The following is a 131,128-nucleotide window of genomic DNA, read 5'->3' on the forward strand; positions in this document are numbered from 1 at the left end:
TGAGCACCGACCACAAAGGTCTCTGTAATGAAAGCAAGGAGGAAAGAGAACAGAGCAGAGTTCAGAGGGAATGAATGATAAAGCAGGACACTAGCTATTATTCATGACAAAGGGTAAACAGATATGATTTTATGAAGGAAAGCAGACTAAAACAGGCAAGGACAGGAGTCAGGAAAATTAACGTGATCATTATCAAACATGGCCTTTACTCCCAGTTTCTCAGTTCTCCATATTTTACAGCTGTCGGTCTGCTTCATTCATTTTAACTGACAAAGTAACCAAAAGGTATAATAAAGAGGAAACATGACGTTACCCTTCAAATGTCTTCAAATGTGAAATATGAAAACTAACAATGGTAAATGGTTTTTCTCCATAAAATATTAATAGTTCTAAATACCTGGTGGTGATATCTTCAAATGCCTTGTCTTGTCCGACCAACAGTCCAAAATCCAAAGATACTCAGCTTACTATGATGTAAAGAAAAGCAGCAAATATTCATATTTTAGGAGCTGAGACAACAAATGTTTGGCATTATTGCTTTAAAAATAACAAGAGCAAATATTTATTTATCAAAACAGTTGCAGATTAATTTTCCACTAAATTAATTTCACTAATCATTATCACCCAAAGGTTTTTAGTTATTAGTTAATTTTTTTCACAAGATGTATGTTTTTATTTGGTTGTAATTTAGCGTCTTTGAAAGAAGAGAACTACGTCTCCAGAATACCAAGCAAAATGTACTGAGTTTTCTTTCATCCGTCCACAGGGACGATGGGAAGGAGGGTCTTAAGTTCTACACCAATCCATCCTACTTCTTTGACCTGTGGAGAGAGAAGATGCTGCAGGACACGGAGGACAAGAGGAAGGAGAGGCGGAAACAGAAGGTAAGTCTTGAGAATTACCAGCACAGGGCCCTGGCAGTGCACATTTTAGTTTTTGTTCATGCGTCAGTTGAGGACGGCGTCGATGAGTTGCAGCAATAGACTGAGCTGTTTGTGAGACACGAAATGAGAGTGACCAAGAGGCTTCCTGAATTCTCTGTAGCTACAGATTGACGTGTCCTGCTTGAATAAACTGACAATGTGATTCACTGACAGATTCACAGGCCTGGCTTCGTACCATGTAGTCTAATGCATTAATTAGCCAGCACTCATAGATTAATCAACTCTTCCTCTAGTCAACCCTCTTAGTTATTACTTGTGCGATCATTACATCTAATTAATGGGAGCATCTGCTGTTCACTTGCCCCCGCACCGTGCGTCATCTCTCTGCCTCTTGACACACACACACACACACACACACACACGTATCCCCAAGAGGACGATCTGCACACACACATGCAGTCTGATGAGCTTGTGTGTGTTTAATTTTGATTAACACAGACACACACCAATTAGATTAAAAGAGCTCTTTCACATCCATAGAATGCTCCACTCTGACCCAGCCCACACCAACCCCCCGCCCCCCTATCCTACTCAAAATAGAGGGGTTTCCCACCCTCACAACCAGGAGCTCTAATCAGCACCAGCTTCCATTTCGCTGCATGGGAAGCAGGGCGTGCTCCACATTTTGCCCCCTCGCAGTCAATCAAAGCTCATTACAGTCATATCAATGAGGAATAAGGAGAGTGATTTTTGCACAGAGGGTTCATGTGAATGAAGAGGATATCATTCGTTGGTTGTGAGTGTTTTAATGATGGTGGGAACGGTGCAGAGAGGGCAGAGTGCGAGTTTAGCCAAGAATTAGTTGGAAGGATGGAGAGAAATTAATGATATTTATATGTTGCTGTTTTGGAGCTTAGTATTCATCAGCTTTATAATAACAAAAGACACATACATGGATTTTTTTGTTCTAAATGTAAAATAATACACAAAGCTCATTTGCAACAGTAAACAGACCTTATTTACTTCAGAGGGTTAGGTTGATGCGACCGCTTGTAGCCAAAGCTCATTCCAGTGATTTCATTCTAATTAAAGCCCCGGGTGGGCTCAGCTTGTAAAGCCTTGCTCATTTCCCTCTTCACCACACTGGCAGTTAGACAGACCCCATGGAAAGGCCTAGAAGACATTCACAGGGAGAGCGGGATGGATTAGAAGGATTATGCACACATATTTGTTGGTTTGTGTAACCATCATGGCAGATAAATGGTCTGAATGAGGATCAGGGTAAATACAGTGTGGAGAAGTTATGTGTGTGTTTATGGAAAGCATGCAGAATCAGTCACTGAAAGGGTGAGGAGTGGAAAATAAGAGTTATGCACACATACATGCACACGCACATATATACGCTCAAATGGGTGAAATTGAGTGTGTAAAGCATTGATAGATTTACACTTCATCAGTTCGCTCATTGAGTGGTTCTGCCACATCATCTTAATGTGCCTCAGTCATGGTTTTCATGAAGTTTATGTGTGTGTGTGTGTGTGTGTGTGTGTGTGTGTGTTGCTGTAATTATGTATGCCCTTTGTACTCTGCCTTATTATTTCAGTAGTAGATTACAGACATCCATATCATTCTTTGCCTTGAAACTTCTAAATATTTTTCATAATGACAGATTTACCATTGTGAACTTGGACACGCACGCACACACACACACACACACACACACACACACACACACACACACACACACACACACAGGCACTGATATGGACAGACAAATGCTTAAAAGGATCCAAATCGACCGTGATCTACCATGCAGCTGCGGCGTCGAGGGCCTGACAGGCCGTGCCAGCTGTCAGTCAGTGTGAAGCTATCTGAGATTGGCTGCCAACACATTTTGTGCCGTGACAGGCAATGTTCCAGCTCTCACCCTCACTCTCTCTCCTCCTCAAAGTCTGTCCTTCAGCCTTCACTCTTACTTGTTCAACTACTGCTCATGTTAATTTTGGTTTTTTTTTGTTTGTTAGTTTTTTTTTTTTGCAGCTTCATATTATGAGTTAGAGAAATATGGTCAAAATTAATATTACAATCCTAATAAGAAGATTTTTTAGATAGGATTAAATAAAAACAAAGGGAAAAATAAAGGATTCAAGGCTCAATGGGAAACATACATTGAAGCTTTAGCCTAGAAAATACTGTATGAACACATGCATGGCTGCAGAAATTTCTAATGTAGAACAAAAGTAATGACACTTCAGATAGAAGTTCCTGTGTGTTCAATAAGTACACATCAGCTCTTATCTGGAGAGAATTGAAGCTTTGTGTAGCTGACTCTCTAAAAGTTTTTCTAAATACATCACCCCTTGAAACCACTGGACCAGGAAAAGAGTTTTGGATGCCTTCCAGTGAGTAGAAGGAGCAATTGAATTCAGCCGATGCACAGGGAGGCACAGTCCAAGAGTTCAGGTCAAAGTTTCTTACACCACAAAGGAATGACCACAAATCAAATATTTTAGCTCAGGGCATTGAAGGAACAGATATGATAGAGAGGTATAATTTATACACTTTGAACAGTACAAGTAGTTAGATGTACAATACCTCCTGTCCAAAGGTTTTTCAGAGATTTACTCTAAAATAGATCCTCAAGTAACCTTGACATTTTTTTTCATTTCCTTCCAAGTCTTAGTACACCTCCATTTATCTAGCTGCTATCTAGTTTTTTAAATTTACATAATCCAATGTCTCTGTGTTTCTGAAATGAAAGCGTAGAACTGAACAACTGGACTTGATTCGTCCAGCAGCTGGACAAATTTATGACGTTCTTTCTCCAATAGAAATGAAATATTGTTCAGAAAGTTTGTGCAAACACTCCTGCAGAAGTTGAATGGAGACTGTGCTGCTCTTCCATCATATGAAGTCTATTCTGCTTTCCTCTAATGTTTTGGATTTTAAGATGAGTCCCATGGCCAACTGTTGCATTAGCTTTCAAGGCTCCATTTACTTCCACTGCAGCAGGAAAACTAACCAGTTTCTTTATCCCTGAAACAGTTTTTGGTGACCTAACTTCTGAACAGCTGAACTGCTGAAATTTCAATAAAAACTAGAGAAATGGGATTGTTCTACAACCTTTGACCGGTAGTGTATATTCTAATGGAGGGTTAAGGATTCAAAGTCTCGATGCAAAGTTGTATGAAAAAGTAAAAATGTTCCTCTCAGTATAAAAGCCTAGTATGAGAAGAAAAAAAGGCTTTCATCCATGGCAGAGTAAAAATGTTGAATCGGTGTGTGGAAATTGAAAGACGTGATTGAAAGTAACAGAAGAGAAGCTGCTTGAATGCTGGCACTTTATCCTCTGCTTCATCTTATTCGACCAGCACACATTTTCTCAATGAGTCATATCACTGATAGTTAGTTACACTACATTACAAACAGGCACACACACAGATTAGCAGCCGGTGATAAATGAAGAGCAGCACAGGATAGAGGGAGAGGGGAAAAGAAACCCGCAGTGTCCTAATCTGATTAGCTCCTGTGTTAGCCTCAGCCTCTCTGGATTAACAGTAGACTATGTGCTGAGCCAGTCAGGGGGAGACAGAGCAAATTAGAGAAAAGTCCCAGGGACACATGAGAAAAAGAAGACAGAAGAGAAAGTTGCCAAGATAGTGGGAAGAGAGAAACAAAACATCTCTATGAGATCAATGTTTGAGTCGACACTACATCAATGTTTGTCTTTAGCATTTGGCTCCCCTGTGGAGAATCCCCAATGGCTCTTCCTCTCCTATTCCCATCTCATTATAGCACTCACAAGCATCTTAATGGGAAACACTGACAATTAAATTTCAGCCTGTTTTTTTCTTACTTAATATACTAAATCAGGAATAAATGTTTTCGAATTTGCTTTGGCTAAAAAGTATCGGTGCTAGTCCTCATGCTAATGCATGCTAATGAAACAGCTTGATTCATTGACAAGCCCGTACGACATTACCATACATTAAAGTGTCATAAGACTACGGGAGCTTAAATCAACTAAATAATGAAGAAGGAGGGAGAACAGCCCAAGTTGTTTGTTTGGGTCAGTAAAATCTGAATTTTTGTTTACAAGGAGTTCATCACGACAAAAAGCCACTTGTTTGTGTTTTTTTGTAACACTCATGGGATAGTAACACATAATCTTCTTGTGAGTGATAAAATTAAGAAAGCCAAAATATCTTAGTATGTATCTGCTGAGCATGAAAATTAAACATAACAAGAGAACTTTGAAACTTTTTAGTTTTTAAGATTTTTGCTTTAAAGCCCTTTTTGATCACATAACTGTGAAAGACTCTTCAGACTGTTGAATTTAGCTACACATGATGGTCATGAGTGTCGTTACAGACTCGTTTGTGCAGCTATTTTCACCACAGCTTTGAAAAAATTAATATACAGTATCCATTTCTGCCATATATGTCGTACCAGATGTCCTTCTGCTCGTTCTTATGAAAGTTTCTGGGGTTGGATGCATCACAAAAAAGCAAGTTTTAGGTCTGACCTGACAGAGGTCCTTTTCACATCTAAAGGTTTTCTGTTCATCACTAAAAGCTTGTGTAGGTTGTGTTTTTTTTCTACTAGAGCCAAAAGCTGCTGTAAATAAAGTGAAATACCAAGAAGACGTCTCCCAGCATCCTCACTGCAAACGTACACGTGGTAGCAGTAAGCAACGAGCGTCACGTCTCCATCATTTTACAGCTTTCTGATACAAATTTACATTAAATTCCCCTCCCCACAAAAGTCACTCAATCCTTTTTACCCCACTTGCTGCGGTTGCCCTGGCAACCACTCCAGTCCATTCGAGAGAGTGAGACAGCAGGCTTGGAGCGGTGAGACGCAGAGATGGAGCGAGGCCGACACCCTGAACGGTGCCCTGCTATGGGCCACAGCAGCTGCACACATCCGAGGCTGCTCCACTGTCAACACAGACACACTGAGCCGTTTGTGTGAGGCTGGGAACAGTTCACCTCTGGGGGATATTTGAAGTGGGAGATCGAAAGGGATCTGTGAACTACAGAAAAAAAAAAAGAAAAGAATGACTTTTATCCAGACTATGGTAGACAGAGTGTTAGAGCTGAATGTGCAGATTCTTTATTGTTCAGACATTTCAGCATAATGCAATTAAATTGAGAAATTGATTTCATGTTAAATGCCGACATTTCATATTGATGTTTTGGCAGCATATTGCACTGAGTACATATTGTTTACAAAAATCATTATCATCCAGCAACTGAATATGCATGTTAAGTATTTCAGCCTAGTCCACACCACACAGCACGTGTCAGACAGCTTTAATGACTGTGACTTAAACAGCAGATTTTTTCACTTAAACAACACCTTTTTACACACGTGGGGCAGAGAAACATCTAATTATTAAAGCAGTAATTTGAATGTCAGCAAAGAAAGGTATTCACAAATCAACTTCTCCTGCTTATTACTCTTGTAAAAACAAACTTCGCCAGCTGCACAACAAGGCACAAAGATTTTGAGCTAGACAATCAGAATTGTGCATGGACACAATGGGAGGACACTACCTTGTCTTTGCAGTTATTGTTACACATGCCAAAGGGACTGCATCATTCAGTTGCTTTTCTCCGAGAGACATGCATGAAAAAGTGATGACTTCAAAACCTGATTGCTGTCGAATCACATTTAGATGGTGCAGCGTGTCAGACAGTTTAAGAAGCTAAGAAAGTGGACGGGATGCTGCATGTGCACACCTCAGGAGAGGGATTTCTCAAGCTGTGTGCTAACATTATCCGACCTCCTCGTGGCTTGTCGCGAGCGATTCATTGCAGGTGCAAGAGCAGCTCATGAAAGTGAACTACTGTGCTCGTCGTTTGGAAATGGCATTCAGCTAGCTAGCGTTTTGGACTGATTCAGATCAAGCGTGACGAAGCCATATCCAGTCATTGCAGACAGTGCATTTACAGTAATATATGATAATACTACTCCTCTTTCTCACTACCTATATACGCAAACTCATGTTTACGTTTACAAGTTACAGCTTGGATACAGTTTTTATGTTAATTAAAACAAAGAAAGTGGTAATGTCACCTATTTTTATCCATGCAAAGACAACTGAACATATGTGTGATATTTTCTTGTGTCTCAGGGGTAAATAGGTCAGTGCTAGTGCTGTACAATGTGTCATGGTAGAAGAAATATGTTTCTCTTCCTCTGATTTTGTTCCTCTCAACATTTTCTTTACATTCTCTTTTCTGGATCCTGGTCTAACTCTGTCTAACTCTGTGCAGCTGGAAATGCCTTATCTTGTGTGTCCCAAGGGCCCTATAAGAGTCCTCTCTGAAACCCCTCCTCCCCTCCTCAGTCCCCCAGAGGTAAGACCCCGTCCCACCCCACCCCTCCTCCCTGCCCTCCACGAGAGCATCTGCTCCCAACATGGCAGCCTGCAGCCCTCCCTCCCTCCTCCCTCTTGGTTTGCTCTGGATAAGTGAGCTTCCCATCTCCAACCTGCTACTAACAACCCTCCAGTATTTACCTGTCCTGGCTGCATCCCAGGTCTACTGTAGGGGAAAGAGCCCAGGACTCCTTGTAAACCTCTGTCAGAGAAAGAAATCTTCCCAAAAAAAAAATGGGAACTCAATTTAACACCTCTCTAAATTTCATTTTATCATAGCCTTAGACTTCTGACTAGATGTCTGATTAGGTCTTTGCTACTGAGTTTTAAATGTACTCAGTGGCCTCACCATGCACGGAAGTCAAAACACAAGGTAAACTGGTTCACTCTCAAAGTCAGGGTAATCTTTTCAAGTTCTCCTTAAATGCTGAAGAGTACCATGTATACAGAGAGTTGTGGCTTTAACACACTGCAGATGGTAAGTTGATGCTTCAGTCCATGGAGTTTTTTGTTTTTTTTAATTGCTCAGCCTGAGGCAAAGCTGCATATTTATAAAAAAAAAAAATCATAATAAACTCAGTCATGGTGTGTTTCAGCCACACCAGTCTGCATGTCTTAATGTCTATGAGGAAGAACTGGATTACTATGAAAATGAGAAATTTGGGACACAGCCATGGAGTAGACACTGCACTAACAACAAGACAACTCACATCCGTCACATCTTGTCCAGCTAATAGTTGTTTTGAGATAACTGCACCTTGCTGTGGAGTGGGACCCTTCTTCAGATGCCCTGTTTGTCTCGTTGGCTCTGGTTTAGTGGTCAAAACTAACTCTCTGACACACGTTTGAGCAGAGATATCTTCGAGTGGATTGTTGTTGCAGATAACAAATCATAATAGCTACATTTGCCTCTGCTCATGCAACATTTTCTGAATTCATTTGTATTTTTTAATTGTCCAATGATTACTTTATTAGTGTCATTGGAAAAGTCTGTAGCTCCAGATAAATACAGTGCAAGTACAGAACAGATCCAATAGAACAGTGGTAGCAGTAGTGTGTGTATTGTGTGTGTGTGTATGTGTGTGTGTGGGGGGTTTGTCTTATTGTCAGCAGCAGGGGGGTACAGTGGCCGTGCGCCTCTGTGGGCCTCCCTGTGGGGGTTATTTACTGGGTAACAGAGATGCAGTTGTGCTGAGTCTGTCACATTGAACATGCCTTCAAAATGCAGACACACACATGAGAACACACAAATTGCACATACGGTTGTGTATATGAATATGGGCACAGACCACCACATGCGAATGCATTCTGTACATAACATAAATCTGTTGTGTGCTGTATTACACACACTCACAGCGACACTTCCTCTGCCAGGACCAGTTCATTCAGATGAAGGATGACCACCCAGCACAGGCACACGCAACCTCTGAAATTACACACATTTATAACAGCTGTGACAAACACGCACAAACACAGAGATGCACTGTTTCTCATTTTCTCTCATAAACAAACACAGTTTACCTCCCTCCCTTGTTTACTTTTTGCTTTTTTCCATCAACAAAGACTGTTTTCACCTTCACAGTGCTGTGAAGCTGTTGGACAGATGGTAGTTTGATGGCCTTATGAATCTGGATGCTTTACCTGTGTTTTATCTGTCTGCCACCTGTCCTTCCTGCCACTCCTAATTGTACTATCAATAAAGCCAAAATCCCATAATAATAGTCTATAAACTGCTGAGTAGTATTGTAGTATGTTCACTTGTTTTTGTTTTTTTGTTTTTTTTGCTGATGGTGTTCTTTAATACCTGCTTAAATAACTGCCAAGAGACGGTGCCTGCAAACCTATCAGGAAGTCAGAGGTTAGTCAGAGTAAAACTAATCTTCCAAATTATATGGCAGACATGCAGCTGAGGCTCAGCACAGTTTGGAAAATAATAAGTTAAAATATCTGATCTTCTGATGCAACTCCTTCTGCCACAGCATACAGTGTTGTTAGGACACAGAGCTGTCTCACGTTTGTCAGTTCAGATATATGAATGTGTGGGAGAAGGTCATTTATCTGAGTGTGTGTGCGTGTGTGCGTCTGTGTGAGAGAGTGCAGAGGCTTCCCCTCAGCCAATGCCTCATCAGGGGTAATGGGCCATGATGAATCAGAACCTAATCAATGTGCATTACCATTAGGATTTATTCCCACGCTCGCTTTCAGCCGCCCCGCCACCGCAGTGGACGGGCGAAAATCAACATCATTTAGTCAAACCCGACCAGATGCTGTCCACATCCCATGTTGTGTTGAATCAGCCAGCATGTTTCATTTGAAGACCAGCATGTGACACATACACACACACACACGCATGCACGCACGCACGCACACTCTCACACACGCACGCACGAGGTGTGGTATAAGCAGGGTAGGCCACCCTGGAGGATCTATGGTACATAAAAGAGATCGATTAGTATTGGCTTTAATGGAGCGTACCGGTGTCGCAGGCACTGAAATTACATTTCAGAGGCCTTTTCTTTACCTCGCCTAGAAAAATTTCTGGGGGAAACGATACACAACAAATGTGCACTCACACAAGTACACAACCTCTAGTGGTGTTTCTGCAACCAGAAATAGAATTGCAATAATTGTTTGATTCCTCAGAAGCTAGGAAGTCAACAGGGGAAAATGTTGTGTGTGTTTTTTTGTAGAATAAGTTTTATTTTATCCACAGTGTAACACAGTTTGCTTCATACCTGATTTATTAATAACCACAAATCTTTCCTTTCTAAGCTAATAACCTACCCTTAAAGGATATGTCTGGCAATGTTATATATTTTGCTTCATATTAACAAATCACATGAAAAGACCAAAACCAGCAATGAATTCATTGAAAAGTATTGAGTCTGTAGCCAAAGCCTGACATGGCTTATTCCTCTGTGTGCCAGAGCTCTCCCAAAAACTATTAAAAACACATAAACTAGCCACACTGTTGCACTGGGTGACATGGTTATTCATTATCACAAACATGGACACTGACAAATGCACTATTTACTCCAGTTTTAGAAATCTACAATACCCAGCTGGTTTAGGAAATATTTATGACCTTTACAAAAAAATGAAACCATAAATTTGTGACCTGTTTTTGAGGATTCACATCTTCAGTATGAAGCAGTGGGCTTGACGCCGAGTGCCGCAGGCAGGCCGGGGAAGTCAGAGTATTGTTGATGCATTGCTGTTGTTAGTCTTGTCATGGATTTGTGGACATAAAGAAAAACATAGAATAACACCATCTCCATCCTTATCCTTAAAATATTTACTAATACAGGTAGACAGTGTGTTTTCAAATGAACTGTTTATGCCAGGATTGCAAATCATTTACTAATATGAATGCATAAGGTGGTTCAGGATAACTCAACTGACTGAGAAGGCCTTTTCATGCATATCAGTATTTAGTTACACTGTGAAATGCCCCTTCTTCATTTTAGTGTCTTCCTTGTGCCACAATCTGCCATGTGTTATTTTGGGTCAACTCTTGCATGTTTTGTGTTTGTTTTGCATTTCATTCTTCAGCGTGTGTTGTTGTCGTTGTAGGTTTGAAAGTCTTTCCCACATATAGAAACACACCTTTGTAGTTTGTCCTCCCATTCCAGTGAGATCTCTCCCTTTCTACCTGAGTCTCCTTTCTGTTTTCACTGTTGCCAGTGTGTGTGTGTGTGTGTGTGTGTGTGTGTGTGTGTGTGTGTGTGTGTGTGTCTGTGTGTGTTGGACCATGTGCGCCACTGTGTCCCACCTGCATTGTAACGTCCCCGGGGCTGTGCACGTTGTCATTTTCTGTTTAACAGCACTTTTCTTTTCCCCTCTTTCCCTTTTGTCCCACTTGCTCTCACCACCCACTCTGTTTTTGTCCCTGTTGACTGTGTGCAGCGGTGTTACGCTCAATCCTGTGCCGTGTTGATTTTTTTGAACCCCCCTCCCCTCACCCCTGGTGCTTCTCTTGTGGTTTTTGTTTTTGTTCTTGTAGTTGCAGGACCCCCGCATGTATGATCAGGTCTATAGGTACTTAGACCTTCCAGGGCAGGTATGTGAAAATACAGCGATTATTTCAAAACACTGTGTGTGATTTCTGCTACAGCAGCTCGCTGCTCAGTTTCTTTGCAACCCTGTAAAGTGTGTGTTGAAAGTCAGTCATACTGAAGTCTGGGAGGCAGGGAGTGCTGTTTGATGATGGAAATGAGATTATCGTTGTTGCAATATATAAAAAATGTTTTCAAATTGTCACTTTATTGCTTGTGCTACTTTTCTAAGTTCCATGTTTTCGATAAAGTTACATGCACTACGATGATTTGATTTGGTCAGTCACTGAGCACTCCCTGTTCCCAAGCTTGTATGACATATTTTCTTTTCTGTGAAATGCTTCTCCTTAAAAAACGAAAAACAAACAAAAAAAAACTGTTGTGTCTTCAGAGAGCTAGTTCAATACACTGTCAAGTCCACATCCCCTAGTTTAAGATGGATAGACATCTCTCAGGCGATTTGATTATAGCTGTCACGTAAAATGAAAGTGAGTTGTTAAAGAGGAAGGCTTTGGTATTTATGTGGATGTAGCAGTATTTAGTAACAGAAAACAGCCAGAGGGGGCAACTGAGACCCATGTTTAAAATTTGGATTGGATTATATGTCTGGTGTTCTACTTGACAGTCATTGTTTCTTTTACTCGTGTTTCTCATTTTACTTTTAAATCTGACTCACCTTTTCCTGTTGTTGTAGTGTAACAGGCAGTCACTGTTGTTATGTCACTGTATGTTTTTTTCATATAGGATGACATGAAATGTATTTAACAGCAGCTAATCTTACCTTCTCTCTCCCTTCACTATGTTCTCTCTCTCCATCCCCCAAACTATCTCTCGTGGGCTCATCCTCCGTTTGACTCTCAACATCTTCCGCCTCTTCCCTCTAACCCTCTCATCCCGCACCATCATCACCGTCGTCTCATTCTGCCACCTCATCACCCTCCTCTGGCGAAGCTGAAGGCGATAGACCGTCCACAGGAGCCGGAGAAGGTACCGCGGGCGCCTCACGACCGTAAAAAGGAGTGGCAGAAGCTGGCACTGGGTGCAGAGCTGGCCCAGGACATACCTGAAGACAAACACAGAGAGGCCAACGGATCTGCGGGTTACCACAACAACCGGTATGTGAAGGTGGAGGTTCGGTATTCATCACACATCTCATAGTCGGAAATGAGTGTTATCATGCTAAAATTCTTTAGGTGTGTTACAGGTGTCAAACTCACATGCACATACTTCTTGGAAACCGTAGAACATCTCATTTAAAATCTCAATGAGCTTCAACAGTGCTGATTGGGTAAACATTGATTTGTCAGCAGGATGTCATCCCTCCATCGACAAAAATAAATTGTGCCCACTCCACCGAGAACGGGTTCTTGCAATTTACACTTCACTGGCACCGAGGAAAACGCAGCTACAACACCAAATGATTAAGGTCCCCCTCACAGTTGTGATTGCATTTATTGTGGCTCAAAGCTCCAATGCCACTCATATTCAGTAATTTCCCTGCCAGTCAATGTGATGAATAAGAAAAGATTTTATGCAAATTGGCGGTTTTCTTGGTTTTGTCAGTGCCATGAACAGCTGTCACAAAATCCTTTCTCCAAGCGTAGATGAGGATGGATTTCATGAGTGCATGCTAAGGTTTGCATGATGGACAAATGCGCAGAGCAGCACTGCCATAGCATTACACCAGGTTTTTTTTTTTTGTAGCTATGGCACATTTGCATTTATTCTTAGGTAAAAAAAAAAAAAAAATATGCAAGGCACCAGATCAAACCCAGCTGGTGTGAGCAATTAAAAATGAAGTAGTTTTTGATGAAGGCTAAAATAAAGCGTGTACAAGTGATGGATGGTGGGCTCAAATTCTCTGAAACAGTTGGGAACCGTGGGCTCTAGTCTTGTCTGATATTTTGTTTAGATTATTTATTTTGCTCATGTTTACCTTACGAGAGAAAAGGAGGATTCGTGCACCAGCATAAAAACAATCATTCAACCCAAAAAACCAGAAGAATAAAAACAAAAGACGAGTCAAGGACAAGTGAGAAAATGAAAACGTAACTCTCTGCTCAGGGCTCCCTTGTACATGGAGCATTTGGACGGGCATTTCTCGCTGGCGGCGCTGCCCTACAGCCAGATGAACGAGCTGCTGAACCGTACCGGGGACAGAATGTATTCGCGGCCCCATGACCCTCCACCGCCACCTCCTCCCATGCACCCACTGGGAGAGATCAAGCCACCCTCTGTGATCAGGTGGGACAGGAAACCACACACACACATTCACACACATAACCTCAGTTTCATGTCCCCTCAGAAACCTTAGTTATTACTTTATGGTTTTGCAAAGAAAAACTAAAAAGTTGTAATAGCGATGGGTGTTCTACAGAAAGTAGCTCTGAGATAAAAGAGTTCCAAGCAGATTCAAGTGTCAAGAGTTATTTGTAAATGCTCTTTCACCTTGTCTCTGGTTCACGAGCGCACACACAAAACTGCTATTCTCTTTGTTTCATTCATGTCTTGTTTTTTTTTCCTCTTATGGATCGATTGGCAGTACGTTTCTTTTTTGTGAGTGTTTATTTTGTTTAAGAAGATGAAGCTTTTTCACTCTGTTAGAGCTTAGCAGAGAAACACAGAGAAGGAGGGATGAAAAAAATGATAGATGGATGGATAGATGGAGGTTTTGTGGACCAAAGAGGAAGGAAAAAGGAAAAGGCTCCGAGAAGGGCCGGATCAATAAAGTGTTAAGGCCACTGAGCGTATTATAGGTTGTTTTTCTGCTTCACACTTTTGCTGCATGTCACTGTTTGAAGGGATGGAGAGATCAGAGAGAATGATTAAGGCTGTGGCTGCAGCACTAGAGGAATATCATTGATTTTTTTCAGAAGTCCTTGCAGCTCTTGTCTCTTCTTACTCTCAAAATCCTGTCCATCCCCGCCTTTTCCTGTCCCCCGTTCTTTTTCTTCTTCTTTACATTTACTTTTCAATCCTTTTCTGACCATATATGCTATGCTGGTGTCTCTCTTCCTTTTATAACTCACTATCACCATGTTCCACATCTAATTTTCTCACTTTACCACCTCTCAAATCTTCTCCACATTTAATGTAGAGCATTGTGTAGATATTGATACAGACACAGCCTCGAGCGTGCTCGGAGGAAATACTCAACACATTATTTTCCACACTCTTCTCTCTCTCGTTGCGCTTTTTGTCAGCAGCAATTTTCTCTGTAGGAAGAAAATTGTGTCGGCCTTTGTGTTGCAGTGTCCTGGTTAAGGGCTTGATACACCCACACAGCTTCAGCATCAGTGAACGGCCAATACTCTGTTTAATGTATGAGTTAGCTGCTCTGGGACTTCAATACTTCTCCCTGATATGCAGCATCTTTTCAGGCAGACATTCTTTGTCATACTAGGATTTCCTGTATATTACAAGGACAGGTGGAAGAGTTAAGGACCCCCTACGGCGCCATCATCACTCCAGCCAAACTTCTAAACCTCTCTGGCAACACTGCAATTTGAAAAAGCCACTGTGTGTATGATTATGACTTCCACCAGTCTCAGCCTGTGTGAACATGTTGCGCAGCGGCCGAGTCTGATGCACCGCTGCACATTTTTAATTGAAAAGAAACTATTTGTCTTATGAACTAATGGAGCACTTAATTTTTGATGTTGTTGAGCAAAACTGAAGAATATAATCTTGATCTTCACTCCTTCAATAATACTCGTGAGTTGACAGTCCACTGAGCCCTGCCCCCTTTAGTCATTACACTTCAGACGTGATATCATACTGAGGCTAAAGCTGCATCCCCGGCAAAATGAAAGTACCCTCAGTCATTGATAATCCTTGTAGAAGCAGTGGAAATAAAGAGTCAGCATTGGTCTGTATAACAAGGAAATGTGTAACGTCACACTTTTCATTTATTTTAACTTTTTGTCTGACTAACTTTTCAGCTCTATTTCCCATCATCATCTTTCTTTCTCTCTCTCCCTCTTCTTCCCTCCAGCTCCAGTTCGGGTTTTTCCGACAGCAGACCCCAGTCTCCAGCCCGGACAGCAGGCCTCAACTCCAACACTCCTCCTCCTCCGCCTCCCCCTCTTCCCCCTCCACCTCCTCCCTTGCCCTCCACAGGCCTGCGGGGCACCCCTCCTCCTCCAATTCCTCCCCTGCCAGTCCAGCAGCAGCCCCCAGCTATCCCGCCGCCCCCTGCTCCTCTCCAGATCGCCCCAGGGGTGCTCCACCCTGCCCCTCCGCCCGTGGCGCCTCCCCTCCACTCCTCCTCCCCGGCCCGTCTCCAGCAGGTCCTGGACAAGGGCCCACCCATGGGCTCTGGGACCCAGTCAGATGGCACCATCCTGCCTCCTCCCCCACCGCCTCCCCCTCTGCCCCTCCCCGGAGCGCGGAGCTCCTCACCGTGTCCATCAGGCCCGCCACCTGTGCCGGCCTTCCCCTCAGCAGGAGCCATGGCCTCGCCGCCACCCCACGCCATCCACGATGTGGGGACCAAGAGGCACCATCCAGCCAATCTGCCGCCCATCAGCGATGCACGCAGTGTCCTGTTGGAGGCTATCAGAAAAGGTGGGTGATGTTTTACCAGAAATGTTTGAAACCTTCCCCAGCCAGAAGAGTCGTGGATGGGAGGCCCATGCTGGCAGTTCAGGAGGAAGTTTGTATTTTGTTCCTAAGTTTGATTCTGCATGTGCCTTTTGGACGCCAAAATTAATTTAACCTCCTAGGACCTGGCGTCCACATATGTGGACCTCACATTTTGGGTTCTCTAGACCACAATACTAACTTTTTCTCAACAAGGGCTTGGTGACCACATATGAGGATATTATACTGCCACTCAGTAATCGAAATTTAAAACTAATGTCCTCATATGTGGACATCATTTTTCTCAGGTCCCAATCAGCCTATATAGCAAAGAATAGAGCTCAGGTCTTAGGAGGTTAAGAAATGCATCAAATCTATAAAATTACACCAGAAATATGTAGTTGAAGAATCAGTTGGTTGATTGTCATTAAATTATTTTACAAAATTTCTTGATAATGAATTATTTGTCAAATTGCTTTTTTTTAATCAAAAACACAAAAAATTCACTGGTTCCAGCTGCTCAAATCTGAATATTTGCAGATTTTCTGAGACATATAGGATAGTAAATTGAATATGTTTGAGTTTGGGACCGATGTTCAGACAACTTGGGAGATTGAACTTGATCAGGGAATTTTCTCTGTCCTACTTTGTCATTTCAGCCGATAAGAGGGTTGTGTATGTTCAAGTTATACTTTTTCAGAACAATTACATTATACTTTTGTAAGCCATCAGAAACTGAAGTCTTTGTCTCTATTTTCCTGCGCAGGCATACAGCTGCGAAAAGTGGAGGAGCAACGAGAGCAAGAGGCTAAACACGAGCGAGTTGGCAATGATGTGGCCACCATCCTGTCACGCCGCATCGCTGTGGAGTACTCCGACTCCGAGGACGAGTCTGAGTTTGACGAAGGAGACTGGATGGAGTGATGGAGATGGAAAAAAGCAGCCGTGGCAGAAGAGGACAAACATGTTCAGGTGCCCCCCCCCCAAAAAAAAAAGCCTGCACTCCACACCTCGCCATCAAAGAGTCCTTTCTATTCCGGAAAGAAGAGGAACATCAGTGTTTCCCACTTTTTCTCTGTCAAGCTTTTTTATCTCATCATATCTCTGTCTCGTTGTGGTTTGTGATCAGACGAGTCTCCACGTCGCCCTCGTCGGTCTTTCTAGTGTTCCAAGTTTTTTGCATTCATTCTTTTCTGCACAACCACACAACCTTGTTTCAGCTGGATTTCCTACAATGGAATCCCCCATGTTTACTATTGTTATACATGAAAATAACTTTTTTGAAGAACCACTTGTTTTTGTTTTCTTATCTGTACATCAATATTAAAAAAAAAGGAAAAAAATGGAGGCATGTTGCATCTATCTTTAGTTCTCCAACACAGTTTTGCCACCTGGTGGCTGAACATGGCATCGAATGAATGCTGTTTTATTTTATCGTCTTTCATTTACCCTTTTCTGCTGAAACATTTGCGGTTTTAATAGGCCAGTAGTTGCCGATAGTGACCTCTACACGAATGGTCACTCAGTATGAACACCAGCTGGGTCGTTTTTGTTTTCTCTCTCGTTATCAGGACTGACTTTACCACTAAGAACAAGCAAAAGATTGTGTTGGTATGTCATGTGATGATTGTTGTATGGTTGAAAATGAGGACGGGGAAGCATATGGCCGCCTTTGGCAACGTGTGTGCATATCCATCCACTTACATCTAACCTTTACCCCAGGGAAATGTATGCCAAGAGATTGAGCTTTTTCGTCTGTCCAGGTTCTAAGGAACCACAAACGCTCATGTTGACATCAGGCAATGTCTAAGATAAACACTGAGCCATGGGTTTTTAGTATGATGAGCTCGTTACGTTATTTGCCACAGATATGGACACTGGAAGTGATTAGATGCTGTAGATGTACATCAGATTTCCTGCCTCTCTTATTGTCCCTAATTAATATTCAGTGTGCCGAGGAAAAATTTTGAGAAGGTACCCATGATAAGGTACAAACCACTCAAAACTACAGAAGGCAGCTTTTCCCTCAGATCCCCCTTTACCATGTACCTGCCCACTAACGAGAAGCCTTACCTCGTTTGGTTCTACAGCAGCAAAAGAATAAAATCTGCGGGATACTGCCTTTTCAGGCCTAAAAGAGGAGGATACATCATGCCTTGTTCTGGCTCATTTCAAAGAAAATGTCTGCCATCTTTTTCTGTTTGTTTGTTTGTTCTTTCTTCTACTTGCCTTATTGTTCGTACAAAACGTATCGTTGAGTTGATGAATGTATTGTGCTGTTACTACTTACTTGCCTGCGCTTGTATGGATTTGCTGTTTCTATGTTTGGGGGACAAAGGGACGGGGGGACAGAAACCCTGGTTTAAAAAAAGAAAAAGATTAGATCAATACTGTATACCATGTAACTTATGTAACTGTTGACTGTAACAGTTTGCTTGAATTAATAAAAATCTAATGTTATGTTTCAGCTCTACATGTTATGGGTTTGTTGTTGTTGAGCTGAGTATGTCTCATCTCCTTTGTAAATAACTGAACAAACCTGATCTGATTGTTGGGGATTTGACTCAAGTGTGGATTTTTCAGTTCAGCGTTGGCTACAAATGTATCTGTAGCTGTTTTCATAGCAACAAAGCCTAAACCTGCAAAAGTGCAGGTTCATTCGCAGTTGGCTGTATTCATGACCAAGTCTAGTCAATCCCATATATGAGCTCAATGAAAATAAAATTAAAATGGTTCATGCAATTATTATTATTGTAAATGCACATATTTAGGTTATTGTGAAACCCAATCAAGCTAAACTAAAAGTTTGTTATTAAACCAATGGAACCATTCATCAACCATTCATTTGAACACTAAAATGTCTGAAATGTATTTGCATTAGAAGCACGAATGAAATATTTTGATGACTTTATTTGATTTTGACAGGGTAGCGTATTTGTGTGCATACATTATATTTTACACACACACACACACAATTAATTCATGGAATTAATTTAATTTAAATATTTCATTGTTTTAATACAATTGAATTAATTCAACTCAATTTAATTGGGTGAATTTCATTTAATTTAACTACACCTAATTTCATTCAGGAAATTTAATCTAATAGTCTAATAAACTTTATACCTTTTATTAAATTCCTTCAGCACACACACACACACACACACACACACACACACACACACACACACACACACACACACACACACACAGATGTAAACTGCAACTTGACTGATTGGCAGAGATATACAACCTCAAGGCAGCAATTCTAGCATACTTTATCTGCTTTAACTTTTTATTGTGAAAGTTAAAATGCAATCATTCCACCAAGAGATGGTAATGGTCACTTTCACCTAAAAACAACCTTGGTAATGAATCACATTAACTGTGAATAAACCTGTACTTTACCACGTGTTTGGGCCTAAGGACATTGGTATGAGAGCTACTAGAAATCCACATTTCAAGCAAGAGTTGTAGAACTGAAAAATCCAAACTTATATCTAATCCTCAACCAGCAACAGCTAACTCTTCATCCAGGTAGAAAGAATGGGGCCTTTTCATTTATCTCGGGGGTTTTTCCCCAAAAGAATCCACTTCTGGACCCAAGAACCATCCTGTTAGAAACAGTCTCAGATTTTATTTTTCAGATGTAGATAAAGAATGAAGATTAAAATTACAAGTTCACTTTCATCTCCTTCTATTTGCATTTCTCTCGTTGTATTCTACTACTACTACTCGTCTTTCTCTACTCATTTCCTCGGCTCTTTCTTCCCTATTGTCTCTCTAAACAGTGGATGTTCCTGGACTTTTCATGTTTATTATCTTGTCACTCTTGTTATAATATATATATTTTTTTTTTTACCTGTCACTCTTTATCCTCTAAGCCTGCAGTTTCAAAGACGCTTCGGGCATTTCAGCTTTCATGTCAGGGTGGCACATGACATCATGTCAGCTTTGGGACTGCATGAAATAGAACTTCAATACATTGTGCAGAGCTCTCATCACAGTATGCAGCACACTGATGGGAGGAGGCCTATTAAAAAGTGACTGTGTGTGTTTGTCTAAAGGGAGCTGATGAAAAAGAGATTTAATTACCAGATACAGTGTGTTATTCTATTCATGCTGGGAAGGTGTCCAACAGTTTCACCTTGGAGGAAATTGCCTGATTTGTTTTCTTCCCAACATTAAACTGTAGTCAACAGACCTGAAATAGATTTTGGAAATAATCATCAGCTGGTGTACTGAAGTGTCAGGCTGATGGGTATTGGCACATTGGACAATTAGTTTTACAGCTTCGTACTTGATTTATGCTTATGCAGAATATCCACCTGTCTGCTGCTCCAAATAATTTACTGTAAAACGGGGAAAAAAAACTCTATGTTGCCCTAATGCTGAACTGTTCGTGTGTGTTCCTCTTTGTTGTAATCTATACTACAGCAGACAGTTCTTTGGAACAATTTCCAAAACTAGAAGAAGTTTATATAGAAAGTCTTCAGTGTACAATAAACTGTATATGAATTGTTTATTTTTAGAAGACGGTGTAAGGGACTGCACAATGTACTCACATGCTGTCAGGCGCTGGGTGTATGGAACAGACCGATACAAAAAGGCATATATCTCAGCATATCATCTGTTTATTTTAAATGAATACTGACCACTTTCTATTGAGACTATTCTATCAAGGTGTTTGAAAGATGTGTAATATATAACAAAAAAGTGATGATTACAGAGACAGAATACATGAAAATGTGTATAAATACTGTATAAACACAGTTGCATCAAAACACTAAAAAGGAGAAGGCATAGCATGAGCATCGAGTGTTTCAATGATTACAGATGAATAAATAGACTACCTTAGTCAAAAAGCCTTTGCTTTACAATTTGTATCAATTCAATATTAGCATGATCTAGATCTTAAAAGTGGTGTGCATGAAAGGGAATTTAATAAAGTGGAAAACAAATTACTAAGTATTATAGGAGTATAGTCAATTTATGTTATTAAAATCCTACCTGTCTATAATTTTAATGTTATGTATAGCTATTCAGCACCCTTAGTAATGCCAGGCTTAATTACACATTAACAATGTGTATTACAAAGTATCTGCAGCTTCAGCCTATTTATGACATTTAGTGCTACCAAGATCTATTGAAAAACAGAAATATAGCAACAATGCTGGCACAACCAACATATTTCCTAAATAAAATCACTACTAAAACCATCAAATCTGCAGAGTAAGGAAACTGATGTTACATTATTACTACTATTATTTTATATAGTTTAGGATTTTAATATTGTATGCAGCACCAAGTAACCTGGTGATAAATTAAGATGTCTAATGACCACAATAAGTTAGTGTGATATTGTTTAAGGCCGTGAACTTTGATTGTCAATCTTTCAAGAGCCCACAGATAGTCATACATTTAATACTAATGTAAAATAAAAACAAATTAGCAGGTATGCATCTTAAACTCTTAAATCTGCTCTATCGGCATCACTGTTAAAGGATATACTCTGCCACAGCAGCTGCTAAGGATGAAATCTTTCTCTGTCTCATCACTTAACTTTGAGGGTGTTATTCTTCTTCCGCGGTTGCTCCTTCTGCACCTGACGGGCTCGTGTGCCTAATCCCAGAGACTGCAGCGACTCGGTGATGAAGCGCTGCGTGGGAGAGACACACAGCATCACCAACAACTTGGCATCGCCACCTGATGGACAAGATGGGGAAAGACAAGAGGAGAAGTTAATATGAAAACATTAGATACGATAAACATAAATAACACACTACATTTACTCTGTATGTGTATGTTCAGGTATTTTAGTGTATGGGTTTGTTCATGTTTTCTGCATGTTTGAGAGTACTGATGTGTGGAATCTCTAAACTGGATGGGAAGACACTGGAGAAGAAGAAGGAAAGTTAGAGAGAGAGAGAGTGTGAGTGAGTGTGTGTGTGTGTTTGTACCTATGCTATCCTGAAGTAGATGAGTCAATTTGCTGTTCCTGTATGGGACATGTGGTCTCTGTTCAGCCAAAGCTCCCAGGACATCAGACAGAGCAGAGAGGCTGCGATTTATACAGGACAACTCCCACAGAGCAGCACCCGAAACTCCAGACATACCTGGGACACACACACACACACACACTTTACTCATTTGATATTTCATGGTTCAGATGCTATAAAAACAGAAACAGGCTGTGTTTAAATTCTTTTAAATCTGCACTAAGCAGCATATTTAGCTTGAAGTAACTACAAGTGGTGACAGAAGACTGTTCAGATTTAACTACCAAACACTCACATAGCCAATCTGTCATGTCATCAATCTCAGATTTATGACGCTTCATACCAAACAATGAAGATGTATTTTTTTATGAATCCAGCTTGCTTTTGATGGAGTACACTCTGGTGTTTAAGAGTCAGGTTCTGGCTTAAGAAAGATCTCATCAGAGCAGATGACACTTGAATTTTCATTTTTAGCAGCAGTCTATCTACAACATGGCTAAAGCCCCATTTTGCAATTTTTATATTCCACTTAAACTTATGCCTTGTGTATCTTCAAACACTGAGGGACCAGTGTTCATCTGAAATCTACAAATTCAAAGAACCCGAAACATTGAGCCCCTCTTACCAACACACTCACTCCCTGCCAGGTCCACCAGCTGCAGCTTGGTCTTGAATGGAGCCTGTGTGATACTGTTCCTGGGGGAGGGACATGGGGAATAGGAAGGTGAAGGGCAGGGAGAGGAGGCGGAGCTCGCAAAGAGTTCGTCAGATGAGTGGCGGGCAGCAGGATTGGCACGGCGACAGCGTGGACTCCACCACTCCTTCTGGTTGGAGCGTTGCATGTCCTTCTTGGCACTCTGTAGCCTACGGGCTGAATGGAAGTGGAGTAGTAAAGTCACAATGCAGGAATATGTGGCCAACAGGTGTCATGTATGCTAATGTGAGAGTGTCTGTGAGGTCCGCAGGTCCTCCTGCCTCCACAGCTGCAGCTGTACAGTCTGGATCTGCAACTGCAAAGCACCTAATGCCCCCATGTTTAACACCTTGCTTATCCTGCTAAAATTAACCATAATTAATAATGATAATCATTAATGTTATTAGCTGTCATTACTATTTTTATCAGTAGGAGCACTACAGTTGCCCCCCCCCCCCCCTCCAACCCAACCGGTCAAGGCAGATGGCTGCTGACCCAGAGTCTGGTTCTGCCTCTTAAAAGGAAGTTTTTCCTTGCCACTGTCGCCTAGTGCTTGCTCTTGGTGGGAATTGTTGGGTCTCTGTAAATAATATTATAAAAGATATTTGGAAAGTACCTCCAGATAACTTATGTTGTGAATTGACTTGACTTGTGTGTATGAATGCATCTCACCCAGGGCCAATGCATTGGGGCTCTTGGAGGAAATGGTGAGGGTTACAATGAGATGAGAGCGTGAAGAGTCGGTATGGACAAGGGTTGGACAGCGAGCCCTGAGTTTCAGAACACTGCTGATGACCTGCATCACCTCAGAGGCGCTACACACAGGCCTGTTAGAGAAAGTGATTAAAAAATTAAACACACACCATTTCCTAGCACTTTACTAATCTGCTATAATCAATATTTTTTATATGAACACTGGATCAAATGACTAGGTGCATGTGAAAGGTCTTACTCATAGTGACAAAACCACAGTGAATTATAGCCCAACTTTGCAGCTCTTCTCAGCTATATGGAGTTTAGCGTCTTTTAACTTTTGATTTCCTGGTCTTTACAGTTTGATTAAGTCTCACCACTGTCAGTGTTGTTTTCAGCCACAGCTGTTCTCAGTGAAGAAGCTCTAAAAACCCACTGTACACTAGCAACCCAGCCCTAAATAACATACAAACTCTGTGACTAACTGGTGAGCACAGTGGAGCATTTAGCAGCCAATCCTGAAATATGACTGCACATGAATGCTAATGTTGCTCTATATTTGCTGATGTTCCAACAAGTTCACCATATAAACTTAAAAGTTAACAATAGGGTTGTTTTTACAGTTTTAGGATGAACTGATGATTATTTGTCCATCCAGCAGCTGCAGTGCAACATTAGTATTCAGTTGGACTTGTGTCTCTGGTTCTCTTAACAAAGTTAGGACATATCAAAATTCCCTCTCCATTAGCCATTTTTTGTCACCACCAACTACTGACTCTTTATCGTGTTTAATGCTCAGTAAACTTTGTCGATCAGCAGTTTGGTGCTGGGCAAGTTGCATACAGTGGCTTTATCTTAACCATGTAATTTGCAAGCTGTACAACATAAAACAAAATAGTTAGAAAGCCCCATTGATCTGAAAGCAGCCCATTTCTAATTACACATCATTTGATACATTTTTCATATATAAAAAAGTATTGATCAGTGGAGCTTTAAAAATTTCCACCAAAACATACAATTATTTCATGAACCTGGCAGTCGAGCTACAAAATGTCACATTTTAGGCTCATATAAATTGAAGCACAAATAAACATTTTATGCACACAGTCACCTCAGCTCTGGCATTACTCACACGTATGTAAGGGAGGTGACCTGGATGGCACCAGAGGAGGTGGTGATGACGTCCCTGCGCTGGCCGGCAGCGTTCCCCTGCTCATCTCTGGCCAGCAGGTCAAACACCTCATTGTTATACACTTCCATCACTGACACCTCCACCGTGTGGCTCTCTGCAGGCTTCTCAGAGATCAGCCTGGGTCACACACACACACACAGGAACATATACGCAACATTAGACAGATAAAGAAAAGAAAGGGTAACAGTTCAAGACAATTACAGTCTATTTTAGCTTTCAGTGCACATTATAAATCAATAGACAGATTTTTTTCTTTTTTTTATGATGACCATCAGCTATGGTTTTTATCTTACACACATTAAAAGGCAGGAGCAGACTTTCTTCTTGAATTTAGTCATTACGTGTTGTAAATTTTACACAAAACAAATGAAGAAACAATCTATTCTCACTCACCGAAACAGCTCAGCAGCAGCCTTGGGGATAATACCCTTCTGTGCCTCCTGCTGTGTCCTTGAGTGGTCATGTAGTGGCTGGGATCCCATCATGGTGTGAGTCTTCCCACTGCCTGTCTGTCCGTACGCCATGATACAAACATTGTAGCTGCAGGGTAGAGAAAGAAATGACATTCAGTTAATGCTGAAGCCCTGCAGTCATATTATGCTGTTTGACATTTATTTCATTCAGTTTGTTCTTGATTTGAAATCCCACACTCACACAGGATAGTGTTTAATGAAAACAGTTGAATGAATACACTTGAATGAAATGTTATTTGATATAGTCCTGTTTGTATTGTTTAACACTTACCCATCCAGCAGAGATGTAAGGAGTGGCTTGACTTCCTCAAACACGGCATCCTGGGAATCCGCTGGTCCATGCACCCTGGAAGAAACAAAATCACCACAGTGACCTATTGATGAAAAAACTGGAGAAAAAAAATCACGCTAATGTACACTGCATCATGTCACTATTTTACCTCTCAAACTCAAACATCTTGTCTTGCATTGGCATCCCTGTTTTCAGGCCGTTCACCATCACTGTGTCCTGAAAATACAAATAAGGAATAATGAAAAAGTGAGAACACTGAGGCAGGTTCACAGCAACCACCAAATTTAAGAGTCAATTAAACTCACATCACTGATTGCATAAACCACTTCCTCTGATGACGCAGGCCTGATAGTGAAAAAGAGACAACTATAACATTACATCATCTTAACTTTTCAAGCACAGAACAACTGTGCACACACATCATTTATCATACAGTATTTCATGGTGTGGACAGATGATGCATTGTGTGTTGACCCACCCTGATCCAGATGTCGAGGACCGGATGTGGTCAAAGGGTAGAACTGGTCGCACCCTGCAGTGAACTCTGATGTTACCTCTCAGCTCCTGTAGCAAAACAAAGGATGATGAAAATCCAAAATGATATGATTTGCAGCAGTTTTTAATGTGCATATAATCACTCAGGGGTATAATACTTTGCTTCTGGCCAATATGGCGATAAAACATCTGTCCTCACCACCAGTGTGTTGTGAAGTTCTTTCCTCCTCTGGCGCTCTGCCCTGCACTTCTCTTTCTCCTCCTCCAGAGAGCGCTCCAGACCTGCAACATGGGCCTGTAAATCTGAGTCGGGAAGGCAGAAAATTAGTAGAAAATATTTTATTAAATTATAATGTAATACATAAATATATTTATATTAAAAAAATCAAATTTTTTTGAAGTCATTAATAGAGGTTATAAGGTGCATTTTGACATTGTTGTGCTGATTGTAAGAAAAAAAACAAAAAAAACACTGAAAAGCCTCCACTGGCTTCTATGACTCATCAGACATTATTAGCCACATTGTGCAGTGCAGTATGAACTCTGACTGTTAAGGTGTAAAACAGTTTCGTGAATGAAAATCTGTGGCACCTGTTCTCTGTTGTAAATCTTTGAATTCAGGCCAAGTCTTTAATCCTGCAGCATACATGCACACACACCTGGCACCAAACACCTCCATTCACACACAGGACAGGATGAGACATTCAAGAATAGGCTGGCCTGAAAATAAATAGAACAGTGTAGAATGACTAGGATTCTCTCTCTCTCTCTCTCTCTCTGTTTTGAAATGATAGATGTACACTTTAATAACCTGACAGAGGGTTTACCAACCTACCACTCAGCCAGTGAATCTCTAGAAATCTTGAAATATTCAAAAGGCTTATGGTAAAATAGCTGTTAAAAAATAAACAAAAAACAAATAATTCTAAGTAAAGGAGCAAATAGTGTGCAAATAAAGTGCTGCATACGTGTAATGTAAGAAAAACCCATTAACTCCCAGTAATTTAAACGACCCAGTGTGGTTGTTGCTAACAGGAAAGAAAATATTTTGTGCAGGTAAGTGGGTACATTTCTACATTCTTCCTCAGTTCTATCAGCCGACATCAAAAATAAAAGGTCAAGAAAAGCCACTATGGAGCAGCTTGTGTTATGCACTGAACAGCATGTGCTGAGGCTTATGTGTGCCAAAGCATTTGACAAGATCAGTTTCCACCTATCGTCAGAGCCCTGATGACCAGCTGACTTGCAAGACAGTGCACAACAGAACAGTCAACCTTGGACAACCTCGAAGGGAGGAGTAAGAGAGAAGAGGGAAGGAAGTCTGAGAGGATTAGCAGGACACACACCCTAATGGAGATACAGCCATTACATAGCCCGTAAGACACTTCAGAATAGAGTGTGACACAAGGTAATCAGAAAAGAACAGTCAGAAGTAGTATGAGGTAGAAAATGTGAGACCAGGAAGAAGGGATCAAAAAAAAAATGTTCCTGTACAAAACATCTTCAAAGGTCATTCAAATAACATGCATGGCCAGGTGCACAGCTCACATGTTGTGCTCCTACTTCCACAGTACAAACTCATCATCAATAAAGTTGGATTTTCTAACTCCAACAACTGCCTAGATGATGCCAAACAGTAAATCTAAATCCCAACTTCAAAACATTCCCTCAGAAACCTATCGATGACGTCAAAGATGCTACTTACTCTGAATCTCATTTCCACAGTGACTATTTAGGGAGGAGCTGACTTGCTCGACCTTCCCCATTAGCTGCTTGCTCTGTTCCTCCAGCTCTGTGGCAAAACTCACATAAACTGCAAACACCTCACTCAGGTCCTGCTTCACAGCCTGCCACAAACACACAGGGAGAACAAATAAAATGTGTGAGTATACTCTTTGTTGTATATGTCTTTCTGTGTTTCCATATAACCTACTTATATTGACTCTGGATGCCATTTAGTAAAACATCAACAAAATAGATATAAAGACAACTCAAAACCTGCCATGCGAACACACGCGCATTCAATTCATTTCAGAGCATTTGTACCTGGACCTCAGACAGGAGTTTGGTGAGGGCTGACCGGGTTATATTCTGTGCATCCCGCTGGTGCTGATGATGGTTCAGGGCCTTGATCTCCTCTTCTCGCTCCCGACGTAGTTTCCCCAGACACTGAAAAAGGACATGACGTCAACATACTTATTCTGCACTAACTTAATGGATAAAATTGTTTGTGAACTGTTAAGTAGTGAAGAACATAGAAATCAACAAACTGCTCCAATAGATGGTTTGGTCAAATGTGCCATATAACACACTAAATGTTGAGACCAATGTTGAGCTCAATCTAGCTATGTTCATTTTTTTATGCATCAATTACTGGACATTACATTTTTACAGACAACACAATAGATCTGCCATAGTATGAAAAGCACATTAATGATGGCCCTGTTCAATTTAATTAGTCCAACAAGTCATGTCAGTGAGACAGCATACACAGCACTGGAGTTGGCATTGTTGATCATTGTTTTTGCATACAGTTGTGTTTTCCCTGCTATATTTCCAACTGTTGAGGGTAAAACAAGCCTATAAAACCCAATTAAACATCTCAACTTTTGTGTATCATAATTTAACAGAGACACACAGACCCTTCAATGAAGTGGCAAAAGGCTTACACATGTGTCTAGATACATGAGAAATACAGTTAGCAAAACAGTAGTCATCTGCTGTTTGCTGGCATTTTTGTTAAACAATGTACTTACCATCTGCCCAATGCACTAAAATAAAAGTTATACCTGTACAACACTAATGTCATCAAATTTTGTGCTGCACTGCTTCTGAACATATTCCATTGAAATCGTATCACATCATCCAACTGCCAGAGCTCTCAGCCAGGTGTAAAAAACCTGTTGGCATTAAGTCAAGTGCCTGCAACATGCACACACTTGGCACAAGCCATTCAGAGAAAACAGTCATTCACACAAAAGCCTTCTTAAGCCATTCAGAAGGTCAAAGAATAAATATAACAGACATAGCTCATGGGGAATAGATAGATAGAACAGAATAGAATAGAATGGCATAGAATAAAATAAAATATTTAAGCCTGTACTGTAAAGAATGAATGCCAGAAATCTTCAAACCTCTGCAAGTCTTAAATGAAGAATAGCATTCTCTGTCTCCAGCTCCAGTATTCGCTCTTCTTTACTCTGAAAAACACAAATAAATATATCTTAAATGTGAATTACAAATATTGAGTGTTTAATTACTGAATAAAGCTAGAAGTCGCTATTCCAATTCTCTAATAACATTCATAAAAATTAAATTCATATGTAACTTACCCTCAGTTTGTGCTCCAGCAGATGTACCTGGTGCGCAAATATTTGATCCCGGTTTATAAAGAGAGGCATTTTCCAAAAAGAAAAGACGCTAGTAGAGATGAGAACCCGAAGCCTCGTCTCTTTCCTTCTCAGATGAACAAGTCGTGTCCTCTCATGTCAAATAATCCGATTAGGGACGGTCAACAACAACTCTGTCAACTGTGCTCACCTGTCTGCGTGTGTGTAGTGAGGCAGCCTCCTCCAGCCTGAAAGATGAGGAAACGCAGGCGGGCGAATTTTTTTGACAACTTCTGACAGAGGAATACAGTCTAAAGGTCGCGTAATATTCATGATTTAAAGTGTCATTTCAGTTTGGCTGCTGTTGTCGAAAGCCCCGACTGTTTTGGTCTAATTTAATTCAAAATGCATTATGTGAAACAGCATGACAGTAACTTAGTTTGCAAGAGGACGGGGCTTCAGCACACAGGTGGTGTTAATTACCCACCACTTGAGACCATAGACTGTATTCTTCTTCGTCTAATGGTTTTCCGGAAGGCTGTACACTGAAAAGATTGTGACTTTCAAAGTAACAGGCAGAGGGCAGCAAAGCCTCTGAGGAGTGATGTTTGCAAAAGGAAGACATAAACATTGCGAAGAAGAAAAACACTTCCGCACAGTCACAGTGTACATGCAGCCAACCTGTCAACTGTAGGACCTGTTACAAAATGGCAAAACAAAAAGACAAAAGACGAGAGAAAATCAGCGTCGCCACTGAGGTCTGACTTAGCAAGACGTTTCTTTGCCTTTAGCTAGCTAGTAGCTCTTTAGCCAACGTTTGCCAAGTACTGTATGTAGTGTTAACCTCATGTTCACAGCTTGTACAAATGTCATTCCTTCACTCGCTGTGCTGTCTGATCGCTCTCCTGGTGAAAGGTGTGTTTATCTCATCTAGTTAAGTAATCTTGTATGTCATCTGTAAATACTGTATCACAGATTGACCGTTTGGAGGAGCGGAGGGCACGTTGCCAGGACAACTTGGAGAGGGCGGAGTTCAGGAGCAGAAAGGAGAATCTCTCTGAGAAGGAGAGGTAAGGATGGCGATGATGATGGAGACAGTTCAAAAAAGTTCTTAAAGGAAAAGTTTTGAGTCTTAAAACAAGACCACACATATGTCTTTGATGTTTTTTGATAGCCAATATGAGCAGGAGGAATGGTTAGAACAACGAAAAACTGATGTCTGATGTTGTTTTAAGACAGAAAATTGTGTACCTATCCTTTAGTTTCTACTTTTTGAAATTAAACCTAATGAATGACTTTCTCATTTTGTTTATCCAAAAAAATAAAAGCCTCCTAATTGTGCTGTTTGTCTTTGCCACATATCATCTCTCCTCCACAGGCAAGAACTGGAAGATGAAATGGTAATCCTGAATGAAAGGGTGCAAAAGTTAGGTGAGTTTATGTGCTTAAAATGCTTATTCGTAGCTTTGAAGTCCCCCTGTACTAAAAGATGTGTTTTGCTGAAAATTTGGTTTGACCCAATACCAAGTAATACCAGTCCAGGACCAGGATCACCAATACAAATACTGATATTGATACTTTTTATTGTTAAAAGCAGCCATTATACAATCATGAAAGGGAGAGAAAATTGACTGATTAATGAGGTGAATGCTGCATCTGAATATGTTTTAATCATCTCCAAATTACCTCCCTACATGATGCGTTTGTTCTTATTAATTTCTGTTAAATACTTATTCAAATGCAAGTTTATACACACTTTTCTAAATGGTAAATAGTAGTGTTCATTATGTGAATTCTCTGAGCTAAAGAGCTTAACACTGTGCCCATGCACATAGCACTATTCACTGTAGTATTCAAACTCAAAACAGGACTATGTATCGGTAGTTGTGATACTTTCATTATTGATTGTTACATAATTTGGATATGTGACCTTCACTGACACTTTTGTCTGCTAAATAAGTAAAGTTACTCTGTACTGTATAGAATTGAAACATTTAGTTGATCAACAGATATGAAGAATTGTATCCCAGCCAAGGGACATGAGAAAAAATATAATATTTTGCAGATGGAACCATATCAGATTTTACAAACAAGAATGTATATTTTACAGACTGCATGTACATGTTGGTTTTCAGCTTTATATTGCAATTTACACAATTAACATTATGAAAACAGGAAGGATTCACATTGAATGCCGTCTAGGTGGCCTGACTTACTTATGAACAGTGATAGATCTGGGTCGCTAATAATTTGTTCTGTTGCCTCAATGCATCATTAGAAGAGGCAGGTTTTGTTTCTACCTGAGGTTTCATATTTGATGGGAACTGACTGAACTGCCACTACCACACAGTAACACCTACACAACAATCTTGTTCTTCTTTTCTAGACAAGGAGCTGGTGATGTTAAGAGGAGAGAATCGGAAGAACATGCTACTGTCAGTCGCTCTGCTTGCTATCAGTGCTCTTTTCTACTATGTCTTCCTCTACAATGAAGAGGAATCATGAGGCCACACAGTATCTTAAAGGGACCTACCACTCAAAGAGCGACAACCTGCAGACACATGAAAAGAGGCTGAAGAGCTGTGTTGGTGAAATACCTTGGTTCTGCCTCCAGATGGCATCATTTCCTTTTGGTTCCATCTCATCTGGTCATCAAACTGGTTTTATCCTGCACAGTCCAAAACCCCACCACAGCTTCCACAACTGTGAAATTGGTGTTTTGACCATATTTGAATACTTAATAATGGCCTTCTGCATTGATCAGTATACTCTGTCAGTGTACATAAATATGTGTTACTTCTCTTTAGTTTAGTTTTTTTCTATGTCACTTTTGAAAGTACAATTATTTTGCAAATCTCAATACAAGCTGGAACTTGGTAGTATGACATCGTCACTACACATATTATGTGAACAGAAAAAAAAGACAAAAAAGGCTGTTGGCTATTTCACCAGCATTTATGACACTGTTTGGATAGTTATACCTGGCTATCAGGTGACAATATTGAATATTCATCAGTGTGTGACTTGTCTGTTGTCCCATGATAGTCCCAACCCACGTGCTGGACATCTGTACACTACTGCAGGTGACTAGGATTGTACCACCTGTAAACCATCAGTTGTGTTATATTAAGGTAAAGCAAGACAGCGCCTTTAGTTTTTTCCTCAGTTTGCGTATAGTCACATTTTTATTTTCGTTGCTGTGTAAAAGACCTTACTGTTTATCATGATATTCAACATGAAGAAGTATTTATAGACAGTTTGTCACGTAAACAATCAGTAAACTACAAAGTTTGCCTCATGCCACAAATAAACCAATGTAATATTGCTATATTTTATATAATATTTTGAATAGATTCTTTGTGCCAATCAAGACTGCTTTTCAGTGTCATAGGCTGTAAATGAATATCCTATAGATAATAGTGCATGGTCCACATACTGTACATGCATATGTCAGACAGTTAAATGGATGGAAATGCTGCAATAAGGGGCATTAAGGGATTTACAGAGGACCTGAAGAATGTATTTAATGGCACAGCATTGCAGCCATTCACCCATCTCTTAATAAGAGCTTAAAGATGCCAAACATGTTCACAAATGACTTTTTTTTAATACACTTAAGAAAAAAGGGTATGAGAAGTGGGTTTGTTCTTCATAATTGATCTGTTTATCTGTTTGTTGGTCTTATATGTGATTTTCATGAACATATTAAAAACTTTATATCAATTTTGGAAGCAAATTGTTTGCTGCTACATGAAGTTCGTAGATTTATTATCTGCAGTGCACTTTAAAAACACAGCATTTATTTTATATATAAAATGTAGAGTTCATTACATGACTCACAACTTTAATAGAGGCCCAAATCTGGAATAATTGGATGTTATTTTGGAATGAAACTTGTGGTTCTTCTTAAAAACATCAAACTGGACCAACAAATGTTTATTGTTTGACACCAGAGGTTAGTGTGGCACTAGAGGGTAGTTTCCAGCTGAAAGTATGAATGTGCATAAGAGGTTGAAAAATGCATGAAAAGTTGTAATGGAATGGAGTTTCTATATTGAAGCATCTAGGAGGAGATACAAATCCAAAAACTGTGGAATAATAAAGAAATTTTGAACATCAGGAGAACACATAGTGGGGTTGCTTTCACAGCAATCATTGTTTGTGTGCCTTCCCTCCTACACACACTATTATCACCAACACAGTGCGCATCACGCCTACACACACTCATTCTCTCATCCCCGGACAAAACAAATGTAAACAAGCCCATTATGCAACAATTCTGTGGGATTTAAATGCTGATTAGGGACACTGAACACGTTTTAATATTCATTTTCACGTTATCGCTTTTCACGATACTATTGCTCATTTAAAACTTAAAAAGTAACAAATCTGCAAATTGGTCTGAATATTTTGATTCATGCTTTTGTTTCAATTATAGACTTAAAAGTAATAAACTAATAGTCCTTCTGCTTGAGTGTGTCCTCCTGAACAGTCAGATTCTGACCTTCTGTCCAGTTTTGCCTTTCATGACACAGTGTGTTAGTGGCCTCAAGTTATGAAAGTACATGACTCACAAATAAATTGATTAGGTCTGTCTGAGCACCAAAATGCCAGATGTCACTTTGAATTCTTTTGGTTCTTAAGCAGGAGGATGTTTGAGTTCACCCACAGCAGGTGGAGGTTCAGTGTCTGAGCTCAGGTCAGATGTAATTATGTAAGTTTTTCAGAAGTTGTTTGGTTATGTCTTCAGGTACTGAACCTTCCTTGCTGCCCTTTGTGGTCTAGTGCACTTGAGTCAAATGACATAATGAAGTTTTTATATCAGATGCTTCATCATATATCAGTTGAATTTCATATTTGTGTCCTGTGCGGTACACGGCTAAATGTGTATGCAGTGCCAATGCATTGTGTATATTTATTGTATTATCTATGAATGGTGGGAGACGTCTTCTGATCTTCTGCTTTAGTAAAAATAGCAATACCAAAATGCTTAATATACTAAATGCCTGTATTTGACATTTTACTTAAGTAGAGATGTACTATAAGCAAAATGTACTTACAGTATTGCATTAATTATTACTAAGTTTGTCAAAGGTAGAGTTTGGCTGTCAAATCTAAAACAATATATTATTTTTTGTAAGCTTCAATGTACGATTTTCATGGCCAAAAGAATTCACAATAACGACATTATCACGATATCTATAGAAAATTTGAAAAGAAAAAGAATCCTATCAGTCAAATTAATCTTTAACCTTGTTTGTTGTATTTCCTGTCTCTTTTTTGGCAAATGAATTAGACTGAAATGCCAGTGCAGTGAGGTGGCGAGAGAGTATTTAACTATGACTGTACAAATTGTACAAATAGAACAATTACACTTAATGGATATTGAAAAGACAACCAGATGAACTGAGGTTCCACAAGGCCTAACATCTGCCATCACGATGTTATCATACGTGTCTTATTAACCCAATTTAAATATTAGATTTTTTAAATATCACAGTTATTCTCAATAATGGTATATCACGACACCTGCATTCTTATGTGCAGTAAAGTCCATAATTAATCAAAACCATGACACATCATTTTCACTGAGCACAACCGTATTAAATCCCTCTCTGCACTTTCCATAAGTGTAAAAATATCTTAAGCTTATTACTCTGTAAGTTCAAGCATTAAAAACAGCTAATAGTGAGGAGTTAAGTCAGCATGCCCAGACACTAAGTCATATTCCTGAGTCTTTAGGCTGGTCATGGCTGGATTGATCCACTCCACACCTAATTTCTACATTAGTCATCATCGCTGCAGACAGAGTGGTGATGAATCTCTTAATAAGTAAATGGGAGATGAGAACAGAAAAGATGAGGATAGGGTCAAGTAGAGGGGGAAGATAGGAGTTTGAGAGGTGTAATCGTGGTGAGGGGGAGAGTTCATTTGTTACAGGAGTGGCTGTTAAGAATTGAGCTGTCAGGTTATGAAGGTTACACTACTCTGTATTGTCCTGGAGTATGAAGGCTCAGTGACTGTGTGGGAGAGGAGAGGAGCATCAGACAAGGCGAGCTGATGGTAGGTAATGAGGCCGAATGAAGGTGTTAGTCATGGAGAGCCAGGCCTGCAGAAGAGTGAACTGGCTGCAGCCACATTCAGACAAAACAGACACTTTCAGCTTCAGCAGTTTGACTTGCCTTCTTAACCTTCTTATTGACCTATCACCCAGGAAAGTATGAAAGACATTTCATTCATTGTTTAAAAAAAAAAAATCAAAATAGCTGAGACCATGGCATGTTTAAATAGTTGAGATAACGTTTTGGTCAATTTGATCTGGTAGGGTTAAAAAGATTTAGAATTAAGACATGCGATCTAAAGGTAGTAATCTCTTTTATTTATATAACAAGACATATTACAAATGATTGTTGACTTTCATACCTTTCCTAAATCTTTTACACATGATAGTGTAAGAAATCCTTGCCCATCCACCTGCAGAGCTGACAAGTCTGCGTTTCAGTTCTGTTCATCTGTTTCATGTAGCCTTATGATCTTCAAGGCCATTCATCAAGGCATTAAGAAACACTGTTATTGGATTTGAATGAATGTAGCAAAAATGCTTCTATAACCTTGAAGACGTTGGAACACTGGAACTATATTCTTGCTTGCAAACCAATCTGGGACTTGTAGTTCATTAACAGGGAGCAAAAGTGACCTTCCAAGGAGGAAATATAGGCAATAATGATTACAGGTTTATACTTTGGGGAAAAAAGTAATTTTGCAATAACTTGATCTATTTTGTATATACATTATATATTATATGTTTAATTAGGTTCTGTACCATAGATGTCATACAGTCATTTTCCATTCATTACATTTTCTCTAGGAATCTTTGGGGGAAAAGAACTTAAGCACAAAAAAGTCAATCCATATTTGGAGATGCTTCACCAGGATTTAGATTTTAAACTGAGCTGATAATGCAGTGTCCTTTTTACTTATTTCCCTTGTATCCACTAATTTACAACTGATGCACTTTGTTCAGATTAATATTCCACTTTGTGAAAGAATTTGATCAAAACATAAAAATAATTAGACATAATTTGTATCTGCCTCAAACTTTTAATCACTCTGAAATGGGGTTAAAAACTGCTTATTACTTTCTATAAGTATGTCTGCAATTACTGTCAATTAAGGATAATTAAGTGACATCCTGCTCTCTTTCTGTGTTGTTTAACTTGTAAAATAAACATAATTAGGTGGTAGTACAAAGCTTAAATTTCAAACAGTGTGATGTTGCTCACAACACTTATTAAGTTCATTGTACTTTGAAAAATGTCTCTCATGCACACTCACCACGTCACACATTGATTTTCTGAGAAGCCAGAGGGGAAGGAGGAAATGTCCCCTGAGCCAGTTTTAGGGCCCCTCTCTCTCTCTCTCTCTCTATCTCTATCTCTCTCTTTCTCTTTCTCGTTCTCTTTCTCCAAAACACACTCACACACAGGTGTATTTGCACACACACACACACACACACACACACACACACACACACACACAAGCATATACAGTTCACAATATAGACATCACAGCAAATCACACCCACCGACAATCTGGTAAGTTACCCATGACAAATTGTGGTAGCAGCCAGGCTACTAACAAGCACACTCATACAGTACAGTCCTGTGTCAACACGTGCACACACACACTGTCTTACACAGACACACACACACACAGACAGACAGACACACGCACACATGCATGCAAACACACACACACACACACACACACACACACACACACACACACACACACACACACACACACACACACTGGTGTTTGAACAGGCCACAGCCAGAGAGACAAAGGCAAATGATGACAGCTTTTATTGCAAAGCAGATTTTATGCAGCTGATAGTGGCTTGTCTGTGCATTTCCAAGAGATAAAGTGGATGTTTTTGTCTGTGCTTGTGTGTGTGTGTGTGTGTGTGTGTGTGTGTGTGTGTGTGTGAGTGAGTGAGTGAGTGAGTGTGTGTGTGTCTGTGTGTGTGCATGTTCATCATGGTAAACCCCAGTGTCTAATAATCAGAGTGTAGGCAGTTCTGAGGTTTTCCCTCAACACCACTGCACTCTCCACGGGGAGTCAGATCAGAAGTGAATGCCACTATTGATCTCTTTGGGTCCGTCTATCCCTCTGCCATCTCTATCTCAAACATTCTTTTCCTTTGAATATGAAAAGACAACCCAGGAGGGAAGCGAAAACCAGCAATTTGTGTGATTACACAATCAATAACACCAAAGTCTTTTCCATCGAGCTAATGGCTACTCAGTAATAGTAATGTTCCTATTGAGAGCATTTGCTACACCACTGTAATTAATGTTATTAATGAGGGAATCATTGGACTGTGTACTTTGGTAATTGCCTGGAGAGCTGCTCAGGTCCGCACTGATCAAGCATTACATAATTCAAACACTGCTGCCAGCCCCTATTTAGTCTAATGGATGTAACATCAAAAGTGAAGGTCTACGGGTGAATTTCAGCGTTGTTAATATTAACATCTGCTATGATAGAGAGTCCACTTTGCTGCTGAGAACAGATGACACAGAGTTAATAAAAAGAAATGAATTTCATAATTTTTGTCATCGTTTGCATTTTCAAATATCAGATGTGCATTACTGGAACTGCTGAAATGTAAATCATGAAACCAAACTCTGGTAATGCCAACAGATACAAGAAAATAAGTAAATAAATACAAGTGTAGAGGCAAGAAGAAAAAGTAACAAGTGTTTCTTACCTCCACAGGTAATAAGGTGGTTGGGAGCAATAATGTTTTGCTCCAATAACAGTCGCCCCCTGTCATGGAAGAGATTCAACAGGCAGCATGTAACGTCCCAAGTGTTAAAGCTGGTAACACAGACAGCTATGGGTTGGATGGTTACATGATCAACGGATCCTACGTACAAGTTACCCCACAGTTGTTCATTAAGAGTGACCTAGTAAAATGGTACTCCAGCTAAGAAAGAATTACAGAACAGAAAAACAATGGACTAGACTCTCCAGTTCCTCTCAACTCTTTTCTGATAGTGGAGCACTTAGCAGCTACAAAGCCTGATATTTTCATCAGGTGTGGGCGGTGGAGAGTAAAATGCACAACTCCGTGAATATTGGTCAAAAAAGTTAATGTTGCTCTGTATTTGCTGAATGAGTAAAGAGGCAATGTTTGCCCTAAAATGTTCCACATCAACTTAAAAGGTCAGTATTGTGTTCACACCTTGTTTCCACTGCCCTGAAAAGTGGCCATAAAATCAATTATTGCAGGTGTAAGTTGAGATTGTTTCGCCAACTGTAGTTTCCAAGATCTACAATAAATAATGAAGCCAAACTTTTAAGTCAATAGCTACTAAATGGACCTTGACATTGCTTTGTCAATTTTTAGTTCTCAGGTCAAGAAAGATCTTTGAAGATCACGATTTTTTTTAGCCTTTTATACCTTTATTTGACAGCAGCAGAGAAGAGAGCAGGGGAGGGACACGAAGTCCCATCGACCGGGACTTTGCTGCTTAGAGCTTTTACACCCACGTGGTATGCGACCACTCAGCTATAGGGCCACCCTGAACATTAGGAATATTTTTGTTGAAAGCACATTAGGGTCTGCTCTGGCATCAAGAGGTGAATTTACAACCGTACATAGTGTATGACTATGAATGGCAACCTAAAATCTCCTGATCTGACTTGCATAACTGTTTATGACAAGTCCATAGCCCATAGTCAGAGTTGTGCTGAAAGAACTAGGGTTCATCAACATTTTTTCCAACCAAAGGTTGAGCCTTCTTCTGCTATGAAGAAGGCTATGTACAAACAGGTGGTTGCCTGCTCTGGAGGGTGACCAAAAGCAACATCTGTTAAGGTGGAGAAAAAAACAACGTGAACAAACATGTCCTGCTCTCACAGCGTGCAGTCCATTAGTGGTATTCAGCATCCCTCACCTTTCCCCCACTTTGTGATCAGCCGTAAACTGACTGAAGGCTTCACAGCTTCCAAACTGGAGATCATTACGGTTGATAGTACACATGAGGGGCAAGTGCAGTGACCCCTATTCTGCTGTTGTGTGTGTGGGGCTTACGTGACAGTGTTATGTGTAGTATATGTATATTAATCCAGTTCAAAGTCATCAAACTGAAGCAGACACACCTGTATAAATATTGCATAAAAGCTGTCTTGTTACACTGAAAGAAACAGACATGTTTCTTATTATTCTAACAATAAAAAGGCATTCCCTTGCTTACAAATGTTGGATTACATTAAATACATTACCATATACTTCATATTTCCATACTAATCTTTATCAATTATAGTTTGGAGTCTTTCAGTTTACAAAACATTTAATTGCATGCATGGATTTGTCCTGAGCACTCAATCCAATAATTCCTTCCTATTCGTTTTTATACTCCATCATTTCATAACCATGCTCATGAAGCAATGACACTGTCAGTATACACAGGCCATGTTCAAAGTAGGATTGAGCAAGCTGATACAGTCTGGCTTGCATTAGGTTAAAGCTGGCTGTTGCACATTGTAGGATGTTAGAATATGAGTGAGAGGGAAAACACTGTGTGGGAACATAATTGCAATGGATTGCAAAACAGATTGTGAGAGAGTGGAAAAGTTAAAGGAGGCGCAAAAAAGAAAAAGCACTAAAAACCCTGCCACTGCGGCATTGGGTGCTGTAGCTGTTATGTAAATGTCTGTGTTGGAAAGTTGTGCTTGCTCTTTAACTGAAATACAAAGGAATCAAAAAGCATGTTTTCATATTCATGGTGGGTGTATTTAACATTTATGGTTGCGTTCTGATGTCACTTCTGAGCAGCAGTAACAGTCTGGCATGTAAAAGCTTTTACTAGGAGAAGAAATGTCACTATGTATCCCATCACACCTACAGGTCTCCTGGTCGACAACAGTATCCTCGTTCCTGTGTGGCACTCTGATGCCCTCAACCAGAACCTGTTTAAACAGCCTGGCGGATAAGCCGCTGTGTTTGTGGCTCCCAGGTTCATTCAGAGTTGTTAACGCGCAGCTACCAGGGAGAGCTCTTCTTGCTCTGTCACACACACGTACACGTGCCTGCAGCTGCCTCACTCCTGAATCATAATTATAGATGCTGATGAGACAAGTTGAGATAAGGCAACAATCTAAACAACCTTTTTAATTTCCTGCACTTTATATCTTATCAATGTAACCATATACCAAAGCCAATATGGAGTTACATAGTTAATTGCAAGAAAACAAAAAAACCAAAAAAATGCTCATTTGATTTCTGCAGCATTAATAGTTGGCGTATATTAGATTACATTTCCCCTGCTCATCCTGAAGGGGAGGAAATCAAAGCTGCTAAACACACTTGACTTCATTGCACGTTTTCACATGTTTGTGGTATCTCCCTTTATCTGTCTGTCTCACTCACTCGCTCTCTTTTTCTCTGTCACACAAACACACACACACACACACACACACACACACACACACACACACACACACACACACACACACACACGCACACACACTCACACACAATGTGTCTAGGTGTAAATTGAAGCTATTTTCTGGGGCAAAGTATTTGCTTTCTCAATGTGCCATTAGTCTCTTTAAACAGACCCGCCTGAGCTCTGCAGGAAGAGGCTGGAACGAGGTGAAGAGGATATTAAAAAAAAACAAAAAAAAAACAAGTCAAGAGTGACACAAGGACCCTGTCAAAGTAACGTGCTACAGTAAGGACACGTGATGGAGCCACAGCCGGATTTTCATCCCTTTATTCCTCTTGTAGAAAATGTACATCAAAGACAATACAATACAAAATAGAAAAATGGCACACAGCACTCACAGGTTCAAACGTTTAAACACAATAAGGGCTATACAATACTGCTTTGGCATTTCAAAAAACATTTAATAAAGTGCAAGATTTTCCATTCCTTTTCTCATTTAAGTACATTCACAAGTTTGTTTTGTCTTTTTCACAGAAATTTGTTGTTCACAGCATTTCCAAAATCTCATCCTCACTTGTGTTGAGACATAGTAAAGTGCAGATACAGTATGCATGAGAGAAACAATTCTAGCATCACACCCTCCTTTTGTGTTTGTAAAGCATTCACTGTCAACTGTAAGCAGATTGTCGATGGTCACTGAATGGTTTGTCTTTTTGCTCTCTTTTGGCACACACACACACACACACACGCACACACACACACACACACACACACACACACACACACACACACACACACACACACACACACACACAAAGAGCCCTTGCACCTTTTTAGACTTCACTTGGTGACCTGGACCGGTAGGCCCCGTTGGCCTGAAAGCAGCCACAGAGAAGCATGTAGATGGAGCGCTGGATCTCTGCATTTCTGTAGGCGTAGATGATGGGGTTGATCATAGAGTTGTAGGTGGCTGGCAGCAGTGTAGCGTAGGTGTACACTGATGGATACTCCTTCTCGCCCACCAGGCAGTAGATGGCGAAGGGCAGCCAGCTGGCGCCAAACGTCCCCAAGATGATAGCAAGAGTGGAGACCCCCTTCTTAGTGGCGACATAATGCGATGTGGCAAAAAAGTGCTGCTGGAGGGCGATCTGGTGGGCGTGGTGGCACACGATCTTGCAGATCTTGAAGTACAGGGTGAGCATGAGCACAAAGATGGCGAAGAAGGACGTGGCCAGGAGCGTGACGTTGCTCCGGGTCAAAGGGCGGACGATGCTGCAGGAGGCCGGCTCGTCCAGGCAGTTCCAACCCAGCACCGGCAGCAAGCCCAGGAACAGAGAGACCCCCCAGGTCCCCAGTAACATCAGGTGTACGTACTGCAGCGTCTTCTCTGAGAAGTATGTCAAGGCGTTGTAGAGGGAGAAGTAACGGTCCACTGTTATGGCCAAGAGGCTGCTGATGGAGGCAGTGAAGGAGGCCACCAGGAAACCTACAGTGATAAGGCTGATAGTCTCAGAAGATATCACATACTGAAACACAAAGTTCAGGATTAATCCCATGCCGGCCAGCAGGTCCGCTGTGGCCAGGCTCCCGATCAGCACAAACATGGGAGTCCTTAGTGTCGGTGTGTAGAAGATGATGGCTACCACTATGGCGTTTTCACAGGCGATGACAGTGCCTGACATGCAGAGCATAATGTCCCAGGGGTTGATGGGGAACTCTAACGGGGCAGTGGAGAACTCCAGGCTGCCGTTGCGGTCTAGGGACTCAGCCTCCATCCATGGCAGGGCTTCCCCAGCCACAGGAGTTGCAGAGGAGTCATTCACCACCAGCGACTCATTCATAGCTCCTCTCTACTGTCCCTTTGTCCTGTAGGCAGAGGAAGAACAAGTAGATTGGTTCGTTAATGATAATGTGAAGGAAAATTCTCTTTTGACTCCCCCCTTTTCAAGGTCAAAAGTCAGGGTTGTTACATGACAACACCAGTGGATCTTCTAAGGTTTCAGTGTCTTGCCTAATAACATTTGTGTAGAGTGTTTCCTTGCCATTAGTGACCAGTGAAACTTGAACTGATGGGCTACATTAATTAAGTCCACTAAGTCACTGAAATAGTGCCCAACACAAAATTTCATATAAAACAAAAGCAATTTACCATTCCCTATAAAATGAGGTATTTTAAATGAGAATGAAACAACCCTCAACTTATGCTGGATTTATTTGTAGAAAAGAGTCATGCAAAAGTTACCAAGAAGATCCACCTTAAAACTGATTTTTGTCATTTCTATAGTGTCCACTATAGAGCTCAGTTTTAATTTGTGAATTTGAGTTGAAAAACAGCGAAAGAGATAGAAGTGATAAAGTCATCTTCAAATCCTGGAGCAGCTCCATAGTGAGTAAAAACTGAGATAACTTGTATTTCGCAAAAGGAAAGCCCTACATTCAACTAAAACTAATTTAGATGGACTAAAAAACCTCTGTGTCAAAAGTACTCCAGTTTCAATCTCAGAGCAACAGCTTTCTTTTAGATCTTACCATACAAAAATCAATCATTCATAGCATGGTTAAGTTTTAGGGTGGATCTTTTAAAAGATGTCACCACAGTTCAGCAACAAAAGCAGAGAAAAGCCTTGAAGCTGTCCATGGTGCTGAAGTCACAAACTAAACATCATTCATATCATTCGTTTCCTGGTCTAATTTCTTTCATAAATGGTCTTAAAACTTCTATAAGGACTTACAGGGTGATTGTGGTGTTTAATAACTATCTAGCCTAATTATAATATTTTTTTGTATTTTTTTACCCTAAGGAATACAGACATGCATCTGATTCCTCTAAATTGATTTTAAGCTTATTTCACTATAATTACAAGGAGTTCATTCTTGTAACTATCACTCTGCTATTTTGGAGAGACTAAAGAAAATCAAATATTTAAAATCGAGATAAATAATATTAATAATTATTATTAGTATTATTATTTTGCTACCTAGAACAGCATTGATGATGAGTTTAGGATACCTACCTCCGTGACAAAACGGTATTAGCTGAGATTTTCGCTGAAATCAGAGCCCTTCGTCTGAAGACAAAATGTAAAAAAACAAGATAAAAAGGATGCAAAGATTGCCCCCTTTTTGTCGCTCCTTTGGACCCGCTGCAGTGAAGTCCTTGCTTTGGTTGTGCTTCCCACGCATGGGACAGACACCCAGGGCAGGGGTGGTGTGAAGCATTGGCCGGTGTTCAGCTCGGTGAGGAAGGTGAATGTGAAGAGGAGGAGGAGGAGGACGAGAGAGAACCGACCGAGGATACGCGAGGAGAGCTTTAAACCTGCGTGACGTCATGGCAGAGTCTCTCTCTGTCTCTGTCTCTGTCTCTCTGTCTCTCTCTCTCTCTCTCTCTCTATCAATAATATTAAACTACAGTTTCTTGCAGGGTCTTCTTGTCTCTGCCAAACCAGAACACCTCTCTCCTGAAGTGTGTGATGAATTTTGATTTCAGGCAAACCATTGGTGTGTGTGTTAAAGTCATAATATTTGTCAACAGTTATAACCTCTCAAATGTACATGTTATTAACTGTGTTTTAGCTACTATATTGTCATTCATTGTCTGTTTTACAAATACACTGATAAACACTGATATCTGCTTAAAACTATGGGGGCTTACGTGACAGTTCTATCAGTGACTTTTTCATTTCATGCACATATGCTGTAGATTAATACCATGAAAGCCTAGAGTATCCCAAAGATTAACAATGAATGGGTGGGGCGAGTCAACTTTTTTTAAACATATGCAAATTTCATCTCATTTCCAAGGCGTGGTTTAAGTGGAGAATCTGTGGAAAGTGTTAATCATCAGCTTCAAGACAAATAAATATGAACAAGCCTAACGTGGCTGATAGCCTACTTATAGTCTTACTTTTCTACAATTTAGCAAATGTTTAAGGAGTAGCTACAGTGTATCCCAGAGTTTCACCTAATAGATAGGATGAGTCAACTTGTCTTAAACGCCTCCTAATTCCACCCAATTTCAAAGTGTGCCTTCAGTGGAGAGTGTTAGTGCCCAATGATGATGCTGTTTTATGCTGTTTTTTTCCTTACTGCCTGAAGTAAACTGATCAAGTGCTTAAACATGGTATTTATCCATGTGAAGAAATGATTATTTAATCAGAACCAACATGAGCCTTGAAATATGTTTTATCTATTCTACAACCAGCAGGTGGGTTCCTTTCTGTTGCTATAGCAACCATTACTAGCAAAGTTCAATAAAAATTTAGTTTAAGATCAGATCTGTGACTTCCTGTTTCTATACTCTCCAATGCCTTTAATGAACCATTTTCTATGGATGATCTACTAATTACTGCTATTTCAAGTTTCTGTATGTGAAGGGGTTTTTTTTTTAAAGTTTTTGTTTTGGGCTTTTCTATGCCTTTATTAGAGTAGCAGTGAGAGAGAGACAGGAAAGTTTGGGGTGAGAGAGGGGATGACATGCAGCAAAGGGCCATGGGTTGGATTTGAACCCAGGCTACTGTGCCGGTACACGCTCCACCAGGTGAGCCACCGAGGCGCCCCAGTTTTAAGCTATGCTTATGATGGGGCAACATAGGATGCCATGTTGGTCCTAACAATCCTCCACTTTGATCCAGACTGATGTATCTTAACTAATATCTATCCAACATGGACTGTGGATGCAATTTGCACAAAATTCATAATCCCCAGAGGATCAGTCCTAAAGACATGGTAAATATTAGTAAATAAAGCAACAGTAAATTCAGCAAAGGTCTGAATTTACTGTTGCTTTTCATGTTTTATTTTTCTTGTGGACTCGGAAACTGTATATCACTTACTGTGTTGTAGGTTCTTTGAGTAGTATGTTTAATTGTTGAATTATACAAGGACAAAGCAACAAATTTGACTGTTAACATATTGTGAAGCTTTCGTGTTGTCAGTATTAATAATACCAGTAGTCTTGATTTAGTTTACTGTATTGCATATTTTTGTGATTTGAAAACCATTATCATCAACCATTATCACTGCTGTATTTTTTTCAATGCTGTTTTCATAGTTCAACAGCTGCTTCCAGATTAAACAGGTCTTCCTGGTCCCAAACCAGTATTAGAAGTGTGTTTAGTTTGTGGCTGCATAATTGTGGACTTAAACATATATTGAGGGGAAATGATTATTAGTTAAGCAGTTGTATTGATACACCAAATGTAGTAATTATTAACTAGTGTTAAATACTGCTGTAATATAAAGGGTGATCATGTAGGTTTAACAGATGGTCTAAACAAAAAAACAAACTAACACACTCTGGAAGAAGGTTGCCTTAACATCCTATACATTGTGCAAAAACCTAATCTAACTGTGGAGATGATAGACTAACCACCTCGGTTCAGCACATTGTACAGTACTGTGTGTATGTGTGTTTATGTACCTATGGTTGTTTCTGGAGCAAGTTGCCTTCCAGCCTGCGGAAACAGATCCAGCTCAGTTTGATCAGTCTCTAAACACTGTATGTTCTATGTACTTGCAACAAGTTACAGTATCTCATACACACACCACGACTCACTAGGCTGACACCAGTGATTCAGTATATTGGGTAAATGATGTTCATCTGGGAACAAACATGTTATACCCAATAGGTACTGATAGTACTACTGTTACTCTTGATATAGTGATAATCATCACTTCTTTTCCTCTGTTTGAAACATTTTGGGTCTATTTCTCATTTTCCTTTGATAGATTTACTCACCTTAAACTTCTTTTCTGACTTATTTCATGTGTTTCAGCAGCCTACAAAAAGTGAGCCCTGATAAACTTGATGTGATACAAGTGTGAAGTTCAAATGTAGAGTATTACGTTGATCAAATATGACAAAATGCTCAATTATGTGTTAAGTGTTATGACCTTGGTTGGTCAGTAAAAATCATATTTTATGTAGGTATATATATATATATATATATATATAATATTTCTAAAACTCAACCATCTATTTGGCCAAAACTGTTACACTTACATATCAATAATTAAATGGCACATAACAATGGATGAAATGTAGGGAGACAGATACAAAGCAGCATAGCAATATGGTAACCAGTTTTGGTTTCCAGGCAACAGCTGTTGGTCCACCTTTTGTCAGTGGACCAGGAGCTGGAGAGGGGGTTGTCTTCATTCATAAGCTAGGCGGTCACATGAAGTGCCTAGTGACTCATGTCAAAGACCGAGGCAGATACCCAACAAACACACAGGACTAAAAATACATCTCAAAATCATTCTTGATTGTTTTTTATGATGGACTAAACTAAACTAATTGCATTTTCATCATATTAGAGGCACTGCAATGATGGTGCCACACACAAACATTCAGTTTTTGTTCTATCATTGTGAGGATTACCAAGAACAGATGCCCAAAAATATCAGTGACTAGATGCATTTATTCTTCCATATCCATGTTTGCTGAGAGGTTTCAGTGTAATGAGACACCTGCCATCAGGAACATAAAAACATGAGAAAAACAGGGCCTTGCATAAAAGACCTCTTTTTCCCTTCAAAACAGCCCCTTTCGGGAAACAGACCCTAACCATGTACAGTCCTCCTGTCTGCAAACACAGACAGCAGTGCTCTCGTTTTCAAGAGTGAACACACACTATCACGTGATTGCACACAAACACACAAGCTCAGTGACTCATCCCTAAATGTAAGAATACCCTTTTATAGATATTTACTCAGGAAAAACTGAGTATGTTTGCAATCAAACCAATAAAAGGCTATTAATAACAGAGGTGAGACAAAGGAAATTTGAATAATGAAAGATGACAAAGCATGGGCAATGGATAGATTTTAGATGAGAATAGAATTACTGCCTCACAGGTGTATAGTTGCAGTTTACAGCCAATGTCTGTCCAGGCTCATATGATATTTGTAGACTTTGAAATAATGCAATAAAAGGTATGAAGTGTATTTTTGGATTTTTGAAATAGGAATATATAACCAAAATTGATTTGAGACAACTTCCTTCATGTGTTCACATGCTTGGCCAATAAAGCTGAATCTGATAGAGCACAAAGTTGTAGCCATGACAGTAGATATTGCTTCAAATGTGGATGTTGCTGCAAAGCTAAGAATTCAAAAGCATAAATGCATTCATACACGTCTTCAACCAAGCTGCACAGAAGACCCATAAGATTAGTGTCACCAGTTCAGTGCCCAACCAATTGTGAAATATGGCCACTTCTGCTCCTGAACTACAGTGTCGAATAATGGCCAAAAAAAGTGTTTTTGCACAACATTATGATGTCACAGTGAAGTTGACCTTTGACCTTTTGGATATATAATATCATCACTTCATTATTTTATCCAATTAGACATTTGTGTGAAATATTGTCAGAATTAGTGTTTGAATTCTTGAGCTATGGCCAAAAACATGTTTTGTGTGGTCACAGTGACCTTGATCCTTGACCTTTTTACCACCAAATTCTAGTCAGTTCATCCCTGAAGTGAAGTAAACTTCTGTGCCAAAATTTGAAGAAATCAGATAAGAATGTAAGAAGGGAGGTATTGGGAGAAAATGGAGTGAGAAATGTGTCTCTGACACCTAAACAGAGACGTTACAGAGACACATTTACCGTGAAGACGAAACACTTCAATTTACTCACTAACTTGACCTACTTCTTACAAAAGAATTACATGTATTCACACACTATCACTCCTGGAAAACAAAATGAGCAGACCGTTCACAAAAGGCGTCACGAAAGAAACAGTTATGTCATTTGATAAATGCGTCTGACCCACTACCTACCATACCTGCCTTGCTACAGATGTCATCATGACTTCGATTTTATGATATTCACATCTGCTAAAAAACTGCTAATGGCTAATGGCCCAAATAAAGTGAGTTCTGAACACTGTTAAGAAATTAAGTTGCTGGCTGTCAACACAGGTGATGGTTCATAAAGATGCTTTAAAATTTAAAAAAAATCCGTTTTGGCTTTGATATATTACTGATAAAGCTTTGAAATCATACCCACAAAAGCTTGTTTTAGTTGTAAGGGCCACCACTGAGGAGACAGCGCTATTATCTTCAGTATTGTTTATGAGAATTTGAGCAATTCAACAACTTGAAGAAAAGTTTATGTTCTACAATTATGGCTACAAATTAGACATAGTGAGTTTTTTTTTTTAAAGGTAGATCCAGATATTTTTAAGAGTCAATGTGACTGTGACTGATTTTAGAAAAAAATAATGTAAAATTTTTTATGTTTTCAATGTTTGTCCTCCAGATTTTTATTTCCCAGCAGTGTATTCAGATCTTCATGTAAGGAGATAAAATTTAGAGAAAATATTACAAGTAAATACAACAGTGAGATCTACTTTTTCTTAAATCTAGGTTATCCCAGGGACTTAAAAGTCATGAATATGTAATTAAACACTATCATGTCTATATTAGACAATCATAATCAGTGGAGGCAGAGACATTAAAAGGGCATATAACCTCTGGAAATCATCTCAGATCACAAACTTTTGTTTATGTTTTTGAGCCAACATTACTAATTGGAATAATTATGGAAAACATGTCAAGAGGTCATGTTGGAATCCACCCATAATGGGTCCTCAATCCAAACTGAGTCGGAAAACATAGACTTATGAAGACATATAAACTGAATGTCTAGTGAAAAATTTCTTGGGTGGTTGGGGTTCACACTGGGGGGTTTGGACTCAGTATTTCTACAATTCAAGCTATGGTTTTATGTACTAGAGGTCCTTCCTTTAGTTGCCTGTTGTTTAAGCCTTTAAAAGCTGACCCCACTGCAGAAGTTTCCTTGCAAAATAAAAAGGAACTAAATAGTATTAAAATACAGGCTTTATTTTTTGTGATGCATGAGTTTTTCCTCCCCTTTGCAGCCATATGTGAGCAGAATTTTATCATAAGACTTGGTAAAGAGATACAAACCTGTAGGGTGATGGTAAACCCATACAGCGGAAACAATAGAGGCAATATTTGTCCGTGTACATGGTGTGTGCAGTGTAAGAACTTTTGCCAAATTTTCAGAAAATTTTAACTACTGATGTTTTTTCTGGAATCACATGAAATTCCTTTATGGACAAAGAACCTTGATGGTCCCAAAACATTGAAGATTCATGGCACAAATTCTAGTAACTCCAAACAAAATCCCTTCTCAGAAAACCACTAGAGTCACCTGAGTGGCTTTCCTCACTTTAAGTGACACGTGTCATTACAAGGTATCTGTAGTGTACTCTGAACACCTCTCAGCACTCCAGTTGTAATGATAGTGCTACAGGGTGAATGCCATATTCCCTCCTCTCCACTTGGATTTTAGAGACAGTGAAAACATTATTTTTCTTTAATTCCCCTGCCGTTCGGCATCACATCACATGCTGCAGCACCCCTCCCCTGCTCCCCGCCCTCCTCAGGCTCACGAGGCACTGATGCAGAGACCAGTGGTCAGTCGGTGTGCCGACTGAATGCGTGTGTGTGTGTGTGTGTATGGCAGGAAAGGCAGTCTTCATCACATTTCCTGACACTTGTGGGTGAAAGCTGAGTACTGAAAGAGGATGAGAGAGGAGAGAGGAAAGAGAAAGTGTGATAGACAGAGGGAAAGTGAATAGGGCGCATAATGGGTGAAAAGGGACTGAGAGAAAGAGGAACTGACAGCAGAGGAGAGATGGGAGAGATGACAAAACAATTACAGAGGCTAGATTCAATTTTTGCATGTACAAAAGAGCGAAGAACCACAAAGCTCAGACAGAGAAAGAGAAAGGCAAAGAGAGAGAAATAAAAGAGTAGAAATCTGCTTATAGGCAACAGCAATCAAACCTCTCACACCATGTTAATAAATAAATGTTTAATTCAGAAGTGTTATAAACAATAATTAGCTGACATTTAAAAACAAAATCAGTGTGCAGTTTTGTAAACTAAGAATGGGGTTTAATAAAAAGGTATCAGTGATGTGGTTTACTCAGGTTTAAAAATCCAGGTTTTAATCAAAGCGTGCAGTGCACTCCTCAAAATATGATCAGAAAAAGTGAATGATCTTAAAAAAAAAAATGACCTGGACGTGGATCGACAGTACATGTATGACTTGCATTTTGTAACACTGTTCAATTAATATACAAACAAACATGTATTCATGTCAAGACTTTTTTAAACAGATTTTAAAGGCTCAAATGACATGAAACGGATTTAACAAAATGAATAAAAGGAAAATCAAAACTCACATCTGAGGTGGATTTTAGAGAAGTAGTCATTACAATCTTTGGACCTACAATCTGACTAATGGTTCCAAACATTTGGGTCAAAAACAATTAACATTTTTGAAATATACTGTACATATATAGTTAAATAAACTTTTTAAAAAGATTTGCAATTAAAAATTTAAATCGATGGAAAATAACATAAACAAAAAATAAAAAGAACCATAAAGGCAGCCTGTTAAGGCAAAGTCTGAATGAGTAAAAAACTGATTAGATTTGAAGCTACTAAAACACACAAAGGAAAGAAAAAAAAAATCAACCCATTTAGTTTAGTCCAAGTACAGGATACATGGGTTGCTTATGAACCATTATCTTCATTATGGATAGTCTTCTCCAGAAATAAGGCAGAAATAAGAAACATTTGAAGAGGTGGGTAGATGAAGCAAAATGGATTTTTAGGCAAGAAACTATCTATTTGCTCTGTCCTGTAGTTACAAAGAAAAAACTTGAAGCCATAACCTTCAGAGTCTTAAAGTAGGAATGTCGTGTTGGACTACAGCTGATCATCCTCGACACGCATGATGGTAACAGAGATCTGGTTCATGTCAGCTGTGTCTCACATGTACCTGTTCTTGACGTACTCCCTGTACATCAACATGTCGTCCCTGCACAGCGCCCTCACCTGGCCCTGACCTGTCATCACGTGGCTCTCAAACACATCTCGGCTGTCTCTGTCTGCATGCGGAGGAGAAACGGCGTAGATGCTGTCCTCTGCAAAGCAGGACACTGGCTCTCTGAGAGTGAGGGAAGAAGACAGAGGGAGAGAGGAATGTTTCAAATGGTGGATGTAGTGAAGAATTAATTTTAGACAACTCGCGTAGCAGTAGAAAAAACAAGCCATGAAGTTTAATTATTTTAACATCAGGGAAAAAATATTACTATCTATAGCTATCACAAGATAATCAAGAAGTGCACTAAGGAATAAAAAAATTGTTTTAATCCAACTAACACCTTATGAAACGCTGCTGGGGAGAGCAGGTCATTAAGAGGGCTGTTAATGGAAACAATAAGAGGATGGCACAGATGGGGCTTTTTACAGCAGAATTACTCATATTTTCGCAGAAGCTATACTCTAAAGCATGTCTCATCATCTTAAGGGTGCATTATCAACCACGTGCTTGTCTGGTCATCTATTCAGTCAGCCAGTTCAACAGCAGCTGAGGTCCCAGTGAAAAGCTGCTCTGACACATGGCTGCATTACAAGATGCACCTCCTTGATGATTGGCTCAAGAGGCTGTGGTAGATCGAAGAAGCCTTGAAATGAATTACGAGCTCAGTAAGTGTCATTATGGAGTCGTCAACTAAGGGTTTAATGTAAATTAAAGCTAGTATGACCGAGTCCAATCGACCCAATTTGGGCCCAAGGGACACCAACACACAGCAACCGAGAAGCTGAGAGAACCACTCAAAGGGGCTTAAACATATCATTTATCACGTTTGTGTTTACATTTTCAGTATTTCAAGGGAATTTTCTTGGGAATTCGCAGTGTTTCCACTCAAGTTTTTTTTTATGCAGAAACTGAAAATGCATATAAAACCAGGTGGATGGGAACCCACTTTGATGCTGCCAAGATCTACTCCAGCATTGGAGGAAGTAGAGTAGTGTGTTTCTGTGCCAAAACATTTTTCAATTTGCCCCTCATTCAGAATGAAGCACAAATGATGTTGATTCACTGTCTCCTAGTTTCGAGACTTCACTCTGCAATACACATCAAACCTAAAAGGTGAAAACTTTGTTCTTTTCCTTTTATCAGATTTGCAAGACACTCTATAAAAGACCTGAACTACACACAGCATATATACGTTTATTTCAGTAAGTAATAATGGAGTGGTCAACTAAGGGTCGAAGGGTCAATATAAATGAATCTATATGGAAAATAGGAGAAGAATTCATACCAGTTTGTTTTTGGGGTTTTTTGGGTTTTTTTGCTCATGGCGAAATCTGAATATTAGGCACAATAGAATGCTTTACATATTGTGAAGAGTTGAAGATAAAATGGCTCGACAAAACCATGAAGGATCAATCATCAGAAATCAGGACAGTTATGATGGTTTCAAGTTGATGAACATTGACTGAGACGTTTGAAAAAGAAGACAAATAAATTAATTGAAGAAAATAATTAGTACTTACTTAAAGAAATACAACGCTTTACTAGTAATTAATGGATTTGGTTGTAGTTACTGTGAAAATGTGTGAGGTGAAAACATGTCTGACTCAAGCACAATTTGAAAGTTGTATTGCTATCAAATAGATTTTATTAAGAAGGTCAATCTCCACACTTCTATTTAAATAAGCACTTATGTAAATGTTGGAGCCAAAATGTGCTCTGGTGAAACCACTTGAAAGAACATAAGAGCTGGAGCGCACAATGGACATTTTAAAGGCCAACTCGTGAGCAGGTCGTATCAGTACATGTGTGGGAGAGAATGATGCAAATGAGGGTACAATTTTAACTGTATGAACCCTGAAGGCCACATGTGCGTCTAATGTGTATTCTGCAGTTGCGCTCTGTATTTCAGTAAAATGGTCAGTGGGCCACGCTACGTTGTCTGTTAAGCACACACAAGTCTCGTTTTGTGTCTGTTTGTTGACTAGTGGTGGCTCCTGACACACAGCTGAAATCTCAGCAGCTCTGGCAGACTATCATTACAGCCAGCCGACATCTCAAGTGATGTGAGCTGGAAAGCAGGGGATCCCCCAGCTCCAAAAACGTTTTCTCACAGGCTTACACTCGCAGAGGATGTGAAATATTTGCAAAACGCATGTGACACTGGAGGTAAGCTGAATCTCAAAATTTCTTATACCCTTCTTTATAATCTGAGCTGACAACATATTCATATCTTGCTGACTTGCTCGCTGCTATGTTAGAATGTGATGATCATAATTTATGCCCAATAAAAAATGTATAAAACATTTGATTTCAGCTAGACAGACACTTCGATTACACATGAATACCTTAAAGAAAGCAATCTTTTTTTTTAACTGTCCATTAATTATAATTTAAGGAAGAATCAAATCACCACACTGCAATAATTCTTCTCAACAGGAATCTGCCACAGTGTTCATATCCTTTCCATTTTTACCTCCAATAATTAAGTAACCTCTGCCTTTGCCCAGTAGATCAATAGAGGAACTACACAGAGGGAGACAGACTTTCCTGTCAGTGAAACATGTTGAAACGTGTGTTGTAACAGCACCTTAGAATAGCACCGTTACACAACAGACACACCTGCCAGACCCTGTGTACCTAACATGAGGACGACTGCAATGGATGACTGGACTAATGACTGGCCAGAGCGATGAGAGGTGAGGATGATATAGGTGGACAAGGTTACAAACAAGATGCAAACTGAAGAGGATGAAAAGATGTTAAGATTCCCAGCTGACTGAAGTTGCTCTTGCTCTTGAATTTATGTCTGCCATCTTTGTGTGACGTATAATAACCTAAATCAAAAATGGTATTTTTATTTAAAAATAAAGTCATGTGTTCAAAGAGAACCACAAAGACTCATGTATTCACTCTAAAAAGGCAGCACTCTACAGAGAGTCAAAGGTTACAAAATACATCTGAGAGATTTCATCCAACACACATTGGATTCCTTCAACCCACCCCAGAAAACTGAAATTTCTCACTGGCGTAAGTATTCAGACCCTTTACTGAGCCACATTTATCTCAGGTTACTCTTGATCACCTTTGAGATATTTTTTAAACCTTGATTGGAGTCCACCTGCGGTTAAATTCATTTGATTGGATATGATTTGGAAAGGCACACACCTGTCTATATAACATCTCACAGCTGACAATGCATATCAGAACAAAAACCAAGCTATGAGCTCAAAGGAACTGCCTGCAGAGCTCAGAAACAGATCTGGGGAATGCTACAAAAATGTCTGCTGCGTTGAAGGTTCCCAAGAGCACAGTGGCCTCCATAATAATAAATGGAAGAAGATCAGTATTCCTGGAGAGAAAGAGTCAGAAAATTACTTTTTTTTTTTTTTTTTAAACACAACCTTCAACCTTTCCTCCTGTGACCTTTAGCTGTCTATGAAAACCTTCTGACCTGAATGGTCGTCTTGGTTTACTCTGAAATCTTTTTTTATTCACCTGCACTCTCCCTCTCTCTCTCTCTCTTTAACCTGTGCTCTCACACTGCAAAGTGCAGCATGACATGAAGCAAAACACTGCCACGTGGATATATTTTTGCCGTCTATTTACCATTTTTCCATTCTGCAGAGGTATCATTTCGACAATTTCAGTTTCCGATCCATTCAGTTATGATGCACGCAGTTAAACTGCAAACTCCGTCTGGCAACCTGGATGTATTTTTAGAGCAAAACAATAAAACAAGCCCTTCAGTTTCCTCTCGTGCCTCTGCTGCCTCTCCATGAAAAGCCCTCAATCATCTCTCATCTTGAGTAAGGGTTCAGAGCGTTATTTTTCTTGAGCAGTCTGGTTAGTTATCTGTACACTATTCTTGTGAAGAATATCTCTGTTGAAAGAAGTTCAAAGAAATAAATATTACAAAATAATACACTTTAAAGAGAAATCCCAATGAGGCATCTTGTCACTAAAAATGCTGTCTTTGTGTACACGTCAGAAAGTTGAAGCTAGAAAAAAAGAAAAAAAAACGCTCAGGCGTCATTTTGGCTGCACATTGCCTTCGGACATATGGTTGAATTTTGATTTTGACTGAAGAGAAAAAAACTGTCTGACTCGCTAGGTCATGGCTGCAGAGAGCAGCAGGGTTTCGAGTGGACTGACTGGAAAACAGCAGGGGTGACAAGAAGTAAGGAAAGAGTGGTTGGTTACAAGAGATGAAGATTAAACTGCGCACAGCTTCCCTGGAGACCACTTAGTTCAAGCAACTGTGTTCACTTGTCCCAAGGCTGCTGGAAATGTTGAGTGGTATTTAAAAGGGGTCGGATTATAACAATAAACCGATATTGCATTGTAGCGCTCAACATCACATGTAAGTGAGAATTATTGAGTTTAGGCATATGTTTTTTTTTTAATTTCATTGTGTGTTTGGGTGAATTTGTCACATGTTTTACTCACAAACAGATGATGTTTGTCAGGTTTATGTGTTCAGTTCTCTCCACTTTGTGCTGGCTCTCGCCCAGATGTGCAAACCTGCAGAAAAAAAACAACAAACAAAAAACATGAAAAATAATCCTGAAAAAAAGCCAATACTCTAGATGCGATTGTCCCTGCCACTTCCTCCTGCCACCGTCATCATATGAAGAGCAATTAACAGAATATAATTGCGTAACAGTGTAATTTGTTCCTAAAACACCCGTTAAATTTCAGCTTCTTATTGTCTGTTCTTTGAGACAAATGCTCAGAGATGAGCTAAACATGTCTGGTGAGAACTCTAATGTTCGGAGCACATCATCATCAAATCTCAAATCTTCCCATAGGTCATTTTTTTTTTGTAAAGACACAAGCAATAGTTGAGAGTTCCCCTCTGGCTCTTGCTTATGATTTTTAATATTAATGCAATGATTAGCGACACTATGGCTACAGCTAACATCTTTGGAGCTGTTCCAAATTCTAGCCTCAATAATGAATGCAGTTTAATTTTCATTATGTGCCACTACAGTGGGAGGATATGAACAACATTGTTCACTGCAGGTTGAATTTTTTTTTTTGTTTTGTTTTGTTGACTCCTCTGTGCCTGCTATCAGATGAGACACAAACTCAAGAAATAAAAGTCTTTATATTGCAGCATTAATTCCTTTGCAGGAGCAAACAACCAGCATCAAACAGAGACATCTCAGGGCGATACAAGCGAATCCAAAAAGCTGCTTTTAATAAATTCATTTATTGTTGTTGCGTAGAACACTAACTCTATTTGAGTTGACAGGAATTCTCTTTTTTTTTCTTTTGCTCGAACACATTTTGGCAGTTGTTAAAACTGCAATTTTCAGAGCCCATGAATGGATCCCAGGATAAGTCTGAGGCAACACAAGATAATTAAAAGCATAAAGAAAGAAAAAGAACATTTTTGTTACCCATAACTATGTTTATTTTGACTCACTTTATTATAATTTTTTCTTTTTTCTTGTGAAAAACTGAATATTGAACTGAATCATGCCACATTTTAAGTAGTATATCAACTGATATGTGCATTTGCAAAAGTAAAAAGTTCACTTGGACAAATGAAAATATTGCCTGAAAGACATGGCCAAACATTTGCCACTGAAATAATACACTGGGCCAGTTATCCTCTGTGGGTTTAGGACAGCTGCGTGGGAGAAAAAAAGCTATTCAAGCTTCATCAAATGCATCACACTGTATCACATCAGCAGTTCGTATCCAAAGAACAGATAGTTGTGTTCAGTCTCAGCGCCTGATAAGGGCTATTCACTGTGGCTCATCAACATGGTTGGGAGCATACAGAGAGAAAGGACAGAATGAAACCGAAAGGACAGAGACAAAATGAAATCTCAGGGGTGGCAGGAAGGGAGAGGTGGACAAAGAGCAGTGAGGTCAGAAGTGTGATGCACACAGCAGGGTAGAGTTGTCCCTTTTGTAAAATGACCTAATGTCAACCTGAGGGGACTGCTGACAATGACTGCTTGTTCCTCCCCTTTCTGTCTTGGGCACTGGGTAAAGTTGTCAATAACAATAAAAGGAAAGTATTTTCCTCAGGACCAGTTGGTAGGTCTGAGAAATGACAAAAAATGAACCCAGAATTGTGTGTGTGTTACTTTTTCTGACTTACAACATCCATCAATCACCTTCCTCATATTTCATGCAGCCTATACAGTAGACTTTAATGCACGAAAATGTGGTGTGGATCTCAACAACTAGTGGATGGATGTTCTAATACTTTGGTTTTTGACTAAATACCTGCAAAACTCCGTCTCAGCTGTACTTTGTATTTACTACTAATCGTATGTCATTAAATATGTTTCTCATCCCTTAGAGCTGTACTGTAAAGGTCAATTACTACCACATTATCTATGGTAGTAACTTAAATGTCCTAACTCAAAAGACCATAAAAAGCCCTATACACTGTCGTTAACCATTCTAAGGTGTGTGCATTCATTCTAATATCGACGTAATATATGTGTGCATGTGTGTGCCGTATTACCTTTGGTAAATGAGCAGATCTTTTTCAGCAGGAAACTTGGCCAGATTGAGTCCATAGGGCTCCTTCACGGTCTGCTGCTGCTGCTCCTGAAGAGGTGAGAGGGAAAATGTAAGAAGCTACAGGTCCATGAGAGCAAGACAGAAAAACACAAAAAGGTTTTACAGGAGATTTAACAATGACCTCAAAAGCACTGTTAAGAACTATACAAAGTGAAACACTTCAGGTAAAGCTCTTTGTTAACAGCCAGCTTCAGCAAATCAAGTAGCTGCGCCTCAGGTCATCAGGTTCAGCTGCTTCTCTACCACTAATTCGCTAATTAGGACGGCCAAAGCAGTGTAATTTAAGCAACTTTGAATATAATTTGATTGTTGGTGTCTGATGAGGTGGTTTCATGTGGAGGGGTAGTGCCCTCCTGGGGTTTCTGCACGCAGTGTCCAGAGTTAGTAGAGATATGACAATCATAATAAACAAAAGATCAGATTAAAAAGGTCAGACAGTTCAAGATGACAGATTCAAAAAAGGCTTAATATCAGAGGCAAAAGAGCATGATGTTCACAATATCATATTGAATTAATACTCAACTGAGCACTTATAATGGATTAATACCAAAAAAGTTGCAATGGAAAACTATACCTCTACTTCATAGAGAAGAAAAGGTAAAAGATTATGTAATCAGAACCTTTTCAGTCATTAAAAATGAGTGAGTTTGGAAATTACAAATAAATCATGAGTCAAAAATAATCAGTGGCTAAATCAAGTCAGATAATTATGAAATTATGACCAGGGGCGGTACACTATGATTAGGGCTCTGATCTGGTAAAAAAGAAACATACTATTGCACAATATATGAAACAGTAGAATAAAAGATTTCCTATTGCATTTTCAATAGAAAATACAATTAATTAATTAAATGAAAATTATTATCAAGGATAATTCATGATGAGGCCATGTTATGATTAGAACAGCATTATTTCCACAGCAGGACATGCCATGACTTAAGTTAAATTTTTCATTTTCTTAGAAAACAAGTTATCAAACTGCAATAAGACAAAATTTATAAAAATTATTTCAGAATTTTTTTTTATACTGGTTTGTATGTGATCTTCATGTGGGAATATACTCCTACATTCTTTCTTTTCTCCATCCTTGAGCTGTTTCCTACCAAGCACAAGGCTGATGATGATCTGGTGTATGGGAGGACTACTCTGAAAAGACAACTTGTTGAACCTTGAAGCAGAGTATGGTGAATTGAACTCCTGTAAGATAAGAACAAGATACTGAGGCCACAGTAGACACGTGCTCACCAAAACCAGACAGCTGAATTAGTGGGTAAACGTTATCTGGTCTGATGAATCTCATGTAAACAGCATGAATCCGTCTTCCCTTGTGTCTAAGTGTGAGATTGTGGGGATGGTGTCATGTTGTGGTTGTGAGTGTTTTCTTGGCATGGGACCATCTCCGAACAACTGAGCATGATCTGAATACTGCAGCGTCAACCATAAACACTGGGAAAAACTGAAACCTTCTTTATTATAGTTTATTTTTTTTATTATATTATATATTATTATATTATATATAGTATATACATAAATAAATATATATAATATAATATATATTTGGTATCTATGGTGATGTACCAGTCATACAACTGATCAATGGACCAGATGTAAGGAAACTGAAAACAGCCTCAGACACCTCCCTGATGAAGGCAAGATAGCTGAAAATGTTTGATGAATAAAGCAAGGGGTAGTGGCGAAGAGAGTCTGTAAATGCATGTTATCTGTTCTCAAACCTGTTGTCTCACAGTATATACTGTCATTCTTTCCTGCCCTACATGTAATGGCTCATAGTTGTAGACTAACCTTACTATTAGTAACTTATTACTATCCAGTTGTTGAAAAGGCTCTGCAAGTACTCTTCAGGAAAAGGAGTTCTTGAACAAATCTAGGAAACCTGGACGTCTATTTTATGTCTTTCCATAAACCTAAAGAGAAGCTTGTTACGTAACGGCACGGCCATTAGTGTAGTCAGCTGTGCCATTCTTCTCTTTGAATGTTTTCTGACGCCGCAGCAATAAGCTCGACATTATGCATTGAATTTTCCCTGAATTTGTATTGATCTGAGATACAGGGAGGGAAGAACGAATGAGGGCTCGCTATGAACACACACACACAGCATCACAAAAACACTTGGTTCAAACTGAGATTACATGGGAACACACACACACACACACACACATACACACACACATTCATTTGGCATCTAGTGTACAGACGAGTGTATAAACACATACACCCACACACATTGCAAATCTGTCCATGTTTAAGCAGGCACACGTATGCCCGTATTGAGGAGGAATATGAAATGTGTATGTGTAATTACATGGCAAACGTGGTAATGATCTGATGTTTAAATATTTCAACAGTTTTGTGTTGTGCCGGCACCCTGGCAATCCATTCTCAGGGACAGGCTCGGAGGCTGCAACACGAGACGCATGAGAGTGAGTGTGTGCACCCGACACGTGAGCTAGCTGTCCAGCTCAAAATATTCATGATCAGCTCAGTGCTCAAGGAGAAGAACAGAGAAGAGAAAACCTATGGAAAATACACCATAAATCAGGAGGGGAAAGAGATGGATGGAGCAAGGGGGAAGAGGGAATCAAAACGGTCCTTTTAAAATTGCTCATCCAGATTCTCTTCTCAGTTTAAATCAAGCTAAACTGGGTTTTTGAAAAATGATACGTTGGAAACAGTTCTGGTAATTTAAACTATTTTTTCTGACTGTCTAAAATTATAAAGCCAATTAATAGTGTCTTCATTACCCATCTATGTGATGAATGCCAGCTGCAAAGAACCAAGTTCTGGCTGGCAAAACATACAGTAGTCACAGAGATGGGAACCGAGAAATGGTTCTATTTCAAACTCAAGATAGAAAGGAGAAGTAAAAGAAGAAGTACCACTACCAAAACAATACTATTTTTGAATAAAAGTGTTTTCTACAACACACATTTTATTCACTGAAACGCATTGGGAGAACATTTATGTTACTTGTTCTGAGATTGTAGCAGTTCTCCCTGCTTCTTTTCAATCATGGATTGTGCATTATGTTGTTTCAGATTGTAACTCATATTTAGTGTAAAATTTCACATCTGAGGTGTAATAATGAAAATAAGTGACACCCCTAAAACCAAATTTCCCATGTGGCTAAAAAAACAATCCATTTGATAGAGGGGTGAGCATGAACAGCTTTTAAAATTTCACCTCTCACTGCCATCATTACAGAAGATGAAGTCCCTCCATCAAAGCACTGAAGGGGATTGTGTTTGAACAGCAGGAGCTGAACAAGCACTCAAGTGATGCCAAGCAAAGAGTTGACACCATCTGATGCACAAAGAACTGATTTACCCACAATCCCCTGGTGTTTTTGGGATTGCGAGTAATTCTTTCACTGATCTGCTTGGTTGTAAGACGACTGCCAACAAGGCACTTGGTCAAGTCATCTTTGGAACTGTTTCTGATTGAGGCTGATGTAAATTAGGACACAGAGTGCGGGCAGGGGGGGAGCCACCTCACTCCTGCTGATGTGAAAATGGCTGTAAATGATGCTTGTAACCACAGTAACATTATGGTTGCTGTGACCAACAGTTTACTCATCACTGGGGGCTCCTTGTGCACTATCTAAGACGGTTCTTATAAACTGACAAATTCCAAGAGGAAGCCATTTCCTGGTGCTTTTGATAGATCCTCTTGACACACTGACCTAATATCTGTGCTGATTAATGTGCTCCTTCTCACCACTGTGGAACTGAATCTGGGTCAAAAGGAGATGCAAACGTACGACCAGTCCACCTGGGGCATGAAATAGATACTGATATAGTGATGATTGACCCTGGGCATTCTTCATGCCTATACTGTACTCTACATATAAATTACAGCACGTGGTGAGCTATATGATCAGAGGTGTCAGTTATGAAAGCAGAAATAAGATCTGATAGTTGTGGGTGGTTAAAAAAATGACATCCAGAGGAGTGTAGAATTTTTTTCCTACATTACTCTGTGACACTCAAAATCAGTAAAAAGGATCCTTGTCATATGCAAAGAGACTGAGGCCACTAGTTTGATGCCAGAGAACTTTAATGCTCCACTAATATATTTTCGTATTAACAATATATCAAATAACTATGTGTAATATGAAAGACAACGCTCATAAGAGTGTTTCAGTGTCTTCTAGCTCATTTGTTTTGCAGCCACTTTACTGTTGTGTTCACTCTCACTGCTCTCATCAACCTAGTTTCTAGACGTAGCAGGCAAGCTGCTAGCGGCTAGCTGGTGAACATAGTGGCTGATTAACTGCTCAAAGGCCAGATATTTCCCTCAGCAGCTGGTGGAGATTAAAACAGGCCGACAACAGAGAGTAAATATTTGACTTTATACTCAGTGGGCTGTCAGGATATCAGATTTTCACTACACGACTATAGTGGCCAAAAGAATTCATAATAATGATATTATTGTGACATCTAAAGCAAATTAAAAATAATATATATATATCAATGGTATCAGTCAGATTCAACTTTAACTTTGTTTATTGTGTGATTAGTCTTTCTCTCTCTTTTTGGCAAATGAATTAGACTGGAGTGTGGAGAGAGAGAGAGAGTCTGAAACCATAACTGTACAAAAGCATATTGTAAATCTCTTCCCATAAATATGTCTTCACATTGTAGAGGCAGACTTGGACCTTACCATCAACCTTGGCAAGAAAACCCAAAGAGGGCATTCAATGAGCAATCAAAAAATCACAGCAGGCATGACACCTGCAGGTGACCAAATATCCCCTGATGCCCTAAAAGCAGACAAATCCCACAGGACATGTCCTACATACAGGCTTTAATGATACCTGGGCCTTGGGGGAGGAAGCCATAGAAGAACAGACCATTCTGCTATATTTCCCATGAAAGTAACACAGAATAAGGAATGTTTCTATCAATTCCCACCAAAATCCTGATCATGCCGGACACAGGATACAAGGCATGCTTTTTAAGAATCTCCAGAAAGGGCATGTTGATTTGAGGAAAAATGCTTATGTTTCAGATGGTGTTTTTACTTTCATTCATTCACTAGCATTCAAAAATCAAGACAGAAAGACGTGATAGAGATCAAAACTGAATTAAACAAAGAAAGTTAATTTAGTTCGTTAATTCTCTTCCTCTTGCTCTAGGCAGGCAGTAACTGGATCTTGAAAGGGAAGCAGTATAACAGAACAAAATTTGCACAAATCTCAGTAATAGCCACCACACAGATGGATAAAATGATATATTTATAAAAGATTGTGGATTTTAGTTTTAATATTTTACATAAGAACAGATCTACCGGTGAAGGTAACTCAGGCTAGATCAAGAACATAAGTCACACAGGGAACACATATGAAGCTGCTCTCTTCATGCTATGTGTAAATTATGTGTATAGAATAAGGTTTATTTTCGATCACTGATGTCATCTAAGTTTCATCCACAAGAGCATCAAAATCATGGACTACATTCAACCAGCATGTAGGCATCGATAATTCCTTTCCTGATGAAATATTTGATGAGGAGATGATATTAGAGTACTGACAGAGGAAATTGAGAAAGGAAGGAATAATGGCATAAGGCACCTTTTATTTTAATCACCCTGAAACCAGCATTAACACAAAGCCATGCTGGTGATGAGGCTGATTAGGTAATGTCTTTTCTTCTGTCTGACGCAAACAGAAACACAGAACTAATTTCTTGTGGGAGACTCAGGCCGGGAGGTGGAGAGGAGAAAAAAAAACAATCAGGGTGACATACTCCAACTGGAAAGGAAAATGCTTCTGAGGCCCAAAATACAAGCAGGTGGCATGATCACATGTGATGACATTTCCCTGAGGTCCTTAGAGGAGGTTATATAACCTTGACTAATTAGAGGATCTGATTGGATAGGCTGCTGTTTTCCCTCCACATTAAACAATAAGTCTCTGAGGTGATACAAATTTTTATTTGGTTTTACTTGTCTTTTCAATTCCTCCTTGAAACGTTAAACTTCGTGTTTTCATACCTCCTGTGTACGAGTGCTCTCTCCAGACTCTGTTAGCAGTTTGATCGGGGTGGAGCGCTGGGACACGGATCCCTCATCGTCACGGTCCTCCTCGGAGTCGTCCTCTGATGTGCTGGAGATGGCCTCTTCACTCGGGGGAGGAGGTGCACTGGCAGCAGTCTTCCTCTGGAGCAGCGTCTCCTCCTTACTGCTCTTGTTGCTGCCAACATACACACACATGCAGACGGATTAACATATGCACAAACACACACAATTAGCTCATAGATTTAGTTCAATTAATTAATTCAAATGTAAACTTAGAGAATGTTTGTATTTCTTCTTGAAGAGACCACACTTCATCATTTAAAATAATACATCACAGCAGCAATGGCACCATGTCCTTTCACAACTCCACCCTAAAAAAAACTAGACTAATTACTGAAACTAGCTTTCTGCTACCCAATAATCAGAGAGAACTTAGATCTTTCTACAGACAACATCTGAGTGCACCCTTGATTCTTCTAATATAATCTTACTTGAGCTCAGTTTTTCCCACCTCTACCAAGAAAAGTCTGGTTGAATCACCAAATGGTGACTCAATATCTCCATAACCAGTCCATACTCTCCAGGGTTTTTGCTTCTGCATGGCAGTGTGGGCATGTACCCTGCTGTTTTGATACTAATGATCATTTCTAGGCAGTGCTCACTTCAGTGGAATAAGAAAGTTAATGTGAAAGCTAATATGTTGGCTTGTAATATCCTATTGAAATCTAATAAGTAACAAGAAAATGTGGAACAGCAATGCCAAAGATATGTTTGAAGTCTAGCAGAGGCCACTAAAAACTTTTTCAAATGCAGTCACTACACACCTGAGTCACAATTCTTTAATATACATATTTAAATTATCCTTATCAAGTTTGTTGATTTTTTTGTCTTGACGTAAAAAAGAAAAAAAAAGGGAAGAGGAACAGCTAATATATATCATTAAAGATTGTTTTAAGCTCTTGATAACACAAACAAAAAGCTGAAAGCAGAAAATATATGACATTTTAACTTGAAAAATGTCCAAAAAATGTATCAATTATCAGAATAATTGCAGATTATTTTTCTGTTGATCGACTAATCGATTAATCAACTAGTTGTTGTAGAGAGAGTTGAACCGAAGAGCACAACGAAACTTAGCAGTCAAGCTCAAATAAGGTTCTGTACAGGTTAGCTAGTCTACTGCTCCCTCACATCGAAAAGAGCACCTCATAATAACGGACCCTCTGCTGCGCTGGCATAACCAGAGGAGAGGAGACCGAAAAGAACTGCATCTTTCACAGGGCCTGAAAGAATCTGGTGATACTCCAGGAGCCTGAAAATGTTGAAGGGAAAAAGGACCTCTGGTTTTCTCTACTTACCATGTTGCCATAGTCACCTGACCAAGATAGGTGGCTTAAAAAGATGGATGAATAGATGGCTGTGTGTGTATGTGTAAGCACACGTGATGTGTTGAAGTTCAAAGCCAGTGAGTCAAATCAGTCGTAAATGCCACATACTGTATTTTTCACAAGGCGAACAGACAAATACAATAGCAGAAGGCTCCCTCAAGAGTTAAGTACTCAAGCAAAACATTGAAGCAGTATAGAACATTAGGGTGGTCAGGTGTAGTGTTGTGGTGGTCACGTTTTGCTGTGCATTAAAGAGCCACCAGCACATGAGGTTTCTAACCAAGAGAAATAACTCATTTTACAATAGTATGTGTGTGCAGGAGTGATTTAAAAAAAAAAAAGAAAAATAAAAAGAAATATGCGAACACACACGCACAGACGCACACAGGCAAGGTTGCTTGCTGGTGAATTCAGTGCCGTGTGCTATAAACAAAGACAGGAAAAATGGACAAAGTGCTGTGAGAACAGAGTGTGAACACAGTGTCAAATGAGGTTGTGTGTATGAGGTCGCAGTGACATAGGATTTATTGCATCAAAAAAATGAAAATATATATATACCTACCAAAACATAGCAAATGTGGACATGTGTATTGGCTTAGATTTAGATTTACTCACCCGAGCACTGATTTCCCTGTTTCCTCTGGCTTGCGAACTGTGAATGGGCTTGGATCCACCCCTACAGTCTTGGGCATAAATTCCCTTTATGAACACAAAATAGAAGGAAACCCATTAGCAGACATCCGGCAGTACCATTGTAATAATAGCTAATGAATGTTTGCTACATCCTTTAAGTGAGGTGTTCATTGACAGAAACATTTCAGCCACGCTTAACCAATAACTTCACTGTATTTAGCTGTAAAAACATGCCTTTGCTTGTATATTACAATCACCAACCTTTGTTTTTTTTATGTCCCTAAACAAAATCTTGGATTGCCAGAATTTCTGTCTAAAGGGTTTTTGTATTTGTGTTTTCACCTTGCGGAGTTGGTCATGGCGATGCAGAATGTGTCATCAAAGGAGGTGATTTCATAAGGTTTGAAGAATTCTGTGTAGAGGTCGGTACTCTCATCAAAACGGCTCACTCTTTTCACTTCGACTTTCTTCATGTTGTCCTCACAGGGGACTGCATCCATACAGCAACAAACAGGCAAAACAAGCTTTACAGGGTATTAATCCATATAAATAAAATATATGGCTGGTGATATTTTATCAACATGTCCCATGAAAAAGCCTGTGTTGCAAAAGCCTGATGTGGCTTATTCCTCTGAGCCTGAGCTCCATTGTTGAACAAACACTACTTAAAACAATCATCAGAGAGCCACAACGTTGCACTGCGAGACATATCTTTTTTTTTTTTTTTTGGCCATTTTATGTCTTTTTTGGATAGCTGAGGCATTTGAGCCCATGTGGAAGTCGCCCTAACCATCCAGCCATTAGGTCACACAAAGGGAGACATATCTTTTAATTGTTGGTCCACCATTGGTCTAGACAGAAGTAGTTACTATAACAGAACAAAAAATGGATTTCCGTGAGAGTTTGCAGAGATACCAATGATGCACTGAGAATGAATTCTTATGACTTTTCATGTAGCGGCACAGGTTAAAAAATTATTATTACAATTAAAATATTTTTTTATGACCAAACACCCATTCCTGTTAGCCTCAGCTGTACTTTGTTTTGTGCTAATTAGCAAATGTTAGCACGGTTACAAGCTAAACAAAGAAGGTGAAGTAGTGAATGTAATTTCAACATTTTCATGTAAGTTACTAAGGCTCAGCTGTGCTGTAAGCACGACTGACGCTGATGATAGCATTCAGCTTAAAGCACAGCTGAGCCTAATCTCCTCACAGGGCTGCTAGCCAGCATGGCTATAGACTAAATATTTATCCCTTCAGTAGAAATGAATGGCCTTGGGGCTGAGAGCCACAGGCTGAGGAGGTTAAAAAGTACTGTGACACAGACTGATAGGACCACTAAGAGTGCCTTTTAAGTGCCGGATTGATAAGCAGTATCAATAAAAGTAGTAGTACCCTTAAAATCTTGCCCATGCCTGATTATGGATGTTTACAATTTTACATTTATTACAGATGTTATATAATAAAGAGATACCTTCATCATAGGGAACAGGAAGATAAGACAGGATTCCCTCTGACCACCACAGTGTGTAGCTGGAAACAGACAAGATACATAAATGTATTGAAACCTTACAGAAAACTTTGCACTGACTCAGGTATTATTCTGTAATGTCTCTTCTGCGACTTCACATAACCTAGATATAAAAATTGACTTGGCTGGACCACCTACTGTACAACTCCTGAATACATCAGCGTTTTATTCAATATGACCAATTTGAGTGTATGCACTGATTATGATTTAGTGTGTGATGTGCTACTTAGACGGGTTTGAGAGCAAAAGCACAGTGTGTGGCTGCCGAATTGAATTCAGTTCCGCCTATGATAATTTCTTGGAATAAAGGCTGAGGTACATAGGCCCATTGTGGCTAAATAAACTAGTGGCCTGTATCAGAAAACTGGGTCTACTTTTATGTAAGTATTCAGACTATGGAAAGCAAACAACATGCATACTAGTATGCTCCCACACACATGCAGAAAATGCTAAGAGCTACTGTGGGTCAGACCAAACCAAAAAATGTGCATTTCACAGACAACGCATCATCTTGAAGTAAAAAACAGCTTCATGAATAGACTGGAAGCTTAGTCTATTCATGATGACATATGTAACATAGAGAAAAAAACAGTAATATTTTTCTTAATACTACTGTCAGGGAGGAGGAAGGCAACACTGGAAGTCTTTCCATCTTCTCTGTGGAATTGTTTTCTTTTTCTTAAACCTCACCTACATCATTCAGTGTAGACCGAGCAGCTACCCGAAATCAGGAGTTTAATGCAAGGAATTACCATCTCATATTAGATGCAGTGGTGCAGTGTAATGTAGACACTGTATTGAGCTGGAACGGTAAGCAATGAAGCCTCAGGGCCTCAAGAGCATGACACATATAATTATACCTAAAGGCCAAAGCTCTGTGACCCTTGTCCAGGCAACGAGGAGGCTCAATCGTAACTACATGGACTGACCACAAAAGCAATCAAATGAAAATCCACCCACATGCTCATGTGAACAACCTCAGCACTCATGGCAAACTTGTATAGCCTGGGCTTAAAGAAAAAAAAAATCCTATTGAGAAACAACAGAGCAGGTGCTAATCTTCGAGTGATTTTCCCACTGAGCAATTCAATCAGCACAAAAAAAACACAAAGAAACTTTCACAACATTCCGAGCAACTGAAAGAGTTTAGGGTTAGGGTTTATTTGTGATGGTTAAGGTTAGGTTAAGGGGCTCATTATGTCAATGAGTGTCTTCACAAATAGAAAGACCAACCTCTGTGTGTGTCTCTGTGTTTGGCTGTGTGTAAGTAGGTTCTTAGATTTGTGCATGTATGTACAGAAGGTGGTTGTGTATTTGTAAGTGTATGAGTGTTTACCTGCGTCTGTCTTGGGGGAGGGCCATAGTGCTCTTCTGATGCAGGTAGAAGTCAGTGGGCAGCTCCCATAGGTGCGGCTTGGACTCCGATGGCTGGTAGACTTGGAGAAACAGGTTGATGGCATCCTGTCTGTCGGCATCTGGAGGAGCAAGATGGAAACAATAATTACAAAAACATTGTGAAACACAAAGGTATAATACACAGTAAAATGCTAAAAAAAAAAATCTAGATTTCTACATCATCATTTGTCGCTTGTGATGTTAAAACAATTAGTCAATGAATCTTTTTTAATTGCATATATTGTCAAAATACCATTGTCCAAATTTCCAGCTTCTCAGGTTGGGAATTTTTGCTGTTTTTCTTAGTTTTATGTGATATTAAAGTGATTGTTTTTGTGTTTTAGACCATTGATCAGACAAAACAAGTCATCTGAAAACATCTTGGTTTTAGGTAATTTTAACAAACAAATCCTATTGTTTTCTGACATTTTATGAATCAAATCATTAATTGGTTAAGCAAGAAAATACACAGAAAATTACTTAGTAAAATAATTGTTAGTTGCAGCCCAACACATATCAAGTCTGTGCCGTGAATAAACCAATTCATCTTTGACTGACTAAACCGTTCAGAAGCATTCTGTTCGTATTCCACAAAGTAACACAAAGTCCTTTTATTAGCTTTTTCCTGAGCTTTCAGCTAGCTCTCACAGTCATCATAGGTGGACAGAATTTGCTCAGTTGTCATGGAGATGGTGGAGATGGAGGTGGATGCATCCACCTCTTATTATGTGTTGTGTCACATGATGACAATGACCAAACTCCGTCTGCTGATGTAGGTGTAGAAGAGATGTGACTGAAAGCTCCAGAAAATGTCAGTAAGTGGAGCAGTGTTAAGAGAAGACACTGCAAAGGCGCCAAATAATGAATTACAGGTAAATTTGAACTCCCTCAACCATCGTTAACAGAAAACACACCAATGAAAAGTATCTACAGCATGTTTGGCTATGAGAGCGTGCTGAGATAATCTGTGTGTGTGTTTGTGTGCTCAGCGTGTGGCACGTGTTTTGCATGTTGCCCAGTTTGGTGCCATTTAATCCATCCTCCAGCTGTGTAGACACGTGAATGCTGCTCCAGCAGTCACGTTAGATAATTAGAAACTAAATTGGGTTCTATTAAAGCCTTCTATCAAGCCTTTTCTCTAGGTAATTTTCAGCCAGAGATTCAGTCAATACATCACGAGATAAGAGTTATGGATGAACATAATATACACGTGCAACAGAAGACATTGACAGAAAGCCTTGTCTCATAACATGTATTATAAATGAAATGTACACAGTAAAAATCGGTCTACAGGTCTGTTCATTTTCAGCACACTTTTGCCACCTCTTCACTGGTCTCATCAAAACAGTCATTCAAAGTTGCTCCTACAATTCAAGAGGCTGCAAAACACCTATCAGTGTGTTCTGAACGTTTGTCTGTCCAAACACAGACCAAACAACAAATAATTTTACTTTATTTGTTTGCAGCTGTGTTCCTCCACAACAGAGTGAATATTTAAATAATAGTAAACAAGTGGCACATGGTTACCTTAATTGGTATGTTCAAACACATCTCTCTTTCAGATTACAGAGAATGAATGTGTTCAGAGGTGTGAAAATGCCTTAATGATAACTGTGTGATATCCAGAGAGTGAGCTATGACTGAGTAGAGATCCTGGGCAACACACAGCCCAGAGGCAGGATTTCAAATGAGTACATGTACTCTACACATCTAGGTATTTTACAGAAGTGGCTTCAGATATCAAGTATAAGGGGTTAATATTCTTTGCAGAAAGTCTTTGTGTTGATCCAAAAATTAGAGTTCAGTTTTATGGTTAAACCATCAAAAGAACAATTTAGTAGAGAGCCTGAAATTGCAGGCTTCCACAGAGAGATACAGGGTCAAACTTAGATTATTTCAATTTAATAACATCACCGTGACAAAGGGGAAGTGACTAAGGGGATATGAAAATCTGGCAAGTCTAGTAGGATGTGAAAATGTAATCAAGGGTAAATGTATGAAAATGGCTGTGCCCTGGTAAAAGGGCAGGTTGACAGCAGACGGTAGTTGGCCCTCAGATCACTGAATAGATTTTTCAGCTTTTCTTTGCCCTGATATCGACTTTTTCAGTGTCTTGAAGGGAGTGGAGATGCATAACTTGTGCAACAGTCATCTTGGTCAGCCACTTCATACTATAAGACCGGATATATTGTAGATCAAGGCATTATAGCTCATAGAGTATTGAGCACTTGTATGTACGATTGTCTGTGTGTGTGTTGCATCATATGAGCTCCTCTCTCTTGACATTTCAGTCTGAATAAACAACCTGCTACTCTCCGGGCTTTGCTCTGCAACCAGCCAGTGATCCCATTTTTCAAAAGACACGGAGAGGAGGTTGACTTAGGTCAAGTAGTACAGCTCTGTAACTCCTGGCTCAATACATAATGCAAAATTTTCCTCTTCATTTCTCGGGACACAAGTACCACCCATTGATGTGGAACAGTCACTGGTATGTTGTGAAAAGACATGTGTACACCCACGTACATTTTCTTAGACACACTTTTGTCTAACTACAAGTAAGGGTGTCATTATAAATTATTAGAAATCTGAAATGCAGGAATTTGATAGCCATATTGTCAAGCATTGTTTGGCAATTATGCCCTGCTAATCAGAGGGCAAAGAAAAACATCAATACGGGAAATTTAAAGATTTCTCCAGATAATAATATCAGAAATCAAATGTCTGAAAAATCTCCCTTTTCCTAGGTTTTGGCAATAAAAGTTTCTATAAAAACATTGTAGTTGCCATTAAAATTGTTTACTAGCATCTACAGTACTTTGGGAGCTAGGCTGGATCTGTGTATGTCTAAATTTTAAATCAGGAGTTGCATCACAATCTGGATATATAGAAAAGGTTTGCACTTGGTCTTATTGTAATGAAACAATAAGATTTTTATGATGTGGAGTTCTGGGTGTGTAATGTGCTCGATGTGATGTGCTGGGTCTCTTTTTCCACTTTTACAACTACTATCTTTTAGAGAAAGAGCAACCAAACAACAATGGAATTATACAGTAGCACTGGTCAGTTGAAAAAAACTGAAATACGTTTACGTGTGAATGTAGTACTTTTTAGCTTTATGTCAGACAATTTCTTGATCTCATAACATGTTGTGTCAAACTCAAATGATAAGTTACATCAGCTCCAATAATATGTGCTGGCTGCAGAGCAAGGTTGCACAGTTTGAAAAGTTCCAAGTAGTCTTCTGAATGTTTTGTGAAAGACTAAGAAGACTTAGGAGTGCATTATGAAGCCTTCCTTTTGTGTTTTTATTTCTTTATATATTACCTGAAATGTACTGTATCCGTATAGTCTATATGTGTATTAGAAGTCTAAGTTCAAAGTCTATGTCTAAAGTTGCTATGATAACTTGAGATGTGAAGATGATTTGTATAAGGCTCATGCAAATAAAAGAATTTACGAGCCGGTGTAACACACACCTGAGAAAGCATTGCTGTAGTAGCGAGATAGGGTCTGCATGATGTCTTTGGAGTGCTGAGTCCAGGGGGCGATCTTGCGGTAGGTCTTGACCCTATGGACCAGCTGGGAGCCGCCATACTGCAGAGACAGAGTGTCTCCATGGTCCTCGTACAGCTCTTCAAACAACCTGAGGTACACGCACACACACACATGCACATAGACACACACGCGCACACACACACATGAACATACAAGCGATGGACAGGCACATACGCATAAGGTTGTGGCTTTCAGTGGAGACAATCATACATGTAATACACACACAAACACACATACATTTTCTGCTTCTATAGGACAACAGAGTGATGTGTGTGTGTACATGTGTATCACATGTATGACTCATGTATGATTGCTGCAAGAAGCAATTTCAGCATCCAATCAGAACTGAACATAGGTAGTAGAGGGCACAGAACCACAGATACCCACTGCAAATACATCTGAATATAGTAAAAGTGCTGCAACTATGTGGAATTGGATTTTGTGCCGGAAACAGTGGGATAAAGGACTGGCGTAACTGTTCATTTGCTAATCGCTTTCCTAATAATTAAGACAACATAAATTACCTTGAGTTTTCAGACACATATTGATATAAGGCTGTAGCGATTACCATTCTTCATTTCTTTTCGATGCAAGTATACACAATTGGTTCATTCAAAGGAGTTTTACCTCACACAGTCAGTATCAAACTGCAGTTTCGGCTTGTCAATCATTCCGAGTGCATAAAGCTGATAGGCCAGTGCGCACTTCCCCACCATGAACTGGGCAGTATTGGTGCGGTCCAGACAGTCCACACAGTTGGTCCGCAACACACCAGTCTACAATGACAAAGACTTATGAAACTTCTGACACCACTTCACTAAGCTACAAGATGTTTATGTATTTCCAAGAGTCAGAGAGAAACTTCATGAAAAGGCCATAAGTAGAATCAACAGACAACTAATCTGCATGTATTTACCTTCTATAACGAGCAGCAACTAAATGACAGGGAACAGCTTTGATAATTCCCAGCTGATCACTGTGATCAAGGTTTCCATGATAACTCATAAAACCACTCATTATGCACTTAATGTCAGTGCATAGACCTAGTTTTGCATCTGTAGCAATGGATGATGGCCATCTTTTGAAAAAATATTTCAGACAAAAGTTTCTCCGTAGCCCAGATACCTCAGTACCATGAATTAATGTGTGTTTCTATTTGTTAACTCTGCTCTTTTTTTGTTTTTACCTTTTTATATTCATATGTGCAAAAACTGCAAAGGAATCCCTGAGGTGGAGGAGTAAATTATATTTTTAATGACTTAAGACTAAAGTTATACCAAAACAGATTTCTATGTGGCATACCTGCACTCGTCCACTGCCTGTGATGTGTCCACCTACATCTCCCCACCTGCAAAAATGACATTTAATTCAAATGAGAGGATAGAAAACTGGAAACAGACAAAAGCACTGAAGTGCACCTGTCTGCTCTACTCTTCATAAGGCATATTTACTCATCTTCTTCTGCTACAAGAGGTGAGATCCTTGTTAAAATGCTTTTGTGTATTTTGTACCCATATAGTGTTTTTCAGTCATCCTTAATGTCTGTTCTATGCTGCTATGCGTTCTATGAGCAACGTCAGTTCACTTCCTTGTATGTATGCAATGCATATGTGTGGAAATTACAATGAAATAAGAAAAATAAGAAAATCAGGAACATAATTACAATACCATACCATTTTTTGGTAATACATTTATTTGCTTTCTTGCTGAGAGTTAGATGGGTAACTGGATACCACTCTCATGTCTGTATAGCAAATACAAACCTACAGCTGCTGGCTAGTTAACAACTTAGCATTAGACTGGAAACAAACAAAAAAAAAAAAATAAAGGCTTGTCCAGGACATAACCACCTGTCAAACCAAAAACACTTTGCTTTTACTCCAAATTAAACAAGGTAGATATAGTGTTTTAATTAGTAAGCTTTCGAGGTCCTGGTAAACAGAATTTGTTACCTTTGGACAGAGCCAGGCTAGCTATTTTACCCTGATTCTGGTCTTTATGCTATGCTAAGATAACAGGCTGCTGGTTGTAGCTTCATATTCAATGGAAAGATATGGTAACAATATTCTCATCTAAAAAAAAAAAAAAAAAAACATATAAAAATGTTAAACTATTCCTTTAAAACAAAAGCAGGGGGAATTTTAGGTTTAGGTAAGTCCAAGAAAAGTCAGATACTGAGCAAGTTCCACCTTTGGCTATTTGCCTTCTGTTGTTATTGGTCTTTTTTTCCACCAATTCAATACACTACTCGTTATTCATCACTTTCTGTTTAAAGTGTTCTCCAAAAAAACAGCAATAGGCAAAGAAGAATCAACTTGTGAGAAAAAAAACTGCCTCTAAATTGCTGAAAGGAGAAGCTCTGAAAACAGAATTCAATAGTTGGTGAAGGGTGAGTTTTAAAGCAAAGTGTTTCTCTACAGGGCATGAACTCAATGAACTGACTGAGACCAATGTAACTGTCTGAGAAAATGTAAGTGTAAATGTAGTGAGGTGGAGAGGATACACAAAGGCAGTAAGATAAGGATAGACACTGTTAAATCATCTGTGATCCTCCTGATAATTCATGAGCTAACTTATGCACGTGATCAAAGCTACAGATATCATAATCATTAGTACATCTACATAAAACCTTGTGAGTGTTTTCTTTGTGTTTGAACATTAGAGCAGGGGACTGTGTGCATTAGTGTGAAGTGAGTGTGTATTACAGAGAGAGTGAGGCAGTGCTGGGTAACGCAAAAGAAAGGGTAATAAATACTGAGCAAGCTGTAGTTGTTTGGTTATGTAACAGAATGGTAATGTTGGGTGAAAGTGATTAAAACATGCAGACAATGGAAGAGGCATGCGTTAAGAACACGGACGGCAATCTACTCCGCTCGTTAGCATAAAACTCTCCGCGGCACAACTGCCATCAGGCATAATTTCCATTAAGAATTCATATCAGAGAGGTTCCAAATTAAGCCGTGTGGATTAATGTATGATTCTGGATAGGTATGAATACAAAAATGGATAATACACTTGTTCTTAGAAAAAAAGGCAGTCTGATATGCAAATGCAGCACATGGGTCATCTTACAGTTTTCTTAACATCAATCATGCATAATCTGTTACTTCATTTTGATCCAGTGTGACCTCTGATCATTTAAACAGTGCTCTTGCTTTCTTGTAACACCGAGACACGGCAGGGATAGTGTAGGATTGGGAAAGGCCCACCTGTCATCTGGTCTGAGGGTATGACAGTAGAAGTTGGATCGATTAATGAAGAAGCCTGTTCTCTTGACCACATTCTCCGCGATCATACTCAGACGATCCAGAACGTTGCACAACTTACTGAGAAAAAGAGTGATAAAGAGCAAGGTCATATTAGTAGTTTCTCAAGAAATCAACCTGTTTTGGTGTCTCTGTAACACAAGTCAAAAAAGGCAAAATACTGGGGATAGTTGTCCTAACATGACTCTGGCACAAAAAGCAAATGTGCGTCATTCCTCGAGCAAGGCTAATATTTCAAATGGAGAAAGCAGCTGCATGTCTTATTTTTACACCAGGCTTTTTAAAATACTTAATTATAAAACCTGAATTGATCCCAAATGAGATTCTGACATTGATGGGAGGCTGCAACAATTTTACTTTAAAGAAGAAATGTCAAAAGTTAATTCTGTGTCAAAGAATTACGTAACTCTACTCTTCAATCCAAATTAAATTTGAATAATAATCTCAAGCATAATAGAAAATATCAAGAAGTATTGTATTTTAATTGTAATTATTTCCATAAAGATGATGTCCATAGCATCCTAGTTAGCCAATTTGTGCTCCTCTTTTATCTCCACACTAGCTCACTCGCTCTCTATGTGCTGTTGCACATTTTGTCTGAAACCATAAGTCAAAGTAGTTTATTGGTAGACACAACTAAAATATCTTCTTTTGTACTGCAAAGGTTGCATTATGTCGAATTCAGGCAAAAAAATGACTTATTTCCTTTATGTTTCATTTACTTTTTCAATTATTTCAGTTCTGCTGGTTAAGCATAAGTGAAACTGTAAAAATACAACATTAACAAAGCTGGGTTTAAAGCAAATTTAAGCTCACTACATAAGCACATTTGTTATTTCAACCTCTTGGTGTAGCGGGCCATGTCCCAGGCAATGTAGTCGATCCAGTGGTCTGGAGGGAGGAACTGATTTAGGTTGATCACAGCTGGGTAGAGCTCTTCACTCAGGATCTTCTCATGTTTTCTTTTTTCCCGTTTCTGTAGCACAAGAGAGACGTGAAGTATATCACATGTGTATGACCTTGGTTCTTTAACAAAAACATTTTTAAAAATCCTATTTAAAGGTGTTGATGTACAGTTATAATAGAATTCTAGTTGCTTAAAGGTCCCATGAGTACACAAACAGATATAGTCAGACATGTGACAGATGTTTTCTCTTTGATGCATTCACCAGTGACCTCAGAGAAAAATAGACCCACAAGAAGCAATTTACAGGAAGAGATGGATATATGTAGTGCTGAGGACTGATGCTGCAGATATACGGGGAATATATAAGTGGTGCAGCTATCTGAGATTTTTATGCTGCAGAGAGAGGGATTAAGGGCTGGAATAGCTGGTGCGTTTGGAATCCAATTATAGTAAATGAATAAGAATAAGTGGACATTAATGCAAGTTTGAGAACACATATTGATGTATGGCTATGGTCACGATTGTTCTTTATTTTTGTCCAAAGAACAGTAATAAAGCAATTTTCTGCCAAACTGTTTTAAAGCAAGTATTCTGTAATGGCAAATATTGCATGAAAAGGTGACATAACAATATGATGATACATGATTATAATGTATCTAACAGATAAAAACAAGGGCACATAAAATATCCTAAAATACTGATAGTAAACAACCCGAGCCCCAAAGTTGCTTTTTAAATAAAATAATTATGATCCAACTCAGGTTAAAAAAAAAATAATAATTTGTGAAAAATATTTCTCACCAGAAAATTGGTGTGGTTAGTATATTAGTTAGTTAGTAGTTAGAGTATCAACTGACTGACTAGATTAACATTATTGTTTCTCAGGTCCAGATAGTTTTAATTAAATCGACAAAGGGAAAATATAGTATTAAAAAATTGAAACAAAAAACATTTGTTAATGAAAATGGGTGCACACAATCATAGTCCTTCTCTGTGACCTGTAGTCACACTGTCTATTAAGTTATTACTTCATGTACTCCTCCACCCCTCACTGTGGCTTTTTGACTGATCACTCTGAGTGATAATTGGCTTGGATGCATCATTTAGCAGCTCACATCTCCGTCCACACATCCAGCAATGGCAAAGAAACACAGCAACCACTCAATTTATGAGTGCATTTCCTACATACATTTCCTCCGGCTCACTCACACTCACACACACACTCACACTCACACACTCACACACTCACACAAGACCAGAAACACATTTCACTTACAAAAGCACACGTGCACTGTTCACAGGTATAATCCAGCATACAAATGCCACAGTAATAATCATGGTTGTAGATGTATGAAGGTGCAGTCACAGATCATAAATGAATCCACACATGCACTTGTACATACAGGAGGGGGCTGTTCATGTACATTTTAATGGACGGAAATGATGATGATGATTATTATCTGTATATATTATATTATAGTACAGTTTTACACAGTGAAGGGTTTACAGGATGACTTGTTTTATGTTTCTCATCTTTACTCCTCCTCCTCCTTTTGTGTGTGTTGGTTGCATGATGGGTGGTTGCTGCAATTTTGGACAGAAAAAAAAAAAAAAAAATTTTGTTCTTTAGAAATCACCCTGATTAAATTAAAGTTAATAGATGAATTTTTTTTTTTTTTTTTTTTAGAAATGTCTATGTGAGGAGAGTAAAAGTTATCTCCCACAGTTGGAACAAATTGAATCTAATTAAGTTAGCCAGTTAGGAAAGTGATTCACATGCTTGGCCATGTGCACTCAAACTCTCCCTCTCTTAACGTGCACACTGAGGAACATGCACTAACCCATGACAAAACCATGCACCCATCCCGAAGTTAACACAGCCACGCCAACCCCAGTCACCACCATGGAGAGATGGGCTGTCATGATTTTATGGTAAATTGCCATTCCCTTCCTCTCCCTGTCTCACTTGGATAAGCTAGAGGGTGTAGTCTATAAGCAGGGGGGTCCCCTCCCTTATTGCCCACAGTCTGCAACTGTCACATGGCTGCAGCTTGTGCGGACCTCTGAGGCCTGCGATTGGTCCCTTGCCTCACGGCTCCCCTTGTGAGTGACAATGTGAGCTTGCAACCCAAGCTACAGCGTGTATTGCTGCGTGCCCCAATATGTCCATGTGATCGATGTGAAAAGGCATTGCAAAACTACTACTAGAGCACTGGCTTAAATGGAAAAATGTCTAACAGTCTAACAGCAGGAAGAAGGAAGAAGAAAATGGGGTGGGCGGGGGGACTCTGTTTGTGTGCAATGAAGTGTTACCTTTCATCAGGGCTGTGTCTGTTTGTGTGTTTCCCATGCAATGCATAGGGAGATCAATATTCATGGGAGCATTTCAACTGCTAGTAATCACCAGCCACCAGGAAATTCTCTCGTGACTGTTGAAGTGAGTGCTTAGACAATTACACACTCGTATCCTTATTAGATAACTATCTGTTGAGTGATTCCACAGGCCTGTTATATTTTATCCAAAGACAACCACATCAACAATTCACAAATATCCACATCTGGATCTTACATAATCCTCACACTGAGAAGCCAGTCTTCTAAAAGACAATGCCAGCATTTTACAACATGGATCTTATTAAGATCATTTAGGCTAATGTACTGCAACTATAGGTTAGCAGTTTCCAGTAGATCGCTCTTGCTTGCCATAATACAACATATAGTTCCCTAGAAAACAATTCCTAAATAAAAATATTCTTCCACTGGTATCCTGTCTTCTTGTCTTGTCATCTTTTCTTTTCTTTCTGACATTTAAGGAAAACAGAAAGGGCCACAAATTCAATTAGAGAAGGAGTGAGGTAACAAGTGAGGTCTAAGCACTTAAATAAGTAAAATAAAAAAACAATAGTGCAACCCTTCTCTCATAACCTTTAGGTCTCTTCTAACATATGATCCTAAATCACTGTAGATACTATTAGTGACCCATTGAGTGGGTGAATGAATTCTTTAGAAGTGTCTTCGAGCAGGATGTTGCATGATCTCTGCTAAATCACTGTAATTCATTCTGGGTAGATGTTTTAAATGTACGAACTCAAAGCACTAACTATTTCCCAGTTTCCCAGCCACGGTCAAAGAATTAAATAACTTCAAGGCACTTATAAAGACTGTATACTTACATAACTGTCTTCAAATTCAAATGAATCGAAATTGACACATTGTGTATTGTGATGTAGTTTACACAATATATACAGGCAATGGGCTATAATTTTATTAGTTAGTTAGTAATAGTTTTATTAGTATTAAGACTCAAAATGATGATGATTTGTGTAGATGTAGAATGTGAATGTAACATTTTTTTCTAAAAAAGACAATGCCTATGCAAATATTCTCTTGATGAATGTTTGAAAATGTCAGTTAACCCTTTTTTCAACATTTGCCAGTTACTGTTTTTTAGTGGGATATACGTTTTGTTCTAGTTATTCCCATTGTTCATGGGTTCATGTTCATTCAGCCAAAATGGGGAAAGGGTGTGTGCATGTGTGTTACCTTGACCAGGTTGAGGATGATAATAGGGGAGCCAAACCGCTGTAGCATCTGGTCAAAATGGAGGGCAGCTACATGGGCGTATGGGTCAGCTTGATCCACTGCAAGAGAGGGCAAACTGGTTGCTTAACATTTAAGGCATTGAGGTCACCACATGTTACTGAGTAGCTAAAAATGATACAATATCTTATCAGGTTGTCCCTGTTGAAAGTAAGGACACAGATATTTCATTTATCAGCTAAATTTAAGAAATTATGAGCAAAATCTGAAATTCTCAAGGCAGCTGTGAGCCCACTGGTTCAGATCAGATAAATGTGTGTGACAACACCAACACAGAACACGTCGGACTTTGGGCTGTGTCATTTTGAGGATGAAATTTTCATCAAAATCCAAGGATTAAACAAAAAAATGTTTTTTAACTGAATCCAGCTTCTTCTCAAAATTCAAGCTTCAATACTAAAACACAGGGAGACGATGTAATGCGCGGTAACACGGCCAAGTCTGTTTCATAAAGCCGTTCCGGCTTATTGTCCCACTGTTTCATGCGTTCACTTCCATTTTCATTCTTCTATCCATTCTTTATTTTAAAATCACATTTAATGCCTCCATTTGCCACTCATGCACAGTACCACACCTGCAGCCCGCCGTCAAATTGGACCAGTGAAGCAGCCAGAAGGCAGATTAGAGGAAATAGGTCAACTCGTTCCACAGTTTATTCCCCCCATTCTTCTGCAGGTGTCTCAAAAACAGACAGTACAAACAAAAGCTTGGGCACATAGTTTTCAACTTCACTCCACTACTGCTACTGAGGCCTCTGCGGGGACGAGGGTTTAGGTAAACATAAAGAGATGGCACCCGATAACATTCTTATTGCACCTTGGGAAGGGAGCGTTGATAGTGATAATGATGATGAAGAGGAGACGCCTATTCAGGTCATCTCCATCACAACCAAGACATCTGACCACTTCAGGCCAGTCATAAAGACATTTTATGTATACTTATGTAACAATTAGTCTCGACAGGCATGGCAAAGACAGGCAAGCGGCAGTGCATCCTGGGATATGGACGAATGTACTCAACATGCATAGACACTGAGCTCAAAGCCACGTCGCTGACCTAGATTCGTCTGATGTAATTCTATGCAGCCCACATCCAAATCAAATATTACAATTGTATTGAACGTGGGCTGATTATTGGTCTGGTTGACGCTGCACCTACTTTTGCATACTTGATGCTTCATGTCAGTTTCACAATAGTCAAGGCTGTGGTAGAAAAAAGAAATGTAAGATGTACTACATTAAAGTCCAAATGATTTGAGTTGCATCAAATAAATTTGTCATTCCCCTTATTTCGAAAAGTGATTATTGAAATATTTTTTAATAATCAAAAACAAAGGGGTGGATATTTGAGAAAATATCAAATATGTTTCTTTTTCTCTCAGCCTCTGTATGTGTCTCCCAGTGGTGCCCTGACCGGGGCACAGGCAGACACAATATTCAAACTCTAGTATGGTGCTGGTTTTGGGAAACATGCTTATTCCCTTTCTTGAAGAGAGTTAGATGAAAAGATCGATACTGGAAACAGGGAAACACTTAGCCAGACCATGCACTACATATCCGAGCTACAGACATGATAGTGGTATTGATCATCCAAACTAATTCTGAGCAGGAAAGCAAATAAGCTAACTTCACCAATGTCAAATTATTCCTTTATGCTGTTTAATGTGCTGCAGCTGAGAAGCTAATTAGTTATGGAGCCTGCAAACTGATAGTACTGCACTTTTTCATTGTAGATGTTGCTTTGGTTGTGCTTTCAGCAAACTAAGGAGCAGGACAAGATGTGTGTTCAAGTTTCTAAGTCTGATAATGATGACACGTTAGCAGAAAAACTAATGTGGGCTACTGTCTGGCTATTATTGTGCCCATGGACAGTTATGGACAGTTGTGATGTAAATGCAAATACAGCTTACAATAAACACAATTTGATAAGCTGTATGAAGCAAGCTGTCCATTAACACGGACAACCAAAGGCACTTTGACTGGTTAATGCACAGAAAAGGGTGCAATCATGAAACCAAAAAATATAAAATAAATTTCTTTCATTTTTGATTTCTGTCCCCGAAATGTCTCTTGTACGTGAAAGCCACGGATGGTTAGCTTAGCTTAGCACAGAGAGTATAAACAGCTACAGGGCTCTCTCCAAAAGCAACAAAAAACTGCCTACCATAATGCCTAAAGCTCAGAATAGAAACTGAAGTGTACTAGGAACACAATATAGTTTTATAGGGGCTATGTACAGGATTATTTCTTGGCTAGGCTGCTGGTCGTAGCTTCATATGTACTGTAATGACACAAGAGTGTTATTGATCTTTGCATCTGACTCTTGGAAAGAAAGCAAATAAGCAGATTTCCCAAAATGTTATTATAATATAATATCATTTTACCTTTAATATAGATACAGACATGAGGACAGTATTATCATTAAAACACTGTACATAAACCACTACTACAGACAAAGTAAACCAAACCCAACATGAATAATTTTGTGGTTCTCTCTTGGTGTTTTCTTTATCTGCTCAAATATGTATTAGTGAATGACAAATTAAATAAATATTAATTGGAGACAAACATATCATGTAACAAAGAAACATATGCCAATACCAAGGGCATACTGTGTCAGACTACACACACACAGATCAAAAGATAAACTGATGGTGCAACAATTGGGAAATGTAAAATTAAGACTGTCTTTAAAGATCAAAATGGGCCCAGGATGATGAGGTAAGTTGATACACAGAGGGATCTTAGGGACAAGCTCAGTGTCTCTATCTCACACAGGTAAATGTCATCCAAGTATGAATTAAAGGGCAAACTAGGGGGGGAAAAGATTATAATTTAATACAGGCATTGTACACATACAAGCACCAATGTTTTCCAGGCTATATACACACACACACACAGCAGTCTCCAGTGTCATCATTCTCAGAGACCTAATCACCTCCCTCTGGCCCTGGTTTTGTGTATTTATCTAGTTCATAATGAGATGGGAGAATGGATACAAAGATGAATACCAAAGGGGGGTGTCCTGCATTCACCTATTTCTTTTATTTTTTTTTATCTTGAGAAGAATGGCCCTGGTAGAAAGCCACTGTCTTGTTTTTTACTGCATTTTTTCTGATTACATTCTTCTTCTGTCCCTGCAAGGTTATTTGTGGTCCTAGAATGAATACAGTGAGCATTATAAATATAAATAGTTAAATACCCATTCAAGAAGATATACTTGTGTCCATCATTTGTTATCTGTCCTTATGTATAATGGCAAAGTGGATATAAGAAAAAAGATGTATCAAAGCCTGGGCAGCTTTGCTAGCTCTCTACCATTTCAGTTATAAAGCCATGATACAATTTGCTCATGATAATATAGTGTAACACATGTACCAAATATTCTGATACTGGACAACAAAGAGGCTGCTGCTGCACACAATAAGACATATATCAAAAATAAACGGGTGTCTTACGTCGTATGGGGGGTTTTGGCATCATGGTGGAAATGTCCTGGGACCAGTAGAGCGGGACTGAACCTCGCACTTGGACGTATGAGGAGTAACTTCCAGCTGTGAAAGACATAACTGAGGCATCATGGACGATCTGCTCTGTCTCTACTTCATTAGCAACATCCCCCTGAAACAAAAGAAAAGCACGAAGAAAATTTAAATAAGGTTGATAAAAAAGAAAGTGGGGCCTAATTAGTAGCTGGACTGGAGCTTTAGATCGTATCACATGAACTTTGTCAACAGATGGAGTTTAGTCAGTTGTCACAGAATTGCAAACGTTCAAATTTCCATTTTTTGAGCACTTATATGAATTGTCGTCCTCGTTGAGTGGACAATCTGAATCTTGATCATGGCACTCTGCGGATAATGGAGCAGGGACATGATTGACTTTTCATTTTTCAGCGTTACACCAGAGATCTGGCACAGTGGCGGAATACTTTAAGCCCTGCATATCTGTGCATTTTCTGCTATAATGAGTGAAAATGTCAATTATGAAAAAAGCTGTGTTAGAATGAAAAACTGTTTGAAAACTCTATGTGGCAATGCACATAACAGCAGGAAATGGTGAAAATAGTGTCCAACCTAATCACGGTGGAATAGTCCAAATAGAAAGAGGAAATCTGTGTTTGTTCCTAAAGTTCCTCCCTCCTCCCGCCACTCACCCACACAGACACTCATGCATACTCAAGGAAGAGGCAGCAGGTCAAATTAACCCCCTGTGATCACTCTGAGTCATCTCAATCATCCTGGTGCCTCTAAGCCCGCCTCCACTATCTATTCTTCCCTGTTGCCTCGACAACCGCTGTACCTCACAGTTGGCTCCTCTTTTGAGGAAGCGGGTCCCGGCGAATTTGCTGGATCTCCTGGCAATGAGGGTGATGTGAACTGGTCGGCCATAGATGAGAAGCTCTGTAGTTGGTGGGTAAAGGAGGAATACTAATCATAGTAATATGACACTGACAGCATTACACAATCATCTGTTGGTGAACACACATATACAAAGTTACAGTCTAATTTACAGTATTAAATTTAACTAATCTAATATCTAACTCAATATCAGTTGTGTTTTATATGCTATGTCATGTCCTGTCACAAAAAATAAAAACAGTTTGCGACCAAAACAGGACTAAATCATATAAATGTTGTTCTTATTTATAGTACAAACATTGTGGAAATAACAAAATAATTAATCTTACAATAGTTCAACACATATACTGAGGAATGTTTGAATGAGGCCAAAATGTCTCCCTTTTCTTCACCCACTGTCTTATTGCATCTTTTCAAAAATGTATTTTCTCCTGCCTGTTTCAGTGTCTCCTCATCAGCTACAAATTTCTGCATTTATCGTATCCACTGAATCTCCCACTATTGCACCCACCAGCCCTCTTATACTGGCAAAAAAACAGCACTGAAGGCCAGTTTACAGGAACTGTATAACATCAAAACACTCATACAGTGTCTCTGTGGCAGCATGCTGCTCAATAACAAACGCTGACTGATAAGAGATGGCACCACTAACTGTAAAGTGCATCCTAACTTATGTACCTGCTGCGTTTTAATGTGCAATACAATGGCATTAGGCAAGCATAGAAACATAAAATAAAGCGTTTGAAAATACTTCATTAAAAAATAATCACTGAAATGCAAAAAGAAAACACATTTACACAGCTTTGTATGATTTATGTAAAGGGGACCTAATGGAAAATTATTGAAATCTTTAGTATAGATAACCTAAGGCAGCCTTTTACTATAATAAATCAAACTGTTTATTCAGCTCTAGTCTAGCCAAAAGCCCCTCTGCAGCAGTAACCCATGCATCAATACTACAAAAGCTTCTCAAAAAAATGCAGAAGAAATTATTAATGTAGAGCCACATACAAATTCCTGGTCCACAGCTTCTGTCTAGTCAAGACTTAAAAGCAAAAACTACTGAAGCGCTGAGATGCAAGACAAAAAAAACCCCAAAATAAATGAACAAAAAATATGTGTGTATGCATGTACAAAATAAAAGCCACGTATCACAACTGATTAAATATGCAGAATATTGCTGCTTTCTCCCTGCAGATAACAGATGAAGAGATTATGCAAGTGGCAGTGTTTACATACTTGATAATCATTGCTTAATTGCCATCATACTTGTTCTGCTAAAGCCCTAAAAACAAACAAAAATTGATTCTGCAGTTCTGTGCTGAATCACACACTCTCACTCACAGTGTAATCCACGTGCTTTGATGGAGGTGGAGCACAATTCAACAAGTGATGGTGAGAAATGAGGGGGAGTGTTGACAAAGGATGACAGACTTGTGTCTTCTACAAGTGTTTTCTTCTACACTGAATCTAACAGATGTTTTTTGTGTATTTCATATAGTGTTACAATCTATTGAAAAGCACTGTGTAGTTTGTAAGGTAGATTTTTTACATGGGCACATTTTTGAAGTTTGTTTTAGAACACAAAGCAAAAAGTTGTTGATGCCAAATTTTTTTTGAAAAGCACACATAGACACATTAATAATGGATGATGATAATAATGATAATTCTGTCATGCACAACTGAAATTGACTGACAGTTCTCAAAGGATACTGGATTGGCCACAAAAGCCATGGATTATATACATGAGCCAGTCATGATGCACTATGTCCTTGACTCGTTCCAGCAGCCTCCCGTTCCACACGTACTTGTAGTACGGCTCATTCTGGAGGCCGTAAACAACTGTGGCAGAAGAGTAGGAACACATAAAACCTCTGGATTATTTTACCGACCTGGAATCAGACCATCATCACCACCATCAGTTAGAAAGCAACAAATGGAAAAAACGATTAGCTGAGGTGACACTGGCCTTGGAACAAGATTATATTTAGAGACATTAGTAAATTGCTGAAACTGGAATTAAGCTTATATTATTGTATTACAATACACATCATAAATGACAGAATACATCAGCTAAGGCAAATCAAGTTATTTTCCAATGGACTTCAGTGGCTTCAATAAGGTTAAGGCAAACCTGCTGTATAACAGATAATTAAAGCAAGCAAGAGGAAAAAACAACAAATATGCCGACATTATCTTTCATTTGTTGTTTTAAAAGGCTTATTCACCAAAAAGGTAAAACCCAGTCGTTTAACTAAAGCTGCATATTTGGCAAAAACTGACATCAGATCTTCTCTGATTTTTATGACAGCAGTTTTACGGTATAAAGAATTATAGGAATGCGTCATTTCTGTCAAAACTGCTTTTTAAATTTGCACTAATCATAAAACAGAGCTAAAAACCACAGAAAGACAACAACCTGTACAGCTACAGCAGGAAAGCTAACATTATACCGAGCTAAAGCTAGCTAATGCCATAGCTAACCTAGCTAAAACTAATGCTGATTTTCTTTAATGATTCTTACAGTGAAAAATATCTAGTTTGATTAATAAGAGTCTTGATATTTGCAGATATCACCATTCCAAAAAAATTAAAATAAAAAGCTCCAGTTAAGTATAACTAGCTTAGCAGATCTCAATCGCTGCTTTTTCAGCTTTTCACTCTACAAGCCTTTTCTTTAAACAATTAAAATAAAGATTATTTTCTTAATACAAATACTACCTAAAATGGACAACAAAAGGTATTTAGGATTTATGTGAATTCTGTGGCGATAATAAGTGGGGAATAAAATAATAGGATATAAATAATAGAAAAAACAACCTTTCAATATGTTACACAGGCACACAACAGTCAACCTGAAAACTGGAACCTCTTCTTCTCATCTTCACTGCTTCTGCAGACACTACTCTCTGCCTTTGTGTACCAAAGCATCTCATTTGGAGGTTTACTGAACTATAGTGATGAGAGAAGGCTATCATCCATATACTCTGTTCACTGTGCACAACCTTCTCCTCTCTCTCTCCTCCTACCACCAACCAGTCACTACCAAGGTTTTTGGTTCACTACTGTGCCTCTTTCCATTCAAAACAAGCACACACCAGTATGAGTATGGAGCTCCGGCAGATTGGTCTGCCAAGGTCTTCTCCAGCCAATAGAATAAAATAAAGGACTACAAGCTACTGATTGATATATTCAATATATATTGATATAGATCATCTTCTGCTTACCTTGTGTAGGCAAACCCTCATCTTCAAAGATGTCAAAACTGTCCTGCTTGCTCTGCGTGTGTACCTCTTCCTCAGTGGAGGAAGCTGCTGACGACCACAGTTCATAAGGCCTCTGCAGCAAAGTCAGGTTGTACTGCAACGAGTGGCTCAGGTCATAGCTGTAGCTGCAGGGTATAACAGCAGTGTCATTTCATCTTTTGTCAGTTATTAACATTTTTACCACATGTCAACGTGACACATGCAAAATGAAAGCCAAATGTTTTTTCTGATATGAACTACTCATACTCTTTCATATTTTGTTTTACTTATTAAGTAGCTGCTTGCTTAAAACTGCAATGAACAGACATAGAGGCAATAGGAACCTTTGCATTCACTGTCAATGAAATAGCTGACCTATTCAATCAAATCTTCAGGCTGTGTGCAAACTCCTTGTGGCAACCAGGGGCACATTGTTCAAGATAGAACTAAATTAAAGCCTTTTTAGACGTTACAAGGCTTTATCTGACCTTCAGCATCACATATGGTTAGCCTTGTGTTGAATTTACAACAGCTTCAAAAAATAAAAATTGAAATCTTGGCAATTTCATCTAGATTCCAGTAAGCCTTAAAGACGTGACATAAACAGACATGTACAAGCCAATCATGGAGTCATATCTTAGATTTCGTTCTTTCAATTCATTATAGTTTGTGTGAAAATAATTTTTTTTTTTTTTTTAGAAATGTCCCATATCACAATTGTTCACATCTCCTAACCTTTTACCAGGTTCCCCTGAAATGTGTTCATCAGTTTATTAGATAACCTGCTAACATTGCAAACAAATGGGGCAAAAAAAAAAGACCTACTTTAAGAAGCTGGGCAGGTGTTGAAAGCCCCCTCAAAGCTGAGTGTACTTGATGTGTATTATTATTGATATGTGATGCTTTGCCTAAAAATTTATTTTTTCCACAGAGAATTTGAAGTAAGAATCTGCCTTACCTGAAGTAGAAGTTGCTGGAGAGGTCCACGTTCTGAAAGATCCGCACATATCTATAAAAGGTCATGAGCAAGAAAACATGAGTGAGACTGATGCAGATAGGCATGAGTAAGCATAGGCACCCATTGGGTTTCTACCTTTTCTTATTCATCATCTATAAATTTCTTCTTCTTCTTTCCCTTGAAACCTACGGTAAAAATTGATTGGGGATGATGCTTTTCACTAAGTTGGATTTTTTTTTTTCTATTCCCTGCTGAATCCTGTTGTATTGGCTAAAAACATATTATCTTATCTTTTTCGTCCTTGAAAGCTACAGTGTGTGTGTTTGGGAAACAAATGCGCATGCACAATCCTCCAAATGGCGCCCTTACGAATCTAAAAAGGGAAGGGGAGAGAGAGGGGAGAAACAGACATTACCTTGCTTCATCGGGGTGTGTAACCCTGACCGAGTCATTGGGGATGTAGATCATGCTGGTGTCTTCAATTTTATAGATGGAGTGGCCACCGATGTCAGCCATTTTTCTGCGCTTTGTGATCAACACAATGTAGTACCCCTCCAGGAAACGTACAAACCCTGTTAAGGTAACACAAAAAAAATTACAAAATGATTCTCTTTCAGAATAAACTAATTTTCTTTCCAGGAACATTTTTTCCACCTTTCCAATGACATAAAAAAAACTGAGCAAGCTGATATGTAGGTCAACCTCTTTGTTGCCTGCAAATCAGCTACAACTTTGATAATACAAACAAGTGAACTACTGTGTTTGTGGAGGTGGGTCATGAGTATTTGTGTGTCATATTACCTATACACTCCAATCCATCTAGTCTTACATAATTAAAATCTGACCCAGAAAGTATCATGCAGCATAGATGAGCTATTTTGTAATCTGTGGCATTCAATAAATAATACATGGATGCGCATGATGTCTGTGTGTTTTTGTAATAGTCTGAATATTATTAGCAATATTTGCCTCATCAAGGCCAGTGGTTTATGTAAGTGTGCCAGTGTGCTAGACATGCACCTTCATTATATTACTACTAAGATTAATCTGTGGACAGCTCAATAGTGTGAATAACAAGTCCTTGTACATTTGGACCATTTACAATAACAGAAGCCCCAGTACGATTGTGATGTAAGCTGACTAGTAAGGATGATGAGGTTCATATTGTGTTTCCACATAAAATAATACATACGTGATGCTACAAAAGCAGACACAAGTTATCAGACAACTCAAGAAAATTGTATGCTATTGCCAATATCACACTCTATTCACAAAATTTGTGTTTAATTACTTTGAACAACAAACTCTGACTTGCACGAGGCATCTATGACTCAAAGTCATGCTGCTGCATCGATTTAAACCTCTTGTTTTTCGACCTGCTTCCCCCTTTATGAAAGTACGATACAAAATTACTGGAGTATTCTGAAGTTTATCAGTATCCACCAAGGCCATCAAGCTGTCCTATGTATTAAAACAAGATCTAAAGCATTTATTGCACAACCTTGCATATAGGGTATGACATACAGTCATTTTATATGTTATAGTACAATACCACTGTCTTTTTGATGATGGTTTTAATTATACAACAAACCACACCTTTATTCTGTTAGTCTATCTATTTGCCGAAGAGTGACAGTGTTCACCAACAGAAAACACAGAAAAGCAGCATGTTCAAGTCTATGAAAAACACATAATGTTGCATTACAGCATTTTGTTGTGAGCTTCTCTGACGCCGCTGCTAAATAACTTGACTCATGACCACTGGGGATTTTCTTCCGAAGAATTTACATTAAGAAGGGCAGGTATGGGGCGTCGTGTAGCGTAGTGGTCTAAGCAGGCGCCCCATGTGTAGAGGCTACAGTCCTCGCTGCAGTTGGCCCCGGTTCGAATCCCGCATTGGACGGCCTTTCACTGCATGTCATTCCCCCTCTCTGCCTCCCCGTTTCCTGTCTCTCTCCACTATACTATCAAATAAAGGCATAAAAAGCCCAAAAAATATACTTTAAAAAAAAAAAAAAAAGAAGGGCAGGTATGTCCAAACTTGCACATATGAGGTATTTTTCCCTGTGTAATGACAGTTAACTAAGTGTGTGAGGCACAGCCATGTATGAAGGCAAAATATCCTTCCACAGCCCACTTAATATTTTCTCACTTGTGGCTTTGCTGCTTTACAATTCCTGTGTCAGTTCATTGTGTTCCTTCTTGCGAGAGACGGGTCAGACTGACAAAACTGCCAGATGAAAGTGAATAAAAATATACTTAAAATAATGGTATTCATTACATACTGTATTAAGAAAGGTGCCAGGCAAAGGGGCTCTCAGGATACACTGTACCTGACTGCATCACTCTTTTATTCCATATGACACAGTGACTTTGACAAAAAGCAGCTTGTCAAAGATGGCACAGTGGAAAAAAGCGTCTCACTTATTTGCGCAGACGCCGAAGTCTGTGTCAGTGTGACCAACCCTTCTAAAACCTCAAAGATAATGCTGAATTTAATCTCAAAAGTATACTATTACAGCACTTATTTAAACGGGAGTAAGACTGAATTTTATCTTTGATGTATTACTGTTATGCCCTGAAAGAGCCTTGGCAATATTAGTTAAGAACAGCTGGTATGTTCCTTGGCAAGAAATGGATACATATACACACACACATACACACACACACACAGGAACGGGATGAATTTAAGACCGTTGCAATTGTGACATATTTTTAGCAGCATGACTCAGTGGATAGCAATATCAATCAATCAGTCAGTGAGTCGGTCACTTTGGTTCAGACTAAAATATCTCCAAAACTATTGGATAGATTGCTGTTAAATTTTGTACAGACAGTCATTGCCCACTGAGGATGAATGCTAGTGACCAAGGCAACAAAAAGCAAACATTAATGCCCAAGTGAAACCAGATATCACCTAAATTATATAAATGAATTATAAATACAAAATACAAAACAAGTTTAATATAGGGGTACAGTTGTGCAGTGGTTAGCACTGTTGCCTCACAGTAAGAGGGTTCTGGTTTCGGCTTGGGCCTTTGCATATTCTCCTTGTGCCTGTATGGGTTTCCTCCATGTACTCTGACTTCCTCCCACAGTCCACAGAAGCAGGTTAGGTTAAATGGCAACTCTAAATTACCCACATGTGTGAATGTGAACGTGAATATGATTGTTGTTCTCTGTATGTTAGTCCTGTAATAGACTGGGAACCTGTCTAGGGTGCACACCAGGTTTACAGGTTTACACACACACACACACACACACACACACACACACACACACACACACACACACACACACACACACACACACACACACACACATCATCTCTACGAATTGGATTAACCTCCAAAATAAAGGTCTCCACATGGTAAGAGGGAATTATTGGCTCTGTTGTTAAACCTGTACAAAACCTTATGCAAGTCTCAAAAAGGTAAGAGGTAAGGTAGGTCATAAAAGTTCAATCTTAGAAGCTATTGTCTATTTGGGGATATAGTGGTATAGCTTTATTGCAGATCAACTTCTGTTAGGGCATGTACATGTGTGTATACAGCGACTGAGGGTAGTGTCCGGATAAGTCTCTACAATATGAATGAAATTGAAAGTAACATCCTTTGTACAGATTGAAATGAGTGGAGTGAAGTACACGCACCAAGCAGCAAGCACATTCAAAATATCTCCAGGAATTTTCTAGTTTGAAATCACAATTTGAAATCACACATTATAAGCTTCACAAAGGTAGCAGTAGTGGAGGTGGTAGCAGGGTTATATTATTGTGAATTTCATTATACTGTCAGGTGCTCCTTTTATTTCATGTTTTCCATCTGCTGCTCTCAATAAGTAAAACCAGGTCAATACCTGTAGTTTAAAACTAATGCTTTGGAGATGAGTTACATGTTGCCATCATTGTTCCCCACAATGGTTGTTGCTATGTCAACAAGGAAAAGAGTAGAGGGACTATACTCACCGACAATCCCAAAGGCTGAAACAGCCCTGGACAGACCTGAGGAACCCTTTTGGCCAATTTTGGTGCGGTTGCCCAGGTCAAGACGGCCCAGCAATTCCCGAACCTCTTGCTGGTTGTACACATGCTTTGGAACAATACACACACAGATATAGTATATACATGAATACAGCTGTAAGCAGTTTCTGTTTCTTTATTTATGTGCACAGTTTCCATATTGTAGGAGACCACAAGTGGACAGCTAATTTTCAACTTAATTCAGAGCCCTGTACTATAAAATTCTTTTCTGTGCAATAATAAGTAAATGACAAACAGGCCTTGTTTAATCAATGGCCCCACATTTTGTACAAAGGGGTTTAGACTGATCGTCAGTTAGGCTATTAAGCCAGAAATAGATTAGCTGCTCTCCAAATTCTTTTGGCAATATTGTAATGACTAAACAGTAACTGTGCTTTTTATTATTCATTTCTAAAGAACAAATTCAAGCAGACCAACTACACTGCAAACAAGTCATCTGCACAGCAAGTTTCTCAATTCATAAAGTAGCAAGAAAAAGTAAGTGAACCCTTTGGAATTACCTCAACTTATGTATTTATTATACATTATATTCTAATTCTATTCTTATTATATCCTAAAATATGGTGAAATCATCATACTAGTTACAATTATGAACAAACACAATCTATTTTAACTATTAACAAACAAATTATGTATATAATATATTATTGTTCATGTCCATATTGAAAACATCACTGGAACAATCACAGTGTAGGTTGGAACCTCTCCACTAATGGCATCAATAAAAGCTAACTGGAGTCAGGAGTTAACAAACCTGAAGTCTAGTCAATGAAACCAGATTGGAGGTGTGTTTTAGAGCTACTTTGACTGATAAAAAAAAACACTTAACACACACTGCTGATGTGAACCACGCCTCGCAAAAAAAGAAAAAAAAAACCCTTTGATCAAGAATTGTTGATTTGCATAAAGTTGAAAGGGTTACAAAGACTCAAAGAGTTTAAAACACTGATCCGTCCACAGTCAGTCAAACTGTCTATAAATGGAGACGATTTAGTTCTGTGGCTACTCTCCCTAGAAGTTGGCGCCCAGCTGAGATGACCCAAAAGCACAACAGAGAAGGATCAGTGAGGTAACGAAGAACCTCAGCGTAACAGCTTAAGGCTTAAAGGAATCATTGGAGCTGGCTAACATCTCTGTTCATGAGTCTACCATACACAAATCATGGTACATGGTTGCATGGAGCATGGTGTCGTGCCATGGACACCACGGAGGAAGCCGCTGCTCTCCAAAAAAATAAAGAAAATCCACCTTTTGGAGTGGCCCAGTCCGAACCCAGACCTTTATCCAGAAGAGATGCTCTGGAATGACCTGAAGAGACCTGTTCACACCAGACATCCTAACAATATGCTACTGGATGAGCTTGTTAGAGGTTATTGCTGCCAAAGGAGGTTCCACCAGATATTAAATCCAAAGGTTCACTTACTTTTTCCACCAGCACTGTGAATGTTTAATGGTTATGTTCAAAATGGACAAAAAAGAGAATTGTTTATGCGATATTAGCTTAAGAACACTGTGGTGATCTACATTTGTGACATAGCGAAAGATTAGATCACATCAATGTAGAAAACCAGGTCATTCCAAAGGGTTCAAATACTCTCACCACTGTATAATACATTTGACCTCTTCTGCACGACATATTTGTGTGTGCATTTCCTGTTTATTTGTAAAATGATATGCTTTCCACTGTAAAATACATCAATCTAGGAGGTGCCCACTATCCAATTATTTAGGTTCTTCAAATCACTGTATAATCTTTATTCATCTCAGTATTATAAAGAGGTTCTATGGAGCTCTTTATTTCATTATATGTGTGTCAGCTTTCCTCATATACAGTATGAACTGAGAGAAAGTGAAAGATGAGGCTGTTTCCTGCTTTAAACCTGCTCACCTCCATCTCTTCACCACATTCTCAAGCATCCACACTGTTTATAAAATACTACACTATGCCAATCAAATAAACACAGTTTCCCGAGGTCAGTGCAATATCTGCAGGAATGAGAGCGTGGGGTAATGGATATTTAGTCATGGATGCTTCATAATAACAAACACATCATCAGCATAATCACCCGCAACACGAACAAACAAATCAACTCCCAGCTCATAGATCCTAGTAATGAGCAATGGAGAAGAAAAGGAGGCGCACTCAGCACTCATCAGCTAAGCTGTCATCCACAATACACTTGGGACAAGCTGAGTGATTGTACAATTTTCCCCCAGGCGTACTGTACTGTATTACATAAGCATATACATTTGCACTGTACCAACTCTGGTGGAAATTCAGAGCTTACCTTATCATCAATTATGACCAGGTCCTTGGGTTCTGTGCGGTCAATCTTCAGGACTCGATGTTTGGTTTGTGCCTGATTGCTCCCCACCAAAAAATACCTCTGGAAAGAAGAGAAAATCATGATTGCACTGTGGGCTATAAGGCTTTTGGTGCAGATTATCACCAGTGCCTTTGCAATGTATCCTACATAGTTGGTTCTGGTAATACGTGCATACTGCAGACAACCAATTTATGATTGTGTAATATTTTGTGCATATAGGTTTTCAACGCAAGAAGCTTTCTTATGGATGATATTCAGTTTAGACTTGTCTCTACCAACCAATTTCGAGAGAACACAATAGAATACACATTTCCAAATTCCAATAGACATGGACAGTCTCTGTTATTACAAGTATGGTATAGTGGATGTTGACTCTAGAGTCCCATTGTTATAGTCTTACTTTCTTCAGGCTTTTTTCTTACAACATTTTCTCTCCACAATAAGCTTCAAAAGTAGAAATGAATGCATAAGAAACCTGTGAAATGATACAAGGACTTCAATCCAGATATGTATCATATAAAGTCCATGACTTTGAATGGAAGTGGAATTAGAGTAGCTACAGTCCAGAGTACATTTGGGCACAGCACATATTTGATCACAAAGCTCCGTTCTAATATGGCCCTTGTTAAGATCAGTGTCTTCCCTGTATGTCTCTTTTTTTCATGTCATTATTTCTCTCATACTGGGCTGCAAGATGGCGAAAGAACGTTAAATTGGAACACCATGTATCAGTACAGTCCGCAACCATTAAAGTCATCTCTTCGTGTTCCACACTTCCCAGTATCCCATGGAGCTCTATTTGTCCACAATAGTTAGACCACTGTTATCCAAGTGGGCTGAAAGGGGTTCAATAAGAAATTGTGATAACTCAACTGTGACAAATGTTTTCCTGCTTTTTTTCTAAATGTTTGTGACTAGTCATGATGGACAGTAATCACACTTTCCTTTTAACACCGGTGTACGTTTGGTTGTTGACAACATTTTTTAAAATGCATTGGAAAAACAAAGCAACACACTATTAGTTAAGTAGGAAAGAGGGATGCACAATAACTTGCCTTTCAAGTGCACATATTCATACTCAATGTATAGAAACCTAATCCACCCTAGAAGTAAAAGTAATTATTCTGACTGTCTAGACAACTGTATTCCCTGTAATTGACTTAAAATGGTTCATGGTAAATCAAAGTAGACTGGGCTATACTTGGAGCAGCAAGTCATCACAAACACTCTTTTGCTGCCATCTAGTGTTTGCTGACGGGCATGTGCAATCCTACAGGAGCTCTCCATCCTTTTCCACCCTCATGTTTACATACATTAACTTTTTTTAATGTCTGACAAGAACCTGTGAATCATATCAGATTGAATACCCAAAATGTCTGGGATAATTTGTTCTGAATGTCCTGAGTAAATACTTGTGCCACAGTGTCTTTATAAGGCACTCCCATTAGAGCTGAGTAGTTCCTAGCTCCATTTTGCATTTCCAAAATGCAAATACGGGGAACTGTATGAAAATCAAGCAGGTTGCTGCTGATAGGCAGCAGGCATACTGAATCTACTATTCTTTGTCTCAAAGAAGTGTAAAAAATAAACATTATATTGCTGTAATCAGTACATTGCTCTATGTACTAATACTTACTGGTACGTATCAGGGCAACCAAAATGCAATTCGGCATAAGTACCCTACTTGTACCCTACAAAGTGGAACTCATACAGAGACTGACCAGACGTTTTGGGAATCATGATGAGACAGTGATAATGACAGCAAAAAGATTATGTCAAACGTACAGCTCTGGTTTCATACAGAACCATCCTCTGGATCCCACTGATGATAGCCGCTGACTGAGGCATCTTTATTTCTGTTTTCTCCAGTCACAATCCAGAAGAGACAACACAAGAGCTGCGGAGTGAATGTAAACACAATATGTAAGTCCATTACACTACATCATAAAACACTACAAGTGTTGCACATACCGTAATCAACGTTGATACTTATAGCTACGGTATGTGCATCTTTTTATTTTTGTCCCTCAGCATTTCCTAGCTAACGTTACTCACCAATAATTTAGCTAGCTAGCTGTGTTAGCCACAAATCCTCTCCAGTGATGATAGTATGCATCTTCTCTGGCAGTCAAAACAACAACCTTGAACGTTTTCAATAAATTAAATATGTCTGTAAGCCGCCAAAGTATTTTCGGCCTGCACTCAGGAACATGCAACATTAATTTGTTTTAGTCAGGTGACTCATGTATGACTTGTTATCTCACGTCAGCTGATACGGTGCTTCGCAGAGCCAAAAAGTTCGAAAAAACGAAAATGCGATTAAAAAGTTGAGGGTCCTCCTCCTTGACTTTTTGTCTATTCATACATAGATAACAACTATACGCGTTAATTATTGTGGGCAACTAGGAATACACACACATTTCTTAACGCGGCAAACTTAAAGTAGCAAGCTTTAACTAGCTACAATATGGAAAGCCTCCCCTCCCTCACTTTTGTTTGTTAGTTGCTATGGTAATCGTGCTTGGTGACTGTTGACCCTGGATAACAAGGGGTTATATAAAGCTTGGTAGATTAATGTAAGTACTTGTTAACAAGCGATGATAAAAGTTTAAACTGGTAAAAATGGATGACGGAATGCCCCAAAGTAACGGTAAATAAACTTCTACTGAAATATAACAGCAGTTACTGTACCTTAATATCTTTTTTATCGGCACTTAAACCTTAGGTCGTAAGATAAGTTACAACTGACAGTTTGTTTTATGTCTGACTTTTAATTCTACCTGTCTACTGATATTTAATAAGCTCATATGGACCGTTTAGTGGACAACCTAATAGAAGATGAAGCTGAGAGAGAGAACCTTTTTGCCAAACCCACCTGCTTCATCATAGTTGGAAGACCGGTAATTTACCTTTTTTCACCCTTTTAATTTAATATTATACTGGAGATTTAGAAACAAATGAAGTCATGTTTTGGCGATAAGAACGTGTGAACATTGCTGGGTGCAGTGTAAGTCTCAGTATCCACTCCTCAACCACATCCTGGAGTTTGCTGTCACCAGTCCTCATAATTGAACCATGACACACCGAACACCGGAAATGTTTTTTCTAACACCTTTCATGTCATGTGACTTAATGACTCAATTTCAATTGTGTGGCATTTTATGTGACAGGGTGTTGGCAAATCCACCTTGGCCAAAAAAATTGCACAGTCTTGGAAATGTATCTTGATTGATGGTAAGGACTTTTATTTCCTCTTCATACCAACATAATGTCTATGCACATCATGTGATATTTCCTGTCTGCTTTTACAAAATTTCAGATACAGATCTGCTCAACACACACATAAAAAATAAAACAAAGCAAGGCATAGAGGTGAGTGATATCCTATTCTGTATCATGGTACAGGACGGTTAATTGTTCCTTTTGTGCGTCATATGTCTCTAGCCTCTAATTTGCATGTCTGACCATTTTAGCTCCTAAATATCTTATCTGAGGGGAAAAGTATATCAGAGGACAATGTGCTGGAGCTGATTCTTGCCAGGCTTAACTCACCAGATGTGGAACACTATGGTAAATCATGTACTCAGGATGTATTTAAGCAGGCATGCAAATAAACCTCTGGCTTTCCAAATGTTGTTTGTAGAATGTGGTTAACTTAAAAAAAAAATTGATGTGTACTATGACCACCAACAGCAAGATGTCCTTCAAAACAGCAGTATTGGAGCTCTGCCACTGCTTGTATTTGATTAATCAATGTGTTGTAATACAGGCTATGTGCTGAGCTGCCTGCCATTCATGTCGGAAGAGTGTCTGAAGATTCATGAGCAGATTGAACTGATCAAAAACCTCAAGCTAACACCTGATTTCATCATTAATATCAAGGTTAACATCACATCATATTTATAGCTATATTTACAGCTCAAATTAGCAATATCTGTTTTTTTGAATGAAATGTGTCAGTGTGTCATTGGTTTAATTATGAACGTAGCACCCTCATCTTCCACTAGTGTGCAGACAAGGACCTGGCCCAGAGGCTGTCAGGTTTGAAACAGTATCCAGAGACAGGGCAGCTGTACAACAGGGACCAGTGGAGGCGTGATGAGGTGTACATCGACACGAAAGAGAACAAGGATGAGGAAGTGGAGGATGAAGAGGAGAAGGTATACCTTTCCTGTCTTTAGAGTCATTTGGTTGTGATTGTATTCCAGTAATGAATATATAAATATTCTTAATTTCCAATTCTGTTGTATCATTTGGAAACATTTGGGTTTTGCACATTTAAGATGACTCTTTTTCATTTTAATCAAGCTTATCACACCTATAAACTTTAAACCTTAAACAAGACAGCTGTCAAGCCATGATTTTCTATCATACTTGTAGGATTTGTTTTGTCTGTAGGCTGTTGAAGAGGAACTCCAGAAGGATATTATTTATCAGATGGTGTGGATACCAGAGAATCTGGACAGAAATGCTTTTATCAGAATCAACATGTACAAGGATACCATGCTCAGACCACTGGAGGTGAGTTACCTGGGACAGCACAACCTCTGAGTGGCTCACAAATGAATTAAGAAGTTAAATAAACTACTCGTCAGTCATCAGTGCTGTCAGAGATATTGACTCAAAATCTAGGAAGTCAGCATTATTTTTCAAATGCCAAATCAGAGTGATGATATGTATCATCCCTCTATGTTTGGTGAAAATGGACCCAGTTTCTCTGAGATATTAAAAAGAATTTACTATCCAGCGTAGAGATGTATCACCATTTCCTGTTTTTTCATAATCCGAACTGTTGCATCATCTGAAATATTACCACTGATGCAAAGATGCTTAATACTGCTTAATCCAAAGGTCTTTTGTCACAAACCAAGTTTACTGTAATTTTCTGTTCTAATAATAATAAAATCAGACCAGGGTTTAAATGAATTGCCCTACTGACAAAAATATTCTTTTTAAAACTCACACTAAAACTTTTAGTTACCTTTTTTTTTTTTTCAGGACTACATGACAGCCCACAACCCCATCTACTTGTTGGAGCTGGATGGAAACAACACACCTGAACAGCTACACTTGGTAAAAACACTAAGGATGAATTAACCCTCTTTAGCAAACACATGCTACAATATCACAAACTATATAATAAGTAACAAAATTTTGCATATCATATTCTGTTGAATTGATTTTGTCACCATAATAAGTTTTTAATTAGTAGCCAATATTAGTCTTGTTCTGGCTTAAATGGGTGAAGCATGTGTGTGAGCATAAATGTGCATGTATTCACTGGATTGATGGTAATTGTTTTGTCTGTAGTCTGTAATGTCCCGTCTTGGATCCATGGCAATAAAGCGTGTCTCCATTCCCATACTCCTCCGCCAGGCTGATGACGAAGAATTGCCAGAAGATGTTGACACGGTCTGACATTAATGATCATATTTTTTTTTTTTCATCAAAACACAGTCAGTTATGTAAATGCTTTGAAACCACCAGTATTTCAAACAACTTTGAACAATAAACACACATGTGATTCTCATTTAACTAGAAGTAGTTCAATCCTGAGTTCATCTCTTTTCCAGGAGGACCTGCTGAGAATTATGTCGTCTTCCAGGGAAGTGGCCCCTGGCTTTAGGTGGAGAAGGAGCCGCTGGGGCCGAACCTGTCCTGTTGCTCTGAAGGAGGGCAAGATCATTCCTGGCAAGCCTGAATATTCTGTAGGGTGGGTGCTTTTTATAGGCTGTGGCCTTGTGAAGAAAGTTTACAGTGAGACTTTGCAATACTTTCAGCCAACTCTCATGTCAACCCCAATATAGCTTCCAGGACAAACTGTACATCCTCTCATCTCAAGAGGCCTGCCAGAAGTTTGTCAAAAACCCCAGGCGGTATTTACTTCCTCCAATGCCCAGGCCCCCTTGTCGGGTTTCCATCATTGGGCCCCCTCAAGCAGGAAAGAGCACCCTATGTAAGCTTCTATCCCAGCACTACAACACATCAGTGCTTGACATGGAGGAACTGGTGCAGCCAGTTCTGGCCAAGGTTGAACAGGAGAGGCTTGACAAATTCAAAGAGGAGACTACACAGGTCGCTATAGACAAAATCAAGATGAACATGGAGCAGGATAGTGGACAGAGTTCAGGCAAGGATCTTTTACAGTCTTTATTTTTATACTGTCATAGAGTGGTCTAATGATGCTAGATTGTTACAAACTGGGCATTTAGTATTAAATGTCAGAGTTTTTGTGCTAATGTCTTCTATCTCAGTGACAGAGGATCATCCAGAGGTGAAGGTCATGGTGCTTAATGCAATGGAGGAAGCCAAAAAACTGAGCACATCTCCCCTTGGCCTGTATGCTGAGGCACTGGCCAACTGTATAAAAGAGGTATGTCAAACATCTAAACATGGCAGCTGCATTTACACAAACTTTTTAATCTTAAAATTTTTTTATGTAGACATTAAGATCCAGGATACCCAGGATTTGAGACTATTGTTAGAATGTTTTAATAGATTGAATTTATTTGTAAGATTACATTGACTATATTAAACATAAATGTTGCTATTTGATGTTAATAAGGTTGATGTTACAGATGGAAGAGACAGACACAGATGCAGACGTCAGTACTGGCTGGGTGCTTGACAACTTTCCCATGAACTTCTCCCAAATGGATGCCTTACAGCAAGGTGAAATCCTGCCAGACATCCTCTTTTGTCTCAAAGACAGTGGTGGAAATCAAGGTAGGAGACACAGAAACAAAGCATCACAAACAAGTTGTTGTTTTATTTAAATATATAGACTTGTGTCATTGTTCATGCATCACCGCACTTCAATGTGTTGTTCAATGTGAACAGTTTTGAAGAGATTGTATGAGATGAACAAGGAGAGCGTGGACAAAGCAGTAAGGAGGAGGTTGCAGGACGAACAGTCTGAGAAGGAGAAACAGGTCCCGTAAGTGAAGATAAAATGATGCGGTGACATTTTGCGGTTTGTTATATCAGAGCAGGATTGTTCACGCATCAGTTCTTTTTCTGCTTCATTTCTCTCATTAGAAACCAAAAGGAGCAAGAATCAGAGGTGCTTTCAAATCTAGAAACAGTAGATGAGGAAACTGATGGTATGTATTATCTGTCTATGAAGCAGCTTAAATTCCCATACCCTCCATGAGCCTGTAAAGTGAAATCAGCATTATTTTTGTTGCATTCTTTTTCTATGCAGAAAATTCTAAGCAATCTGAAACCACCAGGCCTGTACGTCCTGACATAATCAAAAAGGAAGGTGAGACATTTTTATTAAATGAAATTTAATAAATGAAAATTTAAATGAAATTTAATAAACACAAATTCTGACTCATCTCTCAGTATTTACAAATTTCTATTCTCACTCTTCCCCTCCTTCTCCCTCTGTTTGCTCAAGCTGTAATACTACCTGGTCATTGGGAGTTGGGTTATCCAGGTGGCCCAGAGATGAATGACTATAAACTGCAACTGCAACAGTTTGTGTCTGAATGGGAACAAATGCAGTCAGCTCTAAATGTTACCTGCTCAGTACTGGAGATTGATGGCAAAAGCCCTGAGGATTTGCTTCAAGAGATGATCTTTCAGATGGAAAGTGAGTGTAACCTCAATCGCGGTCTTTCATTTTTGTTACACACACCTCATATCTTTCAGTTTATGAAAATATACAGTAATTAAATGTATACATTTTTTTTAAAAAAGGGAAGAATACTAGTTTCCAAGACTGTTGGTATGCAGCATTATTTTTGATAGGCCTTTTAAGTGGGAGGGGAAAAGAAAGACAAGGAGAATGCAAAGGCAGAGAGTGGAGTTGATGCCTTGGTGATAATTAAGATTTTTCTTATGTTACTCTCTTGGGGAAGCAAATAGTCAATATCAGTTAGAGATTAGGTTTTAAGGTTTTGTAGAGTGAACTTATTTTGGTTCTGTGGAGATTTTAGATTGTTAGTCCTACAATTTTCTTTGCGTCCATTTGGTTTTTTTTTTAATTCTTTTAGTCCTTTGTCATAAATCAGCCTTGTCCTGGGAGTACTAGACCATTTTGTCTCTGCTTCATGTCTGTGTGATAGTTTTAGTGGGATAGAGAGCTGAGGTAGGTCCTTTGTTCGACAGAAAACAGAATGTCCCTACCATCACCTCTTTGATGATGTGCCAACTATGCTGCTGTGTCCGCTACAGAGCCCTTCAAGTATGTGCCCTGGGAGCTGTCAGCGTTGGATCTGGACGAGGAGGCAGAGGATTTGGAGGCCCTAGCAGAGCTTGAGAGAGCAGAGGAAGGCAACAGTGATAATGATGCAGCAGAGGAGGATGAAGTCAGTAAACTGAGAGTTCTTTTCATTTTAAAGCCCCAATAAGTGACTTTATCTGAATTTATATGCTACGGGTTTATAAGTGAAGGGACTGAAGATACAGGGCTGTTTTACTGTTTTGTTGACAGATGTTTATAATATAAACAAACCTTAAACGGGATCTCTTCCCTCTCAATGAAACCAGGGGGACACAACAGCCAAGAGATTATTAGGTGATACTCATCATTTCTGCCCTGTGGCCTTAAAAAATCAAAACGTCCTGTTGCCCTGTACGGAGGAAATTGCAGCCAAGTACCGCGAGAAGACCTTCTACTTCTCCAGCCCAGAAGCAAGAGACGCCTTCCTTCAAAATCCTGTACAATTTGTTGCAAAGACTGAGCCTCTCAAGGTACAAGCTGACATGAGACAAGATAGAAAATAGTAAAATAAATTTTTTTTTAAAAATTCTCACAATATCTTATCCTCTTCTATCTAAGCCTCCTGCCCTGCGAGTCTTTTTGCTTGGCCCCCGTGGGTCAGGCAAGACCTCTAATGGTGAGTGGCTCGCCCAGCAGCTTGGTCTCTTCCATATTCAGTTCAGGGAGCAGCTCCAAATGCTCATCATGGCCAAGACAAAGAAGCGAGTGCCTCATACTGATGAGGAAGAGTCTCAAGAGGAGTCTCCTGAGGACTTGGAGGCCCTGATACAAGAAGCCAGGGGGGAGGGCGAAGAGGAGGAGATGGAAGATACCTCTGCCAATATGAATGACATGGAGGTCAGCCTCAATAAACTGTATCTCTAGCAAGATTTCCAATATTATGATGCCTCAGATCACTTTCTCGTTAGAACCAGAGTTGATGAATTATGATATCTTCTGAGTCTGGATTATTGTGTATTTGCTTTTGTGTGTTTACAGCAGGAAGTGGTACTGACTGATGAGGAAATGGCCATCAAAGCCTACCTCTCTGATGGAGAACCTCTGACTCCACAGATTCTGGACATGGTTATTGCACCATACTGGAGACAAGAACCATACATGTAGCTGTACACACGCACAAAACAACATTTGCTGTCTTAATGAGTTAGATGAGAAGATTGGTACCACCTTTATATCTATGTGCTAAATATGAAGCTATTAGGTTTATGCTAAGTTACCTTAACTTTTACATATACATCACCTGTATTCATTATATATGCATTTTCTGTATATTTATGTGCAATGTTTTTACGTAGTTATGGTGTGTGTTTATGTTTTTTGTGTGAATACCTGACAGCACAAACTATTTGCTGACCTTAAAATTCTATCTCTTTCTTGCAGGTCCACAGGTTTTATTTTGGAGGGCTTCCCCCATCATCCTGATGAGGTGCAGTACATGTTTCAGCAACAGCTTTTCCCTGACATTGTGGTAATCATATCGGTAGATGTCAGTGATGTTCAGAAACGTCTGTTGCCGACATACCTGGAGAAGTGGCGTGAGCGTCGTAACCACCGTGAAGCACAGCTGAACCTACTTCGCGATCTGCATAAGAAAAACCGGGTAAGCAAGTTGGTAATAGTATTTTTCTGCCAACTTTATTATGAAGCATTTATTATATTGTCATGTGTAAATATCTAACACAATAACTTTGATGTCATCGGTACAGGAGGAGAACATTGTCAAGAGAAGGGCTGAGCTCATGGCAGAGAAAGGTGCTACGGCAGCCAAAACAAAGGTAAGCGATCTCATCATAACCACAACAGTCATTCCCTCTCCTTCACTAATTAACCGCTCCATCTAATCTTTATCCCCTAATCGAGTAGTTTAGGTATCAAGAGGCTGAGGAGGAGGACGATGAGGAGGAAGAAGAGGAGGAAAAAGCTGCAGACAACATAGAGGATGAGATAGAGGCCTTGCTGGAGGAGGAGTTTCCCTCAGAAGAGGATAACGAAGACAAAGAGAACGAGGAGACTGAGGAAGCTGCTGCTGAGAGGCTCGAAGTGGAGATAGAAGAGCGATTTGTGACAGATGAAAACAACCTTGTTACTATAACGGTACAAAGACAACCTCACAAACCCATGATGGCACTTAACTAGCCAAACAACGATATGGTTTCCACACCCTTACCATTTCTGCTATTGTTTCATGTTAAGGACAAACTACACTGTAAAGAAGTTGTACTTTACTTACCCTCATATATTGTGCTTTGTGTTTTTCTATAATCAGGAGCTGTTGAGTGAGCAAAACATACCCAATGTCTCAATCAGTGCATCTCGCAAGCTTCAAATCGTCCGGCAGCAGCTGCTCAGGAAAATGCAGCCTCTGCTGACTAACAGGGAGTCACTCTTCCAAAAATGTCAACCCATCTCATACAGCCTGGCACAGAGGCTGCTGCTCTCCACTTACAAGTTACACAGTGCCTTTGGCTGCTGGGATCCCATCAAGGTATTTATAATCCCAGAATGGCCCCATCATCAGTGGGATGAGTCTGTGATTTTTGTCATGTATAAAAGTTCCAGAAGTTATTTCAGATAAAAGTACACCTAGTATCTCAGCAGAAATCTCAAATTTCCTTTACATAGTGTAATGTATTGTACATGTTGTTTATCTACACACAACCCCCTCTACAGCAATACAAGGAGAGAGACTTAATCCAGCCCCTGCAGTGGCCTCTCAATACCACATATCCCCTGATCTTCCATCAGTATATCTACTTCTTTGCATCTAAGGAGAACCGCAACACATTTATGGTCAACCCTTTAAAGTACCTTAGGCAGTCCAAGCCCACCCCATCCCTCCCTGTTAAGATGGCCGTCCTTGGACCACCCAAATCTGGTAAAACGGCTGGTAAGACTCACAGCAGTTGCAAAGTTTCCACTTTCTCATTTACATATCCCTTTCCTTTTTTTCTTAATTTTTGGTCTTCTCTCCATCTCTCCAGTGGCAAAAATGTTTGCTCAAAAATATGGCTTGGTACAGCTGTCCATTGGCAGTGTTATGCGTATGGTGCTCAACACTCAGGAGCACACTGATCTGGCTGTCCAGATGAAAAAGCACCTCTCCCAGGGCCTTGTTGTACCCGATGAACTGGCCATTCAGTGTCTGGAGGTGGCGCTCATGAGCTCGGTCTGCAGCACTCAAGGGTAAGACAGGTTCCATTCTTTTGTTTATTAAAACTCAAGGCCTGAAAAGGTCCTAACTGTTACCTTAGTAACATCACTGCTATGTACCATGTTATGACTGTCATGAATCCTGCATAGACTTGAGGATGTTTTTTCCAGGTACGTGTTGGATGGCTTTCCGATGACACTTAAGCAGGCAGAGCTCATGAGTTCTCGGAGCATCATCCCCATGATAGTCGCTGAGCTTGAGCTGGACACAGTGGAGGTGCTGAAGAGAGGCCTTGAGGACAAGATAAAGTCCAACAAGTGAGACAACACTTACACACAACAAAAGGAATAATAAATACACAGAAATCGTGTGTATTTTCAAAATCACAAGCCTTCAAAGTGAATGTAATAAAAATGTGTCTTCCTCTCATTATAGGCCTCACCTGATGCATGACAGCTCTGAGATCCTCCACATTCGTAACTCATGTTACAAGCAGGGGGTGGAGCTGGTGAAGAAACACTTCCAGAAACAATATCAGAACTGGATTCTGCTTGATGGCTTGAAGAGCAAATGGTGGATCTGGAACAGTAGTATAAAAGAAGTCAGTATCAGCATGAGATACATCCACAGTTACCTGGATAGGGTACGCAGCGGTAAGTATTAGAACCTTAACCAGGTATCAGCTCAGCAGAGCTTTTTATACCTGAAGTAAGATAACAAATAAATATATAGCATAGCAGTTTGCAATAAATAACAATGCAGCTGCGGCAATTAAATAAACAAAATAAAACATTAAAAGTTTTTTAAAAAGAGATAAATTAATTTAAAAAGTCACACAAAAGGTGAGTAAATAATAAACTTAAATCTAGATCACTCTCAAGATGACAAACAATAGGTTCTCTTCCACATGCCTTTTAATTTTGCAGGTCAGTCAGCCTGCATCAACAGGCTGTGCATCACACCAAAGGAGCTGCACCATCGGCTTGGAGAGTTTGGCCATTACTGCCCAGTCTGCCTAGCTCTACATCACCACCTGGGAGACTGCTCAGAAATTTCAGTTCTGATTAATTCAGCTGAGTACAGGGGACAATATTACAAGATGTGTGGCGAAAACCATTTAAAGGTCAGTGTAGTGGAGCTTTAGGACACTTTACAACACACAGATATCAAATGTTCGAAGGTGGAAAGTTGTCTGCTTTTAAGATATTTTAAATTCTGTGTGTGATTCCTGTCATTACTCGGGGGATTTTGTTATGTCTATATCATGCTCTGCGATTATAAAGGATAACATTTATGTTAACTGTGACTGAATCTGAATGAATGTATTGCTTTCTCAACCACAGAGGTTCCTGTCCACTCCAGATCAATTTGTGACTCCTGGCTGCCCAAACACTCTCCCAGAGCCCCACCTGCTCCCAAGAAAGCTAACTGAGATTCAGGTGAAGAACAGGTTCCCACAGCAAGTTGAGATGAAGGGCTTTTGTCCCGTTACTTACCTGGATGGAAAACAAAGGTACAGTATTCACCCGTATAAAGTCTAACTCTAACCATATCTCACATATGTCTAAATACAAAACAATGTGTGCACCACTAGATTCTTTATTTTGGCAATTTCTCCTCAAGTTCCAGCTCCACAGAAATAGATAATTGTGAAATATGGATAATAAGCCACGGTTTCTTATGTCTTTTCTTAGACACGTCTAGGACCCAAAATAAAACAAGTCAGTGCAAAGAGATTTATGTATGATTTTTAGGCACAATATGTACTATGTACTAAACAAAACAGGCCTTTTAATAGATTATTTTAATAGAAACAAACTCAAATTCAAACAAATATCATAGCTGGTGTTTGAAATCAGTCAGCATGTGTTTGGATACATGATTGACATTGATTTATTAATGGCTTCGTAGAGGTTCTCATTTAGCAGTTAGAAGTTATTTTACCTTCATAAATTTATAAGGGGTCCCTGGTCCAAGACTGAAGATTCTACATAAACTGCATTTTGCAAGCACATAATGTAAACCTAATGTGAATTATAATGACACAAAATAGTTAAAATCATACATTCAGAAAACACTACATGCCAACACAAACAAAACATGTTAACAAAACTTAATTAGTGTTAGATTTCTTCTTACTGCCCTCAACTCTTTAGTATATTTGTTAGCTTTCTATTCATGGAAGGCTTATTTGTTCCCAGGTATGAAGCCCTGGTTCGAGGAAAAAAGGAATATGCTGTGGAATACAGAGAGCGGATCTACATTTTTGAGACAAAGCAGAAACAGGACAAGTTTTTGAGGTTTGGTGCTATCTCTGCATATGCGAATCTCCACTCTACTGCTACTAGAATAATGAACATAATAAGTGAATAATGAGTCAACATTAAGTTGCTTCGCTGAACTTTGGTCTATTCAGTAAAACTTCATATTCACACATTATTTATCAAGGACTCCTGAAACCTACTGGGACCAGAGGCTGCCCAGTAAAGTTCCTCCTCTTTGTGAGCCTGTAGCCCTCACCTCCCTCCCAACGTTGGGTTACTTGGAGCAGGTCAAACACACTCAAACACACCTAAAAAAATGCAGTATTAGTCCCATCGGCATAGATTTTATAATATCAACATTTGATATAAGTGCATTTCTGAAGTGTTTCCCTGAGATATCTGCTCTGCTTTGAGTGAAGTCTGTATTTTTTAGGGTGTGGCAGTAGCAGTCATCAAGGCCATGACAGCTGTTGGGTGTCTCAAACCAAAGCATCCCTTCCTCTGTATACAAAGATCAGCACTCCTGTATGTGGCCTTCTATCTGAAAGGTAAACAAAATTCAAGAAAATTAAACATATGTGTACTGCTGAATTTGAATTAGAAGGATGTTAGGTACTCTTTTCTTAGATACGTGTTTGTGTTTTGTTTTTTGCAAGACCTTTCTTCAAAATTAATAATTTTAATAAAAAAAACATTTTTCTGTTGCCAGTAATTATTTACTTTTGCTTCAGTTACTTTTAAAATCCAGATCTTTCAATTGTGATACTGCATTTTTCCACATGTATCGTTTCTTTTATTTGTGTAATAAATGAAAGCTCACATTTTTACAGCTTTCAACCACAAGAGCACAGACTACACTCGCCAGAAGTACAAAAAAAAGCTGGCCTTGTTTGAAGAGAACTGTGCGCTCATTCCCTACCTGAGCTCAACAATGAGAGGGAACTACAGGCCCCCCAGTGAACGTCCCATTGACTTTGAGTTCAAACTTAACAGGTTCCTGGCCTTGGAAGTCTTGCCAAGAGCCAACTGTGTGCTGTAACTGTGCCTGTTTTGCACTTTTGACAATCACAGTATGTATGCTGTGATGACATGTGTGACAAAAAAGTAATTTGAAATATATTTTAAATGTAACCTCTTTTAAGAGTTTATTTTATTGAGAGCTATCTGTAATAAAGCATCCTTCATTGTCATCAGGGCTAAAAAAAATGATTTTGCCTGGGTGAATCTTGCTTCTTCGTAGCTTGGCCATATACTCTTGTAAACACTGAACTTTACTTTTCATGCATTGCATTTTATATGAAAATGAAATATATATTATGCAAGCGAGTTATGAAGTATATGATGGACTGAATATTATATATATACAGTAGTCAGTAGCTCTGTTGCAGTTTTCAGTGTCTGCCATCTGCACGTCAGGTTTCCTAAAGGTTGGAGGGTCCACACATTTCACAGTTCAGTTATTAGCAAGCGTTCAAAAGTACACATGAAACGGCTAAGATCGATTGGTTATTTCATTTTGATTAATTTTCATATATATATTAGACAAACAGTGATTACCTTCATTACTGTTTATTACATATATAAAAAGTCTAACTTTTAAATAAATAATTAAGTAAAACATTCATCTCGTTTATTCGCGCGAGATTTCCAGGAGAATAGTGAGCGCGAATTCGATGAAAAATCCAGTGGTCCTTCCCATCGTCAGCTGTTGTGCCTGACTGCTGTAAAGAAGGTAAGTAGTGACACCCTAACCATATGATATCACTCCTCTCAGTTTCTTAAAACGTCGCAAAACCTGCCACAAAATACTCAGCTGCTCTCTGGCTACATAGTAACTTTCTGTTTAGCGTGTTGCGTTAGTTAGCCTGCTAAGCTAGTTCTGCAACGTAGCTAACCTACTATTGTTAATGTTTTCTTAAACTTAACTTGCAGCCACTACTACTACTAGTCTCAATCACATTAAGGTTCCCGAAAGACGTTACGCCGGTTAACAAAGCCAAAAAATGTGACTATAGTGTCTTACACGGAGAATGAGACTCGCCTTTTGAAGTTGAACTATCAACTAACATGAGTCTATGCTAGTTATATAATCTGTGTTTTCTTTCACTTTCCTTTCCCCCGAAAAGTGGGTTGGCGAAGATGTCTAAAAGGAAAAGCAGATCTGTCAGTGAGAACCCCAACAAACGGGTCAGACCTGAGCAAGCGGAGGAAGAGGAGGATAAAGATGCCGCTAATGGTGACCAGGATGATCCTCTAATGAAACAGGTACATGTATGTTCACTCACTGTCATGCTGTAAGCATGCAGGTTTTCTTCTCTATAAAGACGTTTTATAATTTTTTTTCCCACTTTTTCTTCTTTTCCTTATTTCATGAGAAAAAAATAAGAACAGTGTAGCTTTATTACATTTGTATCATACTCTATATGTTGCATGCATGGGAGTGAAGTGACAGCAATAACTTGTGTTTAGTTGCAAAGTGCTGGTGAGGTGGTGAGTGATGCAGGGATTGTGGAGAGCATCACGTTGAAAAACTTCATGTGCCACTCACTCCTCGGCCCGTTCACTTTTGGTTCCAATGTCAACTTCGTCGTCGGCAACAATGGAAGTAAGTGAAACAATTTAACAAGTGTGGTATTCCAGTAAAGAGGATTGACAAAGTATCTAGATGTTTTGAACTGAAAATAAGAGAAATCCTTGTTTGCCACCCCAGAAACTAGGTTTTGCAGAATTGTCTGTTACAATGGCAATTGATGCTCAAATATAACCTAACTTGTTATGTAGGAGGTTGAAATGATCATACCTCTTTTCCCAGACCAGTTTTCAGGCTCAACTGTCTATAAAGGGGCTAAACTAGTGTTAAATGTTTTTTCCAAACTGAAACTCAGTCATTTTTTAGACACTGTGTCCTGGCAGGTCTTTGTCTTGTTATGCTATGACTATATGTCAGATAAAGGTCAGACCAGTGCTGATGTATAGCTGTCACATACCAATTTAAGTGAAATCTCTTGCTTTGAAATTCATGAGAGAAAGATCTTTTGTGGATAAAATTAGGACCATAGCTGTATTTTCAATGCAACAAGCTCACCTTTAGCTCTCAATACAAATGCTGTACAGGCTAAATGAACATGTAAGGAGCTGACAGCCATCATCATATGGAAGTTTGTATTTCACCCACTACATTGGCTGATGGAACTGATAAAGTGCTTGTACAGAAAAATATTTTTTCTATATACCAGGAAGAAGAAACGATCTCTCCTCACAAAAAAATTTGTAGTAGTTTCACATTTATCTCAGACCCATGTTACCGAGATTCTGAGAGATGAGCACTGATAGAATTAACTAATTAGTTATTACCCACAGTGTGAGTTTCGTCTCATTAATTCCACAGTGAACAAAAATGAAGAATGAAATATTGGTTTTGGTTTTGTTTTGTGATTCTTGATTGTTAAATGTTTTCTTTCTTCATTCATATTTGTTTAAATGTGCTGCTCTGTGGCCATTAAATTCACAAGTGTATCTGTAAATAGCCATTATTAATTGATGTGATCTGTGCTTGACCTCTTGTGTCTGCAGTTTTAAGTTGTGCAAGTGCATTTATTTTGAATGATCATGTCAGCTTAAACCTAAATCATGTATTTATGTAAATTTATGATAGGATTTTTTACTATAGATTAACCATTTTGCTTTGATACCTTCTGTTTTGTGTCTGTCTTATCTTCCATTTAATTCTTCTGTTTATTGCACTGTTTACATTTTTTTTTTTTTTTTTCTCAAACTGCTTGTGTGACAGGTGGAAAGAGTGCCGTCCTGACTGCTCTCATAGTTGCTTTAGGTGGGAATGCACAGGCCACAAACAGAGGATCATCCCTCAAGGGTTTTGTGAAAGAAGGTGAAAGGTAAACCTTGTGTCAGTTATGGCAAAAATTCTGCGAATATGTCCTTGTGGTTCTTTCCGCTCAAACTTCCTTGTTTACAATGTTGGGCGCAGCACACTGACTATTCTTAGGAAAAGAAGGCACTATAAAATTGACTGCATCTGTTGTCTTTAGAGAGAGTAGGACTCTCATATCCCATCATAAATGTGAAATTGTATGATGTGTATTAATGCTCAACAGATTTAAAGTATGTCACTGTGTCACCTGTGTTTCCGCAGCTCGGCTGATGTATCGATTACCCTGCGTAACAAAGGACGGGATGCTTACAAATCTGAGGTGTATGGTGCAGCCATCATTGTAGATCTGAGAATAACACGTGAAGGGTTGAGAACCTATAAACTGAGGAGCAAAACAGGTAAAGGATGGATGGATTTCTCATTTACAGTATTTTGTGAAAAGAACACTGCTGTAACTTGGTACAACAAAATACAGTTTCATATTTCCACCAAGTAAATTTAAGTTTGAACATCTTTAACAAACAACAAAAATTTTTTTTTTTGATTGATTTTCATTTATTTAATTTATTTCACAATTACAAAACACTGCTGAAGAGTAAGAGTATGAAAGGAATAAAAGGACAAGACAAAGTTTGCAATATTAGTGTGCAACTTTAACACTTCCATTCGCTCGCTGAATAATTCTCATAAAGTGTTAAGGATTCATAAGCTTTTTATTTCTCCTCTTGTAGGTCAAATTGTTTCAACCAAAAAGGAAGAGCTCCTGTCCATCCTGGATAATTTTAATATTCAGGTATGAGCAATGCAAGTCTTGTTCAGTACAATGTTGTTTAAACTTTACTATGACAAAATGAAACCGTGTGGAATAAACCTGTGTTTCTGTGTTGGTGAGAAGGAGTCATTGTTAAATTGTTTTCATCCAAAGGTCAATAATCCTGTGTCAGTTCTGACTCAAGAGATGAGCAAATACTTCCTGCACTCTAAAGGAGAGGGGGACAAGTATAAGGTTTGTCTAGTAATTACATATGACTACATTTTTAAGTGAAAATCTGTTGTTCTTGTGAACTTTTTTTTTTTTTAAATTTTCATTCCTTCTGCTCAGTTTTTCATGAAAGCTACACAACTGGACCAGATGAGAGAGGACTTCGTCTACATCAAAACCACCAAGCATGTCACAGAGGATAAAGTGGAGCAACATAGTGAAGTAATTAGTCTGCCTAACATTTTCACTTTAACTATATTAATACTATGAGTTTAAGAGTTTAATAAATACATGCTTAGGCATCATTGTGGATAGATTTTGTATTTTTTAATTATTAATTCAGTAGTTTAGCTAGACAACCTAGCTAGTTTTATTTGACCATGTATGTTTTTGTGACTGTTACAGTGCTTGAAAGACTTGAAGCGGAAATACCTGGAGAAAGAGGACCGTTACAAGAACCTATCATCACTTGATGAAATGCATACCAAACTGGAGGAGTTGCAGAAGCAGATGGCCTGGGCTTTAGTAAGATCATTTTGTCTTTTTTTTTTTTCTCTGTCTCAGTGATGTCGGATTAGTGCAAAAATTATTTAAAAGATGATTTATCTAAATATTAATGACTGCGAGTGCCTGTGTAAAATTGTACAGGTGACAGAGATGGAGAAGGAGTTGGAGCCGATGAAGGAGAAGCTGCGGTCAGACAGACAGTCCACTGAAAAATATGATGAGAAGGTGGACGAATGGAAGGTGTAACACTTCTTTAGTATTCACCATAAAATCAAGGGTTCAGGCAGCATATGATTGATTCTCATCATCACAAATATTTTTCAATTTTTAAAGATAACACCAGAATCATTAAGTGTGCATTTTTAGTATAACCTACAATTACTAGTAAATAAAGAACTTCTACTTTTGTTTGATAGCTCTCACCATAATTGGCGCATGTATAGCCTTTAACCCCCTACTTCACTGTTTTTATGTTATCACGCAGAACAAGGTGGAGGAGGCTGAGAAGAAGTACAAGCAGATCCAGGAACAGTTGGAGGGGATCACCCAGCAAGTCCAGGAGCTCCAGCCCAAATGTGCTGAACTCAAGGCTGAGGCCCAGAGACGCAATACTCTTTTCAAGACCAGTGAGGTCAGGTTCTTATGTCTGTAATGATACTTATCTCTTGCACTGCCTCACTTCTTGTTATCAGCCACATCAGTTTGCAGTTCCAGTTGCTAACAACTACAGTTGAGTAATGTAATCCAGATAAACCTGATATTTTTGAGCGACGGTGTCTACAAAAGAAAAATCTGTCTCTGTCTAACTTTTTAACTTTTATTGTTATCATAGTGACACTTGGTTTGCAACTCTGTCATTGTTTCTGTTCTTCATTTATGTGTGCACTCTAGGTCACTGTCCACCGATGCAAAGCTAACCTTAGAGACCTGGAAAAGGACAAGGTTCAGTTGTCCTCTAGGATAAATGATCTCAAGCTTAGGTACGACTTCATCCTGTTTTCATGTGTTGCATGCAAGCTGATATATGTTTTAATTCTGTGCTTTTCTTTCTTCTAATATTTGTTGTCGCATTTTTATTTAAATCTCTCTAGCATCAGTCAGACAACAGGAGCAGAGAGTCAGGCCAGGACGGAGCGTATGGAGCAGATCCAGGCCGAGCTGGAGAACATGATGCACCAGATTTCAACTCTGGGCCAGCAGATTGACCAGTATCACAACGCTTGTAGCCGTGCCAAGGAAGAACAAGGAAAGATGAGGTAAGGAAATAGAAATTGGACACAAAAACAGTTAATCGTGTACAAATCAGAAACTGAGGCAAGAAAATTACAATCACAAAACACTTTTATGTGAATCCATCCCTCAGTCCTTCTGTTCCGTCAACTCTTCTAATTAATTCTACCAGTGAGTTTATATGCAAATAAAACTGAATTTGGGATTCTCCTGTCTTATAGTCCAGGTAGGCAGCAATTCCCTAAAGAATCTTCTCAGCAGTCCAAATTAAAAATAGCAAAAAGGGCAATCATTAAAATATGATTATCTTCTAACATAATAAAGCCTACCTCCTTCTGTCTTCAGGAGAGAGCAGGAAGTGCTCCGGAGGTCCATCGAAGGCAACAGAAGGAACTTGCAGACTATGGAGAGCAGTCGCTCCAATCGGCTGCGGCGTTTTGGAGAACACATGCCAGCACTCCTCACTGCCATCCAGGAAGCTCACAAAAGAGGCCAGTTCAAGCACAAACCCCGAGGACCTCTGGGTGAGAATCGGTGTCCACTTGCAAACCCTTTGAATAACGACTATAATATCACACAAATGGGGCAGCACATTTTTACAGTAACACTAGTAAGAATATGTACTCGCTTTATTTATAGATATTTAAAATGAGACCAAGCCTCACAAAACTTGCTCAGTAATTAATTTTTCTTTGTCACCGGCAGAGAGCAAAGCCTGATTAATGAATGTTGAAAATGACAGACAGTGCCTGTTTTAAATATCTAATCACAGAGCAAGCGGTGCAAGTTCAAATTCTTGTTTGGACATTTATGGTGGCAGGAGAGATCTGTCTCTAAGTAAACACAACAAGGGATATTCTGGTTTATACAGCCACTGTCAAGTTTATTTGTATTCTGGTTTTCAAAAAGGAGGAACGCCAAACAGAGTAATGAAACAGCTATGGTTACATATTTTTGTCTAGCAGTGCAGGCAAAGTTATCTAAATAGAATATTGTAGAACATATTCCCCTTAATATCCTTCAGTGGGAATCTGAAAGACTGAGAAGAGCAGAATTTATGGCTGTGACTCTGTCTTCTGTGTATTCCATGTTTACTATTTTACTCTGCTGTTTTATGACTTCTTGTTAAATAATTAAGCATAAATAAATGACTGTGAGAGCCGTGTCTGCTATAAAGTGATAGGAATATTAAAAAAAGAGGGAGATGTTTTCTTGCTTCAGTGGGAAGCTGAGCAATGTTAGACCCTTGTTTAACTCAGGTTTAGAGATCCAGAAGATGTCATTTTGTCCTTCTGAAAGTGACAAAAATACACTTCTAACTTTGTCGTTTCTTTTTATATTTCCTTTCCTTTTACAGGTTACCTTATTAGCCCAAAGGACCCAGAGCTGGCCCTGGCTATAGAAGTTTGTCTTAAAGGTCAGCTGCAGGCCTTCACCTGTGACAACCACGAGGATGAGAGGGTGCTGCAGGGCCTCATGGCCAGAGTGTTCCCCGGAGGCCGCAGACCTACCATCATTACCAGCCAGTTCCTCCCAAAAATCCATGATACAAGAAAAAAGTGAGGACATGTACATTATTCACAGAGACATTTATTAAAAGCTTGTTTAAAGTTTAGCAGTACATTGACTGGAAAGAAAGCATGAGGCTTTAGGGTTTCCTCCACAGAGAATGATAACATTGGTCAAGTAATTACACCAGTGATAAGGTGTTTTCACTATTACAAAGTTTACACAGCTTCCTGATGACTATGACAGGCCTATAAATGAAAGACCGGATGGCAGAGCATTATATTCAGCCATGTTTGTTGCTATGGCAGCTATGACAGTTTGGAACTCGCATTACAATACAGAAATTTATCATGCTGGTTTGAGAAATGTCAGGATGTTTTTGATGCTTTTATTCTGCTGTGATGCATTGTTACCGTACTGTACTACTGTACTGAGTGTACATATTAATTCAGGATGACCGCAGGTGAGATTAAGTCTGTGATACATATACATATTTTGTTAAATATCACTTTAACAGTGCAAGTATATCGGAAGAGTTACAATAAAGTGACTTTGGTCTGTTTTGTCTGTCAGGGCCGTGAATCACCCTGAATACCCCTCCGTGCTTCAAGCTCTAGAGATTGAGGACCCAGTTGTGGCCAACTGCTTGATTGATCAAAGGGGTATAGAGAGCATTCTACTCATTAAGGTAACAAGCAGGTTCTTCACAAGAAAAATCCCAGTAACATCATAAGCTATGTAGCCATGTATTTTAAGCAGATGTGAACGCTCGGCAAGGACAAGTCTTTTGAATATGATAATGAACCGGTTTACTTGTTTTTATAGGTGTGTAAATTCATCCATGATCTGATCATGTGATCCATTTAATCATATCTCTTAAAACCCAGTCCTCACATTTAACACTTATGATAGCAGATGTTGCATTTAAGAGACATGTTTAACCACAGCTTTTGTTTTTAGTGTTCTCTAGGTGTGGTGTATTAACAGGGATTTTGTTTTTGTTGCGCGTGTATGTGTAGAATCGCACAGAAGCTCGGAGAGTGATGCAGGGCAGGAACCCTCCTCAGAACTGTGTCCAGGCCTTCTCTAAGGAGGGAGACCAGATCTTCAATAACCGTAATTACACTGCTGAGCAGACCAGAGCCAACTACCTCACAGGAGATGTTGAGGAGGAGATTAGGTGTGTATCTGTTTGAAGTTAAGACTTTATTACTTCACTCCTGGGTACCTCTGGCCACCAGGGGCACCCGCTGCTGACATTGTGGTGGTGCCATGTTTGATACAAGCAATCCTGAGTATATCTTGAAACAATAAAACAGTTAAAAAATGAATATATATTGCAACAGTGAGTGGTTGTATAAACCTGTGCTCTTGTCTTCTGTCCTACTACCTTCTCTATCTCCTTCACTCCGTCTGTTATCCCCTCTCTTGTTCACTCTCTGTCCTCTCAGGCATTTGCATAGGGAGATGGAGAACCAGAAAGCTCAGGCAAACCGCTTCGATCAACAGATGAGAAAATTAGATGAAGACATCAAACAGAATGAAGGGCTGCTGAGAAGAGCTCACATAGAGCAGAAGACTACCAAAGTAAAGATTTTTACCTCTTACATATCAGTATTCATCTCTCTCTGAACCCGGGATATTATGAAATCTTGACACGGTGAATTCGCCAATGAAGTTTGTGTAATTGATTTAGGATAAGGCCACGAAACTACAGCTGGAGCTGACAGACCTGCAGAATGTGGAAGAGCCTCAGTCAGAGGACCTCAAGCCCCTGGTTTGTGCAGAACACATCAATTCAGTACAATGCATTCAAATGTTATTTAAAAAAAAAAAAAAAAGAATAATTGTGATTTGTTACCACTCTACTACAGGAGGAGGATCTTCAAGAGATTGTTTCCAAGATTTCGTCCAAGCGTACTGAGTGTGACGAGGCACGACTTCAGATGGCCGACCTTAAGGCCTCATATGATAAAGCAGAGCGGGAGTACAAGCAGCACAAAGAGCAGATCAACACTGTCGCTGAGGAAGCTGACTCGATCAAGGTAATGTAATACCTGATCAATCTAAAGAAATACTCAGATTAGCACTGTTGTCTTATTGTGCTCATTATGGAATTAGAAGGGAGTTAGAGGAGGAAGAAGAGTTAGAAAGTTAAAATCGGAGTCTTGGAGCATGTGACCAGACTTTATCAACTTAAAAATAAATTCAAATAATTTAAAACTTCATCAACTTGTAAAAATAATTTAAAAAGTTGCTGTAGCCCAGTCATTTGGTGATTATTCTCAGCACAGTCTCATCATGCCCACGTTAATGGGTGTAGCATATGTGGTGATTTGTTGTTTTGCTTGTCCTACTAAAGGAGGAGCTGAGTAAGGCTGACCAGGAGGTGATGAAGTGCAAGCATCACAAGAAACACTATGACGAGAAGCGCAGCACCCATCTTCGCAACATCCAGACCCTCAACGCCAACCTTGACAGCAAGGATAAGGAACTTCAGGTATGCCTTACGTTGATGTGTGGGGTGACATGAGACAGGAGTCATCAATTTATTAATGCCGTAGATTTTGCACCTTGTAGTTTTGTGTCAGAAATTGATGGTTTGCTTTGCTCTCGGGTTCAGACGTCTGTGTCCAAGGCTACGGAGATCTGTCCTGAGCGCGTAGAAGTGCGTCGGACAGCCAGGAGTCTCGATAGTGAAATCAACCGTCTCAAGGTTAAGATCTCTACCCAGCGGGAACAACAGGGGGACCGCGAGGAGGTTGTGAGGTATGTTACCTCAACCCCTGTGATAAATGATAGTAAAATAACCATGACCATGTAGCGTCATAATCGAAGTGCAGCTAAGTTTTCCCTTCATTGACACTACGATGATACCCCACCCCCCCCCTTCTAGGCAGTACCATGAAGCTCTGGAGAACTACAAAAACCTTGCACAGCAAATGAAGAACCTCAACACCTTCATCAAAAGCCTCGACAGTGTTATGAACCACAGACTCCAGGTTTACGCTGAGCTCAGGAGGCAAGTTGTCGAATCAAAAAATGAACCCTTTGCTATTATTATTATTTCAACCCCTTGTTTATTCTTTTTTCTGTTCTGCCCTCCCTTCCCTTCTCGTCCATTTGATCCCTTTTCTCTGCATCTCTCACTGTCTTAGGTTCCTCTCGGCCCGGTGTAAATACTACTTTGACAGCATGCTGGCCCAGAGAGGCTACACTGGAAGTATGACCTTTGACCACAAGAATGAAACCCTCTCCATCACAGTAAGAGGAACATGTGCTTCATCAGTTGGACAACACATTAAGCCTCATTTTCCCTCTAAAAATGAAAAAAGTTTTTTTTTGGTGGATTGTGTAACGCCAGTGAACTGTAGGTCACATGAGTTCTGTTTTCAGAATGCACATTCCTGGGTTCAGTTCAAATGAACTTGTAACCCGGACTGTGAGAGGCAGCTATTAGAAAACCGAATAAATGATATAGCAGCAAAGTTAAAGTCTGAATTACAGCACACTGAATTTTTTCATTAATTATTGCTACTCATAATAAAATGAGACATGACAGCTACAGCTTTTTACCAGGTGGTGTCAAGTGAAATGCTGACAACAAAGCTTTCTTGTACAACATTGACTTCTCATCCATTGCTGTGTAGGTGCAGCCAGGCCAAGGAAACAAGGCTCACTTGAGCGACATGCGCACTCTGTCCGGAGGCGAGCGCTCCTTCTCCACTGTTTGCTTTGTGCTCTCTCTTTGGGCCATCACAGAGGCGCCTTTCCGCTGCCTCGACGAGTTTGATGTTTACATGGTAATCAGAGACTGTTCTTATTGGTATTGTGAAGTCTGTCTGGATATGAAATGCTTAAACTGTGGAGTGAAATCATCTCTAAAGGGGAAGTTAGGAGAAAGTTCATATGCAAGGTCCTTGACAATTGAAGAACTGTCCTCTCACTGTGTTCAGCCTCACTTATCAAAATATAACATGAACCTTGGGTTTTGTTTTGTTCAATTAGGACATGGTGAACAGAAGGATTTCAATGGACATGATGCTGAAGGTGGCTGCTGGTCAGCGCTACAGACAATTCATTTTCCTCACCCCACAGACCATGTGTGTAACCGCTGATGCATCAGTTTGTTTATATATTTGTATATTAAAGCCGTTTGACCACCCAGATAGTGATTTATTGACTTAGTGACTGTTTATTAAATTAGTAAATGAGTTATGCTAAACTAATCTATTCAGGATTAATAAATGTGATTTTTAGTCCACTGCATGGTTTCCTCTTAACCTCAAAGATACAACCACATTGTTAACTTTGTTGTTTTTCTCCTGTTTCTCAGTAATCTTCCCATCAGCGAAATCATCCGCATCCTGCGACTGAAAGATCCTGACCGGGGCCAAAACAACACACAAAGAGGTCAAGACGAGGACCAGTAGTATTGCTAGCTGAATTTAACATTAAATGAGGTGATGAGACCGCCAGCAGGTGCTAAGACCCTCCATAAGTGTGATACCAGGACAGGCTGGAGTCGGGAGAGAGTTTACTTCTGTGTAACTGTTCAAGTTGTGTTTCAAGGGTAGCGTTTTAAATGTTTTGTAAGATGTAATTGAATTAGATTGAGGGGTTTGTACAGGGGGGAAAGCATTTTTATAGCCTTTGTCAAAATAACTTAAATGGCTTAAATGAAAACTGTTATGTTGGTTAAGTGTTATTCATTAAACCAAACAAGTTAGTAGACACATGCAGTGTTGTGAGTTTTTTTTATGCATGGAAATATATTTCAGGACTAAGGCTGGATTGTAGTGGAGAGTTTTTCCACTTTTGACTTAGTGCATGATAATTTAGATTCTCTATTATGTGTTTCTAAATAAAATTGCTATAATTCATGTTTTTCTTTTCTTTTTGACCAAAATGTCACAGGACACAGTAAAGATGACTGGTCAGATAGAAATCTAAATTCATCACTTACACAAAGCTATCTAGTCTAGTTATGTTCATTAAATCCATCAGAAAATGTTTGCCTTTTGGATGGCTTTAGTACATTTTGCTGAGAAAATTTATACCTGTATTCATACCTATGCAGACCTGTAGCCGAGCTGAGATTCTGTGCCATCTGTAAAAACCCTTTACCTTCTCATTGCTTGCTCCACAACATTGTTAGAAAAACACTAATTCTGAGTTATTTTTTTGTCATTTGATGCCACTGGTTGGAAGGTGTTGCTGACCACAGAAACATGGCTCTCAATTGTAAGTTAGCCAATCATATGCCACTACTTGTTTTTCACAATAAAGGTGCAGTCCAACAGCAGACAGATCCAGATATAGGACACTAAAGTGGGAGAAGGTGCATTTCAAGATTGTAAGAAAACAACACCCCTTAAGGATGGCTTCCTTTATTGCTCTAAGGTGTTATACAAATAAACCACTGAGATCATTACTTGTATTATCACCTTAGAACAAGCCACGTTGATTGAGAGGTGTTTAATCCATAGCACTGGATAAAAGCAGCCATTTCCATCTGGTTATTTACATCACAATAGTAAAAATATCCCAAAATAGAATCCATTTTCCACCCCAGCTTTCACACTTTTAATGTCCATTGAAATTTTTGTTACTATTCTTACACTGAGGCTTAACAGGGAAAAGTTATTTGTGGAAACAGAAAGGAGTGTGGACTTTGTCACTTACACTCAAGAATAATTACAGCCAGCAAAACTTGTTTTGATATCCATATGGGGACCTGACTATTGTGTGTAACATTTACTGTACACTAGTGCAGTGCCCATTCAAAATGTGCACGCCGGTATGGGGCTGATTGCTTGGCCTGCATTAATTCAACTCACAGATTTCTCAAAAGCATCATCCAAACAACTTCTCATTTGACACTGCACTTCTTCGGATCCTCAGCGATGCAACTGTAAAGTTTGAGGACGGTCGGATGAACGTTGATCGAGAAAATAGATAGACAAACAGAAAGAGATTCCTCCATTTATAGTAGCATAAAAGTTGATTTGATTTAGATCTGCATAAAAACATTCAACCTGAAACCCTGAGACCTATTAGGGTCAGTTTAGTGAGGAGGAAGGATTTGCACCTTTAAGGGCTCTGTGCCAAATCTCCCACACAAGGCGGTCCACTGGAATGCACTTCCACTCATGCACATAATGTCTGTTGACAACATACCTAGCCTCCTGAGGAAAGTGGCATTTTTTCATTACATCCCTGAGAACTGCAACAAGCAGGTAACATGAAGCCTAAATCTCTTCCATCTAGGTTCTTCAACAGAAATTCAGCAGCAGCGTCAGGTGAGACTCTGAGTATAGGAGCAACAAAGTATCAGCGACATGTGGACTGTATGGATCCCCCAGAGAGTGAGGAGAACCCTGACTGCAAAGACAACCAGCCAGTGAAAGACAACAGCAGACAAAATGAGAAGAGCCACAGAGAAATACACTTTGCCTTTCTGTCAGAGAGGTATGAGCCACTGACGGATGATGAGGCACAAGTCAAGACAGAGGAAGAGAAGAAGAAAAAGAAGAAAGAAAATTACAAAAAAGTAAAGAAGGTTGGTGTTCCTTTTTCACATTTTTCTTAAAATGTTCATTACCAATAACTACGAACTTGCAAATGCAGTGTGCGCATTCTGATGGTTTGGTAGTAGACTTATGAAAATCCAACATCCCCTGACCTTTTGTCTTTTCTTTATAGCCTCAACCTGGGTAAGTTCAAATGTGAATCACAATTGTTTTTAATATGGCATTAATCAGCCTCAAATTGTTTAATAGATTCTTAATTACTGGGAAAATTGCAAAACTGTCAGTCACCATCATGCTATAAATTATCCTGAAAAATGTGATTCACACACATGTACTGTTTTGGTTCTGAGTTCTGTGCTCTAATTACATAATCATCTCAATATTCCCATAAAAATCAGGCTTAGGTTTCTGATTATTGAGGTAATTACTGATCAAATGTATTTATTTTCACAACAGTTTTAGAGTTCAAAGATCACCAAAAAGTCATTAACCTAAAATTACACATGATCAGCTTCTATCCCAGTCTATCCCAATTATCACAAATATTACAGCTTTGTTCTTTTTGGCAACCCAGCACCATCTTGGACTGCTGGCCTAAATTCTGGGCTCATGTTGACCCAGCCAGACTAAAGCCAGCGATTCATATGTGTCACATCTCTGGTCTCTGTCTGCTGGTGCATGGCAGAGGAGACAGAGGTCAAGACAGTGCTACTCAAAGGTGCTTTCCAGTTTCCTGGACTGTCCTCACTCTTTTCTGCACCGATCACTTTACACTGTACCTGGACGTACGTTTGTGATCCAGCTTTACCTGATCACTTCTTCTATTGATTAAGATTAAATATAGTAAAGTCTGTAGGGTATAAGGTGATTCCTCTGTGAACATCAGTGGTCTGTTAACAACACAGTTTCTGTTGTAACCCATACACCCACGTGATTGATAAGGAAATGGCTCATTGTGTGACCTCAAACAACATTAAGTGTTTATATTGAACACTAACAGAATCTTTATCAGTTTATCAGATTTCCTTGTGAATAAATGCTGTAAAAAGTCAGGTAAACAAATCATAAACTGCTGCTGTTAATCGTTAACTATATTTATACTATTTATATTATACTATATTGATATTAGACTCAACTACCAAACTGATGCATATCCACATGGGTGTATAGGAACAATATTCAGTTCCACTGGTGAGTCATATTATCCACAGATAAAGGAAGTACGATTGTATTTAAATATAAAAGTAGAAAAAATAAACAAGGTTTTTCTCTGCACTGTTTATTTCATTGATTTTGTTTGAAATGTTTAATATTCAGTGAATATAATATTTCGAATACAATACATGACTTGTGATAATATGATCCTGACGAGACGGGACTTTTAAAGTTTTTAACTTAAACGTGTGTCTTTTCTTGCAGTTCCATTGTAGGTAAGTTGAACTATGTACTGCAGTTGTTGTTTTTTCTTGTTTTTTAAATATGACATCAATCAGCCTCATTGAAATGATACACTGCATACACTGTTAATTATTGAAAAACTGCAAAGCTACTGGGCCAATGAAACTGCTGATTCAAAATAATGAAATTATTTCAGATACAAAGTTTTATCTAAAGTGATCAACTGAAAGTTAATCATCATTTTAGGGTAATTACTATCATGAGCAGGTGAGTCCCATTGAAAACATGTTTACCGGATGAACTGCTTTATAACCCATATACACGTGAGATATATAAGGAAATAGCTCATGGAATGTGACCTCAAACAACATTACTACAGTATGTTTATCAGTGTCCACGTGTGTTTATACTGGACATTACCAGATTCTTATCAGTCAGTCGTGGCCTACATAAATCTGTGAAAACACGCTGAAGAATTTTAGGTAAACAAATCATAAAAGAGCAACAGGCTGCTATTGACACTTGAGTGTGAAAGTTCATTCTTGACTTTTTACAAAATATTTTTAACTCAAGGTCCACTTACTAGCTTTTTTTCAAAGCTCTTATTATGCTATTTAGCCTATATACAGTATCCTGTTTCAAATTAGCATTATAGTTGGTTCAGTAATCAGTTGAAATAAATCAGTTCAAGTGGTGCACAGAGTCATATTTACATACTGTATTGAGGAAGTGGGTTTGTTTCTGCTTTATTTTTCTAAAACACCTGACTTCCTGTATCCGCTTCAGCCGGACAGCCCTTTCCTGTTCCGAGAGCACAGGAGACAATAGTGTTCACGGGACTCCTTATTTACATCTTAAAGACAGACTGTACCTCTCCCCCTGCTGTGCTATTGTTCTAAAACTATCAAATATGCAGGCTTTACTTTGAACTGATTTGAACTGATTCTATCTCAGATCATGTCCTGTCAAATCATGAAAAAATATTTCTTTGACCTAGTTCTGTTACAATCATTGGAAAAGCTTTGGAGCATTATTTATCACTTGAATATTATATGAATAAAAATGATTATGACATGATTGTGTGGGAGTTTTGAAAAGTAAATGATCACATCTGGTGCAAAACACACTTTGTGACTCAGCATGTTAATTTACATCCTGCGCTGAATGACTGAACAGCTTTGTAATAATAACTGTTAAAATCTACAGAATTCATAATTAATCTAAGGCTGTTTGGTTGTCTTTCAGAATGTCGGCAAGGCACTGCGCTCCACCTGGAAGTGTCTAATGCTTGGCCTATACCATTTTGCCCTCGGCTACTCTACTCCAATCACGGTGGCAGCTACTTTTGTTCCTGACTTTCACCCAGGCAGAAACAGGACCTGAGCTGATCTGCATGAATCTCCTCCACTTTCTTTACAAGTGTAAACAAGAACACTGGCCAAAGCCTTTTGATATTTATGTTTGTGTATTTGAAATTAAATTTTTTTTTTTACATGTCTCCACAAGGTGTAATCAAAAAATGTACTCATTTGTTGATTTTGATGTATGCAAATATGTTATAAAGGTATTTCTTTGCAAAATAGGGCTTTTTCACTGCAGACATTTTGACTTGCCATAGTAGGAAAAGGACAGGTGTTACCTATAACACTAAGGATGGCTCATTTCTATTAAACTGTTTCACACCTGTGCTTTTCCTGCTGTGATATGTTAAACTGTCTTCTGTGAATAAAAGACATATTGCTGATCTTATTAACTGTTGATATTGAAATCTTAAAGTTGTTGATGATCATAATGTGTAATCATGATATATATACTATGGCCCAATTTTTAACCATATTTGCAGAAAGAATGCATTTTTAATATCATATTATTAGAGACAGAGGCTGTAAAATTGCTCTGTGCTCCTCCAGCTTAGATACTGAAAAATGCATGTGCCTTTTTTCATTTAGAGAATGTTTTTATTTTTATTTTTTTACTAAGTATCTAGTTGGTGTTTGCATGTGTGCAGAGGGATAATGTGTTAATGTGGCATCTACAGCACAACAGGAAGGACTATGTAGGAGTATTTACTGTAGCTGCAGATGAAGTGAATCGGGGCAGATACTGCTTAAAGGGGTTTACAGGCAGAAAAGACTGAAATGATCATCAGTGAAGCACCAAGGCTGAAAGGATGTGGGCGCACATAGTGAGAAACAAACCAGGCCACCCCCTGCCCCTCCTCTCAGAGTGGAACAACTGAATCACTGATCTCATCTCAAGAGTATTTCTCAATTCTCAAACTGTCAAAACAAGGCATTGAGATGAACAACAGACTTCAAATGACTGGATAATGATGATTATGGCTAAATTACTGTGGACTGCAAGTTTAAGAGGGTTCTCTGTTCAGAATATGAATAATAGTGAGGTTCCAAAACTGAGTGATTTTGTACATCTGAGAGCTTGTTGAGTTTTGCATGTGATGATAATGCTAATTTGGAGTATAATGTAAAATGTGCTGCAGAACAAAGCTAATTTGGAATACTGTAGCTTTATAAAAACAAACAAACAAACAAAAAACAAGATGTAAAACACACAGACAAGATCAGTCCATACTTGAAAGATTTCAAATTAATTTGGATCACAGGTGTGATTGTTGTGGACTGGATTAGGAAATAATCACCCACTTATTCATTTACTATGTTTAGTCCAGGATGTTTTGGACATATTTAGAGACAGACACCTGGGATTGTTATAAATGTAAGAAAAATCTATTATGTTGTTTTATTTTTAAGACGACATAAAAGATAGAAGACCTATTATATGTAGTTCATTTGTGCATTTTAGTTGAAAAATATCATATTCATTAAGAAAAATGGTCAAATGCTAAGCAATTTTTTCAAGGCTTTCTTTATGATTTTAAATGAACAGTAGACTTTGTAAAATTATTATTAAATAAGCATTTTACTTAACTATGTTATTGTAGTTTAAGACCCGTTTGTCTCTGTGATGAAAATAAAAATGTAAAGAGTCGTCTCCTTGCTGACGTATTTCGACTGCGACAGAAGAGCTACTTCCGCAGTCTTGTCTTGTTTACCTGAGAGCTGAGCTGAAGCACAGTCAGCCATCAGTTCAGTGTTTTCTGAAGATGACGGACCTGAAAGCAGAAAATATTAGTTCCATTCCTGTCGACGGCTTCAGCAATTTAAGAATCACGTCAATATGGACGTTTCTCATGTCTGTAAGTAGAAAGTTTAATCCTTGATTCTAAGGGCTAGCAAGATATGACCCGAAGCGTAGCGTTAGCTCCGACAGCTAGCAGATCGACCCCCGTTGGTTTTTAGAAGAGGTAGACGTTTGTAGCGTTTTATTTCATTGAACAGTTCAGTAAACACTTCTTCTAACAGCTACTGACTGTGTTGCTGTTTTTTTTTACTGTTTGTAGGTGCAATGGTCGGAGCCTTGGCTTATCGGGCTATTGGTGTTTCATGTTGTGTGTTTGTTTCTGACGGTGGTGACCTGCAGGTTCTACAGAGCTCAGATCTGTCACTTCCTGCTCATGGGTACGTTTACCAATATAAACTGCTGATTGACAATACTATCATTAGACATTATTAGACTTTGTCATTTGCACAGACTCTTTGCACTCACTCTTCATCTGCAGAGTTTTCATGTTGACATGGCAACATATATTTTTCTTGCAGTGTCGTGGCATTTTGTTATTCATGTCCTATGTCTTCTACTTACAGTATGTAATGATTGGTGATTGATGATGAGGTTTTGCAGATTAAGAATTTCATTGTACTATGCACATTTAGAAAGCTACATACAGTATGCTAGCCTACACTAAAATGCATAAAAGAAATGCATTTGCAAATCAATTCATTTGAATTAGATGCTACTTATCAAATTTGGCATATGCTTTCAGAGAGACTAACTAAAACACATGCCTTTTATGCCAGTTTCAAGTGATATTTAGATAGATCACCAGTGCACAGCTGTTTGTGTCATTTTAATGGTAATTTTGCATATGTACTCGATACTATGATGTCCACAGAGATTTTACAAATATTTTCTCTCATTGACTTTAGAGAAATAATGAGGATGAAAATATAAAGCTTTTTTTAAAAAAAAAAGAAAGAAAAAAAAAGATTTTTTTAAAAAAACCAGACATAACAAACAGATAAAAAACAGCAGTTAACTGAATTTGTAACAGTGCGTCTTGTATATCTTGTTTGGATCAGTCACCACAAGCGCTAATAAACAGTGGTAAATGAGACCTGATGCTGAGTGTGCATGATGATATGATCCAACTTCTCAGTGTTCCCAGACTGACATGACTTCTCTCCACAGTTGGCATGGTGTATAGTGCTGAATATCTGAATGAACTGGCAGCTATGAACTGGAGGTAAGACCATTGTTCAGCAGTATTTCAGGAAAATGTTTGAAATAACGTGTGTATAGAAACTCTGCTTGCTTTGTTCACACACACACACACACACACACACACACACACACACACACACACACACACACATATATATATATATATATATATATTTGTTTACACATGCTGTAATCATCAAATATTCATTAACTCTTTTTGCTGTTTACAGGTCTTTTTCCAATTTCCAGTACTTTGATTCCAAGGGCATGTTCATATCTTTGGTTTACTCGATTCCTCTTCTGCTCAATACAGTCATCATTGTGGTAAGTTTTCCTGTTTATTTTCCATCTTGTCGGATCAAAACAAATATTATATGCACTATTCAGCAGCAGGTATGCCACACATAACATCTGTTCATGTGTATGTTTGTGTGTGTTACATAATTACAGATGGTGTGGGTGTACAGGACCTTTTCCACTATGACTGAGCTGAAGACCCTCCAGTTGAAGCGAAAGGCCCGCAGAGAGAAGAGAGAGAAGAGTGACTGATCCCTCTGCCTATGTCCGTAAATGGACTTTTCTGAGAGGAGCTTGAGAATCTCTCCTTTGCTAATCCTGAATTTTGGAGGTGGAAGGCAGATTCCTTCTTGAGACTGTATAAAGGATTGTCCGTTGATGTCAGGACTGGATGTCTTGTTTCTTGTAACGGCTGTTGGATGGTGCTGCTGAACTCGCTGTACACTATGAGGTTTACGAGGACCAAAGGACAGTTACTGTTTTCTAATTAAAGTTGTTTTAAAGTGAGTTAAAATGTACAAAAAAAAAAAGATAAATCATTTTTGAATTACTTTTATGTGACTTGCCTTGCTTGTGTTAGGTAAAGTTATGTAAAGTAGGTTGCTCTTGAATCTTGCAGCAACTGCATTAATTCACAGTAACAAAATATAGAATAGGCTGAACTTCTCCAACAGCTTCCTGGGGGTGTGGTTGGGGGTGCGGGTTACTTGACTGTTATACTGGGCTAACCTCTTTGTGCAAGGCAAGTTTGACCCCTTCACTTCTACCAGGTGACAGTTTAACTTGTCATAGTAGGAAAAGCACATGTCTTCGATTATCTGTTTATTAAATTTGTCATGGTTTGGCTCTATAATCTAGAATATACCATATGGAGATATGTATGAGGACCAATGGTGCTTTTTAAGAAAACATTTTTGCAAACTTTTTAAATTGGCAAACATTTAAGTAAGGCAAAATGCATGATAAAATTATAATACACAACATTCAGGAACACACAATAGCTGCTTAGGAAATATACACTGAAACAGCTACACAGTATGTCTGGAAAAGTCAAGTTCAGTCAGCTGAATTTTTAAGAACAGTGTCATTTCAAGTATGACCGCTGAGGTAAAATGTACAGGTCAAAACTATTGACCTATACATTATAATATAGTGTTTTCTCTGTGGTTTAAATAAGTGCTAGTACACCACTAGAGGGCAGTACGGGCTAGATGACATGAGACAGGTGCTGCTCTCCATAAGATCTGTGCTTTGGGAGATTTTCCTCATATCACGCTGAAAGTTTTTTTTTTTTTTTTTTTTATAAATCCATTTTTAAACTTTTTTTTTTTTTTTTATCTCTGTAGAGAGTTGACAGGATGTGGTCCCACAATTTGTTTTACTTGTTTTCCCAGATGCATCTGATGTATGTTGGTATGCTTTGCTTCCATTAATCTACCAGGACCCATTAAGTGTGGACATGAGTGATTAAATAGCGGTCTTGATTGGTTATTTAAGAAGATGGGGAGGAAGATAGAGTGTGTGTGTGTGTGTGTGTGTGTGTGTGTGTGTGTGTGTGTGTGTGTGTGTGTGTGTGTGTGTGT

General features: G+C 39.1%; 9 protein-coding genes across 13 annotated transcripts in view; 6 read left to right on the top strand and 3 right to left on the bottom strand.

Moving 5' to 3' along the window:
* The window catches only part of wasf1 (WASP family member 1), a 56,910-nt gene extending 38,532 nt beyond the window's left edge, over positions 1–18,378 (top strand). The window contains exons 5-11 of one of the 4 annotated variants that reach the window (XM_023400477.2): positions 767–884; positions 7,166–7,249; positions 11,273–11,329; positions 12,276–12,439; positions 13,389–13,568; positions 15,319–15,890; positions 16,672–18,378. In XM_023400477.2, the coding sequence (XP_023256245.1) occupies positions 767–884; positions 7,166–7,249; positions 11,273–11,329; positions 12,276–12,439; positions 13,389–13,568; positions 15,319–15,890; positions 16,672–16,829 (1,333 nt within the window). In that variant the 3' untranslated portion in view covers positions 16,830–18,378. The remainder of the gene's footprint in view (positions 1–766; positions 885–7,165; positions 7,250–11,272; positions 11,330–12,275; positions 12,440–13,388; positions 13,569–15,318; positions 15,891–16,671) is intronic. The other 3 variants (XM_023400481.2, XM_023400480.2, XM_087172376.1) reach the window with 3 other exon arrangements.
* A 2,143-nt stretch (positions 18,379–20,521) lies between these two features.
* kif25 (kinesin family member 25) lies at positions 20,522–29,534 on the bottom strand. The gene is made up of 15 exons (XM_023400461.2): positions 29,076–29,534; positions 28,878–28,943; positions 27,790–27,912; positions 27,449–27,590; positions 25,943–26,046; positions 25,727–25,812; positions 25,554–25,593; positions 25,397–25,464; positions 25,228–25,302; positions 24,877–25,023; positions 24,424–24,600; positions 23,271–23,425; positions 22,530–22,775; positions 21,866–22,021; positions 20,522–21,611 (listed from the first exon to the last, which is right to left on the bottom strand). The coding sequence occupies exons 1-15, from the start codon at positions 29,142–29,144 to the stop codon at positions 21,460–21,462; spliced, it is 1,806 nt and encodes a 601-aa protein (XP_023256229.1). The 5' UTR covers positions 29,145–29,534; the 3' UTR covers positions 20,522–21,459.
* Positions 29,535–29,696: 162 nt separating this feature from the next.
* ccdc167 (coiled-coil domain containing 167) lies at positions 29,697–32,795 on the top strand. The gene is made up of 4 exons (XM_023400466.2): positions 29,697–29,830; positions 30,048–30,142; positions 30,451–30,503; positions 31,459–32,795. Exons 1-4 carry the CDS (start codon positions 29,780–29,782, stop codon positions 31,575–31,577), a joined length of 318 nt encoding a protein of 105 aa, XP_023256234.1. The 5' UTR covers positions 29,697–29,779; the 3' UTR covers positions 31,578–32,795.
* An 8,056-nt stretch (positions 32,796–40,851) lies between these two features.
* gpr6 (G protein-coupled receptor 6) lies at positions 40,852–42,378 on the bottom strand. The gene has a single exon (XM_023400515.2). It carries the CDS (start codon positions 42,370–42,372, stop codon positions 41,365–41,367), a length of 1,008 nt encoding a protein of 335 aa, XP_023256283.1. The 5' UTR covers positions 42,373–42,378; the 3' UTR covers positions 40,852–41,364.
* Positions 42,379–50,364: 7,986 nt separating this feature from the next.
* Positions 50,365–97,438, bottom strand: fig4a (FIG4 phosphoinositide 5-phosphatase a). Its single transcript, XM_023400486.2, has 24 exons — positions 97,246–97,438; positions 96,976–97,087; positions 95,152–95,250; positions 92,789–92,912; positions 89,237–89,393; positions 88,822–88,872; positions 87,846–88,009; positions 86,332–86,460; positions 84,560–84,660; positions 83,716–83,878; positions 80,202–80,299; positions 76,594–76,727; positions 75,695–75,811; positions 73,788–73,833; positions 73,113–73,261; positions 72,407–72,573; positions 68,872–69,010; positions 67,479–67,537; positions 66,345–66,492; positions 65,985–66,068; positions 63,958–64,156; positions 57,887–57,972; positions 55,846–55,920; positions 50,365–51,522 (listed from the first exon to the last, which is right to left on the bottom strand). The coding sequence occupies exons 2-24, from the start codon at positions 97,036–97,038 to the stop codon at positions 51,345–51,347; spliced, it is 2,730 nt and encodes a 909-aa protein (XP_023256254.1). The 5' UTR covers positions 97,039–97,087; positions 97,246–97,438; the 3' UTR covers positions 50,365–51,344.
* Positions 97,439–97,699: 261 nt separating this feature from the next.
* On the top strand, positions 97,700–110,044 carry ak9 (adenylate kinase 9). 2 transcript variants are annotated; one of them, XM_087172378.1, is made up of 36 exons: positions 97,700–97,840; positions 97,993–98,090; positions 98,361–98,424; positions 98,510–98,562; positions 98,664–98,760; positions 98,960–99,072; positions 99,198–99,350; positions 99,589–99,711; positions 100,189–100,263; positions 100,501–100,602; positions 100,764–100,903; positions 100,998–101,320; positions 101,445–101,563; positions 101,769–101,916; positions 102,031–102,127; positions 102,229–102,293; positions 102,395–102,454; positions 102,593–102,787; positions 103,372–103,505; positions 103,687–103,890; positions 103,979–104,257; positions 104,402–104,520; positions 104,801–105,020; positions 105,127–105,195; positions 105,284–105,514; positions 105,687–105,905; positions 106,091–106,307; positions 106,402–106,603; positions 106,742–106,888; positions 107,007–107,224; positions 107,498–107,694; positions 107,915–108,084; positions 108,773–108,871; positions 109,020–109,122; positions 109,269–109,383; positions 109,666–110,044. In XM_087172378.1, the coding sequence occupies exons 1-36, from the start codon at positions 97,813–97,815 to the stop codon at positions 109,872–109,874; spliced, it is 5,205 nt and encodes a 1,734-aa protein (XP_087028504.1). In that variant the 5' UTR covers positions 97,700–97,812; the 3' UTR covers positions 109,875–110,044. The 2 variants fall into 2 exon arrangements, with proteins under 2 accessions (XP_087028504.1, XP_023256244.2); XM_023400476.2 differs by having other exon boundaries at positions 97,701–97,840; positions 104,399–104,520.
* A 436-nt stretch (positions 110,045–110,480) lies between these two features.
* On the top strand, positions 110,481–121,689 carry LOC111650597 (structural maintenance of chromosomes protein 6). Its single transcript, XM_023400512.2, has 27 exons — positions 110,481–110,567; positions 110,962–111,100; positions 111,305–111,440; positions 112,626–112,731; positions 112,989–113,125; positions 113,459–113,520; positions 113,653–113,733; positions 113,830–113,931; positions 114,115–114,234; positions 114,358–114,456; positions 114,701–114,847; positions 115,108–115,196; positions 115,308–115,472; positions 115,792–115,970; positions 116,804–117,005; positions 117,529–117,643; positions 117,975–118,135; positions 118,407–118,542; positions 118,652–118,732; positions 118,830–119,000; positions 119,318–119,455; positions 119,579–119,724; positions 119,852–119,977; positions 120,114–120,219; positions 120,606–120,758; positions 120,964–121,058; positions 121,292–121,689. The coding sequence occupies exons 2-27, from the start codon at positions 110,975–110,977 to the stop codon at positions 121,386–121,388; spliced, it is 3,276 nt and encodes a 1,091-aa protein (XP_023256280.1). The 5' UTR covers positions 110,481–110,567; positions 110,962–110,974; the 3' UTR covers positions 121,389–121,689.
* Positions 121,690–123,102: 1,413 nt separating this feature from the next.
* Positions 123,103–127,681, top strand: LOC111650599 (required for drug-induced death protein 1-like). Its single transcript, XM_023400514.2, has 2 exons — positions 123,103–123,517; positions 126,132–127,681. The coding sequence occupies exons 1-2, from the start codon at positions 123,200–123,202 to the stop codon at positions 126,267–126,269; spliced, it is 456 nt and encodes a 151-aa protein (XP_023256282.1). The 5' UTR covers positions 123,103–123,199; the 3' UTR covers positions 126,270–127,681.
* A 264-nt stretch (positions 127,682–127,945) lies between these two features.
* Positions 127,946–130,096, top strand: tmem18 (transmembrane protein 18). The gene is made up of 5 exons (XM_023400513.2): positions 127,946–128,103; positions 128,308–128,425; positions 129,216–129,270; positions 129,479–129,572; positions 129,699–130,096. The coding sequence occupies exons 1-5, from the start codon at positions 128,011–128,013 to the stop codon at positions 129,795–129,797; spliced, it is 459 nt and encodes a 152-aa protein (XP_023256281.1). The 5' UTR covers positions 127,946–128,010; the 3' UTR covers positions 129,798–130,096.
* The last annotated feature ends 1,032 nt before the right edge of the window (positions 130,097–131,128 follow it).

Source organism: Seriola lalandi, unplaced genomic scaffold (genome assembly GCF_002814215.2).
Source record: "Seriola lalandi dorsalis isolate HSWRI2012SDOR001 ecotype SW California unplaced genomic scaffold, Sedor1 jcf7180002052504, whole genome shotgun sequence".
NCBI classification, from domain to species: Eukaryota; Metazoa; Chordata; class Actinopteri; order Carangiformes; family Carangidae; genus Seriola; species Seriola lalandi.

Excerpts from the sequence above, each read along its gene's own strand:
- kif25 (XM_023400461.2), bottom strand. The coding sequence starts at position 29,144 with ATGCCTCTCTTTATAAACCGGGATCAAATATTTGCGCACCAGGTACAT. Across the intron at positions 25,303-25,396 it reads AAGATGTTTGAGTTTGAGAG|GGTGCATGGACCAGCGGATT; the intron begins GTAAAATAGTGA and ends TGTTTCTTCCAG. Across the intron at positions 22,022-22,529 it reads GGCAGGGAGTGAGTGTGTTG|GTATGTCTGGAGTTTCGGGT; the intron begins GTAAGAGGGGCT and ends TGTGTGTCCCAG.
- ccdc167 (XM_023400466.2), top strand. The coding sequence starts at position 29,780 with ATGGCAAAACAAAAAGACAAAAGACGAGAGAAAATCAGCGTCGCCACT. Across the intron at positions 30,143-30,450 it reads AATCTCTCTGAGAAGGAGAG|GCAAGAACTGGAAGATGAAA; the intron begins GTAAGGATGGCG and ends TCTCCTCCACAG. Across the intron at positions 30,504-31,458 it reads TGAAAGGGTGCAAAAGTTAG|ACAAGGAGCTGGTGATGTTA; the intron begins GTGAGTTTATGT and ends CTTCTTTTCTAG.
- gpr6 (XM_023400515.2), bottom strand. The coding sequence starts at position 42,372 with ATGAATGAGTCGCTGGTGGTGAATGACTCCTCTGCAACTCCTGTGGCT.
- fig4a (XM_023400486.2), bottom strand. The coding sequence starts at position 97,038 with ATGCCTCAGTCAGCGGCTATCATCAGTGGGATCCAGAGGATGGTTCTG. Across the intron at positions 75,812-76,593 it reads ATGGCCCGCTACACCAAGAG|TAAGTTGTGCAACGTTCTGG; the intron begins GTTGAAATAACA and ends TCTTTTTCTCAG. Across the intron at positions 67,538-68,871 it reads CTCCCCCAAGACAGACGCAG|CTACACACTGTGGTGGTCAG; the intron begins GTAAACACTCAT and ends GTCTGTTTCCAG.
- ak9 (XM_023400476.2), top strand. The coding sequence starts at position 97,813 with ATGGATGACGGAATGCCCCAAAGTAACG. Across the intron at positions 98,563-98,663 it reads AAACAAAGCAAGGCATAGAG|CTCCTAAATATCTTATCTGA; the intron begins GTGAGTGATATC and ends TGACCATTTTAG. Across the intron at positions 98,761-98,959 it reads ACCAGATGTGGAACACTATG|GCTATGTGCTGAGCTGCCTG; the intron begins GTAAATCATGTA and ends GTTGTAATACAG.
- LOC111650597 (XM_023400512.2), top strand. The coding sequence starts at position 110,975 with ATGTCTAAAAGGAAAAGCAGATCTGTCAGTGAGAACCCCAACAAACGG. Across the intron at positions 111,101-111,304 it reads ATGATCCTCTAATGAAACAG|TTGCAAAGTGCTGGTGAGGT; the intron begins GTACATGTATGT and ends ACTTGTGTTTAG. Across the intron at positions 111,441-112,625 it reads CGTCGTCGGCAACAATGGAA|GTGGAAAGAGTGCCGTCCTG; the intron begins GTAAGTGAAACA and ends CTTGTGTGACAG.
- LOC111650599 (XM_023400514.2), top strand. The coding sequence starts at position 123,200 with ATGAAGCCTAAATCTCTTCCATCTAGGTTCTTCAACAGAAATTCAGCA. Across the intron at positions 123,518-126,131 it reads ATTACAAAAAAGTAAAGAAG|AATGTCGGCAAGGCACTGCG; the intron begins GTTGGTGTTCCT and ends GTTGTCTTTCAG.
- tmem18 (XM_023400513.2), top strand. The coding sequence starts at position 128,011 with ATGACGGACCTGAAAGCAGAAAATATTAGTTCCATTCCTGTCGACGGC. Across the intron at positions 129,271-129,478 it reads CTGGCAGCTATGAACTGGAG|GTCTTTTTCCAATTTCCAGT; the intron begins GTAAGACCATTG and ends TGCTGTTTACAG. Across the intron at positions 129,573-129,698 it reads TCAATACAGTCATCATTGTG|ATGGTGTGGGTGTACAGGAC; the intron begins GTAAGTTTTCCT and ends ACATAATTACAG.